The sequence below is a fragment of the Lissotriton helveticus genome, chromosome 2_2, assembly GCF_964261635.1.
Source record: "Lissotriton helveticus chromosome 2_2, aLisHel1.1, whole genome shotgun sequence".
NCBI lineage: Eukaryota > Metazoa > Chordata > Amphibia > Caudata > Salamandridae > Lissotriton > Lissotriton helveticus.
Genome location: NC_136060.1, coordinates 506,250,240 through 506,394,418, shown reverse-complemented (window position 1 = coordinate 506,394,418; position 144,179 = coordinate 506,250,240). Strand labels below are relative to the sequence as shown.

The 144,179-nt window shown below is 50.1% G+C and overlaps 1 protein-coding gene across 1 annotated transcript; it reads right to left on the bottom strand.

Annotated features, from left to right (window-relative positions):
• Positions 1-33,627: 33,627 nt before the first annotated feature.
• On the bottom strand, positions 33,628-115,824 carry LBX2 (ladybird homeobox 2). The gene is made up of 2 exons (XM_078679070.1): positions 115,518-115,824; positions 33,628-34,767 (listed from the first exon to the last, which is right to left on the bottom strand). The coding sequence occupies exons 1-2, from the start codon at positions 115,822-115,824 to the stop codon at positions 34,289-34,291; spliced, it is 786 nt and encodes a 261-aa protein (XP_078535196.1). The 3' UTR covers positions 33,628-34,288.
• Positions 115,825-144,179: the final 28,355 nt, after the last annotated feature.

The window sequence follows — 144,179 nt, the reverse complement described above, 5'->3', positions numbered from 1 at the left end:
CATAAGCTGCCCACCCCGGTGGACATTGGGAAACTGGTTTTTTGGCTGAATCAGTATCCAGACCGGTCAGCAGCCAAAATCTTGTACTCAGGGTTCTCAGAGGGGTTTCGCATTCCAGCTCTTGGGGTCCCCCCGGTTAGGTTTTGCAATAATCTTTTATCTGCGAGGGCGATGCCTGCGGTGGTTGAGTTGAAGGTGCGGAAGGAGCTTAGTGCGGGGCGTGTAGCTGGCCCGTTCGGGGCCCCCCCGCTCCCAGGCTTTGTCTGCTCACCCCTAGGGGTAGTACCGAAGAAGGAACCGGGGCAATTCAGGATGATCCATAACTTATCTGCCCCCAAGGGAGAGTCTGTGAACGATGCTATCGACCCAACTTTGTGTTCAGTATCTTACTCGTCCTTTGACGTAGCTTTGAATAAAGTGAGGTCACTAGGGCCTGGCGCCATCATGGCCAAGACGGACATAGAATCCGCTTTCCGCCTGTTGCCTGTTCACCCGGAGGATTATCACCTGTTGGGATTCCAACTGAACCAGCAGTTTTACTATGATAAGTGTATGCCCATGGGGTGTGCTGTCTCCTGTAGGTATTTTGAGACCTTTAGTTGCATGCTACAATGGTTGTTCTCTCATAAGACAGGCTGCAGGGAGGTTGTGCATTATTTAGATGACTTCATGGTTATGGGGCCGGCCGCCTCCACAGCTTGTAATCAGGCGTTGGACCAACTGGTGGCCTTATTCAGGGAATTTAATATTCCGCTGGCCCCGGGCAAGACAGTGGGTCCCGATACATGCATGACATTTCTGGGGATTGAAATTGACACGGTGGCGGGGGAATGCAGGTTACCACAAGACAAAGTGAAGTCTTTTTCCCACGCCATTGACGCGGTCTTGGCTTGTACGAAGGTGACTTTACACCAGCTTCAGGTTGTGGTTGGACAGCTAAACTTCGCCCTCAGGATCATCCCCATGGGACGCCCCTTTTCTAGATCTATTGCCAGGGCGATGGTGGGCCTAACACAGAAGCACCACAGAGTGCGCCTACGGGCCGAAGTAAAGGGTGATTTGAGAGTGTGGCGAGATTTCTTAGCGAATTTCAATGGCACGGTTGTCTGGCCGTCCGCCCCGGTGTCCAACTCTGAGTTGGGATTATTTACGGATGCGGCAGGCAGCGTTGGCTTTGGGGCTATCCTCGGGCCTAAGTGGTGCGGGGCGGAGTGGCCGGAAGAGTGGCACAAAACAGGTTTGACAAGAAATGTAGCCTTTTTGGAGTTGTTCCCCATACTGGTGGCGGTGTCTGTTTGGGCAGAGCACTTCAGGAACAGATCAGTGATATTCTGGTCAGATAACATGTCTGTGGTTGAAGCCATTAACCGGCAGGGGGCCACGTGTAAGAATGTGCTGAGATTGTTGAAACGGTTGGTGTTGGCATGTTTGAGGTTGAATTTAACGTTTAAGGCAGCACACATTCCAGGGGTCGACAATCATGCTGCTGATGCTTTGTCTCGTTCCAAGTTGCAGGAGTTTCGGAGGTTCCATCCGGAAGCGGAGGATCAGAGGACGGTGTTCCCACCATCACTGTGGAGGATTGGAGCCCCGCTTTAGCGGGGCTGGTAGGTGCCTCATTGAGTGACCGCACTCGGAAAACGTATCAGCAGTGTTTTTTTTGTATTACAGGACATTAGTGCAAGAGGCGGGTTTCTCATGTTGGCATTCTGATCAAGCTATGTTTCACTTTCTTCAGCGCATCTATGACCAGGGCAAGTCGCTCTCTTATGCCAGGACGCACGTCACTTCTGTGGGTTTCTTTGCTAGATTAGCGGGCTTGTATGATCCAGGGATGTCTTATGTAGTCAAGAGAGCTCTGACTGGGTGGGCCAGGAGGGAAGGCCCTAAGCGGGACAGTAGGAGGCCCCTGGACGTGGGGACTCTGAGGAGGATGCTAGACGCCCTCCCTAGACGGTGCACTTCGGCCTTTGAGAGCACGTTATTCTCTGCAGTCTTCTCGTTAGCCTTTTATGGGGCATTTCGTCTGGGGGAGATAGTGGGGTCCTCTCGCATTGATCATAATGGGGGGCTGCAGTTTGGGGACCTCAATCTTACAGCAGGGACCATGGAGGTATGCCTCAGAAAGTCTAAGACCGACCAGCTGGGTAAAGGTGCCTGGATCCAGTTGGGCTCTGCGCCTGATGCGCCTGTGTGCCCGGTAGCCTGTATGCGGGCATACCTGGCCATCCGCCCTGGGGAGAAAAGTCAGGCCTTGTTCATTCATGAGGGGGGTGAGTGTGTCTCGCAATACCAATTCAAGGCTGTACTACGGGAGGCTCTGGGTGACCTGGGCCTTGGGGATTCGGGCTATTCATCCCATTCATTCAGGATAGGCGCGGCCACATTGGCGGCAGGGGCAGGGTTTTCTTCCAAGGCGGTGAAGAAGGTGGGCCGTTGGTCGTCCGACTGCTTTAAAAGATATGTAAGGCCCGAATTGTTATGACGTCGTGTATTGCCATGCCCATGCCTGACTTTTCTATTTCCTCTCCGATTACTAGTATGCCAGGGAAGGTGGTGTGGGTATTGGGACACTCGTTCGTTCGACGGGCAGCGGTGCGACTGCGGCAACGGCGAGTGCGGAAGCCACCCGGGCTGGCAGGGACGGAGTTTTTGTGGCATGGTGTGGGAGGAATGCGGATTCGGCACCTGCGACGGTTGGTGGAAGACATCAAGGGGCGCGAGAGGCAGTCTCCCGCATTGGTCATCTTACACTTGGGCGGCAACGACATGGTCGACAGGGGCCGCCTCGCAGTCAAAGAGGCACTACTTACGGAAATTGCTTGGCTGGGGCGAACCTTCCCCCAGGCCAGGATAGCATGGTCATGCATGATCCCACGACGATGGTGGGGCAATGGGATCCGGCCGTACCCGGTGAACGTGTCTGTGAGGCGTCTCAACGGAGAATTGGCAAAGATGTGCTCAGGAAAGGGCCGCTTGCTACATCTCCCGCACAGGATGATCTCGGGATCTGACATGTTTCACCAGGACGGGGTGCATCTGTCGGACATTGGTATGGATGCTTGGATTCAAGGCATTTGGTCATTTGTGCTGAACTTGGCGGCAGGGGGGAAGGGCGACGGACCTGAGGGCCCTAGTCTCCCTTGTGGCGGAAAAGAGACATTTGAACACTGATAGACTGGAAAAATGGAGTGGAGTCCGCCTTGCGCACTCCCTACGCCAGCACTGAGGGGAGAGAGGGTAAGCTCTCCGCAGGGGGATGGAGACCACCGGCTGGGGAGGCAAGGGCGTCAGGTACGAGCCTCATAGCAGCGTGGTGGATGAGAGGTGGGGCCCTGGAAATGGCGGACAAGGACCCGAGGGCTGGGGCCCATCGCTCGTGGGGCGCAGGTGGGTGGCACCTGGCGCGGGCATCGTACTTGGGGGATGCGAACCTAAGGGCCCCTTGGTGCTGGGGGAAGCAAGAAGTTATGAGCAAATAAATACAAGTTGAAACGTATAATAAAGTTGATGAAGAAGAGTTGATAATAAAGGAAGGAGGTTGCTCATAATTTGAGAAATGTATAAACGATTTACTTGTCATGTTTATGAAGTGTAATTAAACATGGCCTTTTAAACCCACCTGTTCCCAAGTGCTTGTTTTGGTGGGTAGGCGGGTGTGGAGCATGCTGGGGGATCCGGGGCCTATAAGATCTGAGTTGAACCAAGATTTAGATTGGATCGATCTAGACTGCTTCATTTTGAGCGATGCCACTTGTTCCAGATCTAGCGCCTCGAGGACCCAGGGTTAATCAGAGGCGATGTGTATGGTGTGAGCCTTGCTGGGCTGACCGCTCCCTCCCATGAGAGGTGCTTAATAGCGCTGCGAGGCTCGGAAGAGGAACTCTCAGCTTCAATGAGGGCTCTCTTCATGTTCATGACTCCACACCACCACCTTATCGTGATATGCGTGAACCAACGTGTGCCGTTCTGATCACCCCCAATATCCCCTAGAGATGAGACGAGGTTGTGGACGAGCACACCCCAGGCTCACCCCACGGGTGAGATATAATGTTACCGACCTTTAGCATTTTAGAGACCCCCCCACCACAATGGTATCCATAGGCAAAGTTGTACCCCCATAATGAACGGGTTCTCTCTTATAAATCTCTGCTCCTTTTTTATGTCTCTTTTTCACTCACACACTCTCTCTTTCTTTCTCACTATTTTTCTCTTTCTCAGCCACTCCTGCAGAAGCCCACACCAGACCCCGATGCCTCACAACTCTCGGCTCATCGCTCATCTACTGTTCATCAGCAAGATCATTGAAAAGTGCTCTATGCATAAACTCAAAATCAATCCCGCTCCTGCAATCTCCTGCAGGGCCACCAGGCATGTTCATCTCACTCTGCAGCACTGAGGCGGCTCCTTTACAAGCCGTATATGACCCCTCATGCCCACAGATAAAGATGACCCCTACCCACTGATAGGACTCCCCTCTCAGCTACCTTCAACGACATCGACCCCTACACTGAACCGTACCCTGCAGTCTTGAATGGAATTCACAGGAAATATTCTTCTCTGTTTCTACTGCTGCCTCTCCAGCCCACAACCCTCCGTTCATACGCGCACCCCCAGAAGATCGCGATCACCTGCTGAGCTGCCCAGGTTTCCAGACTGTCCCCTTCATCTTTAGCCTCTCACTGACACCCCTGGGGCACTAATCACAGATAACAGCATCAAAATTCACCGACATGTCTCCTACAATCCAGATATTCAATGTCTCAGACACCACCCGCATCTCATACGGGCACCCCCAGAAGAGCGTGATTACCTGCCGAGCCCCCAGGGCGCCATACTGTCCCCTATCATCTTCAGCCTCTCCATGGCACCCCTGGGGCACTACTCACAGATGACAGTATCAAAGGTCACCGTCATGTCTCCTACAATCCAGATATTCAATGTCTCAGACACCGGCCACATCTCATACGGGCACCCCCAGAAGAGCGTGATTACCTGCCGAGCCCCCAGGGCGCCATACTGTCCCCTATCATCTTCAGCCTCTCCATGGCACCCCTGGGGCACTACTCACAGATGACAGTATCAAAGGTCATCGTCATGTCTCCTACAATTCAGATATTCAATATCTCAGACACCGGCCACATCTCATACGGGCACCCCCATAAGAGCGTGATTACCTGCCGAGCCCCCCAGGGGGCCCTACTGTCCCCTATCATCTTCAGCCTCTCCATGGCACCCCTGGGGCACTACTCACAGATGACAGTATCAAAGGTCACCGGCATGTCTCCTACACTTCAGATATTCAATGTCTCAGACACCGGCCACATCTCATACGGGCACCCCCAGAAGAGCGTGATCACCTGCCGAGCCCCCCAGGGGGCCCTACTGTCCCCTATCATCTTCAGCCTCTCCATGGCACCCCTGGGGCACTACTCACAGATGACAGTATCAAAGGTCACCGGCATGTCTCCACCACTTCAGATATTCAATGTCTCAGACACCGGCCACATCTCATACGGGCACCCCCAGAAGAGCGTGATCACCTGCCGAGCCCCCCAGGGGGCCCTACTGTCCCCTATCATCTTTAGCCTCTCCATGGCACCCCTGGGGCACTACTCACAGATGACAGTATCAAAGGTCACCGGCATGTCTCCACCACTCCAGATATTCAATGTCTCAGACACCGGCCACATCTCATACGGGCACCCCCAGAAGAGCGTGATCACCTGCCGAGCCCCCCAGGGGGCCCTACTGTCCCCTATCATCTTCAGCCTCTCCATGGCACCCCTGGGGCACTACTCACAGATGACAGTATCAAAGGTCACCGGCATGTCTCCACCACGCCAGATGTTCAATGTCTCAGACACCACCGTATCTCATACGGGCACCCCCCAGAAGAGCGTGATCACCTGCCGAGCCCCCGAGGGGGCCCTACTGTCCTCTATCATCTTCAGCCTCTCCATGGCACCCCTGGGGCACTACTCACAGATGACAGTATCAAAGGTCACCGGCATGTCTCCACCACTCCAGATATTCAATGTCTCAGACACCACCGCATCTCATACGGGCACCCCCAGAAGAGCGTGATCACCTGCCGAGCCCCCCAGGGGGCCCTACTGTCCCCTATCATCTTCAGCCTCTCCATGGCACCCCTGGGGCACTACTCACAGATGACAGTATCAAAGGTCACCGACATGTCTCCACCACTCCAGATATTCAATGTCTCAGACACCACCGCATCTCATACGGGCACCCCCAGAAGAGCGTGATCACCTGCCGAGCCCCCCAGGGGGCCCTACTGTCCCCTATCATCTTCAGCCTCTCCATGGCACCCCTGGGGCACTACTCACAGATGACAGTATCAAAGGTCACCGGCATGTCTCCACCACTCCAGATATTCAATGTCTCAGACACCACCCACATCTCATACGGGCACCCCCAGAAGAGCGTGATCACCTGCCGAGCCCCCGAGGGGGCCCTAATGTCCCCTATCATCTTCAGCCTCTCCATGGCACCCCTGGGGCACTACTCACAGATGACAGTATCAAGGGTCACCGGCATGTCTCCACCACTCCAGATATTCAATGTCTCAGACACCACCGCATCTCATACGGGCACCCCCAGAAGAGCGTGATCACCTGCCGAGCCCCCCAGGGGGCCCTACTGTCCCCTATCATCTTCAGCCTCTCCATGGCACCCCTGGGGCACTACTCACAGATGACAGTATCAAAGGTCATCGGCATGTCTCCACCACTCCAGATATTCAATGTCTCAGACACCACCCGCATCTCATACGGGCACCCCCAGAAGAGCGTGATCACCTGCCGAGCCCCCGAGGGGGCCCTACTGTCCCCTATCATCTTCAGCCTCTCCATGGCACCCCTGGGGCACTACTCACAGATGACAGTATCAAAGGTCACCGGCATGTCTCCACCACTCCAGATATTCAATGTCTCAGACACCACCGCATCTCATACGGGCACCCCCAGAAGAGCGTGATCACCTGCCGAGCCCCCCAGGGGGCCCTACTGTCCCCTATCATCTTCAGCCTCTCCATGGCACCCCTGGGGCACTACTCACAGATGACAGTATCAAAGGTCACCGGCATGTCTCCACCACTCCACAGATATTCAATGTCTCAGACACCACCCGCATCTCATACGGGCACCCCCAGAAGAGCGTGATCACCTGCCGAGCCCCCCAGGGGGCCCTACTGTCCCCTATCATCTTCAGCCTCTCCATGGCACCCCTGGGGCACTACTCACAGATGACAGTATCAAAGGTCACCGACATATCTCCTACAATCCAGATATTCAATGTCTCAGACAGCACCCGCATCTCATACGAGCACCCCCAGAAGAGCGTGATCACCTGCAGAGCCCCCGAGGGGGCCCTACTGTCCCCTATCATCTTCAGCCTCTCCATGGCACCCCTGGGGCACTACTCACAGATGACAGTATCAAAGATCACCGGCATGTCTCCACCACTCCAGATATTCAATGTCTCAGACACCACCGCATCTCATACGGGCACCCCCAGAAGAGCGTGATCACCTGCCGAGCCCCCGAAGGGGCCCTACTGTCCCCTATCATCTTCAGCCTCTCCATGGCACCCCTGGGGCACTACTCACAGATGACAGTATAGGCATGTCTCCACCACTCCAGATATTCAATGTCTCAGACACCGGCCACATCTCATACGGGCACCCCCAGAAGAGCGTGATCACCTGCCGAGCCCCCCAGGGGGCCCTACTGTCCCCTATCATCTTCAGCCTCTCCATGGCACCCCTGGGGCACTACTCACAGATGACAGTATCAAAGGTCACCGGCATGTCTCCACCACGCCAGATGTTCAATGTCTCAGACACCACCGTATCTCATACGGGCACCCCCCAGAAGAGCGTGATCACCTGCCGAGCCCCCGAGGGGGCCCTACTGTCCTCTATCATCTTCAGCCTCTCCATGGCACCCCTGGGGCACTACTCACAGATGACAGTATAGGCATGTCTCCACCACTCCAGATATTCAATGTCTCAGACACCGGCCACATCTCACCCAGGCCTGGATGTCCAGCACCTACCTGAAGCTCACACCGACCAAGCGAGAATTACTGCTATTCACCAAGAACAAGCAAAAGGTAGTCAAAAATGGACTTAATAATACGAACCTGGAAGGGTTCGAACCCCAACTTTTCATAAATGCCAATCCACTCAGATTCACACTTGTGCAACAGACTGTAAAAACAGGCATTGGAAATGCAATAGGTCTCGCACCATTAGAGTTAGTGTTTTTAGAATTGTTTATGGGTTTTTTTTGTAAATGTTTAGCATTTTTGTTTCCTGTAGCCAATGCTAAAGTATTACAAATAAAAAAAGCCATAAACATTTCTAAAAGCTCTAACTGAAATGGTCTGAGAACTATTGCACTGTGTGAGGGTGAGGGTGAGTGAGGGTGAGGGTGAGTGAGGGTGAGTGAGGGTGAGGGTGAGTGAGGGTGAGGGGTTGAGGGTGAGTGAGGGTGAGTGAGGGTGAGTGAGGGTGAGTGAGGGTGAGGGTGAGGGGTTGAGGGTGAGGTGTTGAGGGTGAGTGAAGGTGAGTGAGGGTGAGGGTGAGTGAGGTGTTGAGGGTGAGTGAGGGTGAGGGTGAGTGAGGGTGAGGGGTTTTGGGTGAGTGAGGGTGAGGGGGAGTAGTTGAGGCGGAGTGAGGGTGAGTGAGAGTGAGGGTGAGTGAGGGGTTGAGGGTGAGGGTGAGGGGTTGAGGGTGAGGGGTTGAGGGTGAGTGAGTGAGGGTGAGGGGTTGAGGGTGAGTGAGGGTGAGGGTGAGGGGTTGAGGGTGAGTGAGGGGTTGAGGGTGAGGGGTTGAGGGTGAGTGAGGGTTTGAGAGTGAGGGGTTGAGGGTGAGGGAGGGTGAGGGTGAGGGGTTGAGGGGGAGGGGTCGAGGGTGAGTGAGGGTGAGTGAGTGAGGCTGAGGGGTTGAGGGTGAGTGAGGGTGAGGGTTTGAGGGTGGGTGAGTGAGGGTGAGGGTTTGAGGGTGAGGGGTTGAGGGTGTGTTGGACAGGCCACGTGAAGGGCTCGCTCCCTCCCCGCAGGACAGGGCCCGGGCCACCGTCAGCACCATTGCCCGGCCCAGCCGCCATCTTGGACACGGCACCACGCAGCCGCGCGGCCTCAGCCCGACCCCAACCCTGGGCCTGGCCAGGCCCCGACATCCCGGCACCACCCTCCACCCAGGAGGTGAACGGCCCACTTGGCAGGTCAATGGGAGTACGAAGTGTCGACGGCTCTCCCCCGCCAGGTGCCGAGCACCCCCAGCCTCCTCGGGCGCTGGCTCCACCCCCCTGCTGGGTGTCTGGACTCCCTCATCCCAGACCTCCCGACCTCCAAGAGCGAGGGTCCGGACATCAAAGGGCGCCAGACCTATAACTGAGGCAGCCCCAGGACAGGAAGGCAGTTGTATCCTGGAGTCGAGAGACACCGCGACGAACTCATCCTTGACGGACTGTTGGCGCTGCCACAGCCCTGCCTTGTGAACTATTGTCCTGCCTGCTGGCGCTGCCGCGGCCCTCTGCAACCTTCATCCTCGTGGGACCTGCTGGCGCTGCCGCGGCCCTCTGCAACCTGCATTCTCGTGGGACCTGCTGGCGCTGCCGCGGCCCGTTGTAACCTTCATCCTCGTGGGACCTGCTGGCGCTGCCGCGGCCCGTTGCAACCTGCATTCCCGTGGGACCTGCTGGCGCTGCCGCGGCCCGTTGTAACCTTCATCCTCGTGGGACCTGCTGGCGCTGCCGCGGCCCGTTGCAACCTGCATTCCCGTGGGACCTGCTGGCGCTGCCGCGGCCCGTTGTAACCTTCATCCTCGTTGGGACCTGCTGGCACTGCCGCGGCCCGTGCCACCTACGACCTCTTCGGGACCTGCTGGCGCTGCCGCGGTCTGACCCATCCGAACACCGAGCTCGAGGATTGTGAGCTATCACCACTACACCCCCGTACCCGTGGGTACCAAGACTGTCCCGCTACCCCCTTCCCTTACTAGAGACTAGAATTGAGAGGATCATCGTGTCCTGATCGCCCTGTATCGTACCACTCTACTACCCGAAGTGCCTATAAAAGGTGTTACCATAAGCTTTGTGTGGTGTCCATCTGTGGGGGGGAAGTTACCTGTCTGTGCGATCACTCTGCTCGGCCGACCCTCCAGGTCCCCGTCTAACATTGGTGGCTAGCGGCGCGATCCGAACCAACGCGTACCGTACAGACAGTAACTCACCCTACGACTAAAACCACAATGACGACCAAAGAGAGCGGATCGGCGGAGAAGTTCCAGATGGAAAAGCTGGAAGAATACAACCACCGAGAGCTCAAACAATTTTGCATGGACTTAGGCATTGCTACCACCGGACTAAGCACAAAAGAAGACTTCAAAAACGCCCTAGAGGCCTGGACAGAGACAAATACCGCAACCCCCCGGGACCCCGCAGCCCCGGAAGTCAACACCACCCGGTCCATGGCCACCCGCACCATCCCTAGACCAGAAGAACCAGAATGGGCAGCGCCTCCGCCCTCGATCACTCCAGAAGAAGACTCCCCCCAGACCGACCACCCGGACCCCACCCCAGAGGGGTCCACACAGCCCCCCGAGCTTCCCGACCTGGCTCAGTGGCGTCAAGAAGGGGGGCCCACCCAGGAACAATTCCGGCAGGAGCAAAAGACCTGCCCCTCCCTCGAGGGATTGCGACAGCAAGCGCTCGCCCAGAGCCAAGGAGACACCACCGGGGCCCACTGGGTTTATTGGGACAATGATCTCTTGTACAGCGAACAGAAAATCGCAGAACTGGGGGCCGGGCGAGTGCTGGTGGTGCCCCTCCACTTCAGAGACTTCCTGTTGAACCTAGCCCACGATGTCCCCCTGGCCGGGCACCTGGGCCAAGACAAGACCTACCACCGCCTGGTGACTCACTTTTTTTGGCCCAAAATGAGGAACGATGTATCCAACCATTGCCGGTCCTGCCCGACCTGCCAGGCCAGTGGGAAGAGCGGCCGCAAACTCAAGGCACCCCTACAACCATTCCCCGTGGTGACCACCCCGTTCGAAAGGGTGGGAATAGACATTGTGGGGCCCCTGGACCCCCGAACAGCACAGGGACATCGCTTCATCCTGGTCCTGGTGGATCACGCTACCCGCTATCCTGAGGCGGTCCCCCTTCGTACGATAACAGCCCCAGTAGTGGGTCGAGCCTTGATGGGGATCTTCTCTCGAGTGGGCTTCCCCCGAGAAGTCGTCAGCGACAGGGGTACGAACTTTATCTCAAAATACATGAAGTCCCTCTGGCAACAGTGTGGGGTCACCTACCGATTCACGACCCCCTATCACCCTCAAGGGAACGGACTGGTTGAGCGGTTCAACCGCACGCTCAAAGGGATGATTGGGGGGTTGGAAGAGCCCCTCCGTCGCCAGTGGGATGTGCTACTACCGTGCCTTCTCTTTGCCTACCGAGAAGCCCCCCAGAAGTCCCTCGGCTTCAGCCCTTTCGAACTCTTGTATGGACACCCGGTGCGAGGCCCGCTCAGCCTAGTCAAAGAAGGCTGGGAAATGCCCCCTCTAAAGAACCCTCCAGATGTTTTCAAGTACCTCCTAACCCTCCGCAACCAGACCAGAAGGTTCAGAGAGATGGCAAAAGCAAACCTGGAGGCCAGTCAGGAGGACATGAAAAGGTGGTACGATTGAAATGCATCCTCCATCGAATTTGAACCCGGTCAACAAGTGTGGGTAATGTCTCCCACCGAACCATGCGCCCTGCAAGACAAATGGACGGGGCCCTTCAAAGTAATCGAGCGCAAGAGCCCTGTCACCTATCTCATCGATATGGAATCTTCCCGAAACCCTCTCCGGGTCCTCCACGCTAATAGACTGAAACCCCACTTTGTACGCTCCGAACTCAGCCTCCTGATGGCAACCGACAATGGAACCGAGGAGGACTCCGAACCCCTCCCTGACCTCCTACGGTCACGGGAGAAGGACGGCTCCATGGACGGGGTCCGACTCTCGGAGGCCCTCACCCTGGAACAGCGCCAAGGCTGCCGAGTCCTCCTGCTACAGTTCTCCACCCTGTTCTCCCTCACCCCAGGGGTCACCCCCTGGTGCTTACACGACGTGGACACGGGAGACAGTCCCCCTATCCGCCATCGGGCCTACCGCGTACCAGATCGGGTACGGGCCTGCATCCACGAGGAGGTGGCCAAGATGCTCACCCTCGGGATCATCGAGCCCTCAGACAGCCCCTGGGCCAGCCCAGTGGTACTGGTCCCCAAAGCGGCCGCCCCCGGCACCACGCCGGAGCTCCGGTTCTGCGTCGACTACCGGGGCTTGAATGCGGTCACCAGAACAGACGCACACCCCATCCCCCGAGCAGATGAACTAATCGACCGCATGGGAGCTGCCCGCTACCTCAGCATCTTCGACCTGACAGCGGGCTACTGGCAGATCGGTCTCACACCCCGGGCCCAAGAACGATCTGCATTCTCTACCCCGGATGGCCACTATCACTTCAAGGTCATGCCATTCGGCATGAAGAATGCCCCAGCAACCTTTCAGCGGCTAGTAAACCAGGTCCTGGCAGGACTCGAAGGATTCAGCGCCGCCTACCTGGACGATATCGCTGTGTACAGCCACCACTGGTCCGACCACCTCCACCACCTCCGAGAGGTGCTACAGGCCCTCCAACGAGCTGGCCTCACGATCAAGGCCAGCAAATGCCAAATTGGCCAGGGGTCCGTGACCTATCTCGGGCACCAGGTGGGAAGCGGTCTGGTGGCCCCTCTGCAACTCAAGATCGCGGCCATCCAGTCGTGGCAGTCCCCCATCACCCAGACCGAGGTCCGCGCCTTCTTGGGACTCACGGGCTACTACCGACGGTTCGTGAGGGACTATGGCAGCATCGTAGGGCCCCTCACGGAACTCACCTCCAAAAACCAACCAAAGAAGGTCAACTGGACCCCAGACTGTCAAGCGGCCTTCGAGAAGCTGAAGGCCGCCATGTGCTCCGCCCCGGTGCTCCAGGCCCCCGACTACAGTCGGGAATTTATCGTCCAAACAGATGCCTCCGACCATGGCGTTGGGGCAGTCCTTTCCCAGCTGAACCCCGAAGGACTTGACCAGCCAGTGGCTTTCATCAGCAGACGGCTCCTGGCCCGAGAACGACGCTGGAGCACCATCGAGAGGGAGGCCTTCGCCGTGGTGTGGGCCCTCAAAAAGCTCCGGCCCTATCTCTTCGGCACCCACTTCCGGGTCCAGACCGATCATCGACCCCTGCAATGGCTCATGCAGATGCGGGGGGAAAACCCGAAACTACTACGTTGGTCCATCTCCCTGCAGGGGATGGACTTCACTGTGGAACATCGACCCGGCCAGGACCACGCCAACGCGGATGGCCTGTCCCGCTTTTTCCGCCTCGACGAGGAGAGTCCCCAAGAAGATGGGTGACTCTCCCCGCCTTCAGCTGGGGGGGACGCATGTTGGACAGGCCACGTGAAGGGCTCGCTCCCTCCCCGCAGGACAGGGCCCGGGCCACCGTCAGCACCATTGCCCGGCCCAGCCGCCATCTTGGACACGGCACCACGCAGCCGCGCGGCCTCAGCCCGACCCCAACCCTGGGCCTGGCCAGGCCCCGACATCCCGGCACCACCCTCCACCCAGGAGGTGAACGGCCCACTTGGCAGGTCAATGGGAGTACGAAGTGTCGACGGCTCTCCCCCGCCAGGTGCCGAGCACCCCCAGCCTCCTCGGGCGCTGGCTCCACCCCCCTGCTGGGTGTCTGGACTCCCTCATCCCAGACCTCCCGACCTCCAAGAGCGAGGGTCCGGACATCAAAGGGCGCCAGACCTATAACTGAGGCAGCCCCAGGACAGGAAGGCAGTTGTATCCTGGAGTCGAGAGACACCGCGACGAACTCATCCTTGACGGACTGTTGGCGCTGCCACAGCCCTGCCTTGTGAACTATTGTCCTGCCTGCTGGCGCTGCCGCGGCCCTCTGCAACCTTCATCCTCGTGGGACCTGCTGGCGCTGCCGCGGCCCTCTGCAACCTGCATTCTCATGGGACCTGCTGGCGCTGCCGCGGCCCGTTGTAACCTTCATCCTCGTGGGACCTGCTGGCGCTGCCGCGGCCCGTTGCAACCTGCATTCCCGTGGGACCTGCTGGCGCTGCCGCGGCCCGTTGTAACCTTCATCCTCGTGGGACCTGCTGGCGCTGCCGCGGCCTGTTGCAACCTGCATTCCCGTGGGACCTGCTGGCGCTGCCGCGGCCCGTTGTAACCTTCATCCTCGTTGGGACCTGCAGGCGCTGCCGCGGCCCGTGCCACCTACGACCTCTTCGGGACCTGCTGGCGCTGCCGCGGTCTGACCCATCCGAACACCGAGCTCGAGGATTGTGAGCTATCACCACTACACCCCCGTACCCGTGGGTACCAAGACTGTCCCGCTACCCCCTTCCCTTACTAGAGACTAGAATTGAGAGGATCATCGTGTCCTGATCGCCCTGTATCGTACCACTCTACTACCCGAAGTGCCTATAAAAGGTGTTACCATAAGCTTTGTGTGGTGTCCATCTGTGGGGGGGAAGTTACCTGTCTGTGCGATCACTCTGCTCGGCCGACCCTCCAGGTCCCCGTCTAACAGGGTGAGTGAGTGAGGGTGAGGGGTTGAGGGTGAGTGAGTGTGAGGGGTTGAGGGTGAGTGAGGTTGAGGGTGGTTGAGTGAGGATGAGTGAGAGTGAGGGTGAGTGAGGGGGTGAGGGTGAGGGGTTGAGGGTGAGTGAGTGAGGGTGAGGGGTTGAGGGTGAGTGAGGGTGAGGGTGAGTGAGGGTGAGTGAGGGTGAGTGAGGGTGAGTGAGGGTGAGGGGTTGAGGGTGAGTGAGGATGAGTGAGAGTGAGGAAGATCACCTGCCAATGTGAGCCCAGCATTCACTCGAAAACTGAACTCCAGTTGTCTTACAGGAAGTATGCAGCGGGCGTAGATAAATGGGTGAATAGTTGCGACAGTCAGAGAAAGTGTATCAGGCCCTGCGAAGATTATATTTCTATAAAGCGTACTGGAGCTTTACAAGGCCCCTTACTATGTCAAACTCAACCCTACTTGTTGGGCCCTCCGAAGGAGGTGAGGCTGGGTTGGAACAGAGGGAATCGAATCAGTAATTCGAAATAGTGCTCCCAGACATGTCACATTGGCGCTAGGCAGGAGTAAGTACGCCATCTCTGCAAAGAATGCTCATCAAACCAGAAGGCAAAATGAATATAGTTTCTACCCTGGGAGTCATCCATTAATTCTATTTTAAAGTGCCCCAGAAGTAAGGCAATGCAAGAACTCAGTTAAAGACGGTGCGAGATAACTGTATTCTAAACTTTTTTTTTCCAAACAAAAGGGGGCAAGAATTGTTCAGTTACAAAACAGCTGAACGAACTAAGTAGTGCAAAACATACAAAATATCAGGCAATAACTTTGGAGCCACGGTGGCTTGCACTTGAAATCTAGTAAAGCAAGCTTTGCCAAACAATGTCCACAATAATGTCACTCAATGGTCAGTTTGTGGCATTGTTTTAGAACAGTCGACGTTTCGATCCCTAGCTCCTAGATAAGGGGGATCATCATCAGGACTAATTTAAATACAATTGCCTGGTGTCTATCGTTGGAGCCTGTTGGGATAAGGAACAGGAAAAAGGGGGGAGGAAAAACAGACAACAGCGACCTGTCAGAATTACTGTAATAGTTGCATTTCAATATGTCAACAACTGGTGTAGGGATCAAGTGCCACCATATTTGTAGACAACATAAGTTAAAACAATGTTGGAGTCGGGTACTCGTGCCACCTGTGAGATGTGTGCTCCTAGATAGCACTTGTGCATGTCAGGAAAACTGCTAGCTTTGTGTTATTCGTGGCGAGGTATACTGTGCAAGTGTTTTCACAAGTGTTCAAGAAGGTGATACTTATGTTCTAATGGATTTATGGGGGTGATCAAGTGTATGCGGAGGGTCAATTAATTTAGTGGCGAGACGTGGGAAGAGAAGTTTGCAAGGCGGCAGGGTAAAGTGAACGAATGGGCGGAACTTCGTAAATGGACTGCCTTACCCTAGTTCAAGCGAAATATTGCTTGAATCCGAATGATTAAGGTGTATAGAGCGCTGCGTCATTCCTTTTGAAAGAAAGTGATGAATGTCAGGGCTGGTTGCCGGGCATATGGCGTCAGAAAAGAATGTGAATAGCCAAGGGTTGAGCATTACCTTTTCTTCGCTCAGTGCGGTCCTTGGAAGTGGTTCCATGGTTCGTATTTGCTCGGAGTGGCTGGTAGGGCAGCTTAACCTCGCTGATTAGCGGTTTCTTGCTGTTGGAGCTGGGGAGTGGGAAAGGGTGTAGGTTGTGTCAGCGGTGCCATCCTTTACCATTGAAAGGTAGAAGGCATGGGGAGCACAAGGGTGCGCTCAGCATGATGATAAGGGCTTACCTCTTAGGAGTCTCGTGGAGGTTGCAACGGTGTGCGGCTCTGGTCCTCGGCACAATGGCAGGAACCTCGATAGTCTGAACTAGGCTTCGAATAAAAAAAAATGCGACACGGCGGGCAGGGGAGGGGGCGGAGCGGGTAAAATAAACAAACGAGACGGAGGGAAGAGAGGGGAGGGGGGAGGAGAAATGCGACACGGCGGGAAGGGGAGGGGGCGGAGCGGGTTAAATTAAACAAACGAGACGGAGGGAAGAGAGGGGAGGGGGGAGGAGAAATGCGACACGGCGGGAAGGGGAGGGGGCGGAGCGGGTTAAATTAAACAAACAAGACGGACGGAGGAGAGGGGAGGGGGGAGGAGAAATGGTACACAGCGGGAAGGGGAGGGGGCGGAGCGGGTAAAACAAGACGGACGTGCACGCGCTTTTAAGCTCAATGCGCATGCGCATTGAGCTTAAAAGTCACGGGCACTGCAAGGAATCGCCACGATTCCTTGCAGTGGATAAAGAGTGGATAAGCCCCCATAGTCTCGCTTGCTCGATGCGCATGCGCATCGACAGGCGAGACCTAAAAACCAAGCTGTCCTGGTACCGGCTCCTCGCCTTCAGAAAGCGAAGCTTGTCATAGAACGTGGCTTCAGAACTACTGTTCAAGCCCACGCGGCCACACATCTAGATGGTGGGAGCAACGACGCGGCGGAATTTTAATGACGCAGGAGTAATCTGAGAAATTTCAGTAACTACTCAATACTCTTGTGAGGCAAATGATTGAAATGACACAATTACGCACGCTGGTGTGATTAAGAGCAATTGGGGCAGGAGCAGAGGAACAACAGACTAAGAGAGAGAGAGAGCGGCCGCTGGCTACTGCTGATTGTGTCCTGTAGCATTTAGTGCTATTTTCTTAGTGGGAAATGAATCCTCAGTGTTGGACAGGCCGCATGTTCGAGCTGTCCCCCCTCCCCGCAATGGGACCAGGACCCTGGCTCTCCCTGCATCCCCAGCCAGAGTCCACAAACGACCACCCGAAGTACCCTGCAATCCCTCCACTACAAGACACCAGCTCCGGACCCAGCTGGCCCGGGTCACCATCTACCCCACGACATCGACCCGGCCGCCATCTTGGGGCACTGCAGCACGAGGCCGCGTGGCCTCAACTCGACCCTAACCCCGGGCCCGGCCGGTCCCGACATCGAGGCCCCACCATCCTCCCAGGAGGCAGAGTGATCACTTGGCGAGTCAATGGGAGAAGGAATCGTCAACGGCTCTCCTCCGCCAGGTGTCGATCACCCCAGGCCGCCTGGGCGCTGGCTCCACCCCCCTGCTGGGTGTCTGGACTCCCTCATCCCGGACCTCCCGGCCCCCAGGCGCGAGGGTCCGGACATCAAAGGGGACCAGACCTATAACTGGGGCAGGGCCAGACCAGGAAGGCAGTTGTATCCTGGAGTCGAGAGACCCGAGAAGAACTCATCCGTGACTTGGCCTGCTGGCGCTGCCGCGGCCCTCTGCCTCGTGAAACCATCGTCTTAGCCTGCTGGCGCTGCCGCGGCCCTCTGCCTCGTGAAACCATCGTCTTGGCCTGCTGGCGCTGCCGCGGCCCTCTGCCTCGTGAAACCATCGTCTTGGCCTGCTGGCGCTGCCGCGGCCCTCTGCCTCGTGAAACCATCGTCTTGGCCTGCTGGCGCTGCCGCGGCCCTCTGCCTCGTGAAACCATCGTCTTGGCCAGCTGGCGCTGCCGCGGCCCTCTGCTTTATGAGACTATCACCTTGGCCTGCTGGCGCTGCCGCGGCCCGATCCACAGACCCTCCAGCTCGAGGATTGTGAGCTCGCCTTTTACCACAACCTGTACCGATCCGGTACCAAGACTGTCCCGCTACCCCCTTTCCCTACAGAGACTAGAAGTGAGAGGACCCCCGGGTCCAAGTTATCCTGTATCGCTGATATCCTTGCCTTAAGAACCTTATATAAAGCCTTGAACTCGACTTGGTGTGGTGCCTGTTTGTGGGGAGGGAGGGTACTTGTCTGTACGATCACCGGAGACGGTCCCCCTCGGGGATCTCTCCCTCGGTATCCGGCCGACCCTCAGGGTCCCCGTCTAACATTGGTGGCCAGCGACGGGATCCGAACCTACGCATAATCGTACAGAAAGTCACTCGCCCCACCACACACAACAACCATGTCAATAGAGAGCGGAACAACGGAAAAATTTCAGATGGAAAAATTGGAAGACTACAACCACCGGGAACTGAAGCAATATTGCATAGAACTTGGACTTCCAACCACAGGTCTTAGCACAAAGGAAGACTTCAAACGAGCCCTAGAAGCTTGGGCAGAAACGGGTACGGCCGTACCCCGAACACAAACAACCGAAACGAGCCCCGCACCAACTAAAGAAAGAGCGGATCTCTCCCTGGAAGAGATCCGAGAAAGAGAAAAAACCAGACTCCACGAATTAGAACTTGCCCGACTTCGCTTGGATGGGGAACTCAAGCTGGCAGAACAAAAAATAACCCTGGAACACTTACGGCTCAGGGAAGAGCGGGAAGACAAGCAAAGACAGAGGGAGCTAGAGGAAAAGAGACTAGAGTACGAACATGAGCGCAATCTCAAAGCACTGGAGATTCAGAAACAGAATAAAGACCTCGGGCTCCCCGAACGACCGACCCCGTCTGCCTCGACCGAGCCCAAGGTTCACATCCCCAAAGATGTCATCCGGGAATACCACAAGAACGATGATATCCAGCAGTGGTTTAAAGCCTATGAGGTGGCAATGACCTCCCACCGGATTCCCCGAAGCGATTGGGGAGCCGGATTATGGGGGAGGTTTGTCAACGAAGGGCGGGACGCCCTGCTGCAACTCCCGGACCAGCTAATGACCTCCTACGACCACATGAAGGCCGCCCTCCTCACTCGATACGGGCTCACACCTGAGATGTACCGCCAACGGTTCCGCGACTGCAAACGGATTCCGGGTACAACTTGGGTGGAGTACGTGAACTTTTTTAGCCGAGCCTTCGAGGGGTGGATCAAGGGCAACAAAGTAACCACCTACGAACAACTCTTTGACCTTATTGTATGGGAACACCTGTCGAACAACTGCTTCGTGGAGCTCCGGCAACACCTCCTGGACAGCAAGCTAACCGACCCTCGACAACTCGCCGCCGAAGCCGACCGGTGGGAAAGCACCCGAGTTGGCCGGAGCGCACCCAGCGAAGTATCCAGATCGTATCGCCCCCGAGGGGGAGGAGGAAGTCAGGGTCGGGGGAGAGACCCCGGCCCCTCGTCACCCCCCAGAAACCCCTCGACCCTGGTTGGCCGGGGAAGCCCTGCCGTCCGGGCCGGTTTCCGGGCCAACATTACGTGCCACAGGTGCCAGCGACCCGGCCACTACGCCAGTGATCCCAACTGCCCAAAGAATCCGAACACGACTCCCCGCCAAGTTGCAGCGGCGGCCCTAGGGGAAGAAATAATCCCGGAAGACCAAGAGGAGTACGAGACCGATCCCTCGGAATGGGCACCCGCCGCCATGGCACTGGTCTGCTTAGGGGAGAGAGACATGATTCCGCGGGCCCCCCTTCCCGCCAACACACAGAAGTACGGTCAATGGGTTAACATCAATGGTCGCCGGGCGGAAGCCCTCCGCGATACCGGGGCCAGTGTAACGGCGGTCCGACGCCACCTCGTCACTCCAGACCAAATCTTGCCGAACATTCTTTGCCCTGTTCGATCAGCCGACAACTCCGAAAGCCTATGCCACATGGCCTGCGTCCCCTTCGAGTGGGGAGGAGTAACAGGGATGTTAAAAGTAACTGTCCGCGATGATGCCCCCGTGGACTGCCTCCTAGGAAACGACCTTGAAAGCTCTCCCTGGGCAGCTGTCGAACGGAGGGAGCACCTGGGGATGCTTGGCCTCCCCGAATGGGTCTGCGTCACGACCCGGTCCATGACCGCCCGCGCGGTCCCCAGCCCAGAAGAGCCCGAGTGGCCAGAACCTCCTCCCGCGCTCCTCCCAGAGGAGGCCGCCCCAGAAGCCATTCCCTTGACCCAAACCGAAGAAGGACCCGACCAGCTTCGGGACGTCCCTGACCTGGCACAATGGCGGCAGGAGGGAGGCCCCACGCAGGAACAATTCCGGGCCGAGCAAAAAACCTGTCCTTCTCTCGAAGGACTCCGGCAGCAAGCCCTGGCCCAGAGCACCGGGGATACCTCGGGGGCCCACTGGATCTACTGGGACCAAGACCTGCTCTACAGCGAGCAGAAAATTGCAGAACTAGGGGCCAGTCGGGTGCTGGTGGTGCCCCTTCGCTTCCGAGACTTCCTCCTGAACTTAGCCCACGATGTCCCCCTTGCCGGACACCTGGGGCAGGATAAAACCTACGACCGCCTGGTGACCCATTTTTTCTGGCCCCACATGCGGAAGGATGTCACCAACCACTGCAAGGCCTGCCCCACCTGCCAGGCCAGCGGAAAAAGTGGCCGAAAAATCAAAGCACCATTACAACCCTTTCCTGTCGTCACCACCCCGTTTGAACGAGTGGGAATAGACATTGTGGGGCCCCTCGACCCTCGAACAGCCCAAGGACACCGGTTCATCCTGGTCCTCGTAGACCACGCCACCCGCTATCCCGAGGCCATCCCTCTTCGGACTGTGACGGCCCCCGTGGTGGGCCGGGCCCTGATGGGGATCTTCTCCCGGGTGGGGTTCCCCCGGGAGGTCGTCAGTGACAGGGGCACGAACTTTATCTCCAGATATATGAAGTCCCTCTGGCAGCAATGCGGGGTCACCTACAAATTCACGACCCCCTATCACCCGCAAGGAAACGGACTGGTCGAGAGATTCAACCGCACCCTCAAGGGGATGATTATGGGTCTAGAAGAACCCCTTCGACGCCAGTGGGACGTACTGCTTCCATGCCTCCTGTTTGCCTATCGGGAGGTCCCGCAGAAGTCCCTCGGCTTCAGCCCCTTTGAACTACTGTACAGGCACCCCGTCCGGGGCCCCCTCAGCCTAGTCAAGGAAGGTTGGGAGCAGCCTCCCCAGAAAACTCCCCCGGACATCTACCGGTATCTCCTGGCTCTCCGCAACCAGACCCGGCGGTTCCGAGACACCGCCAAAGCCAACCTCGAGGCCAGTCAGGAGGACATGAAGAGGTGGTACGATCAGCACACGTCCTCCATTGAGTTCGAACCTGGACAACAGGTCTGGGTGATGTCCCCGGTTGAGCCCTGTGCCCTCCAAGACAGATGGTCCGGGCCCTTCAAGGTAATCGAACGCAAGGGGCCCGTCACCTATTTAATCGACATGGAGACTGCCCGGAACCCCCTACGGGTCCTCCATGCCAACAGGCTCAAACCCCATTTTGTGCGATCCGAACTCAGCCTCCTGATGGCTACCGATACTGGGACAGAAGAAGACTCCGAACCCCTTCCGGACTTACTGAGGGCCCTCGAGCAGGATGGCTCAGTGGAAGGGGTCCAGCTCTCCGAGGCCCTGTCCCCGGAGCAACGCCAAGACTGCCAAACGCTCCTGAGGCAGTTCGCCTCCCTGTTCTCCCTCACCCCCGGAGTCACCCCCTGGTGCCTCCACGATGTGGACACCGGGGACAGCCCTCCTATTCGACACCGAGCATACCGCGTACCAGACCGGGTACGAGCCTGCATCCAGACCGAGGTGTCCAAGATGCTGACCCTAGGAGTGATCGAACCCTCAGACAGTCCCTGGGCGAGCCCAGTCGTCCTGGTTCCCAAGGCAGCTGCCCCGGGCGTTGCCCCTGAGCTCCGGTTCTGCGTGGACTATCGAGGGCTGAATGCAGTTACCCGGACCGACGCTCATCCCATCCCCCGGGCAGACGAGCTAATTGACCGGATGGGGGCCGCCCGCTACCTGAGCATCTTCGACCTAACAGCGGGCTACTGGCAGATCGACCTCACCCCTAGGGCCCAAGAACGATCCGCCTTCTCTACCCCCGACGGGCACTACCACTTTAAAGTCATGCCCTTCGGCATGAAAAACGCCCCGGCAACGTTCCAACGGCTGGTAAACCAGGTACTGGCGGGCCTGGAAGACTTCAGCGCCGCCTACCTGGACGACATTGCTGTGTACAGCCACCAGTGGACCGACCACCTCCGCCACCTGCGCGAGGTTCTACACGCCCTCCAACAAGCCGGGCTCACCATCAAGGCCAGCAAGTGCCAAGTTGGCCAAGGGTCCGTGACCTACCTGGGACACCAAGTGGGAAGCGGGCTGGTGGCCCCTCTCCAACTCAAGATTGCTGCCATCCAGGCCTGGCAACCCCCTACGAGCCAAACGGAGGTCCGGGCCTTCCTGGAGCTCACCGGATACTACCGGCGGTTCGTGAAGGACTATGGCAGCATCGTGGGGCCCCTCACAGAGCTCACCTCCAAAAAGAGCCCCAAAACCGTCAACTGGACCCCGGACTGCCAATCAGCCTTCGAGAAGCTAAAGACCGCCATGTGCACAGCCCCCGTGCTCCAGGCTCCCGACTACAGCCGGGAATTCATTGTGCAGACGGACGCCTCCGATCATGGTGTGGGGGCCGTCCTCTCCCAACTCAACACCGAAGGGGTCGACCATCCGGTGGTCTTCATCAGCAGACGCCTCTTGCCCCGAGAACAGCGCTGGAGCACCATTGAGAGAGAGGCCTTCGCCGTAGTCTGGGCACTCAAGAAGCTCCGGCCATACCTCTTCGGCACCCACTTCCGGGTGCAAACAGACCAACGACCCCTGCAATGGCTGATGCAAATGCGGGGGGAGAACCCGAAGCTGTTGCGCTGGTCCATCTCCCTGCAGGGGATGGACTTCACGGTGGAACATCGTCCAGGCCAGGACCACGCCAACGCCGACGGGCTGTCACGCTTTTTCCGCCTCAGCGAGGAGAGTCCCCAGGAAGATGGCTGACTCTCCCCGCCTTCAGCTGGGGGGGACGCATGTTGGACAGGCCGCATGTTCGAGCTGTCCCCCCTCCCCGCAATGGGACCAGGACCCTGGCTCTCCCTGCATCCCCAGCCAGAGTCCACAAACGACCACCCGAAGTACCCTGCAATCCCTCCACTACAAGACACCAGCTCCGGACCCAGCTGGCCCGGGTCACCATCTACCCCACGACATCGACCCGGCCGCCATCTTGGGGCACTGCAGCACGAGGCCGCGTGGCCTCAACTCGACCCTAACCCCGGGCCCGGCCGGTCCCGACATCGAGGCCCCACCATCCTCCCAGGAGGCAGAGTGATCACTTGGCGAGTCAATGGGAGAAGGAATCGTCAACGGCTCTCCTCCGCCAGGTGTCGATCACCCCAGGCCGCCTGGGCGCTGGCTCCACCCCCCTGCTGGGTGTCTGGACTCCCTCATCCCGGACCTCCCGGCCCCCAGGCGCGAGGGTCCGGACATCAAAGGGGACCAGCCCTATAACTGGGGCAGGGCCAGACCAGGAAGGCAGTTGTATCCTGGAGTCGAGAGACCCGAGAAGAACTCATCCGTGACTTGGCCTGCTGGCGCTGCCGCGGCCCTCTGCCTCGTGAAACCATCGTCTTAGCCTGCTGGCGCTGCCGCGGCCCTCTGCCTCGTGAAACCATCGTCTTGGCCTGCTGGCGCTGCCGCGGCCCTCTGCCTCGTGAAACCATCGTCTTGGCCTGCTGGCGCTGCCGCGGCCCTCTGCCTCGTGAAACCATCGTCTTGGCCTGCTGGCGCTGCCGCGGCCCTCTGCCTCGTGAAACCATCGTCTTGGCCAGCTGGCGCTGCCGCGGCCCTCTGCTTTATGAGACTATCACCTTGGCCTGCTGGCGCTGCCGCGGCCCGATCCACAGACCCTCCAGCTCGAGGATTGTGAGCTCGCCTTTTACCACAACCTGTACCGATCCGGTACCAAGACTGTCCCGCTACCCCCTTTCCCTACAGAGACTAGAAGTGAGAGGACCCCCGGGTCCAAGTTATCCTGTATCGCTGATATCCTTGCCTTAAGAACCTTATATAAAGCCTTGAACTCGACTTGGTGTGGTGCCTGTTTGTGGGGAGGGAGGGTACTTGTCTGTACGATCACCGGAGACGGTCCCCCTCGGGGATCTCTCCCTCGGTATCCGGCCGACCCTCAGGGTCCCCGTCTAACACTCAGGCACGTTTTTCATGCAATGGTGCATTTTGCACTGTGAAAATAGTGGGGGTGGGCAGTAAACTTCGCTCCCTCGGCGGAGTTCACAGAGTTTTGCCCGCTCTGCGCTCCACTTGGGGTGCGGATTTCCAAAAAGACTCAGCCAACAGCACGTGGCAGAGCTTTTTCTCATGCATTACTCGCCAATGCTATGAGATAATCGGGCACTAGACTGGCTCCCGGTGAGTTTTCTCAATGCGGGCAGTCATGGTAGGTCGCGCCTACTCAAGTTGAGAAAGCTGCCGCTCACAATGAAAATTCTGCTGCTTGTAGAAAATCTACCTGAGTGGTAGAAAAAGCTGCACCCTCTGGCCCCGGAGCAGAGTGGCCCACACGGCCACATCGCACCTTGACAAAAGTGTGACTACAGGATGCTGTTCCCACTCTATCCCCGGGTTTGGACTACGATCAATGAAACTCTGATACGCCTTTTGGAGGGTGCCTAGTAAGGGCTAGTATGGCCATATAGTCTTACTACCATATGGTGATTGACTAGGAGGGAGTATGACAAATCATAAGGGATCTGTATCCTGAGGAAGGCCTTTGACCCTGTTGAGCGATTGAGATAGGCTGAAACATGTCTGTACAGCAGACAAGGTAATGGAGTCACTGATTCTCTCATATACCCGTTTAGTGTGTGTGGTTAATCCTGCCAAGTGGGGCCCATAATAAAATATAGGCAGGCACTCACTTAGACAGTTTTAACTCAATTTTTTTTCTGCATTTGGGATTCCCCCTTTAAAATAATTCTGTTTCATAACTTCTCTCAAAATAATATCGCTCCACCCTGAACGTTGGTTGGCGCCAGGGTGCGTCAGCGGCCCAATGATAAAACATGCCCCTATCTAGTGGGTGAGGGCAATTAAAAAAAACCCAAAGGGTGTTTCCAAATTGGTTGTGTGTATCTCTTTGTTATTTACCAAATTGGGTTGTTATGGCCAGAGGTTAAGTGGACCAGTCCTCTTTTCTTTTTCTTTCCCCTCCCCTCTTTAGTCTGATGTAGTTTTATGTAAGTGCCCCTCTAGTTTGTGAGTAATATACACCTAAACACACACATTCAGATGGTTACACACAAACTCAGGTTGTGTCTCATTCTTTGTTACACACATACACTTTTCACACATGCACGCAACACACAAACACCTCCTGCGAACACACACTACACACATTTCTAGTTTCGACCAAAGGGCTGTGACGTTTCATGGCTCTTACTGTATATGAATATAGTGAGGGCCACTGGAATTATTTAATTGTGCGGCATGGGGCATTTTTCACAGAGTCATCGATTTGTCACATTTGCCATATAGTCCACTATCTGCTGCCTAATCAGCAGATTTTAACAGAAACAAATTGTTTCTCGCTCAAATGGTTCAAAAGTTGCTCAAAACACAGCGACGTTTGTTGCTGAGCAGTGGAAGGCCCTTTGCAAAGGTTGACTGTTCATTTTTCTGTTGCTTGTTGCTATATTTTGGGTTATATACTGGTATTAATGAGGTGTTAACAAGTGGAAAAATGAGAAAATAATAATGTAATACTATCATAAAATGTGCTGCAATACGCTGCATAATTTGCCTTTTCTTGCTGCATAATGTCCAACACTCTGCGCAGAATTTGGCCCTCCCTGCCGCATAATTCAAGTGGAGTATAGTTCTGGTGATAACATAAACACTCTCAAAGGACGGGACACTTTATCCAGGAAATATTATGTTTCCAAATATGTTGACCTTCTTCGGCATATATTTCAAAACATCGAAAAAGATATTATAATGAATCGATCATCACGAAACAAAATCGAATAAGGCAATGAGTAATCAATTCTACATTTTCAAACACTAAACCCTTTAACCCCTTGGGTGTGGCTGCGATTCTGCGCCTGTGCGGCGCTTTTAATGAGTGGGCGGGTTCATGACGGCCCCCAGCCGTCATCAGCACACGATCACTGTGATGCATGACGGCTGGGGGCCGTTATCAGCACCGAAGGGGTTGAACAGCAAGCTGAGGAGTCGATGGAGAGGCCAAGTTTTCAAATTCATCTTTCGAAGTCAGAGGAATGTTAAAAAAGGCGTCATGTGTGACGACACAGTGGCAATCGATGACCTCGGTGCTCACGGTCACACAATCTGAGCTCCTTGGGCCGTATTATGCATGTTCATTGTTTGCGCAAGGCGCACATTTTAAAAGGTGCGCCAGGCTCAAACAATGAAAATATGCTGTATTACGATGAATGCGCTGCTCCAGGGCAGCCGCGAGCCCGCGCTGCCCTAGCAATCATGTGAAAACAGCCGCTCCGTGTTTTCAGCAACCCGCCTGCACTTTTGAAGGAGATTAGAGATCGCTTTGCAGGTGGGTGCACTCAGTGACTGCACCCGGCTGCAAGGAGATGTCTGGGGGTCCATAGGACCCTCTTTCCTCCCTCCAGAAGGCTGCTCCTAGGGGGCGCATTCACAGTGCACCACCTAAAAGGCTGCACAGTGCGCCACACTGTGAGTGCGCCCGCTGAGAGCTTCTTTGCCTCTGCACCCGCGTCTGTAATATGACACGGGCACAGAGGCAAAGGAATCCCCTCATTTGCATAGTGCACGCTCCTATGCAAATGAGGGAACACCCCCTGGAGGTAGCGCTGGTGCTTTAAGTGCGCCAGTTGAATCGGCATTACTGAAGGGGTTGCAAAAAGTCTGCACCCCCTTCGGTAATGCCCGTTGCGCCCCGAAGCACTTACTGTAATACGACCCCTGGCAGACATAACCAGTGCCACTCGTGCTGCACACACAGAGTCATGCGTGGGCAGCGCGCGTGCACAAGCATACCATCACGCGACCTGCGTGGCATGTGCTGAGCTAAATGCTGCGGGGCTTTATTACATTTAAACAGGAGGCAGATATTACTCGACCCTGCCAGGAACTCAACTTCTAGGTGTATTTTAAAGCTTGTAGAATACAGGACCTGGTATGATAGGGCCCATATCAATTACACAAACTATTCTCCATTTCTTTGTCTCTCTCTGTCTCACTTTCTCTGTCGCTCTGTCTTTGTGTTTATCTTTCTGTGTCATTCTCTGTTTGTGTGTCTATCTCTCTCTGTGTCCCTCTCCTCTTTGCCTCTCTGTCTCTGTCACTCTCTCTCTCACCCCCTCTTAAACATCAGAGCTGGAGGGCGCTTCAATGGGCCATGACTGTAACTCCAGTATTACGGGCTTTGTTTGCTTTTCTTTTTGAGGATGCTCATTAACTCCTTCCGTGCTGCTGTCGGCCCACGGCCGACGGGAGCACTCCCTCCCTGGTACTGCGAACGACCGTTGGCCGTCGGAGCCCCGCCCACCCTTTAGAACGCCTGCACCGTGGCAGGATTGCCACCGTGGTTAAGGTGTTAAGCAAAGGGCAGCTGAGCAGTTTGTTTTGAACCTTTCCAAAGCTAGGAGCATTATCAAGCTCAACACTCTTAGGAAAATCAAACCTTTCCTACCTCCTGAGGACAGCCAATCAGCAGTCAAATCCCTAGTTATCTCACGAGTGGGATATGGGTTCTTGACCCTAGCGGGGCTTCCTAAATCTAGGTTATCTCCGCTAAGAGCTACTCATAACGCCTCTTCCAGACTCATCACGGGCTCCAGAAAGCATGATCACGTCACACCTGACTTAATTCAACTTAACTGGCTTCCCATTGAAGCAAGGATCCGCTTCAAGATAGCCTGTCTGATGCATAAACCTATTCACCTCAATACCCCTGTTTACCTGGCAAAAAACACTTGAGCTCTCCGGCTCTAGTCGGAGCATAAGAAGCTCCAATACCCTACTAATAAAACCTCAAAAATTCAACAAAAAAAGAACTTACAATTGCACCTTCTCAGGGCCGGCTCCAAGAATGTGGATTGCCCTTGCGACGGAGATCAGAGCCAACCCCTCGATTGCTTCATTCAAACAAAAGGTCAAACAGCTACTATTGAACGAACACCATCAGCAATAAATAGCCCTGATGACATTTGCAAGTCACTCCCTTCTCTTGCTTGACAATCGTTTTACATTATGTTTCAAAATGTATTTTGTTGTCCTTTTGACATAGTGCTCTGCTAAAACTTCACGGCGCCTGCTAGTAGGGCAGTTACCTGTTGAGCACTTGCTACTTCATGTTCCCATTGCACCCACGTGTACTTTTTATGTTTCAGGTACCTCTTATGTCTTCTCATTGTATTGTACTCATGCTGTTTCCTTAACGTTAGTTCTTTTGTACAGCACTCTGATACACATCTGGGTCTTGTTCGCACTTTATAAAACTTTTCCAATAAATAATAAATAAATAATAAAGCTTTGAGACTATCCAGCTGGTGAGATTAGGGTGAGTTTGGGCCTAAGGCTCCTCCAATTTAATGAAAGGCATATGTTAGGGCATGGGTACTCACAAACATTTTTCAGGGAAAAAAGTTTGATGTGTCATGTGACCGCGAGCCACATTGATGCCAACAGGGTGGTGGGAGGAGGGGGAGACTAGTGGTGAGGTGGGTTAGGTTAAGCAAAACATATGAACACTGTACCAAAATATACACAAACAGCAGGGAGTAGTTTTAACTAAAACGAGTTCCCATCAGTCCACCATCGAGACCGCCCTTCATCATCTGGGATCTCTTGTACCAATGTACAACACAATCAGGGGTAAAAAAACCTGTGCTGGCGAATAAATACACCATGCGCAGGAAAAACCCAGTGTTGATGCTGATGTGAAAGGGATGGAGTATCTAGTGGTGAACTGAATAGCAGTGCTAAGAAAAAGTGTGTTGTGAAAAGAAAGAGAAAAAGGCTCTAAAATTAGGTCGTGATCGGGAAAACAATTTTAATACACACCCTCACACTCCTAAATCAATAAAAACAGTGCAAATTAGTGGTGTAACAAATGACCACTAAAAGAGATGTAAGGTCGACATGTTTCTGCAGACAAACGGGGTCAAAAGATCCCCTGCTGCAGGTTTTTTTCATCATCCCAGATGATGAAGGGCGGTCTCAATGGTGGACTGATGGGAACTCGTTTTAGTTAAAACTACTCCCTGCTGTTTGTGTATATTTTGGTACAGTGTTCATGTTGGACTCTCTGTTAATTCTAGGTTGGTGTCAATTCTGTTCAGGGGGCTTAACAGGTAGGGTCTATAAACTTACCCCTGGGACCTTTTTTGTGTTTGGTAAGCAAAACATATACCTCCAGGGGCTGAATTGAACAATGTGAAACAAGAAAATCTGGGATTCATCCTGGGTTACTCACTTTACCAATTGTGTGCTCCTCGGCAATTGCTTTATTTCACTTTCCTTCCTTTTTCTTCATGATCACACCTAAGAGGAGCTTGAAATACATTACTTCATGATGGGTGCTGTAAAAAACCTTCTCATGTGTTTTATTTAATAAACTATAACGTTATTTATGTATAATAGGAATCCTGACCACCCAAAGGGTGCACGTAACAACTGACCTGCCTCTTAGTTCACTATTGGCATTGTTGTGAGGGTGTGGCGGAAGAATAGATGTTTCTAAATTCAGGTTTGAAAACTATCACTTTAAAATTAATACTTGTCAGTTCACTGATATCTGATGTACTAAGGTGAAAATGTTCTGCATGTTAATTAAATATTCTTCTTGGATTTTGAGGAGAGTTTATCATATTTTTACACTATTGCTGCAAGATGTCTTTCAAAATGAAGGTGAGCCTAAATTTAAGAGGCACTCCCTAGCTACTTCCTTTCTTTAACCCCTTCTGCGCTGATGACGGAACTGCTCTCATCAGCCGCGGTGGCGCTGTGCTGATGACGGAGCGGTTCCGTCATGGCCCGCCCGATGTGCCTGCTCGGTGCTGATTTTGCGCCTGCGCGGCGCGTTCTATTGAGCGGGCGGGGCCATGACAGAACCGCTCCGTCATGAGCACAGCTCAACCGCGGCTGGTGACGGAGCGGTTCCGTCACCAGCATGGGCGCGCCGTGCGGCCCCCCTGACCCCTTAGCGCTGCGGCGGAATAGCCGCCGCAGCGAAGGTGTTAACACCAATTGACCTTAAAGTAAATGCTTGCCGGTTTATTTATCATCTTTTTACTGTTATTGCAGAGTCGAGTGAACAGCAGGCCAGCGCTGACATGAAGGCCAGGAGGGCAGCAGGCAGCCCCCGGGTTGTACTTTGAGTATCAATGTTTTAGGGCAAGAATGTCATTTCTGGAAATGATGTTAAATATTGTGTAAGAATTTCCTCAAGGTTTGTAATTAATGCTATCCATGTTTGTATGAGACAAGTGACAGCACCTTGAGATGCAACCGTCCTATAAACGCGGCCGCCCTCTGCTGCGTTACTGTATTTACTGGGTAGGGCTCTTAATTTGAACCCGTGGTTCCTGGCGCTTGACACCGGCACTTAATTGTCAACACCTGCTCTTATGAAAGTCTGCCACGAGGTGGCGCTGTCTGGCTAATTTACAGATGATCTAACAACTGTCAATTCGTAATTCAATATACATTATTGGATACCAACGATTATTATTTGATATACATTTAGTGGATTATTGTATACATTGGTATCCATATGGAACGCACATGCACTTTACAATACCCTTTGTTCATATATGTGACCTTTTTATTCTAAATGTATTGCAAATGTAAATTGGACATATAATATGTATTATGGTTGTTAATATAATTGTATGGTCTTTTCTTCTTTTAATCATATGTTTAATGTCCTCTTTTAATCTGTTTATCCTTTTATGATTCTATGCTTGAATCGAAATAAAGTTCTTTGACTTGACTATACATTAAAAATGACTGTTACCTGCCTCCCAAGCCATTCTCACAGCTTGGGGGGGCTGGAATATACCGAATTGTCACACTTCTAGGAGGGTGTTAGTAGTTGTGTTGCTGCTATCACTGGCAGCGCTGGCGGGGGCATTGTGTGGTGCCTCCAGGGACGGCCCCGGCACTTACTATGTTTACAAATTAAGCACTGGCTGGGTAATCTTAAAAGGACCACAAGACTTGTGAGATTACACTACTGTGCACCTCTCCACAGCTGCTGCCCTCACAGAACTGTGCAGCTGTGCACCCAGAATACTTTACAACTTTCTAGATACATTTCAAGTTCTGCTTTCTGAAAGTGCTGCCGGTTCCTGTGTCCCCTGTTTCCGGTGCCCTCCGCCCTGCCTAACTGGTCATGGAGTCTCGGATCCTAGACCCCCCCCCCGCACCCCGACCCCCCCCCTCACCCCCCCCCCCCCCCCCCGCGCCAAGAAACACCATCACCACAGAAGACGAGGAGGGGGGCGAGTTTATTTAAAATATGTACATGTCCCCACAGCCCCCCTGCTGCTGGGCTAGTCCGGATCACTTTGGTGGCGGCAACAATGTTTAATAATTACCTCATTTAGGAAAAAAACATCAAGCGAGGAAAACCTGAAAATCCACAATAAATTGCCCTTTTCTTAAATAATGCAGTTCCGGGTGTCCCCTCGCACAACTGCTTTCCCCAGTTCTGTATCTTTTTCTCATTGACTTTTTTTCTTACGTTTCTGGGGTTTATTATTCAACCAATTTACGTTTCCTTGTTTTCCCTAATTTCTATTGGTTCTCCGATTTTGTGCAGGAGTTTGGGCCAGATTGACAGGTGGCAGCTGTTCCGGTCCAAGTGAACGCGGGGGAGGGGGGGTTCAATGGAGGGAGAGAAAAAGATACAAAGCCAGGGTTTCCTTCCAATAGTCACACGTCATTGCACCAGAGACGCCCCGCCCCTTCCCAGAGAAAGGACGAGAAGGCGGCGGGGGTCCCTTCTTCACAGTTTGCAGTCCCGTTATTTTCTTAAGATCTGAGGTGTATTTGGTAAAAACACAAATGTAATGAGTTTGTCCGTTTGCTTCCAGAGGCGAGAAAACAGCTGGCAGACATGAAAGGCGGGGGGGGGGGGGGGGGGGGCAGAGGGCAGAAGTTGTCTTTGGAAAGTGTCAGAAGTTGATCAAGGGGCAGAGGGGGCCCCGCCCCCACTCATTAACCTTATCTTTGAGTGTTCCGGGGACGTCTTGTTACCCCAAGGAGATACCACGCAATGTTTCTCAGGAGCCTCTGTTACACCAGGGAGATACCAACTGATATCTGACAGGGGCCTTCTTTTATATCTGGGACCAACCACTTCTTAGCTCACAGGGGTCTCTCTTTGCATCAGGGAGATACCACTTGCTGTCTCACAGGGACCTCTTGTTGCATCAGGGAGATACCACTTGATGTCTCACAGGGGCCTCCATTACATCAGGACCATACCACTTTCTGTCTCACAGGTGCCTCTTGTTCCATCAGGGAGATACCACTTGATGTCTCACAGGGGCCTCTCGTTGCATCAGGGAGATACCACTTGATGTCTCACAGGGGCCTCTCGCTGCATCAGGGAGATACCACTTGATGTCTCACAGGGGCCTCCATTACATCAGGACCATACCACTTTCTGTCTCACAGGTGCCTCTTGTTGCATCAGGGAGATACCACTTGATGTCTCACAGGGGCCTCTTGTTGCATCAGGGAGATACCACTTGATGTCTCACAGGGGCCTCTCGCTGCAGCAGGGAGATACCACTTGATGTCTCACAGGGGCCTCTCGCTGCAGCAGGGAGATACCACTTGATGTCTCACAGGGGCCTCTCGCTGCATCAGGGAGATACCACTTGATGTCTCACAGGGGCCTCTCGTTGCATCAGGGAGATACCACTTGATGTCTCACAGGGGCCTCTCGCTGCATCAGGGAGATACCACTTGATGTCTCACAGGGGCCTCCATTACATCAGGACCATACCACTTTCTGTCTCACAGGTGCCTCTGTTCCATCAGGGAGATACCACTTGATGTCTCACAGGGGCCTCTCGCTGCATTAGGGAGATACCACTTGATGTCTCACAGGGGCCTCTCGCTGCATCAGGGAGATACCACTAGTTGTCTCACAGGGGCCTCTTGCTGCATCAGGGAGATACCACTTGATGTCTCACAGGGACCTCTTGTTGCATCAGGGAGATACCACTAGTTGTCTCACAGGGGTCTCCATAACATTAGGACTATACCACTTGCTGTCTCATAGGGGCCTCTTGTTGAATCAGGGAGATACCACTAGATGTCTCACAGGGGCCTTTTGCTGCATCAGGGAGATACCACTTGATTCTTCACAGGGGCCTCTCGCTGCATCAGGGAGATACCACTTGATGTCTCACAGGGGCCTCTCGCTGCATCAGGGAGATACCACTTGATGTCTCACAGGGGCCTCCCCTTACACCATGGAGACACCACTCAATGACTTCTCTCCACCAATGTGCGGACACCAAGATGCCTTCCTTATTCCTGTTCCCCCCTGCACAGGTACAATGGGCCGTCCCAGGATGTGCCACCACAGCACGCTGACCACTTGTTGCTCCAGTTCCCACATCGGCACACATTTCATCCATCCGCCGTGGCGGTTCTTTGCGTTGGACTGGTGAAGAGGAAGGCCTCAGGGCCTTGGGGAGGAGATGAGAAATGTCTTGATAATTAAATAAATACATTCCTGGCCCTTCCATGTTTCCTTGTCATCCCTTCCATAGTCATATAATCCAAGGACGCGGCGGTGGAAAAGAAGGGTCCCCTGGCCCTCAACAAATGCAAATCTAGTCTACGCCCCCCTCAATCGTCCACCTCAATCTCCTCATCTTCTGAGAACTCATCTGTGGTGTGGTCTCTGGAGGAGGACTGCGGGGAGTGTGGGTAGCAGCCCCCCAAGCCCTGGGGCGAGGAAGACCCGCAGGGGGACAGGGCCCGCGAGTGCGGACCCGTGTGCACCCCCGTCTCTTCCTCAAGCTCGGGCATGGTGGCAAGTTTCTCTAGAGCATGGGGAGGCAGCTTCTTGAGGGACTCCACGTCCGCCTTCATCTCCTCAAGGTCCCGCTTCAGCTTGGCCCTGCGGTTCTGAAACCAGGTGATGACCTGCGCGTTGCTCAGGCCCAGCTGCTGCGCGATCTGGTCCCGGTCCGCGGGGGACAGGTACTTCTGGTAGAGGAAGCGCTTCTCCAGCTCGTAGATCTGGTGGTTGGTGAAGGCGGTGCGGGACTTCCTGCGCTTCTTGGAGGTCTGCCGGTGTCCGAAGGAGTTCAGGTGGTCCCGGCCTGGAAGAGAAGACAAGAGGTTAGTCAAGCCTTGGAGATACTTCATGGTGGAGAAGGAACGGGCAGGGCGGAGGTGAGGGTGCGGGGGAAGAGCGTGGATGGAGGAGAGGACAAGGGGTTAGTCAAGCCTTGGAGATACTTCATGGTGGAGAAGGAACAGACATGGAGGAGGCGAGGGTGCGGGGGAAGAGCGTGGATGGAGGAGAGGACAAGGGGTTAGTCAAGCCTTGGAGATACTTCATGGTGGAGAAGGAACAGACATGGAGGAGAGGGTGCGGGAGGAAGAGGTGGATGGAAGAGAGGACAAGAGGTCAGTCAAGCCTTGGAGATACTTCATGGTGGAGAAGAAACAGACATGGAGGAGGCGAGGCAGCGGGAGGAAGAGGTGGATGGAGGAGAGGACAAGGGGTCAGTCAAGCCTTGGAGATACTTCATGGTGGAGAAGGAACAGACATGGAGGAGGAGAGGCAGCGGGAGGAAGAGGGTGGATGGAGGAGAGGACGAGGGGTCAGTCAAGCCTTGGAGATACTTCATGGTGGAGAAGGAACAGACATGGAGGAGGCGAGGGGGCGGGAGGAAGAGGTGGATGGAGGAGAGGACAAGGGGTCAGTCAAGGCTTGGAGATACTTCATGGTGGAGAAGGAACAGACATGGAGGAGAGGGTGCGGGAGGAAGAGGTGGATGGAGGAGAGGACACGAGGTTAGTCAAGCCTTGGAGATACTTCATGGTGGAGAAGAAACAGACATGGAGGAGGCGAGGCAGCGGGAGGAAGAGGTGGATGGAGGAGAGGACAAGAGGTAAGTCAAGCCTTGGAGATACTTCATGGTGGAGAAGAAACAGACATGGAGGAGGCGAGGGTGCGGGAGGAAGAGGTGGATGGAGGAGAGGACACAAGGTTAGTCAAGGCTTGGAGATACTTCATGGTGGAGAAGGAACAGACATGGAGGAGGCGAGGGTGCGGGAGAAACAGGGTGGATGGAGGAGAGGACAAGGGGTCAGTCAAGCCTTGGAGATACTTCATGGTGGAGAAGAAACGGACATGGAGGAGGCGAGGGTGCGGGAGAAACAGGGTGGATGGAGGAGAGGACAAGGGGTCGGTCAAGCCTTCGAGATACTTCATGGTGGAGAAGGAACGGACATGGAGGCGGTGAGGGTGCGGGAGGAAGAGGTGGATGGAGGAGAGGACACAAGGTTAGTCAAGGCTTGGAGATACTTCATGGTGGAGAAGGAACAGACATGGAGGAGAGGGTGCGGGAGGAAGAGGTGGATGGAGGAGAGGACACGAGGTTAGTCAAGCCTTGGAGATACTTCATGGTGGAGAAGAAACAGACATGGAGGAGGCGAGGCAGCGGGAGGAAGAGGTGGATGGAGGAGAGGACAAGAGGTAAGTCAAGCCTTGGAGATACTTCATGGTGGAGAAGAAACAGACATGGAGGAGGCGAGGGTGCGGGAGGAAGAGGTGGATGGAGGAGAGGACACAAGGTTAGTCAAGGCTTGGAGATACTTCATGGTGGAGAAGGAACAGACATGGAGGAGGCGAGGGTGCGGGAGAAACAGGGTGGATGGAGGAGAGGACAAGGGGTCAGTCAAGCCTTGGAGATACTTCATGGTGGAGAAGAAACGGACATGGAGGAGGCGAGGGTGCGGGAGAAACAGGGTGGATGGAGGAGAGGACAAGGGGTCGGTCAAGCCTTCGAGATACTTCATGGTGGAGAAGGAACGGACATGGAGGCGGTGAGGGTGCGGGAGGAAGAGGTGGATGGAGGAGAGGACACAAGGTTAGTCAAGGCTTGGAGATACTTCATGGTGGAGAAGGAACAGACATGGAGGAGGCGAGGGTGCGGGAGAAACAGGGTGGATGGAGGAGAGGACAAGGGGTCAGTCAAGCCTTGGAGATACTTCATGGTGGAGAAGAAACGGACATGGAGGAGGCGAGGGTGCGGGAGAAACAGGGTGGATGGAGGAGAGGACAAGGGGTCGGTCAAGCCTTCGAGATACTTCATGGTGGAGAAGGAACGGACATGGAGGCGGTGAGGGTGCGGGAGGAAGAGGTGGATGGAGGAGAGGACACGAGGTTAGTCAAGCCATAGAGATACTTCATGGTGGAGAAGGAACAGACATGGAGGAGGCGAGGGGGCGGGAGGAAGCGGGTGGATGGAGGAGAGGACAAGGGGTCAGTCAAGCCTTGGAGATACTTCATGGTGGAGAAGAAACAGACATGGAGGCGAGGGTGCAGGAGGAAGAGGTGGATGGAGGAGAGGACACGAGGTTAGTCAAGCCTTGGAGATACTTCATGGTGGAGAAGGAACAGACATGGAGGAGGCGAGGGGGCGGGAGGAAGCGGGTGGATGGAGGAGAGGACAAGGGGTCAGTCAAGCCTTGGAGATACTTCATGGTGGAGAAGGAACAGACATGGAGGAGCCGAGGGTGCGGGGGAAGAGCGTGGATGGAGGAGAGGACACGAGGTCAGTCAAGCCTTGGAGATACTTCATGGTGGAGAAGAAACAGACATGGAGGCGGCGAGGGTGCGGGAGGAAGAGGGTGGATGGAGGAGAGGACAAGGGGTCACTCAAGCCTTGGAGATACTTCAAGGTGGAGAAGAAACGGACATGGAGGAGGAGAGGGTGCGGGAGGAAGAGGTGGATGGAGGAGAGGACACGAGGTTAGTCAAGCCTTGGAGATACTTCATGGTGGAGAAGGAACGGACATGGAGGAGGCGAGGGTGCGGGAGAAACAGGGTGGATGGAGGTGAGGAGGAAGAGGATGGGGAGATGGAGCGGGGGTGAGATGGTGAGCCACAGGGGAGGTACTGAGGGAGAAGAGACCCGGCGATATGAATGACTAGAAGCGCTCAACTGTTCCTCAACAGTAGTGAAAGTGCGCCTCAGTCAGCACTCACAGGGATTTTCACTCTTGCATCACTTTGTCGCCTTCATTTAAATCTTAGTGCATCTGAGGATGAGTGAATCTGTCCAAACTGAGCATGAGTTCAGCTGAACCGACTACTAACCTATCTGAGAGAACTCAGTCAGCGTTCACCTACACTTACCAAAAAACCTACAATATTCTCCAACCGCAACTTGGGCCCAGCTGAGCCTTAATTTTAAAAAGTTCCTAAACTAGTTCTGGCATTCCACTGGGGTTTACAAGGACAGTCACCTCTATGTGAATAAAGGGTTAGTAAGCGCTCATTAGAAAATTTTGAATGGGGAATTATTAAATGGGTGATTATTTTTTATTTCATTTACAAATTTGAAATTGAGCTCTTAGGGGGAGATTTACTAAGATTTTGCGCCGTGTTTGCATCACAAAAGTGACGCAAATCGCCTCAAATGCTACTTCGCGTTACTTTGCTCCATGGGGCGTGCCAAGGGTGGCGCATGGGCGCTCCCGTCCACCCACCCATGGTTACACACTAAACCCAATTTACTAAAAACAGTTGATTGGGTTTAGCATGAGAAAACTGCGCCCTTTTAAACTAAGCTTTCATTTCTCCTTCCTTTTCCGATTAAAAAAAAAAATATATATATATATATATATGTGCAGCACGTATGCAAAGTGGGAAAAGCTTTGCATCGTGCCTAGCATAGTATACCATGCTCATACACACACCCTAGCACTGCGGCTGTGGAGCACTTGATTTTAATGAAATAAAATCTTAAATTTGTCTACACTACGAGGCTCCATTGGATTGAAAAGGAGTGTCTGTGCGGAGAAAGGAGGGAAAAAAAGCTTTGGATTGAAATATTGGTGAGTCTGAATTGGATGTGCGCTGGTGTCTTGTGATTTTTGGAGATAGATATTCTGCAACACCAGTGGGTGGGCAGGTTATCTAAGGTTAATGCTTGCAGCGGATAAGCATTGTACACCAGAGCTACACTCAATATTTAAGATTTATGATATTTCCTGTGTGTAAGCAAAGAGACATTTAATGACGTGCTGATCAAATATAGCAAATCTGCCTTTTTTGATGTTTATACAATACACTTTGTGCAGATACCAAGATTGTAATAAACTATGTATTACCCTCCTTGAGTTTGGGGAGGGGTCGCGAGTCGCAAGAGGAAGCCCAGAGTGAGTCATGGTGCCCCCCCCCCCCCCCGTGTAATATATAGCATATTACCTCTGCACGTCGGCATGCCTGGTGAATGCCCCACAGTGCTTGAGTGTGTAGTAGTTGTAAACAGTGGTATAAAAATCATATCCAGAGCACAAGGGGTTAAGTCTCTGCAGTGAGACTGCACCTCATTGACTAAGATTTGCATGCGTGGGCCCCATTGGTTGTTTTCTGTCATTGATTCTAAAATGGAATCCCTGCGACGATACCATTGGTTTGTCAGGTTAGGGACACTGTATGTGGTAATAACTGGAGGGGGGTGGGGGAGGGGTTGGTCTTGAACTGTGCTAAGTGAGTACTTGTGAGTACTTGTGAGTAGACTTGTTACAATTAACTTGTTATTTGGTCACATTTATTTTTCCTGGCATGGAATATATTTATAGCTCGGTTCTTGCATTCTGAGCACAAATGTATACAATGCATTTGAGAGTTTAAACGTAGTATTGGTTCCGAGCTATTAATATTGTTTTTCACAATGCTATATTAAAAGAAACTGTGGAAGCTGCTTATGAGTACCAGACATTTCTCCTTAAAGAGTAGGTTGCTCTGATTAGCAGATAAAATGCTTTATCACACATAGATGTATTATCTGAGACATACATTGAAAGCGCTGCTTTTTTAAACATACTTTAGCTGTCTTGGCGGTAGGTGGAAGAGGCAATGTAAATGATTATTTAATTAAAAATATATCAGTTAACACCACCTACACACATTCAACAGGGGAATATGTCACAAGTTAGTATATCAATGACATTAATAATTATATGACTTGTACTACTTTACGAATAAGATGCTAATAGAATTGACGACTAAAATATTAATCAGAATAATTGAGATTAAAATAATGACATCGAAATGGTAACATAGCTCTAACATAATTAGAATTTCAGAAGCATTAAAAATGAAAACAATGATAATTAAAGGTCATTTATAAGGTCTGACAACCGAGAGGTGTCTTGCATTTGTGTTTACAAGCAGCAAGAGGCAGCATGTTCCTTTTAACACCGTTTTTAAGGTGAGTAGTCTCGTTTATGTAAGTTTGGTTTGACAGATGTGTGGTGAGGTCATACTAGATTACAGGTGAGTGGTGATGCCGCAGCTAAAGTCAGGATTTGTATAGTGTTTTTATATGGTTTCATGTGTTGTTTAAATAGTCACAATGGGAACACAGAAAGCTGTAATTGAATAGTGGTGACATTATAACTATGTATGATGAAGTCCTTGCTTGTCAAATTCTATGTACAAGGTGTCCCAAGTGTACCCATTCTGCACGGCAACACTCAACGCTCTCTCTCTACACAGCGCTCTGATACCGTGACGGCCATGTTTGCGCTTTATAAAACACGGTAAATAAAAATAAATAAATATCAATAGCAAAGATTGATAACACTTTAAACATATCAGCTTTAGGAGTGTGTGCCCGAGACCAGCCCTAACTTATTGGATTGGATTGACATTTATAGAGCGCACGAATGCCGAAGCGTCTTGGTGCTGAGGTGAGAGAAAGAAAGAGAGGAAGGACCAATGCCCACTAAAACTTATCTGTTATATCTTTCTGATTCCTGTATGACGACCATCTACAGAGATCGGCTCTTGAGGAGACGCGGTCCTGCCCAAAGCACGCGCACTTCTGCAACGCTCGATTGTTTTGCAGTAAGTTTGCAATTTTTATGTACCATTGCATCCATACATACATTGATTCATACCTACTTACATACCTACATACATACTTACATACATACTTACATGCCTGCATGCATACATACATATGTAAAAACATGCTTACAAACCTACATGCATACATACATACTTACATGCCTGCATACATACTTACATACATACATTGATAGATACCTACATACAAAGGTAATACATACTTACATACCTACATACATACTTGCATACATACATACGTATATATATATATATATAATTACATACCTACTTACATACCTACTTACGTACATACATACTTACATACCTACATACATACTTGAAATACATACATACTTACATACCTGCATACAAACTTACATACATACTAAAATACCTATATACATACTTAAATACATACATACATACTTACATATCTACTTACATACATACATACATACATACTTACATGCCTGCATACATACTTTCATACATACTTGCATGCATAATACATACATACATACTTACATATGTTCATACATACATTTATACATACATACATACTTTCATACATACATACATACATACTTACATACATGCATAATATATACATACAAACTTACATACGTTCATACTTACATACATACATACATACATACGTTCATACATACATTACATATCCTAAATGTAAAGCGTTCTGATACCCTCTTGGGTCAAGTTGCACTATATAAAACTTTATAAATAAATAAATACATACTTATATGTCTGCATACAGACTTTCATACAGACATACATGCATAATACATACATACATACATACGTTCATACATACATTTATACATACATACATACTTACATATCTACTTACATACATACATACATACATACTTACATGCCTGCATACATACTTTCATACATACTTGCATGCATAATACATACATACATACTTACATATGTTCATACATACATTTATACATACATACATACTTTCATACATACATACATACATACTTACATACATGCATAATATATACATACAAACTTACATACGTTCATACTTACATACATACATACATACATACGTTCATACATACATTACATATCCTAAATGTAAAGCGTTCTGATACCCTCTTGGGTCAAGTTGCACTATATAAAACTTTATAAATAAATAAATACATACTTATATGTCTGCATACAGACTTTCATACAGACATACATGCATAATACATACATACATACATACGTTCATACATACATTTATACATACATACATACTTACATATCTACTTACATACATACATACATACATACTTACATGCCTGCATACATACTTTCATACATACTTGCATGCATAATACATACATACATACTTACATATGTTCATACATACATTTATACATACATACATACTTTCATACATACATACATACATACTTACATACATGCATAATATATACATACAAACTTACATACGTTCATACTTACATACATACATACATACATACGTTCATACATACATTACATATCCTAAATGTAAAGCGTTCTGATACCCTCTTGGGTCAAGTTGCACTATATAAAACTTTATAAATAAATAAATACATACTTATATGTCTGCATACAGACTTTCATACAGACATACATGCATAATACATACATACATACATACATACGTTCATTCATACATACATTTACACATACATACATACTTGCATACATGCATAATATATACATACATACTTACATATGTTCATACATACATTTATACATACATACATACTTTCATACATACATACATACATACTTACATACATGCATAATATATACATACAAACTTACATACGTTCATACTTACATACATACATACATACATACGTTCATACATACATTACATATCCTAAATGTAAAGCGTTCTGATACCCTCTTGGGTCAAGTTGCACTATATAAAACTTTATAAATAAATAAATACATACTTATATGTCTGCATACAGACTTTCATACAGACATACATGCATAATACATACATACATACATACGTTCATACATACATTTATACATACATACATACTTACATATCTACTTACATACATACATACATACATACTTACATGCCTGCATACATACTTTCATACATACTTGCATGCATAATACATACATACATACTTACATATGTTCATACATACATTTATACATACATACATACTTTCATACATACATACATACATACTTACATACATGCATAATATATACATACAAACGTACATACGTTCATACTTACATACATACATACATACATACGTTCATACATACATTACATATCCTAAATGTAAAGCGTTCTGATACCCTCTTGGGTCAAGTTGCACTATATAAAACTTTATAAATAAATAAATACATACTTATATGTCTGCATACAGACTTTCATACAGACATACATGCATAATACATACATACATACATACGTTCATACATACATTTATACATACATACATACTTACATATCTACTTACATACATACATACATACATACTTACATGCCTGCATACATACTTTCATACATACTTGCATGCATAATACATACATACATACTTACATATGTTCATACATACATTTATACATACATACATACTTTCATACATACATACATACATACTTACATACATGCATAATATATACATACAAACTTACATACGTTCATACTTACATACATACATACATACATACGTTCATACATACATTACATATCCTAAATGTAAAGCGTTCTGATACCCTCTTGGGTCAAGTTGCACTATATAAAACTTTATAAATAAATAAATACATACTTATATGTCTGCATACAGACTTTCATACAGACATACATGCATAATACATACATACATACATACATACGTTCATTCATACATACATTTACACATACATACATACTTGCATACATGCATAATATATACATACATACTTACATATGTTCATACATACATTTATACATACATACATACTTTCATACATACATACATACATACTTACATACATGCATAATATATACATACAAACTTACATACGTTCATACTTACATACATACATACATACATACGTTCATACATACATTACATATCCTAAATGTAAAGCGTTCTGATACCTTCTTGGGTCAAGTTGCACTATATAAAACTTTATAAATAAATAAATACATACTTATATGTCTGCATACAGACTTTCATACAGACATACATGCATAATACATACATACATACATACATACGTTCATTCATACATACATTTACACATACATACATACTTGCATACATGCATAATATATACATACATACTTACATACAATATACGGGAGAGGGATGGAATCCGTAGTTAAGAGTTGGGTCACTTGGTCTGACATAAAGGAGGACATTAGGTCCGACTTTGCAGCAAGAATTGTCAGACGCGTCACAGCAAACTTTACTCTGGCCAGAGCAGCCGGCCTGGGTAGACTCCCAGCAGGAATTATAAAGACCCCGCCTGATTGGTGGGCAGAAATTTTCCTCCCAAATGTTCATGAGTATATTTGACACAGGACAGATACCAGAAGACTGGCGAGGGGCGATCATGAGACCCATTCAAAAGTGTGAAGATATAAATGTCCCTAAGAATTATTGCTGTTTCGTCGGCGTCCGGGCGGCTTTTGATCTGGTGGACCGGCCTCGCTTACGGAGGCACTGTCCAGGGGTCTCCGGGCCATCATTCAGGGGCTACAGAGTTATAACTGGGCACCGGCGATAATGGACACGGTGGGGACCCTGGCAAAGAAAACATCAATTGGACAAGGATTAAGATAAGGTGCGTCCTGGCCCCCCTCCTTTTCTCCTTCTTTACAGCTGACTTGCCACCAGTTTCGGGGAGGGGGGGCTAAAGGCGCTCTCCCCAAAATTGACGGCAAACATTTTGCATGTCTCCTGTATGCAGACGATCTTGTAATTTTAGATCAGACAGAGATATGTCTGCAAAGAAAGCTGGACAAGGTTATGGAATAATATAGTCATAAACAAAAATGTAGTAAATATGAAAAAAACAAGGTGCTGAGCTTTGGTAGTAAATGTTTCTGGGCCCAACAATCTGGAAATATTAAAGCAATATAAGTATCTGGGGGTCTGGTTTGAGACGTCCCTAAAAAGGGAGGGCCCACCTGGATCCATTGAGAGCCGGGGCATTCTAGGTTTGGGGGTTGGTTTGTAATTTTCACAAGTGATCAGCAACAGGTTAAATTTATGAATTGTGATTTGTCGGAGAATGATATTGAATGCAATTATGTATAGTGGAGAAGTGTGGCTCAATGGTTAGAGCGGCAGACCCTGATACAGAGGTCTAGCCCGGGACCAGGGTTCAATTCCCCGCCTCGGCGGGTCTTGGGCTCAATAATTCCACGGACCTGATAATTCTCGCCTCGGTGCCTATTCCAATCATGGAGTCCCACTCTGCAACTCTGGGCAATAGCTTGCTTAATCTCCACAACGGCCCCCACAACGCTAAGGATGCCTGGCTTCACCTTGGGGGTGCCCAGGAGTGGACACCGCACAGGGAAAGCAAGGATGGGTTCCACAGCGGTATTCGTACAAGCGCCTTGAGACCCTTGCGGGTGAGTAGTGTGCTATACAAGTATCAATTTACATTTACAATTTTATACATCATTTCTTGTAAGATGTGATTTTGCTAAAACTGTAAATATCTCTATAAAGGCTGAAGAGGTTTACGGTGAGAAGTCAGATCGGCCCCTCTTGAAAGCCTGCGCTGCCATGACACCTTCACCATTCCAACATGGAGCCGAATTATTATATCTAAGGGGTAACAGTGGATGGGATGTTGAGGAGGGGGAATGTTTAAACAACATCCTACCTCTTCCAGGATCCGCCATGATCCAGGCTGTAAGAATTCAAACTGGTTCAGTATCGTGGAATATAGCGGCCCGTATGGCGTTGATAAGAATTTGGAAGCACCCGAGCTCTGGGGATGAGCATAAGCTATCTCAGTGGTGCAAACATGAGATAAAGCAAAGTGAATTTAAGTGGGCATACAGGGTCAGAAAAATTGTAGATAAAGTTGGCAGGGATAAGAGAATTAAGCTGTGCCCACAAAATCTACATATTGAGTTTGTAAAGAGTGAGTTAAAGGTCTTAGGCAAGGAACAATCGAACAAATCTGTCTGTTTTATGTTTAACTCATGGCAAAAGGAAGAGGTACTCGTATATGGATGCACGACCTAACCATTGGAGTAGAAGAGGATTATTCAGGCTAAGGGTTGGAATTGACCCCTGCTATATTCATGAAAGGATAAAAGTGACCACAATTGATCCTGAGGGACATTGTGCATTTGGCTTGAGTATGAAATGCCATTTTTGCATATTTTATTAGATTGTCTAAAAGTTTTAACTGCACGGAAAATGTTTTTATGTCCAATTTTTATAAAATATGGCATTAGAATCCGCGCACAGGCTATGGAATTTTTAACTGGAATGTGTTTTTGGGATGTAGTATGTGCTATTGGTAGGTTTATGGCTGATATTAAAAAGGTAGTACTCGTCATGTGTTTATAGATTAGTATTTATAAGTAATTTATGATGATAGTATGACAGCTCAAACAAGCACTGACAAAGCTAATAGGTATCGGCAATGTAAGAGCTATAGGTGTTGGCAGCAATGTTCATTTATTTATGTATTTTAATAAAAACCACCTAGAGCCATATACAAATACAATTACATTGCCAGCACCTACAGCTCTCAGATTTCCAAAACGTATTGTCTTTGCCAATACTTGTTAACAGCGTATTGTTGGATATGCTGTACAGCATGCAGAACTACAAAATAACCACATTCTGAAAATCATGTTTTATGTTTATTAATCGTATCTCCAGATGTATTTAGAAGGCTGTAATTTATGTGTGCCTTGACTTAGGTCACTTAAATACAGAGCACATGATCTACGAACAGAGCCCAAACCCACGAGTTAGCTTCATTAAAAACAGCGTTAGGAAGCACTACATAGAAAAGATATCTTTTATGTTCTGCATAAAAAGCCCGTACCAGCAGCGATCAGCTCCTAGCGTGTGGAGGAGTAGTCACTGATTTCCAAAAATAAAAAGTAGTCCCAAAACAATGCATGAAATGGCCGCTGCATATTTTTAACAGTAGTCGGCCGTGCTCTGCCGGAGGGCTGAACACAGGAAGAGGCATGACGCATGTATGCCTTTGGCAAATGTGGAGATCATAAAATGGAGCAATGATGGTGCATAAAATGGGAATCTTAAAAAATAAGAGAGTCTCCCAGAAACCAGAAAGGACCGGGTATCAATAGTATAAACAAGAAAATTTCCTTTCTGTGTTATTAGACTTTTAGTTGGTGACCAAAAGGCCTACACACATTTTCTTGTTTATGCATAAAATGGGAAGCCTATGGGCGGGCTGTAAGCCCACAAAGTAGATACAGCATGTCTCTCTTCGAGACAACCACATCTGCACCGCCTAGAGTCGAGAACTAAAAAGGGATCAACATTTGTAAATCAGGGTAGTTATGGTGTTGCACAAACACGCTGTGTAGGTGTTTTGCAGGGCATGGGAGACTTCGTACATGTGAGGCAGCTGCAGATGGCATTTCTGGTAATGCCAGTAAACTACAAAACACAGCCCACCAGCTAATAAAACGGGCCCACAAACAAACAAACTGGGCCACAAACTGACCTGTCATATCAGCCCTTCGGGTACTGCCTGATTGCTCAATAGGCCAGTTCAACCCTGACCACGTGTGAAGGTCAAAGGGTAAGCTCGTGTGTGCCCTCAGTGATTTCATTCATCTGCGTGTTTCAGAGAAAGTGTGAATGAGAGAAAGCAAAGGAAGAGGTGGAGAAAAAGAAAGTGTGAGAGAGAATAAGAGAGAAACTGTGAGAGTGAACAAGTATGAGGCTGACAGAAAAAGAGTGTATGGGTGGGAAAGAAAGCAAGAAGAGGAAGTGTTTGCGAGAGGCTGTGAAGGTGAACGAGTCTTGTATGAGAGAGAAAACGTAGAAGGCGGGACAAATGAAAGAGAGAGCAAAAGTAACAAAGCAAGAGTAGAAGCAAGTGGTAGAGAAAAAGAGCAAGTGTGTGTGAGAGAGAGTGAACGTACATGTGTGTGAAGAGAGGGAGGTACAGAGAGACCGGAGTCGGGCCCTGTGCGCATGTCAGGCCGGTTGTGCAAACAATACATTGCGGATTGTGACTGAAAATAGGAAGTGGGGGCCTTGGATGAGACTTCACCAGGCTCTGACCTGTGAGGCTGCATTCCAACTCTGGGCACCTCACTGGGGTTTAGAACCTTGCGGGAAGGGGTTTTGCATTTAACCCCTTTGCTGCGGCGGCAATTCCACCGTAGTGTTAGGGGGGAGGCTGGCCGCGCGGTGCTCCCATGCTCGTGACGGAACCGCTCCATCACGAGCCAGCCTCGGGCGCGCTGTGCTTGTGACGGAGCGGTTCTGTCACGGCCCCGCCCGCTCAATGGAACGTCCAGCGCAGGCGCGAAATCAGTGCTGCGTGCCATTACGGAACCGCTACATCACCAGCACAGCGCGACCGAGGCTGGTAACGGAGCGGTTCCGTCACCAGCATGGGAGGGGTTATTTACGCACGTAATAACATGAAATAGAGCAACAGCGGAATTCCACGTAACAAGTAACACAAAATTCCCGTAATTGCCTAATTACACTGGGGGATGTTACTTTCGCCCATGCTTACTTGAAACCTGGGTGGTGCTTGCTGGGTTGATTCTATTCACCTACGTCCTACATGGCTGAAGGTCCCGCTGGATGAAGCTGGAAGTATCCAAAACTTTCAGCAGTGTCGCCACCTGCTGAGAGAAGCTGGAATTGACTCAAACTTCCAGCAGTGTCTCCACCTGGTGGGAGAAGCCAGAAGTTTCTGATACTTTCAACGGTGTCGCCTCCTGCTGGCAGAAGCAGGAAAAGGAAGTTGGCTGAAACTTTCAACTATGTTGCCAGCTGCTGGAGGAAGCTGGAAGTGACTAAAACGATCAACAGTGTCTCAGCCTCCTGGCAGAAGCCAGAAGGGACAGAATTTTATCTCAGTGTCTCCTCCTGCTGGCAGAAGCTGGAACTAACGGAAACTCCCAGCAGTGTCTCCCTCTGCCGGCAGAGGCCAGAAGTGAGGGATACTTTCAACAGTGTCGCCTCCTGCTGGCATAAGCTGGAAGTGACTGAAACTTCCAGCAGTGTCTTCACCTTCCTGCAGAAGCCAGGAGTGACTGATACTTTCAACGGTGCCACCTGCTACTGGCACAAGCCAGAAGTGGCTGAAACTTTCAACCGTCTCAGAGGCAGGGAGCCAGATCTCTAGTAGGGAAAGGCTAGAGAGAGCTAGGGGCGTGCCGTCACTGGGCCATACAGACTAGGTGAGGTTTGAAGTGATTGAATATGGATTTCAACAGTGTCAAAGACTTTTCTCAAGTTTGGAAGGGGCTAGAAGGGCCTGCTTCGAATTAAACGGAGCTGCATTTTATGTTTAGTGATCTGCTGTGTGTATGTATATTAAATATATATTTTATAATGTTTTCCAAGTAAAGTCACTGGTTGATATTGAGTTCTTGTGTTTTGTTGTGTGATTCCCTGAGATCTGAGTTTGAAGCCCACACACCCTCCCTGGGGGGCCTCGACGGCTCTGCCTCGCGAGCAGGGTTTAAAGGGGTGCACTTCGGGCCAGTTTGAGATTCAGCTGGAAGGTGCCCCCAAGACACCAGCGGTGACAGGCTCCAAACGTCACAGTTAGTGAAGACCCCCTTATTACCCTGTGACCACCAGAACCAGGGCGCCCCTCTGAGTACAGCTTCTTGTGTGAAGGAATCTATCTACTGCCTGCCTCTATGTCTGCCTGACTGCCTGTCTATCTACTGCCTGTTGATCTGCCTGCTGCCTTCCTGCCTGCCTGTCTCTATTGCCTGCCTGCCTCTCTGTCTGTCTGACTGCCAGCCTGTCTATTTCTATCTGCCTGCCTGCCTCTCTGTCTGTCTGACTGCCAGTCTATGTGCCTGCCTGCCTGTCTGTGTCTATTTTCCTGCCTGCCTATTGATCTGCCTGCCTGTCCATCTACCTGCCTTTCTGTCTGACTGACTGCCTGCCTGTCTGACTGCCTGCCTGTCTGTCTGCCTGCCTGCCTGACTGCCTGCCTGCCTGTCTGACTGCCTGCCTGTCTGACTGCCTATTTGACTACCTGCCTGCCTGTCTGTCTGCCTGCCTGCCTGTCTGACTGACTGACTGCCTGACTGATTGGCTGCCTGACTGTCTGTTTGCCTGACTGTCTGCCTGCCTATCAGCCTGCCTGTCGATCTGTCTGCCTGCTTGACTAACTGCCTGTTTTCCTACCTGTCTGTCTGCCTATCAACCTGCCTGTCGATCTGCCTGCGTTCCTGTCTCCCTGACTGACTACCTGCCTGTCTGCCCACCTGTCGATCTGCCTGCCTGCCTGTCTGCGTGACTGCCTGTCTGCCTGCCTGCTTGCCTATTGCCCCACTCAGCCTCGCCCTCCTCGAGGTGAAACAGCCTTATCTTCTGTGAAGTGACTTTCCACCTGTGGCCTTGTTCTCTTTCATGGAGAAATGCGTTCTCCACCAACTCAATAAACACAAGTTCAACCTCCTTGACACCTTTCAATCAGGATTCAGGAAAGGCTGTAGCACATAACAGCTATGCTCAACGTCTCCGACGCCATTCACAAGGCTTTAGACGAAGGTGATGCCGGCCTTCTCATCCTTATTGACCTATCTGCGGCATTCGACACAGTGAACCATCCAGCTCTTCTGGAGATCTTGAGGAAGCGCCCCGGCATCAATGGCACAGTACTAAAATGGTTCACCTCCTTACTTCAACACCGCTTGCAACAAATTAAAATCAACTCCTGTCTCTCGAAGCCAACAAAAGTCACACTTGGGGTCCCGCAAGGCTCGATCCTCTCCCCGTCCCTCTTAAATCTCTTCATGGAGCCCCTCACTGTCATCTTGAAAAAAGCTGGAGTGAATTACCACATTTACGCTGACGACACCCAAATCTATTTCAAAATCAAGTCTCCCAGCGACATCCGGCACCTCAATGCCACTCGAACCCGAGATCCAAACTTGGTTCAACGCCAACCACTTAAAGCTCAACCCAGATAAAACGGAACTAATCCTATTCTCTCCAATAAGCAACCGTTGTCCAATCCAAGAGTGGCTCAAGAATCTGGTTGCCCTAAACTGCCCAATTACCCTATCCGACTCAGTTAAGTCTCTAGGCATCACCCTTGACAAGAACTTATCAATGGAGGCCCACATCAAAAACTCTGCAAAAAGTGCTCTTTTCTCCCTAAAACACCTCAAGAAATGTAAACCTTTTCTTCTCCATGATGACCTCAAGACAGTAGTCCAATCCCTGGTTCTCTCTAAAATCGACTACGGGAACGCCATCCTAACAGGGACTCCTAAAGCTCACCTAGCCCCTCTAAGGGCAGTGCTGAACATGGCCGCTCGACTCGTATCTGAAGTAAAAAGCTTTGAACACATCACTCCAGCTCTCAACTCCCTCAACTGGCTTCCCATGGAAGGTAGGTATATTTACAAGGTGGCCTGCATCACACACAAAACACTTCCCTCTCCGGCCCCCAACTACCTAAATATCAAACTGGTAAGAGCAGGTCACTCCAGAACACTGAGAAGCTTCAACTCACTCCTTCTCATTCCTCCGAAACTGAAAAAGAAAACCACACAATACCGATCGTTCTCTGGCAACGCTCCCAGGATGTGGAACGCTCTCCATAGAGTCCTCAGATGCAACCCCTCCTTCTCCTGTTTCAAAAGGGACCAGAAACTCCATCTCCTTAACAAATACTTTCCTGACCAACGTGAACTAACCTAGTCTTCAATATCCGAGTTTACTCCTCTCTCTTGACATTCAAGGATAGTTGGTGACCGGACTGTGTTAACCACCCAATTTTTCATGCTGTATTTTTGGATCCTTGATTTGCTTCCTTACTGCCTGCCTACTATGTAATGCAATTTCTGTCTGTTCTTTTTACATGATGTATGTAAAGCGCTCTGATACCTATGGGTTAAGCCAGCACTATATAAAACTTTCAAAATAAAATAAATGCCACTCAGACTGCAGCTGCATGCTCTGTGACGTCACATGCAACCTGCAGCCGCATGCTCTGTGGCGTCACACTCGGCCTGCAGCCGCATGATCTGTGACGTCACACTCGGCCTGCAGCCGCATACTCTGTGACGTCACACTCAGGCTGCTGCGTTGTCCCCTGTAATCTTATAATTGGCCCGCTGCCTCAGGCTCTTTGACGTCGCACACAGGCTGCTGTCTCATGCTCTGTGATGTCACATCCGACCCCGGGCGAATGCCATGATCATATCCCTACTCCTACTCTGTGTGTTTTGTGCAGGCGGCATAGAACGGGCAGGTCTGACAGTTCAGCGTCATATGGGGTTGACACGGTCTTTCATGCTTCTTGGGAAGATAACATGAGTACCAATGAGCCCCATGTAGTATCTTGTGTTATAGCTAACACTGATATGTGTTGTAAATCACTGTTAGCTAATCTAGAATGTTGGGACTGTGTTCTGGCTCTCCCTGGTTATAGAATTTTGGACTTGAAGAAGTCAGTTGTAGGAGCCAGATCTGTGCTGATGGTGGTTGCGCGGCTGAGGCTGAAGTATAAACCATCCAACGTAATAAAGCATCCTCTATTACTGATTTCCTGTTGCCTCAGACCTCATTTCATTGGCAACGACTTGGAGAAGAGCGGACTCACTCATTGGATGCCAACACTTCCAACTCTATTTCTGACACTTTGTTTTCAAAAGCTGCACTCTACACTTCAGTAGCTGCACCCATGCTCTACAGGATCAACCTCCTCACCTGAGCAAGACAAAGAAACCAACCATCTCACCGTGAGTTTTTCTACCCTTCATGAAGCAATCTTCAAGCCTCCAAGTCTTCAAGTGTTTCCTTGTAAGTAAGGAGAATTGGTGGTTGGTTTTCTCCTCTATACGTTCTCTTTGAGTCTGCCATTGGGTACAGAGGAGTCCGGTTTTAGAGCGCGTTCGGGTCAAGGTCACGCGCAAACTCGTACAATTTCCTTGGCGCAAGGGCCTGCGCGAGGACTTCACCGTGCGCGCTCTCATTCTTCAAGGAACTGCCTGCGCGAGGACTTCACCGTGCGCGCTCTCATTCTTCAAGGAACTGCCTGCGCGAGGACTTCACCGTGCGCGCTCTCATTCTTCAAGGAACTGCCTGTGCGAGGACTTCACCGTGCGCGCTCTCATTCTTCAAGGAACTGCCTGCGCGAGGACTTCACCGTGCGCGCTCTCATTCTTCAAGGAACTGCCTGCGCGAGGACTTCACCGTGCGCGCTCTCATTCTTCAAGGAACTGCCTGCGCGAGGACTTCACCGTGCGCGCTCTCATTCTTCAACGGAACTGCCTGCATGAGGACTTCACCGTGCGCACTCTCATTCTTCAGCGGAACTGCCTGCGCGAGGACTTCACCGTGCGCGCTCTCATTCTTCAAGGAACTGCCTGCGCGAGGACTTCACCGTGCGCGCTCTCATTCTTCAACGGAACTGCCTGCATGAGGACTTCACCGTGCGCACTCTCATTCTTCAGCGGAACTGCCTGCGCGAGGACTTCACCGTGCGCGCTGTCATTCTTCAACGGAACTGCCTGCGTGAGGAGGTCACCGTGCGTGCTCTCATTCTTCAAGGAACTGCCTGCGCGAGGACTTCACCGTGCGTGCTCTCATTCTTCAAGGAACTGCCTGTGCGAGGACTTCACCGTGCGCGCTCTCATTCTTCAAGGAACTGCCTGCGCGAGGACTTCACCGTGCGCGCTCTCATTCTTCAAGGAACTGCCTGCGCGAGGACTTCACCGTGCGCGCTCTCATTCTTCAAGGAACTGCCTGCGCGAGGACTTCACCGTGCGCGCTCTCATTCTTCAACGGAACTGCCTGCATGAGGACTTCACCGTGCGCACTCTCATTCTTCAGCGGAACTGCCTGCGCGAGGACTTCACCGTGCGCGCTCTCATTCTTCAAGGAACTGCCTGCGCGAGGACTTCACCGTGCGCGCTCTCATTCTTCAACGGAACTGCCTGCATGAGGACTTCACCGTGCGCACTCTCATTCTTCAGCGGAACTGCCTGCGCGAGGACTTCACCGTGCGCGCTCTCATTCTTCAACGGAACTGCCTGCGTGAGGAGGTCACCGTGCGTGCTCTCATTCTTCAACGGAACTGCCTGCGCCAGGACTTCAGCGTGCACGCTCTCATTCTTCAGCGGAACTGCCTGCGTGAGGACTTCACCGTGCGCACTCTCATTCTTCAGCGGAACTGCCTGCGCGAGGACTTCACCGTGCGCGCTCTCATTCTTGAACGAAACGGCCTGCGTGAGGACTTCACAGTGCGCGCTCTCATTCTTCAACAGAACTGTCTGCGCGAGGACTTCACCGTGCGCGCTCTCATTCTTCAAGGAACTGCCTGCGCGAGGACTTCCCGTGCGCGCTCTCATTCTTCAAGGAACTGCCTGCGCGAGGACTTCACCGTGCGCGCTCTCATTCTTCAAGGAACTGCCTGCGCGAGGACTTCACCGTGCGCGCTCTCATACTTCAACGGAACTGCCTGCATGAGGACTTCACTGTGCGCGCTCTCATTCTTCAACGGAACTGCCTGCGCGAAGACTTCACAGTGCGTGCTCTCATTCTTCAACGGAACTGCCTGCGTGAGGACTTCACTGTGCGCGCTCTCATTCTTCAACGGAACTGCCTGCGTGAGGACTTCACCGTGCGCGCTCTCATTCTTCAACGGAACTGCCTGCGTGAGAACTTCACCGTGCGCGCTCTCATTCTTCAAGGAACTGCCTGCGCGAGGACTTCACCATGTGCGCTCTCATTCTTCAACGGAACTGCCTGCATGAGGACTTCACTGTGCGCGCTCTCATTCTTCAACGGAACTGCCTGCGCGAAGACTTCACAGTGCGCGCTCTCATTCTTCAACGGAACTGCCTACGCGAGGACTTCACCGTGCGCGCTCTCATTCTTCAACGGAACTGCCTGCGCGAGGACTTCCCCGTGCACGCTCTCATTCTTCAACGGAACTGCCTGTGTGAGGACCTCACTGTGCGCGCTCTTACTCTTCAACGGAACGGCCTGCGCGAGGACTTCACCGTGCGCGCTCTCATTCTTGAACGGAACGGCCTGCGTGAGGACTTCACAGTGCGCGCTCTCATTCTTCAACAGAACTGTCTGCGCGAGGACTTCACCGTGCGCGCTCTCATTCTTCAAGGAACTGCCTGCGCTAGGGCTTCACCGTGCGTGCTCTCATTCTTCAAGGAACTGCCTACGCGAGAACTTCACCGTGCGCGGTCTCATTCTTCAAGGAACTGCCTGCGCGAGGACTTCACCGTGTGCGCTCTCATTCTTCAACGGAACTGCCTGCATGAGGACTTCACTGTGCGCGCTCTCATTCTTCAACGGAACTGCCTGCGCGAAGACTTCACAGTGCGCGCTCTCATTCTTCAACGGAAGTGCCTGCGTGAGGACTTCACTGTGCGCGCTCTCATACTTCAACGGAACTGCCTGCTTGAGGACTTCACCGTGCGCGCTCTCATTCTTCAACGGAACTGTTGTTGTCCGACTCATCTCAACGTTAGTTCTTTTGTACAGCACTCTGATACCCATCTGGGTTTTGTTCGCACTTTATAAAACTTTTCAAATAAATAAATAAATAATAAAGCTTTGAGACTAACCAGATGGTGAGATTAGGGTGCGTTTGGGCCTAAGGCTTCTCCAATTGAATGAAAGGGATATGTTAGGGCATGGAGATGTGAAACATTTTTCAGGGGCAAAAAGTTTGATCTGTGATGTGACCGCGAGCCACATTGATGCCAACAGGGAGGGGGTGGGGGAGGGGAGATTAGTGGTAAGGTGGGTTAGGTTAAGCAAAGCATATACCTCAGGTGGCTGAATTGAACAATGTGAAACAAGAAAATCTGAGATTCATCCTATGTTCCCGACTTTGCTAAATTGTGTGCTCCTTGGCAATTGCTTTATTTCACTTTCCCTCCTTTTTCTTCAAGATCACGCAGAAGGGGACCTTGACATACATGACTTCAGGATGGGTGAGGTAGAAAACTTTCTCCTGTGTTTGATTTAATAAACTGTAATGTTGTTCGTGTATGACAGGAACCCCGGCCACCCACAGGGTGCACCTACCAACTGACCTGCCTCTTAGTTCCCTATTGGCCGTGTCGTGAGGGTGTGGCAGAAGAATAGATGTTTCTAAATTCAGGTTTGAAAACAATCATATTTAAATGAATACTTCTCCATGCACTAATATAATCAGATGAACAAGGGTGAAAAGGTTCTGCATGTTAATTAAATCATCTTTTTGAATTTTGAGGAGAGTTTATCATATTTTCACACTTTTGCTACAAGATGTCTTTCAAAATGTAGGTGTGCCTAAATTTAAGAGGCGCTCCCTAGCTACTTCCTTTCTTTAACACCAATTGACCTTAAAGTAAATGCTTGCCGGTTTATTTATCATCTTTTTAGTGTTATTGCAGAGTCGAGTGAACAGCAGGCCAGCGCTGACATGAAGGCCAGGAGGGCAGCAGGCAGCCCCCGGGTTGTACTTTGAGTATCAATGTTTTAGGGCAAGAATGTCATTTCTGGAAATGATGTTAAATATTGTGTAAGAATTTCCTCAAGGTTTGTAATTAATGCTATCTATCCGCGTTTGTATGAGACAAGTCACAGCACCTTGAGATGCAACCGTCCTATAAACGCGGCCGCCCTCTGCTGCGTTACTGTATTTACTGGGTAGGGCTCTTAATTTGAGCCTGTGCTTCCTGGTGCTCGGCACCGGCACTTAATTGTCAATACCGGCTCTTATGAAAGTCTGCCACAAGGTGGCGCTGTCTGGCTAATTTACAGATGATCCAACAGCAGTCAATTCATAATTCAATAGACATTAAAAATGACTGTTACCTGCCTCCCAAGCCATTCTCACAGCTTTGGGACTGGAATATACCGAATTGTCCCACTTCTAGGAGTGTGTTAGTAGTTGTGTTGCTGCTATCACTGGCAGCGCTGGCGGGGGCATTGTGCGGTGCCTCCAGGGACGGCCCCGGCACTTACTATGTTTACAAATTAAGCACTTGCTGGGTAATCTTAAAAGGACCACAAGACTTGTGAGTTTACATTATTGTGCACCTCTCCACAGCTGCTGCCCTCACAGAACTGTGCAGCTGTGCACCCAGAATACTTTACAACTTTCTAGATACATTTCAAGTTCTGCTTTCTGAAAGTGCTGCCGGTTCCTGTGTCCCCTGTTTCCGGTGCCCTCCGCACTGCCTAACTGGGCATGGAGTCTCTGATCCTACTCACCACCCCCCCTCACCCCCCCCCCCCCCCCCCGCGCCAAGAACATCTTTGAGTGTTCCGGGGACGTCTTGTTACCCCAAGGAGATACCAGGCAATGTTTCTCAGGAGCCTCTGTTACACCAGGGAGATACCAACTGATATCTGACAGGGGCCTTCTTTTATATCTGGGACCAACCACTTCTTAGCTCAGAGGGGTCTCTCTTTGCACCAGGGAGATACCACTTGACGTCTCAGAGGGGCCTCTCGCTGCATCAGGGAGATACCACTTGATGTCTCACAGGGGCCTCTCGCTGCATCAGGGAGATACCACTTGATGTCTCACAGGGGCCTCTCGCTGCATCAGGGAGATACCACTTGATGCCTCAGAGGGACCTCTCGCTGCATCAGGGAGATACCACTTGACGTCTCACAGGGGCCTCTTGTTGCATCAGGGAGATACCACTTGATTCCTCACAGGGGCCTCTCGCTGCAGCAGGGAGATACCACTTGATGTCTCACAGGGGCCTCTCGCTGCAGCAGGGAGATACCACTTGATGTCTCACAGGGGCCTCTCGCTGCATCAGGGAGTTCCCACTTGATGTCTCACAGGGGCCTCTCGCTGCATCAGGGAGATACCACTTGATGTCTCACAGGGACCTCTTGTTGCATCAGGGAGATACCACTAGTTGTCTCACAGGGGCCTCCATTACATCAGGACCATACCACTTTCTGTCTCACCGGTGCCTCTTGTTGCATCAGGGAGATACCACTTGATTCCTCACAGGGGCCTCTCGCTGCATCAGGGAGATACCACTTGCTGTCTCACAGGGGCCTCTCGCTGCATCAGGGAGTTACCACTTGCTGTCTCACAGGGGCCTCTCGCTGCATCAGGGAGATACCACTTGATGTCTCACAGGGGCCTCTCGCTGCATCAGGGAGATACCACTTGCTGTCTCACAGGGGCCACTCGCTGCATCAGGGAGATACCACTTGATGTCTCACAGGGGCCACTCGCTGCATCAGGGAGATACCACTTGATGTCTCACAGGGACCTCTCGCTGCATCAGGGAGATACCACTAGATGTCTCACAGGGGCCTCTCGCTGCATCAGGGAGATACCACTTGCTGTCTCACAGGGGCCTCTCGCTGCATCAGGGAGATACCACTTGATGTCTCACAGGGGCCTCTCGCTGCATCAGGGAGATACCACTTGCTGTCTCACAGGGGCCACTCGCTGCATCAGGGAGATACCACTTGATGTCTCACAGGGGCCACTCGCTGCATCAGGGAGATACCACTTGATGTCTCACAGGGACCTCTCGCTGCATCAGGGAGATACCACTAGATGTCTCACAGGGGCCTCTCGCTGCATCAGGGAGATACCACTTGCTGTCTCACAGGGGCCTCTCGCTGCATCAGGGAGATACCACTAGATGTCTCACAGGGGCCTCTCGCTGCATCAGGGAGATACCACTTGATGTCTCACAGGGGCCTCTCGCTGCATCAGGGAGATACCACTTGATGTCTCACAGGGGCCTCTTGCTGCATCAGGGAGATACCACTTGATGTCTCACAGGGGCCTCTCGCTGCATCAGGGAGATACCACTTGATGTCTCACAGGGGCCTCTCGCTGCATCAGGGAGATACCACTTGATGTCTCACAGGGGCCTCTCGCTGCATCAGGGAGATACCACTTGATGTCTCACAGGGACCTCTTGTTGCATCAGGGAGATACCACTAGTTGTCTCACAGGGGTCTCCATAACATTAGGACTATACCACTTGCTGTCTCATAGGGGCCTCTTGTTGAATCAGGGAGATACCACTAGATGTCTCACAGGGGCCTTTTGCTGCATCAGGGAGATACCACTTGATTCTTCACAGGGGCCTCTCGCTGCATCAGGGAGATACCACTTGATGTCTCACAGGGGCCTCTTGCTGCATCAGGGAGATACCACTTGATGTCTCACAGGGGCCTCCCCTTACACCATGGAGACACCACTCAATGACTTCTCTCCACCAATGTGCGGACACCAAGATGCCTTCCTTATTCCTGTTCCCCCCTGCACAGGTACAATGGGCCGTCCCAGGATGTGCCACCACAGCACGCTGACCACTTGTTGCTCCAGTTCCCACATCGGCACACATTTCATCCATCCGCCGTGTCGGTTCTTTGCGTTGGACTGGTGAAGAGGAAGGCCTCAGGGCCTTGGGGAGGAGATGAGAAATGTCTTGATAATTAAATAAATACATTCCTGGCCCTTCCATGTTTCCTTGTCATCCCTTCCATAGTCATATAATCCAAGGACGCGGCGGTGGAAAAGAAGGGTCCCCTGGCCCTCAACAAATGCAAATCTAGTCTACGCCCCCCTCAATCGTCCACCTCAATCTCCTCATCTTCTGAGAACTCATCTGTGGTGTGGTCTCTGGAGGAGGACTGCGGGGAGTGTGGGTAGCAGCCCCCCAAGCCCTGGGGCGAGGAAGGGTGGATGGAGGAGAGGACAAGGGGTCAGTCAAGCCTTGGAGATAATTCATGGTGGAGAAGAAACGGACATGGAGGAGGAGAGGGTGTGGGAGGAAGAGGGTGGGTGGAGGAGAGGACACGAGGTCAGTCAAGCCTTGGAGATACTTCATGGTGGAGAAGGAATGTACAGGGCGGAGGCGAGGGTGCGGGAGGAAGAGGGTGGATGGAGGAGAGGACAAGGGGTTAGTCAAGCCTTGGAGATACTTCATGGTGGAGAAGAAACGGACATAGAGGAGAGGGTGCGGGAGAAAGAGGGTGGATGGAAGAGAGGAAAAGGGGTTAGTCAAGCCTTGGAGATACTTCATGGTGGAGAAGAAACGGACATAGAGGAGAGGGTGCGGGAGGAAGAGGGTGGATGGAAGAGAGGACAAGGGTTAGTCAAGCCTTGGAGATACTTCATGGTGGAGAAGGAACAGACATGGAGGAGAGGGTGCGGGAGGAAGAGGGTGTATGGAGGAGAGGACACGAGGTTAGTCAAGCCTTGGAGATACTTCATGGTGGAGAAGGAACGGACATGGAGGAGAGGGTGTGGGAGGAAGAGGGTGGATGGAGGAGAGCACACGAGGTCAGTCAAGCCTTGGAGATACTTCATGGTGGAGAAGGAACAGACATGGAGGAGGCGAGGGTGCGGGAGGAAGAGGGTGGATGGAGGAGAGGACAAGGGGTTAGTCAAGCCTTGGAGATAATTCATGGTGGAGAAGGAACGGACATGGAGGAGGCGAGGGTGCGGGAGGAAGAGGGTGGATGGAGGAGAGGACAAGGGGTTAGTCAAGCCTTGGAGATACTTTTTGGTGGAGAAGGAACAGACATGGAGGAGGCGAGGGTGCGGGAGGAAGAGGGTGGATGGAAGAGAGGACAAGGGGTTAGTCAAGCCTTGGAGATATTTCATGGTGGAGAAGAAACGGACATAGAGGAGAGGGTGCGGGAGGAAGAGGGTGGATGGAGGAGAGAACAAGAGGTCAGTCAAGCCTTGGAGATACTTCATGGTGGAGAAGGAACGGGCATGGAGGAGGCAAGGGTGCGGGAGGAAGAGGGTGGGTGGAGGAGAGGACACGAGGTCAGTCAAGCCTTGGAGATACTTCATGGTGTAGAAGGAACGGATTTGGAGGAGGCGAGGATGCGGGAGGAAGAGGGTGGATGGAGGAGAGGACAAGGGGTCAGTCAAGCCTTGGAGATACTTCATGGTGTAGAAGGAACGGATTTGGAGGAGGCGAGGGTGCGGGAGGAAGAGGGTGGATGGAGGAGAGGACAAGGGGTCAGTCAAGCCTTGGAGATACTTCATGGTGGAGAAGGAACGGACATGGAGGAGGCGAGGGTGCGGGAGGAAGAGGGTGGATGGAGGAGAGGACAAGGGGTCAGTCAAGCCTTGGAGATACTTCATGGTGGAGAAGGAACGGACATGGAGGAGGCGAGGGTGCGGGAGGAAGAGGGTGGATGGAGGAGAGGACAAGGGGTCAGTCAAGCCTTGGAGATACTTCACGGTGGAGAAGAAACAGACATGGAGGAGGCGAGGGTGCGGGAGGAAGAGGGTGGATGGAGGAGAGGACAAGGGGTCAATCAAGCCTTGGAGATACTTCATGGTGGAGAAGGAACGGACATGGAGGAGGCGAGGGTGCGGGAGGAAGAGGGTGGATGGAGGAGAGGACAAGAGGTCAGTCAAGCCTTGGAGATAATTCATGGTGGAGAAGGAACGGACATGGAGGAGAGGGAGCGGGAGGAAGAGGGTGGATGGAGGAGAGGACAAGGGTTTGGTCAAGCCTTGGAGATACTTCATGGTGGAGAAGGAACAGACATGGAGGAGGAGAGGGTGCGGGAGGAAGAGGGTGGATGGAGGAGAGGACAAGGGGTCAGTCAAGCCTTGGAGATACTTCATGGAGGAGAAAGAACGGACATGGAGGAGGCGAGGGTGCGGGAGGAAGAGGGTGGATGGAGGTGAGGAGGAAGAGGATGGGGAGATGGAGCGGAGATGAGATGGTGAGCTGCAGAGGAGGTACTGAGGGAGTAGGGACCTGGCAACATGAATGACTAGCTGGAATCAGCCCCGGCGCAAGGGAAAGGGGAGGAGAGAGAGTGTCGTATCTTTAAAAATATGGCGCTCTCCTGCTCCCTCCCTGTCGCGCAATGCAGCGCAGTCTCGTGGGGGCCTGCGATGCGTGGAGATTTTGTAAATCTCCCCCTTAAGTATTAGTTACTTGCTTACTTGCCAATCTACAAATTTGGTTAGATGTTCTGCCCATTCAGATCTGAGAACTGCAAAATACTATTTTACTCAAATCGATACATTTTTGTGACAACATTTTTTACGCACAACTTATTATTCAAACAACTTTAATAAACAGTTCGTTTCCATTAAGTGTTTTTTATAACAATTAATTCTATTCTTGACTATTTTTTAATACCTATTTCTGGATTAAATATGGTATGGTTCATAATTCACCGCTAAGTGAATTTTGTGTCAAAATAAATATAGCGGATTAATCTGTGAGCTGAGTCGGACACAATACACTCTGTGCAGATACCAAGACTGTAATAAACTATGTATTACTCGTGCTGAGTTTGGAGAGGGGTCGCGAGTCAGAAGAGGAAGCTCAGAGTGAGTCCTGGTGCCCCCTTCCCCCCTCCCCCAGTGTAATATATAGCATATTACCTCTGCACGCCTGCATGTATGGTGTATGCCACACAGTGCTTGAGTGTGTTGTAGTTATTAACAGTGGTATATAAATCATATCCAGAGCACAAGGGGTTAAATCTCTGCATCTCATTGACTAAGATTTGCATGCTTGGGCCCCATTGGTTGTTTCCTGTCATTGATTCTAAAATGGAATCCCTGCGACTATACCATTGGTTTGTCAGGTCAGGGACACTGTATGTGGTAATAACTGGAGGGGGGGTGGGGGAAGGGGTTGGTTTTGAACTGTGCTAATAAGTGAGTGCTTATGAGTACACTTATTACAATTAACTTGTTATTTGGTCACATTTATTTTTCCTGGCATGGAATATATTTATATTTACAACAAGGGGTGGTGATGGACAGAGTCTCTGAATTAAGCAGAATACTCTCACCCAGTCAAGAGATCAGGGCTAGATCCAACACCGTTTTTTAGCTCATTGCACCATCCCAGTTTCAGAACCTGGCTGTATGCAAATTAGTCTGTCCCTGGCCCAGTGCATCATGGGAACAGGGCAGACCAGACTACAAAAGCCAATTCTTACACTGGGAAGGAAACAACGACTATACCATTGGTTTGTCAGGTCAGGGACACTGTATGTGGTAATAACTGGAGGGGGGGTGGGGGAAGGGGTTGGTTTTGAACTGTGCTAATAAGTGAGTGCTTATGAGTACACTTATTACAATTAACTTGTTATTTGGTCACATTTGTTTTTCCTGGCATGGAATATATTTATAGCTCACTTCTTTCTTGCATTCTGAACACAAATACATCAAATGCATTTGGGAGTTTAAACGTAGAATTCGTTCCGAGCTATTTAAAATATTGTTCACAATGCTATATTAAAATAAACTGTGGAAGCTGCTTCTGGGTACCAGACATTTCTCCTTTTAGAGCAGGGTGCTCTGATTAACAGATACAATCCTTTATCACACATAGATGTATTATCCGAGACATACATTGAAAGCGCTGATTTTTAAACATATTTTCGCTGTCTTGGCGGCAGGCGGAAGAGGCAATGTAAATGATTATTTAATTAAAAATATATCAGTTAACACATATTTAACAGGGGAATATGTCACGGTTAGTATAATAATGACAATAATTACATGGCATGTATTACTTTACGAATAAGATACTAATATAATTGACGACTAAAATATTATTGAGAATAATTGAGATTAAAATAATGACAACGAAATGTTAACATAACTCTAATGTAATAAGAAGTTCAGAAGCAATCAAATTCAATCTCCTGAAGCCATTAAAAAGAAAAATATAAAAAAAAGTTCAGGAAGTTAGTTGAGGAAGGTTCTGGTAAGATACAGGGGGGCATGAGCTGTGTGGTGGGGTGGCCGGGGAGCTTGGGAGGAATATTTGGTAGAAATATACGGGAAAGAGATGAAACCCGCAGTAAAGAGTTGGGTCACTTGGTCTGACATAAAGGAAGACATTAGGTCTGACTTTGCAGCAACGATTGTCAGACGCGTCACAGCAAACTTTACTCTGGCCAGAGCAGCCGGCCCGGCTAGACTCCCAGCAGGGATTATAAAGACCCGGCCTGATTGGTGGGCAGCGTTTCAAATGTTCATGAGCATATTTGACACAGAGCAGATACCAGAAAATTGGGGCTAAAAGTGTTTGCCCCAAAATTGACGACAAACATTTTGCATGTCTCCTGTATGCAGACGATCTTGTAATTTTAAATCAGACAGAGATAGGTCTGCAAAGAAAGCTGGACATGGTTATGTCCTCAGGACACCCCCGCGCCGCACGGCCCTTCAGCTGTGTCTGTGCCTCCTCGCTGCTGCTCGTTGTGCCGATTTGCCGTTTTTCTCACTCCTGTGCCCTGTTATTGCTTAGCTGTTGCTGCAGTTTACCCTGTAGTATTTTGTTGTATTTTGTTGTATCTGTACCTCTGTGTCTTGGCCCTTGCCTCCCCTGGTGTAACCCCCGCTCCACCTTCCCGCCGCCGTGACATCGCGGCCCCGCCCCCTTTTCTTCTGTGTCCTCCCCGCTCCCGCCTCCCAGCTGCTCCTCTCTCCCACTTGGCCTTAAATGGAGACCCTCAGAGGCACCCTCATCTACAGACCCCCGGAACCAGGCACACAATTCAGCGAAGACTACATCCTCCTAGGGGACTTCAACTTCCACCTGGAGAACAACAACGACACCAACACCACCACCCTACTGGACAACCTCGCCAACCTCGGACTCAAGCAACTGGTGAACACCCCCACCCACTATGCCGGCCACACGCTTGACCCCGTCTTCTCCTCCAGCAAGCACATCTCCTTCAGCCACTCCACCGGACTTCATTGGACGGACCACAGCTGTGTCCACTTCAGCTTCAGAAGAACCACAACCCACCATCACCCGCAACAGGTTCCTCGCAGGAGCTGGAACAAGATCACCGCCAACCAGCTCACCACCACCCTCAGCCAGAACCCTCCCGCCAGCACAACGGACCCCAACGAAGCAGCGAGCAACCTCACACAGTGGATCACCAACTGTGCAGACGACCTCGCACCACTGAAGACCCCTCCCAGCAGACCCGGCAGCAAGAAAGCCTCCTGGTTCACCGACGAACTCAAGATCTCCAAGAAGAACTGCCGTACCCTCAAGAAAGCCTGGAGCAACAACCAGACCACAGACAACATGACCGCCCTCAAGCACGTCACCCGCTATCACCACCAGCTGATCCGCACCACCAAGAAGACAGCATTCAAGGAACGACTGGACAACAATGCCCACAACAGTAAGGAACTCTTCAGCATCGTCAAAGAGCTCTCCAACCCCAGCACCGGAAACAACGACATCACCCTCTCGCAAGACCTCTGTGACTCACTCGCCTCGTTCTTTCACAGCAAGATCGCCGACATACACAACAGCTTCGGCTCACAGACCACACACCCAACCACCGAGCCAATGCCCCCCACCAGCACCCTCCGCACCTGGACTCCGATCAGCACCAAAGACACCACCCGCGTGATGAACACCATCCACTCCGGGTCACCAACCGACCCCTGCCCCCACCACGTCTTCAACAAAGCCGACTCCATCATCGCACCCCAACTCCGGGACATCATCAACACCTCCTTCAACACCGCCACCTTCCCGGAGAGCTGGAAACACGCCGAGCTCAGCGCCCTCCTGAAGATACCAACAGCGGACCCCACCGACCTCAAGAACTACCGTCCCATCTCACTCCTCCTTTTTCCTGCCAAGGTCACCTAGACCACCGTCAACCGACAGCTTGCCGCCTTCCTGGAGACGAATGGATCCCTCGACCACTCGCAGTCCGGCTTCTGAGCCAACCACAGCACCGAGACCGCCCTCATCGCAGCCACAGACGACATCAGATCCCTTCTCGACAACGGTGAAACAGCGGCCCTCATCCTCCTGGACCTCTCCGCAGCGTTCAACACGGTCTGCCACCGCACCCTAGTGCAGCGCCTCAGCAACATCGGAGTCCAAGAGAAGGCTCTGGAATGGATTATCTCGTTCCTCACCGGAAGAACACAGAGGGTTCGCCTCCCCCCGTTCAGATCCGAGGCCAACGAAGTCATCTGCGGCGTACCACAAGGATCATCACTCAGCCCCACCCTCTTCAATGTCTACATGAGCCCCCTCATAGCCATCGCACGCCAACACAACCTCAACATCATCTCCTACGCCGATGTCACCCAGCTGATCCTCTCCCTCACAAATGACCCCGCCACCGCCAGAACCAGCCTACACGAAGGGATGAAAGACATCACCGAGTGGATGAAGAACAGCCACCTGAAACTGAACTCAGACAAGACGGAAGTCCTCATTCTGGGATCATCGCCCTCCGCCTGGGACGACTCCTGGTGGCCCCCTGCCCTGGGCACCGCTCCCAAGCCAACGGACCATGCATGCAACCTGGACTTCATCCTGGACTCCTCCCTCTCGATAACCAGACAAGTCAATGCCGTCTCATCGTTGTGCTTCAACACCCTACGGATGCTCCGAAAGATCTTCCGATGGATCCCCACCGAAACCAGGAAGACGGTCACCCAGGCACTAGTCACCAGCCGACTGGACTACGGAAACACCCTCTACGCCGGAACCACAGCCAAACTTCAGAAAAGACTCCAACGCATCCAGAACGCCTCCGCACGACTCATCCTGGACATCCCCCGCCACAGCCACATCTCCGACCACCTGAGAGACCTGCACTGGCTCCCCGTCAGCAAGAGGATCACGTTCAGACTCCTCACCCACGCTCACAAGGCTCTCCACGACCTGGGCCCCAGGCACCTCAACAACCACCTGACCTTCTACACTCGGACCCGCCAGCTACGATCCACCAGCCTCGCCCTCGCCGCCGTTCCACGCATCCGCAGAGCCACCACCGGAGGAAGATCCTTCTCCTACCTGGCAGCCAAGACATGGAACTCCCTCCCCATCCACCTCCGGCTGACCCAGGATCACCTTTCCTTCAGGAAGCAACTCAAGACCTGGCTCTTCGAGCAGTAGCGGACCCCCCCCCCTCCGGGTGAGTAGCGCGCTATACAAATGCTATGATTGATTGATTGGATTATGGAATATTCTAGTCATAAACAAAATTGTAGTAAATATGGAGGGAAAAAAATAAGGTGTTGAGCTTTGGAAATACATTTCAAAGTTTAGATGTGTCTGGGCCCAACAAGCTGAAAATAGTAAAGCAATATAAGTATCTGGGGGTCAGGTTTGAGGCTTCCCTCAAAGGGGGTGTCCACCTGGATGCATTGAGAGCCAGGGCATTGCTTCTAGGTTTGGTGGTTGGTTTGTAATTTTCACAAGTTAAATTTATGAATTGTGATTTGTCGGAGAATGATATTGAATGCAATTATGTATACATAATTTCTTGTAAGATATTATTTTGCTAAAAGTGTAAATATCTCTATAAAGGCTGAAGAAGTTTACGGTGAGAATTCAGATAGTCCCCTCTTGAAAGCCTGCGCTGCCGCGGCACCTTCACCATTCCAACATGGTGCCAGATTATTATATCTAAGGGGTAACAGTGGATGGGATGTTGAGGAGGGGGAATGTATAACCCCTTCCACGCTCATGACGAGCTGGGCTCGTCATGAGGTAGCCTCCTCGCACGCTCATGACGAGCGCAGCTCGTCACGTAACATGCGCTTTTCTAAATCTCAGCGTACGGGCGGAATTCCGCCCGCACGCATGCGGTTAAACAACATATTGTCTCTTCCAGGATCCGCCATGATCCAGGCTGTAAGAATGGAAACTGGTACAGTATCGTGGAATAGAGCAGCCCGTATGGCGTTGATAAGAATTTGGAAGCACCTGAGCTCTGGGGATGAGCAAAAGGTATCCCAGTGGTGCAAAAATGAGATAAAGCAAAGTGTATTTAAGTGGGCATATGGCGTCAAAAAAATGGTATATACAGTTTGCAGGGATATTAGAATTAAGCTGTGCCCGCAAAATCTACATATTGAGTTTGTAAAGAGTGAGTTCAAGGTCTTAGGCAAGGAACAATCGAATAAATCGGTCTGTTTTATGTTTACCTCATGGCAAAAGGAAGAGGTACTCGTATATGGATGCACGACCTAACCATTGGAGTAGAAGAGGATTATTCAGGCTAAGGGTTGGATTTAACCCCTGCTATATTCATGAAAGGATAAAAGTGACCACAAGTGATCCTGAGGGACATTGTGCATTTGGCTTAAGAATGAAATGTCATTTTTGCATATTTTATTAGATTGTCTAAAAGTTTTAACTGCACGGAAATTGTTTTTATGTCCAATTTTTATAAAATATGGCATTAGAATCCGCGCACAGGCTATGGAATTTTTAACTGATATGTGTTTTGGGATGTAGCAGGTGCTATTGGTAAGTTCATTGACTGCTGTTAAAAAGGGAGTACTCATCATGTGTTTATAGATTAGTATTTATAGGTAATCTATGATGATAGTATGACAGCTCAAACAAGCACTGACAAAGCTAATAGGTCTCGGCAATGTAAGAGCTATAGGTGTTGGCAGCAATGTTCATTTATTTATGTATTTTAATAAAAACCACCTAGAGCCATATAAAAATACAATTACATTGCCAGCACCTACAACTCTCAGATTTCCAAAACGTATTGTTTTTGCCAATACTTGTTAACAGTGTATTGTTGGATATGCTGTACAGCACGCAGAACTAAACAAGCATTGAAAATGCAATAGGTCTCGCAATAGAAGAGTTTGACGTTTTTCGTTTTGCAAATGGATGAGTGGCGTTGCGTGGATGAGTGGCGTTGCGTGGATGAGTGGCGTTGCGTGGATGAGTGGCGTTGCGTGGATGAGTGGCGTTGCGTGGATGAGTGGCGTTGCGTGGATGAGTGGCGTTGCGTGGATGAGTGGCGTTGCGTGGATGAGTGGCGTTGCGTGGATGAGTGGCGTTGCGTGGATGAGTGGGGTTGCGTGGATGAGTGGGGTTGCGTGGATGCGTTGCGTGTGTGAGTGGCGTTGCGTGTGTGAGTGGCGTTGCGTGTGTGAGTGGCGTTGCGTGTGTGAGTGGCGTTGCGTGTGTGAGTGGCGTTGCGTGTGTGAGTGGCGTTGCGTGTGTGAGTGGCGTTGCGTGTGTGAGTGGCGTTGCGTGTGTGAGTGGCGTTGCGTGTGTGAGTGGTGTTGCGTGGGGGGATGGATAGATGGATGGAGTGGGGGATGGATGGATGGAGTGGGGAGATGGATGGATGGAGTGGGGGATGGATGGATGGAGTGGGGGGATGGATGGATGGAGTGGGGGATGGATGGATGGATGGATGGATGGAGTGGGGGATGGATGGATGGAGTGGGGGATGGATGGATGGAGTGGGATGGATGGATGGATGGATGGATGGATGGAGTGGGATGGGTGGATGGAGTGGGATGGATGGATGGATGGATGGATGGAGTGGGATGGATGGATGGAGTGGGATGGATGGATGGATGGAGTGGGGGGATGGATGGATGGAGTGGGATGGATGGATGGAGTGGGATGGATGGATGGATGGATGGAGTGGGATGGATGGATGGAGTGGGATGGATGGATGGATGGATGGAGTGGGATGGATGGATGGATGGAGTGGGATGGATGGATGGATGGAGTGGGATGGATGGATGGATGAAGTGGGATGGATGGATGGATGGAGTGGGGGGATGGATGGATGGAGTGGGATGGATGGATGGATGGATGGATGGATGGATGGATGGATGGAGTGGGATGGATGGATGGATGGAGTGGGGGGATGGATGGATGGAGTGGGATGGATGGATGGAGTGGGATGGATGGATGGATGGATGGATGGATGGATGGATGGATGGAGTGGGATGGATGGATGGAGTGGGATGGATGGATGGATGGATGGAGTGGGATGGATGGATGGATGGAGTGGGATGGATGGATGGATGGAGTGGGATGGATGGATGGATGAAGTGGGATGGATGGAGTGGGGGATGGATGGATGGATGGAGTGGGGGATGGATGGAGTGGGGGATTGATGGATGGAGTGGGATGGATGGATGGATGGATGGATGGATGGAGTGGGATGGAGTGGGATGGATGGATGGATGGAGTGGGATGGATGGATGGATGGATGGATGGATGGAGTGGGATGGATGGATGGATGGATGGATGGAGTGGGATGGATGGATGGATGGAGTGGGGGGATGGATGGAGTGGGGGGATGGATGGATGGAGTGGGGGATTGTTGGATGGAGTGGGATGGATGGATGGATGGATGGATGGAGTGGGATGGATGGATGGATGGAGTGGGATGGATGGATGGATGAAGTGGGATGGATGGATGGATGGAGTGGGGAATGGATGGATGGATGGAGTGGGGGGATGTATGGATGGAGTGGGGGATGGATGGAGTGGGGGATTGTTGGATGGAGTGGGATGGATGGATGGATGGATGGAGTGGGATGGAGTGGGATGGATGGATGGATGGAGTGGGATAGATGGATGGATGGATGGAGTGGGATGGATGGATGGATGGAGTGCGGGGATGGATGGAGTGGGGGGATGGATGGATGGAGTGGGGGGGATGATGGAGTGGGGGGAGGGATGGATGGAGTGGAAACCGGGCGGCAAGGGCTGTGATTTATAATGTGTTATGTTTAGTAGTAAACGGGCGTACGACATAGCAGGTATGTCAATCTTTAATGAATATGTAGGGCACAAATGACGTGATAAACAGAAGAGGCGCAGATTGGTGGTTGAAGAGCCCAGAGAGTAGTAAAAACAATAACAAAAGATGCAGCAAAGGCTTCAAAGTTAAGAAAAGATGCAGGCACTGCTTTGGTATTGTGAGGAGGAGGACATGTAACCGGAAATACAATGTTTATAATGTAAAAGTTTAAATCAACAGGAAACATGAGAAATTACCTGGCTGCAGTGGAAATTAAAGAGAAACATGCAGACAAAGGTTTTATGCCGGAGGACACAAATGAACCAGGACGGGAAAGCAAATATTTATGATGTAAAACTATATTAACAGCAAACCTGCGAAACCATGTGGGGAAGGAGGATATTTAATAAACAGAGAGGTAGGTGAAAACATAAAAGAAACAGGCAGGCAAATCTTTCTGATTCTATAGAGGTTAAAACGCACGGGGAAGCTTTAATTTGTAATTTAAAACGTTAATGTAGCAGGAGTTTAGAAGTGTAGATAGTTTAAAAGATTAAATAAACAGGAGTAAGCAGGCAATGAAACATAACAAGTGAGACGGAAAGCCAGAGGCCAGCATCAAACGGACAATACAGAGGGTCTGTTGCTTGTGTGCTCAGCCGTGACCTGCGCCAAGGAGCTGAGAGCGTTGGGAGAAGGGGGTGTAGTGCACGCGCTGGGAAGAGCAGCAGCAGGGAGGGGGTGGCAAATGGTTCTTTGCTTTGGGCGCTCTGTAGTGGGGAAGGGGGATGGGGCACGTATAGGAGGTGGCAGGAAAAACAGGGACAGGGTAGAAGAAACAGTAAGGGGATGGGATAAGTTAAACAAGAGGCTGGGAAACAAAGAACGTGTAGCTGGAGGGGGCGGGATGGATTACAGAGAAGGAAGACGGGTGGGAGAAATGTTCGAAAAACAAGTCAACGAGTAAAACAAGAGCACTTACAGGGGGCGGAGCAGGGAGAGCGGTCTTTGAAGTGCACTTTACACGGCCGGCCGGCAGTGAAACTGAAAGCATGGCCGGCCGCCGTGAAAGCCTTTGATGACGCAGCAGGGGGAACAGACGGCGAGAGGGTGTGAAAGCAGCAGGGGCAGGCAGGCGGCTGGGGGCATGTGCACGCGCTTTTAAGCGCATGCGCATTAAGCTTCAATTTCACGGGCACTGCAAGGAATCGCCACGATTCCTTGCAAGTTGTTTAAAGACTGTTCAAGCCCCAATAGTCTCGCAAGCTCGATGCGCATGCGCATCGACAGGCGAGACCTAAAAATGACCACATTCTGAAAATCATGTTTTATGTTTAATAATCGTATCTCCAGATGTATTTAGAAGGCTGTTATTTATGTGTGCCTTGACTTAGGTCACTTAAATACAGAGCACATGATCTACGAACAGAGCCCAAACCCACGAGTTAGCTTCAATAAAAACAGCGTTAGGAAGCACTACATAGAAAAGATATCTTTTATGTTCTGCATAAAAAGCCCGTACCAGCAGCGATCAGCTCCTAGCGTGTGGAGGAGTAGTCACTGATTTCCAAAAATAAAAAGTAGTCCCAAAACAATGCATGAAATGGCCGCTGCATATTTTTAACAGTAGTCGGCCGGTGCTCTGCCGGAGGGCTGAACACAGGAAGAGGCATGACGTATGTATGCCTTTGGCAAATGTGTAGATCACAAAATGGAGCAATGATGGTGCATAAAATGGGAATCTTAAAAAATAAGAGAGTCTCCCAGAAACCAGAAAGGACCGGGTATCAATAGTATAAACAAGAAAATTTCCTTTCTGTGTTATTAGACTTTTAGTTGGTGACCAAAAGGTCTACACACATTTTCTTGTTTATGCATAAAATGGGAAGCCTATGGGCGGGCTGTAAGCCCACAAAGTAGATACAGCATGTCTCTCTTCGAGACAGCCACATGTGCACCGCCTAGAGTCGAGAACTAAAAAGGATCAACATTTACAAATCAGGGTAGTTTTGGTCTTGTACAAACACGCTGTGTAGGTGTTTTGCAGGGCATGGGAGACCTCGTACATGTGCGGTAGCTGCAGATGGCATTTCTGGTAATGCCAGTAAACTACAAAACACAGCCCACTAGCTAATAAAACGGGCCCACAAACAAACAAACTGGGCCACAAACTGACCTGTCATATCAGCCCTTCAGGTACTGCCTGATTGCTCAAAAGTATTATGTATAAACAAAATTGCCCCCTTACTCAATGATTTAATAATTGGAGACTAAATAAACAAAACCGTTAAATCTAGTCCAGTATATTTATTTATACCTTTTTTCTTTGAGAAACTCTTTAAAAAGTTTTTAAATGACAAAGAAAGAATGCACAATCAAAAGATTACAAAAAATTACTAAACCATTAACAAGACACACATCAAAATTATACACAAGAAAAACATCAAATGTTACATCCAACAAACAAAACACATTGCAATATCACAGTTTTGCAATATATTCAACCATTTCATGATCAAAAAGATATATTTCCATGAAGAGAGCCAATTCACTTATAAGAGCATAGAAGCATGTGGCAATTTTATTTTAAAGCACACTAAATGTCATAGTTAGCTCTTGCTGGATTTGCCGACGCGTTTCAAGTTCGGACCAAGAGTGTCCAAACTAGCATCAGGGCTCTGTTACTTCTGTATGTTTCTAAGAAGTTGACCTTTAGATGGTTTCTATTCATGGACTCAGTCCTTATTACAGGTCTCAACAGGGGACACCTTCATACAAAATTAATCTTAATTACGATGAATAAGCACTGTGAGGGGCGGAGGAGCGGAGGAATATCTTTTATTGCCTGCGATCCTGTATCGTGTACCACTGTTGGAAAACGTCGTCTTTTTCCAAAGGTTTCCCGTGTACCTGCAATTTCTTCGGACAGGATACCGCCTCACGCCCCCAAACCACGGCCCCAGCCGGGGCTGCGGAGAATCGGAAACCCCTTTCCTTTAATCCTCGCGTATTCCTTTGTCAAACGAACAGCAACTGAATGAGAAGTACTGTCCGTGCACAGCAGAAGCAGACCGCTCGGAAAGAGAGCTACGGATTACTAATAGGAATACGCGAGGATTAAAGGAAAGGCATTTCCGATTCTCCGCAGCCCCGGCTGGGGCCGTGGTTTGGGGGCGTGAGGCGGTATCCTGTCCGAAGAAATTGCAGGTACACGGGAAACCTTTGGAAAAAGACGACATTTTCCAACAGTGGTGCACGATACAGGATCGCAGGCAAGAAAAGATATTCCTCCGCTCCTCCGCCCCTCACAGTGCTTAATCATCGTAATTAAGATTAATTTTGTATGAAGGTGTCCCCTGTTGAGACCTGAAATAAGGACTGAGTCCATGAATAGAAACCATCTAAAGGTCAACTTCTTAGAAACATACAGAAGTAACAGAACCCTGATGATAGTTTAGACACTCTTGGCCCGAACTTGAAACGCGTCGGCAAATCCAGCAAGAGCTAACTATGACATTTAGTGTGCTTTAAAATAAAATTGCCACATGCTTCTATGCTCTTATAACTGAATTGGCTCTCTTCATGGAAATATATCTTTTTGATCATGAAATGGTTGAATATATTGCAAAACTGTGATATTGCAATGTGTTTTGTTTGTTGGATGTAACATTTGATGTTTTTCTTGTGTATAATTTTGATGTGTGTCTTGTTAATGGTTTAGTAATTTTTTGTAATCTTTTGATTGTGCATTCTTTCTTTGTCATTTAAAAACTTTTTAAAGAGTTTCTCAAAGAAAAAAGGTATAAATAAATATACTGGACTAGATTAAACGGTTTTGTTTATTTAGTCTCCAATTATTAAATCATTGAGTAAGGGGGCAATTTTGTTTATACATAATAATTATAGGGTCCAGTCCCACCTCAGTCCCGTTAAGGACCTATCTCCTTTCATGTCTTGATTGCTCAAAAGGCCAGTCCAACCCTGACCATGTGTGAAGGTCAAAGGGTAAGCTCGTGTGTGCCCTCAGTGATTTCATTTATCTGCGTGTTTCAGAGAAAGTGTGAATGAGAGAAAGCAAGGGAAGAAGAGGTGGAGGAAAAGAAAGTGTGAGAGAATAAGAGAGAAACTGTGAGAGTGAACAAGTATGAGGGTGACAGAAAAAGAGTGTGCGGGTGGGAGAGAAAGCAAGAAGAGAAAGTGTTTTCGAGAGGCTGTGAAGGTGAAAGAGTCTTGTATGAGAGAGAAAACGTAGAAGGCGGGACAAATGAAAGAGAGAGCAATAGTAACAAAGCAAGAGTAGAAGCAAGTGGTAGAGAAAAAGAGCAAGTGTGTGTGAGAGAGAGTGAACGAACATGTGTGTGAAGAGAGGGAGGTACAGAGAGACCGGAGTCGGGCCCTGTGTGCATGTCAGGCTGGTTGCAGCAAACAATACATTGCGGATTCCCTGTTTGTGACTAAAAATAGGAAGTGGGTGCCTTGGATGAGACTTCACCAGGCTTTGACCTGTGAGGCTGCATTACAACTCTGGGCACCTCACTGGGGTTAAGAACCTTGCGGGAAGGGGTTTTGCATTTAATTACGCACGTAATAACATGAAATAGAGTAACAGCGGAATTCCACGTAACGAGTAACACAAAATTCCCGTAATTGCCAAATTACACTGGGGGAATGTTACTTTCTCCCATGCTTACTTGAAACCTGGGTGGTGCTTGCTGGGTTGATTCCATTCACCTACGTCCTACGTGGCTGTAGGTCCCGCTGGATGAAGCTGGAAGTATCCAAAACTTTCAGCAGTGTCGTCACCTGCTGAGAGAAGCTGGAATTTTCTCAAACTTCCAGCAGAGTCTCCACCTGGTGGGAGAAGCCAGAAGTTTCTGATACTTTCAACGGTGTCGCCTCCTGCTGGCAGAAGCAGGAAAAGGAAGTTGGCTGAAACTTTTAACTATGTTGCCACCTGCTGGAGGAAGCTGGAAGTGACTAAAACGTTCAACAGTGTCTCAGCCTCCTGGCAGAAGCCAGAAGTGACAGAATTTTATCTCAGTGTCTCCTCCTGCAGACAGAAGCTGGAACTAACTGAAACTCCCAGCAGTGTCTCCCCCTGCCGGCAGAGGCCAGAAGTGAGGGATACTTTCAACAGTGTCGCCTCCTGCTGGCATAAGCTGGAAGTGACTGAAACTTCCAGCAGTGTCTTCACCTTCCTGCAGAAGCCAGGAGTGACTGATACTTTCAACGGTGCCACCTCCAACTACCTCCTAAGTGGCTGAAACTTTCAACCGTCTCAGAGGCAGGGAGCCAGATCTCTAGTAGGGAAAGGCTAGAGAGAGCTAGGGGCGTGCCGTCACTGGGCCATACAGACTAGGTGAGGTTTGAAGTGATTGAATATGGATTTCAACAGTGTCAAAGACTTTTCTCAAGTTTGGAAGGGGCTAGAAGGACCTGCTTCGAATTAAACAGAGCTGCATTTTATGTTATGTGTATTAAATATATATTTTATGATTTTTTCCAAGTAAAGTCACTGGCTGATATTGAGTTCTTATGTTTTGTTGTGTGATTCCCTGAGATCTGAGTTTGAAGCCCACACACCCTCCCTGGGGGGCCTCGACGGCTCTGCCTCGTGACAACTGTCTGAATTTCCCGACCCCACGGTGCCATTAAAGGAAGGGTACAACCTAAGATCGACAAAAAGGGGGAGCTCCAACAACCAGGCCACTAACTGAGTCAGAGTCTCAGATAGGTAGCACAGACAAACAACGCTACCAGGAAAAGCACCAGACAAAAGTCTGTGGTCCTGACAGTTGGTGAGCTCCTCGAAGATGATGGAAGAAACGGAACACCTGCAAAGCCACCGCAAAGACACCAAAACTGTTGAACTGCACAGTACAAAGACAATTGCACTTGTAGCCGCATTTCTCTCCTGCCTCCTGCTAATGGTTACACTCTGGATTATTGAAGAGAACGCACCTGCATACAGAACTTTGTCACCAACCATGCAACCAATCACCAAGAAAGAACACTACCTGGTATCACTGTCGCCACATCTCCGAGAACGACGCAAATAATTCTGGACTAATTCTTTCGTGCAGATGCTGTACCAGCACAATCTTGCCACCAATGCCACTAACTGTTAGGTCTGTGGCCTGTTACCACATGCCACTGAACACTCCATCCCTTTCATCCCTTCGCCCTTTTCTGTTCACGGATCTTGCCTTGCCTGGATGATGCTCCTACAAGAAAGCTACAAAGACAATGCCACTTCCGATGGGACAATTGGTCAATTCTACAGCAAGTTCTGGCTAAACAAAACAGGAAGAACAGCCGCTCCCTTCTGCCCTAACACCTCCAATGTGACATTCCCAATGAATGTCCCCTCCAAAGAACAAGTGGAAATGCAAGTGTTTAATAATCCTAACAGAGCCACATTTTCCTACTTAAAGAAAAGAACTGCTGCAACATTGACTGTGGCCCTATCTGTGGTGAACGTCTCTGGCCTTGTCTGCTTTGGAGGCCGTGGGACTAAGAATGTGGGTCACAGCACTTGTAACATTGTAAAGACTTTGAACACTGCCAACCCTCCAGCATTTGTTGCATCACCCAATATGTACTTTGTCTGTGGAACCAAAGCCTACATCTGGCTCCCAAGAAACTGGGGGGGCACGTGCTACATCGCCTTTATTTTGCCACCAACCTACATAGCCCCTGCAGAGCACCATCGAGAAAAACATTCCAAAGACATTGATCAAGCAGACTCTGCTGCATCTCAGTTCCTCGACGCAGCAAAAGGACTCGTCCCGCTATGGGGTCCGATGGCAAACAGCCGAGCCATCAGACATCGGTCTCAAGCAGTAGAAACCGCCCTGAACGTCACAGCTGGCATCCTCACCAACAACACTGCTGAGCTCCAAGCGGTCCGTCTGGTTGCTCTTCAGAATCGTATGGTCCTAGATGTGGTACTAGCGGATCGTGGAGGAGCATGCCGCATCATCGGTGCAAGCTGCTGTGTATACATACCGGATAATTCGCCTTTTGTCTATGAAGCAATCAAGCATCTCCATAGACTGTCTTCAGAAATCCATCAAGGAATAGAGACTTGGACAATTGGAAGTTGGCTTTGGGGCATCTTGAAGGAGTGGGGTTGGAAAATATCAATGATTCTCTTGGTCCCAGTATTGGCAATATGTGGTTGTTGTTTGGGTGTACACTGTATACCACCTTTGTGTTCTCTGTGCATAAGTTCCTTGCGCCCTAAGACTATGGACATTCAGCTAACAAAAATGAGAGTAATGTACGAGCAAGAGGTACAGGACATTATGGAGATCGAAATAGACTGACAAGCTGGCTAGTTATGTTCAAAGGGGCAACTGTTAAAAGCAAAACGACATTTATGAACATTAACTGCGCCATCTTGTCTGGCGAAAGTTCTTTCGTTAACATAAGCCGCAGTCATTTTAATCAACCGCAGCCATTTTGTATTCTGATGGTCACCTTTTTCTCACCCTGCCCTCACTAGCACCCATCTGGCCCTCTGACCAAACCTGGTATGTGTGCTTAGGCCATAACTAACAGGCATGCCTTTGATGGTATCTTCAAAGAGACATTCTATTGCCACAACAACCCTTAGCGCCCTTTGGCTAAACCACCACCTCTTCCTGTCCTCGATAACTAATGAACTTATGAACTTTTGCATTCTTCTCCCCTCCCCACACTTGTGTACTAACCAAAGATTTCAGATACTAAGATGACCCTTGAAGACATGATTTATTGCACCGCAAACAGCAAGACTTGTTTTCACCAACAATGGAACCTGTTTTATCAACGGAGCAGACTCTTAGATCTGGCCGGTCTCACATGTTTTAGACCCGAAGCAAGGCCCTGTTATACCATAATATTGTCTGTTTGACCCGGTGGGTGGAGAATAACAGTGGGGCTTGTATGACAACACGCTCGGAGTGGGGACTCAAATCTTGTATAAACATGTTGATATAACAAAGGTGGGCTGACATGACAACAATGCATTTGGTATAATCTGTATAAAAGGAAGAGCCAAAATCAGATGCAGTTAGAGCACCTCCTGACGATAGCCCCAGTGTCTGAAGTGATGTGTTCTCCTCTAGAGCAATAAACTTGTTCTTCACCTTCAAACTACCAGCGCCTGCCTCGTTATTTTGATCGCTAATCTTAAGGTGAATTAAGAGGTGGTTTGCACCAAGCGGCATCGAAAGTCTTGGGGGTCTCGCTGCTTTTCATCAGCTTGCCTATTGCCCCACCTGTCCCACTCAGCCTCGCCCTCCTTGAGTTGAAACAGCCTTACCTTCTGTAAAGTGACTTTCCACCTGTGGCCTTGTTCTCTTTCATGCCAAGTGGCCTACAGCTGCATGCTCTGTGACGTCACGCGTGGCCTGCAGCCGCATGCTCTGTGACGTCACACGTGGCCTATTAGGAATTACTGTTTTCTAGAAATTTATAAAAAAGATAAATTCTAAAAAAACAAAAATTATCTAATAAAATTGACATATATAAATATTTTTTATCCATCTGTTTTTGTCACATGTTATATGAGCTTTGTGAAACAATCATTGAATAATCAGTTATTGTCACCTAGTATATATGCCTGCTATTTAATTTTCCTAATGTGATACTTCTTGACTTAACTATAGACCTTTTTCCAATACACTTGGCTGAAGCCTCGTGCTCTGTGACCTCACACTCGGCCTGCAGCCGCATGCTCTGTGTTGTCACATGCAGGCTGCAGCCGCATGCTCTGTGACGTCACACTCGGCCTGCAGCCACGTGCTCTGTGATGTCACACTCGGCCTGCAGCCGCATGCTCTGTGACGTCACACTCGGCATGCAGCCGCATGCTCTGAGACGTCGCACTCGGCCTGCAGCCGTGTGCTATGAAACGTCACACTCGGCCTGCAGCGGCGTGCTCTGTGACGTCACACTCGGCCTGCTGCAGGGTGCTATGTGACATCACACTCGGCCTGCAGCCACGTGCTATGTGACGTCACACTCGGCCTGCATTCACGTGCTCTGAGACGTCACACCTGGCCTGCAGCCGCATGCTCGGAGACGTCACACTCGGCCTGATGCCGCATGCTCAAAGATGTCACACTCGGCCTGCAGCCAAATGCTCTGTGATGTCACACTCGGCCTGCAGCCGCATGCTCTGAGACGTCACACTCGGCCTGCAGCCGCATGCTCTGTGATGTCACACTCGGCCTACAGCCGTGTGCTCTGAGATATCACACGCAGCCTGCAGCCGCTTGCTGTGTGATGTCACACTCGGCCTGCAGCCGCGTGCTCTGAGATGTGACACTCAGCCTGCAGCCGCATGCTCTGTGACATCACATGCAGCCTGTAGCCGCATGCTCTGGGATGTCACACTCAGCCTGCAGTAGCATGCTCTGTGATGTCACTCAGCCTGAAGCCGCATGCTCTGGTACATCACACTCAGCCTGCAGCCGCATGCTGTGTGATGTCAAACTCGGCTGCAGCCTCGTGCTCTGTGATGTCACACTCAGCCTGCAGCTGCATGCTCTGTGATGTCACCGTCGGCCTGCAGCCGCATGCTCTGTGACGTCACACTCGGCCTGCAGCCGCATGTTCTGAGACGTCACACTCGGCCTGCAGCCACGTGCTATGTGACGTCACACTCAGCCTGCAGCCGCATTATCTGTAATGTCACACTCGGCCTGCAGCTGCATGCTCTGTGATGTCACACTTGACTGAAGCCTCGTGCTCTGTGACGTCACACTCGGCCTGCAGCCGCATGCTCTGTGACGTCACACTCGGCCAGCAGCCGCATGCTCTGTGGCGTCACACGTGGCCTGCAGCCGCATGCTCTGAGATGTCACACTCAGCCTGCAGCCGCATGCTCTGAGATGTCACACTCAGCCTGCAGCCACGTGCTATGTGATGTCACACTCGGCCCACGGAAGCAAGATCTGTGACTTCACACTCGGCCCGCAGCTACATGCTCTGTGACATCACACTCGGCTGCAGCCTCGTTCTCTGGGATGTCACACTCGGCCTGCAGCCGCATGCTCTGTGATGTCACACTCGGCCTGCAGCCGCATGCTCTATGACGTCACACTTAGCCTGCAGTCGCATGATCTGTGATGTCATACTCGTCCTGCTGCAGGGTGCTATGTGACGTCACACTCGGCCTGCAGCTGCATGCTATGTGTCGTCACACTCGGCCTGCAGCCGCATGCTCTGTGACGTCACACGCGGCCTGCAGCCGTATGCTCTGAGACGTCACACTCAGCCTGCAGCCGCAGGCTCTGTGATGTCACACTCGGCCTGCAGCCGCATGTTCTGTGACATCACACTTGGCCTGCAGCCACATGCTCTGAGACGTCACACTCGACCTGCAGCTGCGTGCTCTGTGACGTCACACTTGGCCTGCTGCTGCGTGCTCTGTGACATCACACTTGGCCTGCAGCCGCGTGCTGTGTGATGTCACACTCGGCCTGCAGCCGTGTGCTCTGAGACGTCACACTCAGCCTGCATCCGCATGCTCTGAGATGTCACACTCGGCCTGCAGTCGCATGCTCTGAGACGTCACACTCGGCCTGCAGTCGCATGCTCTGAGATGTCACACTCAGCCTGCAGCCGCAAGCTCTGTGACGTCACACTCAGCCTGCAGCCGCATGCTCTGTGACATCACATGCAGCCTGCAAACCGCATGCTCTGAGATGTCACACTCAGCCTGCAGCCGCATGCTCTGTGATGTCACAGGCAGCCTGCAGCCGCATGCTCTGTGACGTCACACTCGGCCTGCAGCTGCGTGCTCTGAGACGTCACACTCGGCCTGCAGCCACGTGCTATGTGACGTCACACCCAGCCTGCAGCCGCGAGCTCTGAGACGTCACACTCGGCCTGCTGCAGGGTGCTCTGAGATGTCACACTCGGCCTGCAGCCGCATGCTCTGTGACGTCACACTCGGCTGCAGCTGCATGCTCTGAGATGTCACACTCGGCCTGCAGCCGCATGCTCTGTGATGTCACACTCGGCCTGCAGCCGCATGCTCTATGACGTCACACTTAGCCTGCAGTCGCATGATCTGTGATGTCATACTCGTCCTGCTGCAGGGTGCTATGTGACGTCACACGCGGCCTGCAGCCGTATGCTCTGAGACGTCACACTCAGCCTGCAGCTGCATGCTCTGTGACGTCACACTCGGCCTGCAGCCGCATGTTGTGTGACATCACACTTGGCCTGCAGCCACATGCTCTGAGACGTCACACTCGACCTGCAGCTGCGTGCTCTGTGACGTCACACTTGGCCTGCTGCTGCGTGCTCTGTGACATCACACTTGGCCTGCAGCCGCGTGCTGTGTGATGTCACACTCGGCCTGCAGCCGCGTGCTCTGAGACGTCACACTCAGCCTGCATCCGCATGCTCTGAGATGTCACACTCGGCCTGCAGTCGCATGCTCTGAGACGTCACACTCGGCCTGCAGTCGCATGCTCTGAGATGTCACACTCAGCCTGCAGCCGCAAGCTCTGTGACGTCACACTCAGCCTGCAGCCGCATGCTCTGTGACATCATATGCAGCCTGCAAACCGCATGCTCTGAGATGTCACACTCAGCCTGCAGCCGCATGCTCTGTGATGTCACAGGCAGCCTGCAGCCGCATGCTCTGTGACGTCACACTCGGCCTGCAGCTGCGTGCTCTGAGACGTCACACTCGGCCTGCAGCCACGTGCTATGTGACGTCACACCCAGCCTGCAGCCACGAGCTCTGAGACGTCACACTCGGCCTGCTGCAGGGTGCTCTGAGATGTCACACTCGGCCTGCAGCCGCATGCTCTGTGACGTCACACTCGGCCTGCAGCTGCGTGCTCTGAGACGTCACACTCGGCCTGCAGCCACGTGCTATGTGACGTCACACCCAGCCTGCAGCCGCGAGCTCTGAGACGTCACACTCGGCCTGCTGCAGGGTGCTCTGAGATGTCACACTCGGCCTGCAGCCGCATGCTCTGAGATGTCACACTCGGCCTGCAGCCGCATGCTCTGACTTGTCACACTCGGCCTGCAGCCGCATGCTCTGTGATGTCACAGGCAGCCGCATGCTCTGTGACGTCACACTCGGCCTGCAGCTGCGTGCTCTGAGACGTCACACTCGGCCTGCAGCCACGTGCTATGTGACGTCACACCCAGCCTGCAGCCGCGAGCTCTGAGACGTCACACTCGGCCTGCTGCAGGGTGCTCTGAGATGTCACACTCGGCCTGCAGCCGCATGCTCTGAGATGTCACACTCGGCCTGCAGCCGCATGCTCTGTGACGTCACACTCGGCTTGCAGCCGCATGCTCTGAGATGTCACACTCGGCCTGCAGCCGCATGCTCTGACTTGTCACACTCGGCCTGCAGCCGCATGCTCTGTGATGTCACGCTCGGCCTGCAGCCGCATGCTCTGTGACGTCACACTCGGCCTGCAGCTGCGTGCTCTGAGACGTCACACTCGGCCTGCAGCCACGTGCTATGTGACGTCACGCCCAGCCTGCAGCCGCGAGCTCTGAGACGTCACACTCGGCCTGCTGCAGGGTGCTCTGAGATGTCGCACTCGGCCTGCAGCCGCATGCTCTGACTTGTCACACTCGGCCTGCAGCCGCATGCTCTGTGATGTCACACTCGGCCTGCAGCCGCATGCTCTATGACGTCACACCCAGCCTGCAGCCGCGAGCTCTGAGATGTCACACTCGGCCTGCAGCCGCATGCTCTGTGACGTCACACTCGGCCTGCAGCCGCGAGCTCTGAGACGTCACACTCGGCCTGCAGCCGCATGCTCTGTGACGTCACACTCGGCCTGCAGCCGCATGATCTGTGACGTCACACTCGGCCTGCAGCCGCGAGCTATGTGACATCACGCTCAGCCTGCAGGAGCAAGCTCTGTGACGTCACACTCGGCCACAGCCTTGTGCTCTGTGACATCACACTCGGCGTGCAGCAGCATGATCTGTGGCATCACACTCAGCCTGCAGCCGCATGATCTGTGATGTCATACTCGGCGTGCTGCTGGGTGCTATGTGACGTCACACTCGGCCTGCAGCCGCATGACCTGTGGCGTCACACTCAGCCTGCAGCCGCATGATCTGTGACGTCACACTCAGCCTGCAGCCGCATGCTCTGTGACGTCACACTCGGCCTGCAGCCCATGCTCTGTGATGTCACACTCGGCCTGCAGCCGCATGATCTGTGACGTCACGCTCGGCCTGCAGCCGCATGCTCTGTGACGTCACACTCGGCCTGCAGCAGCATGCTCTCTGACGTCAGACTCAGCTTGCTGCCTTGTCCCCTGTAATCTTATAATTGGCCCGCTGTCTCATGCTCTGTGTCGTAACATCCGACCCCGGGCGGATACCATGATCACATCCCTACCTCTGCTCCTACTCGGTGTGTTCTGTGCCGGCGGCATAGAACGGGCAGGTCTGACCGTTCAGCGTCATATGGGGTTGACACGGCCTTTCATGCTTCTTGGGAAGATAACATGAGTACCAATGAGCCCCATGTAGTATCTTGTATTATAGCTAACACTGATATGTGTTGTAAATCAGTGTTAGCTCATCTGGAATGTTGGGACTGTGTTCTGGCTGTCCCTGGATATAGAATGTTTGGACTTGAAGAAGTCAGTTGTAGGGGCCAGATCTGTGCTGACGGTGGTTGCGCTGCTGAGGCTAAAGTATAAACCATCCAACTTAATAAAGCATCCTCTATTACTGACTTCCTGTTGCCTCAGACCTCATTTCATTGGCGACGACTTGGAGAAGAGCGGACTCACTCATTGGATGCCAACACTTCCAACTCTATTTCTGACACTTTTCTTTTTCAAAAGCTGCACTCTACACTTCAGTAGCTGCACCCATGCTCTACAGGATCAACCTCCTCACCTGAGCAAGACAAAGAAACCAACCATCTCACCGTGAGTTTTTCTTCCCTTCATGAAGCAATCTTCAAGCCTCCAGACGTGTTTCCTTGCAAGTAAGGAGAATTGGTGGTTGTTTTGGGACTTTTGTTTTTTTTCTTCCGGTTTTCTCCTCTATGCGTTCTCTTTGAGTCTGCCATTGGGTACAGAGGAGTCCGGTTTTAGAGCGCGTTCGGGTCAAGGTCACACGCAAACTCGTACAATTTCCTTGGCGCAAGGGCCTGCGCGAGGACTTCACCGTGCGAGCTCTCATTCTTCAAGGAACTGCCTGCGCGAGGACTTCACCGTGCGCGCTCTCATTCTTCAAGGAACTGCCTGCGCGAGGACTTCACCGTGCGCGCTCTCATTCTTCAACGGAACTGCCTGCATGAGGACTTCACCGTGCGCACTCTCATTCTTCAGCGGAACTGCCTGCACGAGGACTTCACCGTGCGCGCTCTCATTCTTCAAGGAACTGCCTGCGCGAGGACTTCACCGTGCGCGCTCTCATTCTTCAACGGAACTGCCTGCATGAGGACTTCACCGTGCGCACTCTCATTCTTCAGCGGAACTGCCTGCGCGAGGACTTCACCGTGCGCGCTCTCATTCTTTAACGGAACTGCCTGCGTGAGGACTTCACCGTGCGCACTCTCATTCTTCAGCGGAACTGCCTGCGCGAGGACTTCACCGTGCGTGCTCTCATTCTTGAACGAAACGGCCTGCGTGAGGACTTCACAGTGTGCGCTCTCATTCTTCAACAGAACTGTCTGCGCGAGGACTTCACCGTGCGCACTCTCATTCTTGAACGAAACGGCCTGCGTGAGGACTTCACAGTGCGCGCTCTCATTCTTCAACGGAACTGCCTGCGCCAGGACTTCAGCGTGCACGCTCTCATTCTTCAGCGGAACTGCCTGCGTGAGGACTTCACCGTGCGCACTCTCATTCTTCAGCGGAACTGCCTGCGCGAGGACTTCACCGTGCGCGCTCTCATTCTTGAACGAAACGGCCTGCGTGAGGACTTCACAGTGCGCGCTCTCATTCTTCAACAGAACTGTCTGCGCGAGGACTTCACCGTGCGCGCTCTCATTCTTCAAGGAACTGCCTGCGCGAGGACTTCCCGTGCGCGCTCTCATTCTTCAAGGAACTGCCTGCGCGAGGACTTCACCGTGCGCGCTCTCATTCTTCAAGGAACTGCCTGCGCGAGGACTTCACCGTGCGCTCTCTCATTCTTCAACGGAACTGCCTGCATGAGGACTTCACTTTGCGCGCTCTCATTCTTCAACGGAACTGCCTGCGCGAAGACTTCACAGTGCGCGCTCTCATTCTTCAACGGAACTGCCTGCGTGAGGACTTCACCGTGCGCGCTCTCATTCTTCAACGGAACTGCCTGCATGAGGACTTCACTGTGCGCGCTCTCATTCTTCAACGGAACTGCCTGCGCGAAGACTTCACTGTGCGCGCTCTCATTCTTCAACGGAACTGCCTGCGCGAGGACTTCACCGTGTGCGCTCTCATTCTTCAACGGAACTGCCTGCATGAGGACTTCACTGTGCGCGCTCTCATTCTTCAACGGAACTGCCTGCGCGAAGACTTCACAGTGCGCGCTCTCATTCTTCAACGGAACTGCCTGCGCGAGGACTTCACCGTGCGCGCTCTCATTCTTCAACGGAACTGACTGCGCGAGGACTTCACTGTGCACGCTCTCATTCTTCAACGGAACTGCCTGTGTGAGGACCTCACTGTGCGCGCTCTTACTCTTCAACGGAACGGCCTGCGCGAGGACTTCACCGTGCGCGCTCTCATTCTTGAACGGAACGGCCTGCGTGAGGACTTCACAGTGCGCGCTCTCATTCTTCAACAGAACTGTCTGCGCGAGGACTTCACCGTGCGCGCTCTCATTCTTCAAGGAACTGCCTGCGCTAGGGCTTCACCGTGCGCGCTCTCATTCTTCAAGGAACTGCCTACGCGAGAACTTCACCGTGCGCGCTCTCATTCTTCAAGGAACTGCCTGCGCGAGGACTTCACCGTGTGCGCTCTCATTCTTCAACGGAACTGCCTGCATGAGGACTTCACTGTGCGCGCTCTCATTCTTCAACGGAACTGCCTGCGCGAAGACTTCACAGTGCGCGCTCTCATTCTTCAACGGAACTGCCTGCGTGAGGACTTCACTGTGCGCGCTCTCATACTTCAACGGAACTGCCTGCTTGAGGACTTCACCGTGCGCGCTCTCATTCTTCAACGGAACTGCCTGCGTGAGGACCTCACTGTGCGCGCTCTTATTCTTCAACGGAACGGCCTGCACGAGGACTTCACAGTGCGTGCTCTTATTCTTCAACGGAACGGCCTGCGCGAGGACTTCACCGTGCGCGCTCTCATTCTTGAACGGAACGACCTGCGCGAGGACTTCACAGTGCGCGCTCTCATTCTTCAACGGAACTGCCTGCGTGAGGGCCTCACTGTGCGCGCTCTTACTCTTCAACGGAACGGCCTGCGTGAGGACTTCACAGTGCGCGCTCTTATTCTTCAACGGAACGGCCTGCGCGAGGACTTCACCATGCACGCTCTCATTCTTCAACGGAACGGCCTGCGCAAGGACTTCACCGTGCACGCTCTCATTCTTCAACGGAACGGCCTGCGCAAGGACTTCACCGTGCACGCTCTCATTCTCGAGATGAGTGCAAGGCGTCTTGACGTACCCTCCACTCACATCCTGCCATAACATAACGTGCAGGTTTTTTTCTTCTCAAGTTGTTGATCCTGCGTTACTTAGCAACTAATCCTTTTGGTGCAGCTGACTTCAGCTTCAAAAGATCTTGCGTTGCCTAGCAACTATTCTATTTGCATGCAGCTGATCCTGGTATCGCTGATACGTACAGCTTTCAGCTGTTTGTTACTTCGCAATCTTCTTTCTACTGTTTGCAGCTTACTTAACGACCGCTGATGCGCACAGCTGGCTTATTTTATTTGGTACGTGCCTGCTTCTTGGTTTTCACAGGTGCATACAGCCTCCTCTACTTATCGCTCATGTGCACAGCTTACTTATTTTATTTATTACGTGACAGCTTATTGAACCACAAATCACCTTGGGAAAAATGGAAGAATGTTTTTATAAATTACGCATGTGTGTGAGGAACTTCTTTAAGTGCAGAACGCAGAATGGCTTTATTACTCCATTGTCTTGGCTCTGAAGGTCTAGAAGTTTTTCAACACCTTCCTGAGTTGTCTGCAAAATTAAGCAACGGCTTTAAATGAATATCAAATATGTATAAAGAAACTAGATCTTCATTACTTACCTAAATTTAAAGGGTTTCGGAAAGGTGCCAATTTGGGAAGAGAATGCAGAGGTCAGGCGAATCTGTTGAGGAATATGTTTCCGTGTTAAGGAAATTAGCTTCTACGTGTTCCTCTGGTGTCAACACTGAAGAAAGACTTTGTGACTAGTTTATGTTAGAATGTTTTGTGGAGAAAGCTAGGGAGAGCTTTTGGCAAAAGGATGACCGCTCTCTATCAGAGGTTGTTACTATTGCCAAAAAATGTTAACATAGTAAAGCTTGTGTCGAAGAAATAAAGAAAAGTTATGTTACTTCCCAAGAAGAAATGGCACAAGCTGTTTCTGTGTGCAAAAAGAATAATACTAGTTTTACTCCACACCCACCTCAGAAAGAAATTAGCAATTCTTCACAGTCTAATCAAGGGAAATGCTATACATGTGGTGATCTTGGTCATTATGCCAATTTTAAAGGATGTATGGGTTGGAAAACCACATGCAAAAAAATGTGAAAGGAAAGGTCATGTTTCAAGTTGTTGCCCGAGCTCTAATGCAAGAGGCAATTTTACAAAAAAATATATAGGAACAGTTGTGAATTTGTTGAACGGCCATCTGAAGATGAAATTATCATGCAAGTTCAAGATGGTACGGGAGGTCCTTGGGAAACAGTTCAAGTCGATGGGGCTTCTGTTTCCATGTTGTTTGATTCTGATGCAAAGATAACTTTATTTCCAAAGTTTTCTTTGAAAACAACTTAGCACATCACTTCAAATTGTTAAAACCAGATATATCTCCTAAAGGTTATGGTGGTCAACACATCAAACTGGTGGGGTATTTTATGGGGTCGATTAATTTCATGAATAGATTTACTGCAGGTAAAATTTATGTTTCAGTGAGGGGCAACTCTCTTAGTAGCTGGATTCACCAGAAAGAACTTGGTGTATATTTGGACCCCAATGAGGTTCTCTCAGTCAAATTAAAGCAAACATTTCACATGAACAATGTAGATTCAAATAAACCTAATTTTTAGGAAGAGTTTCCCGAAGTTTTTGACAAGAAATTAGGCTGTATAAAAAAATATGTTCATAAGATAAGAATTAGAGAAGGGGCCAAGCCTGTCATAAGTAAGGTTAGAGGTGTACCTTTACTAATTGGATAAATTGAAGAACAATGGTATCATAGAAGAAGTAGAAGCTACAGAATGGTTGGCTTCGGTGGTCATGGTGAAGAAGGCTAATGGTGAAGTTCACCTTTGTGTGGATTTGTGCGAATTAAAAAAAAATGTCATTGTGGATCACTATCTCCTCCCAAATATTAATGAAATGCTTTCCATGTTGAAGGGGGCAAAGTGTTTTACAACTTTGGATATCACCTCTGTTTACCACCAAGTTAGACTTCACCATGAGTCTCAAGACTTAACAGCATTTGTTACTCCATTTGGCACCTTTAAATTTGTACACATGCCTTTCGGATTAATTTCTGCTACTGCTGTTTTAGCGTGTTATGGAAAGAATGCTGGAAGGAATTTCGGGTATAAAAATATATCAAGATGATGTTCTTGTGTACGGTGAGGATATCACTGTGCATAACCAGAGGGTGCGTGAGGTAGTGCAAAGGTTCAAGGAGAATTGTGTTACATTGAAAGCAATCAAATACAAATTTAATTTAGATCAAATTGATTATCTTGGTCACAAGATATCACCAGATGGTATTGCACCAAAAAGGGGACTTGTTGAAACTATAAACAATTTAGTCAGTCCGTCATCCAAAGAGGAGGTTATAACATTTTTGGGAATTACTGAATATTATAACAAGTTTACTGCCAAGTTTGCAAAGAAGACTAGGAACTTGAGATTTCTGCTCAAAAGTGGATCCTATTTATTTGGAATGATGAGTGTGAGTATGAATGTTGTGCTTTAAGTTAATATTAAGAGGGGCCTCTTGCTTATAGAGTTTTTGAGCTGGGGCATGAGTCCATTGTGATGTTTGATGCCAGTTCAAAAGGACTTGGGGTAGTTTTATTACATAGACATAATGGTTTTGAGAGAACCATTTTGTTTATCTCCAGAAGCTTCAGAGGGGCAGAACTGAATTATTCAGTTATAGAGAAAGAGGCTCTAACTGTGTCCTGGGCTGTGCAAAAACTCAGAAAGTTTGTGTGGGGGAGCAAGTTTGTAGTTAAGACCGACTATAAGCCACTCAAGGAGAATTTTTAAAGGAAAGGTTTAGGTGCAGTCTCTGCTAGGATCAGGCCCTGGGTAATCGGTTTACAAGAGTTTCATTTTGATGTGGAATTCGTTCCTGGTACCAAAAACTGGGTTGCTGATTGTTGTTCCCGATTAGTCAGTGTATCTGATGAGCCTGGGAATGTTGTTGATGAGGATAAGAATGTGGATGTTTGTTTGATAAAAGAGAGAGTTATTAAAGAAGATGAGTGGTTGGCTGAAGCGAGTAAAAATCACGTATTATAAAAGGTGGCAGAAAAAATTGGAAGTGTATGGTACAATAAGGATAAAAATAATGACATTTTTAAAACCTTTTGGAGGGTTAAAGATGAATTGTCTGTTCAAGGTGGTTTTGTGCTTAGGGGCACTAAATTAATTCCCCCTGTTTCACTTAGAGAGGGGTTGATTTCTTTAGCTGATGAGAGCCATCCAGGTATCTTAAAGACCATTTTGAGATTGAGACTAATGTATTGGTGGCCTGGAATGGATATTCAGGTTGAACATGTGGTGAAAGATTGTGGGGAATGTTGTAATGCTGACAAAACATTTAAATGTGGAGTACAACCCATGAAGATAAGGGAAACACCGAAGGAACCCTGGAGAGAGGTTTCCTTTGATATCTTAGGTCCCATTCATTGTGCGAGTGTTGACAAGAATGTGTTAGCACTTTTGGATATGTTTTCCCCATGGCCAGACGTTTGCATTACTAATTCAATTGAGTCATGTGACACAATTGTATTTCTAGACGAAGTCTTTGAGAGGGAAGGTTTTCCAAATTCTTTGTTAACAAACAATGGGACACAATTTGTTTCTCGTGAGATGGAGGGATTTCTTGGAAGAAAGAGGCATCAGACACAAGAAATCTGCTTTGTACCATCCCAACACTAATGGCATGGTTGAAAGATTCAACAAGGTATCCAACGTGCCAATACGAACAATTTGTGTTGTAAGCAAGAATTGTTTGGTCAGGTGAATAACTACAGATTAACTCACATTGTAGCACAGGGTTCTGACCTTTTGAGTTGTTCAAAAGAAAAAAAGCAAATACTTTAGTCTGTCCTTCCTGGATTAATGACTTGGCGAATTATGATTTGTCAGTAGGTCAAAAGGATGAGTTAAAAAAGGTAAAAGAGCACAAATTAGCTTCTAAAAGGAAAGAGTTGTTCGATTTATGCAAAACTACCAAAAAGACTGTTGTTCAGGTTGGTGATCTTTTTAGGATAAAAAATCCTCGTGGTGGCGTTTAGTTCAGGTTCTTAAATCCCCCCATGAAGGTTATTAAACTTTTCGCAGTTCGAACGGAAGATCATTGCATCTGGAATTTGGGTTATGTTGTGAAAGTTGTTAAGAGAAATGAAAATGATTTTTGTAATGAAGATTCTGATAGTGGCAACATTGCCAACGAATTTGAAGTAAGGAAGTCCTCATGGATTTCTAGGAGACCATTATATCTAAAAGAGGATGTATGATTTGAAGAAGTCAGTGTTTTTTTAATTTTTTTATTCGTTGTTTGTTTTGGTTAATGGGAAAGGAGGGAGGTGTGTAGTATATCTTGTATTACAGCTGTCACTGACATGCATTGTAAATCAGTGTTAGCTCATCTGGAATGTTGAGACTGTGTTCTGGTTCTCCCTGGTTATAGAATGTTTGGACTTGAAGAAGTCAGTTGCAGTTGCCACATCTGTGCTGACGGTGGCTGCGCTGCTGAGGCTGAAGTATAAACCGTCCAACTTAATAAAGCATCCTCTATTACTCATCTCCTGCTGCTGCTCACCTCATTTCACCCCGCCATGAAAACACTTATTGTTAATGCCGAAAACCAAACACTTTCTAGTCTGCGAAATGTAAATCTTTATAAAAGCAGCCGCAAGGCTGCGACCTAAAAACAAGAATAATAACATCTTAATATTATTGTTGGTATTATTTTTAGCACTGTTATTAGATTACTATTATTACAGTAATCATTCTCTCTTTTGTCCCTAATGTTGTTGGTTTTGCTGTTCTACTTATGATGTATTACTATTCCTATACGTGTTGATGCTTTGGCTGTCCCTGTAAGTCCCGGAGCACCATTCACAAACACACTACAGTTGTGCTCCAGCACCTTGAGTCGCACACTGGAGCTAGCGCCGTCTGCAAGCGCACGTGATCACAGACAGACAATATCCGGGATTTTGAGGTGATAGTTTAGTATTTAAAGAAACTCACATCACGCGCACACACCAGTCAGCACATGTATGTATAAATACTCACATATATGTACACATATCTCTAACATTGGGCCATATTATCAAGAAAGGGCGATACATTATCTCAGCTTTTATTGGCAGGAAACTGCCGATAAAGCGGCGATAATGGGCTTGATAATATGCCCTTGTGAATTCCCATAGAAGCCCAGGTTCACACCAGAACCTGGATAATGTATCGCCCTTTCTTGATAATATGACCAACAGTTATTTTTTTCTGTTCTACTAAAAGCACAGGGTTCAAAACCCACAATTCATAGGAAGGAAATAATGCAAGCACATGAAGGGTGGCAGGTAATTTGCAATCGCCCCCAGAGGCGCTAGACGACTACATGGCGCTATAGTACGGTTTATATCACATGTGTAGCGCACTCCAAACCCACGGCCTGACGATTTATTTCAAACAGGCCAATATTCATTAACAACAGAAAGTAAAATACTGAACTTCCTATTAGGGTTATCCAACAGATTTAAAAAGGAAGAAATATGTATGTTGTACAGACGGGCGGGGTTTAATTAGTGCGTGTGCGAAATTCATCAAATTTTATTTCGAATTATTTTCCTGACACTTGTGTAAAAGTACGCGTGATGCGTTAGGTGCGGTTGGCTGGAGTCGGACCTCGCGTGACCCGGTTCCTGCAGGCGTCTCCTGTCGCTGTTGTTTCACTCTCACATGAGACACCGGCAGGAGCCCGGTCTGAGAAGGACATGTCTCATTCGATGATTGTAAGGTCTCTGGCCGAGGCGCTCCGCCGCAGTCAGGCTTCGGGGAGCTATATTAGGGACGTTTCACCTGGGGATGAAGGGGGTGAAATAGGGCACATTTCGGTTTACTGAAAATTCACAATCTGTGTCAAGTTCCTCCTGTGGCGGACGCGGCCCGGCACTCGGGGCGAAAAAGAAGCGATGGGTGGGGCTGCGGAAGCTGCTAACAACGCCCCTGATTGCGCTGTTATTCGTGGGAAGGCTCCGCTTGTGTCGGGGTTTGAGGACGTGTATTTGTTCCTGTGATTTGCTTCCTTACTGCCTACTATGTGATGTAATGTCCTTCTGCTGTTTACTGGGTGTTTGTATAGCGCTCTGATACCTACGGGTCGAGCTAGCGCTATATAAAACAGATAATTCACAGGACCTATGAAATAAGGAAACATCTCCCAGTTCCCACTGAAATATGGGTTTCATCCTCATAATGACACCCCTGAGCCACACTGCACAGTGTCAGCAGCTCACACCCCTGAGCCACACTGCACAGTGTCAGCAGCCTCACCGTTGCCCGTTGTTCAATCAACGACACATCCGTGAGCGCGGGGCAGCTTCGACAATACGCGCCTTCTCAGACAACGTTTGTTTTTTACACAGAAGAAAGGGTGTTTATTCTGAAAATACACATTCATCGCTAAACAATTAATTAGTGCGTGATTTTTTATACGGTAGGCAACCACACACTGCAGTCTAATGCTTTTACTTTATAATTCTACTGAACATTTCCTTTGGTCCTTGTGATATTTTTACAACATAAAGGGTCAATATATTAAAATTCTACATTCATAACTACACAATTAATTAGTGCGTGTTTCTTCCACGGCAGACAACCGCAGTTTATTCCATTTTTTTACTTTATACTTTCACTAAAGATTTCTTTGTACCATGTTGTATTTTTACAGCATAAAGGTTCTTTATTGTAAAATTCAACATTCAAACTACAAAATTAATTAGTGTGCGCTTATTTTACGGTAGGGAACCACACACTGCAGTCCAATTCTTTTACTTTTTAATTCTACTGAACATTTCCTTTGTTGCTTGTTGTATTTCTACAACATAACGAGTATTTATTCTAAAATTCTTCATTCATAACTACACAATTAATTAGTGTGTGCTTCTTTTACGGAAGACAACCACACGGTTTAGTCAGATTTTTTTTACTTTATATTTTCACGAAACATTTCCTCTGTTCCTTGTTGTATTTTTTACAAAATAAAGGGTCTTTATTCTAAAAGTCCACATTAACTACGCAATTAATTTCTGGATGCCTCTTTTACGGAAGTCAACAACATAGCACAGTCCATTTCGTTTACTTTATTTTTCCACGAAACATTTCCTTTGTTCATTGTTGTATTTTCACAATAAAGGGTCTTTGTTCTAAAATTCCACATTCCTAACTACACAATTAATTAGTGTGTGTGTTTCTTTTACGGAAGACGAACCACACAGTGTAGTCAGATTGTTTTTACTTTATATTTTCACTAACCATTTCCTTTGTTCCTTGTTGTATGTTTACATAATATAGGGTCTTTATTTTAAATTTTGCATTTATAACTACACAATTAATTGGTGCGTGTTCTTTTTTACGGAAGACAACCACACAGCACAGTCAATTTTTTCTACTTTATATTTTCACTAAGCATTTCCTTTGTTCCTTGTTGTATTTTTACAACATAAAAGGTCTTTATTCTAAAAGTCCACATTCATAACTACGCAATTATTTAGTGTGTGCCTCTTTTAAAGAAGACAACCACACAACATAGTCCATTTATTTTACTTTATATTTTACTAAACATTTCCTTTGTTCCTTATAGTATTTTGTGACCATAAAGGGTGTTTATTCGTAAATTCTACTTTCATACCTGCAGAATGAATTTGTGTGTGTTTCTTTTACGGGAGACAACCACACTGTTTAGTCAAATGTTTTTAACTTTATATTTTTACTAAACATTTGCTCTGTTCTTTCTTGTATTTTTACAACAGAAAGAGTCTTTATTGTAAAATTCTGCATTCCTAACTACACAATTCATTAGTGTGCGCTTTTATATACGGAAGACAACGACACTGTGTAGTCGATTTTTTTTCTTTTAAAAAAACTTCACATTTTCACTAAGCATTTCCTTCGTTCCTTGTTTTTTTTTGCAACGTATGCGGTCTTTATTCTAAAGTCGTACATTCATACCTACACAATTAGTGTCTGCTTCTTTTGCGAAAGACAACCGTACAGTGCAGTCCAAGATTTTTATTGCATATTCTCAATAAGCATCTCCTTTTCACAAATACATTTTCTTAAGAAATGCACCTCATACTACGCTTGAAACATAAAAAAATGCACAATGTATAACACGTGGCGATGCCCTGTGTTGGCATCTCGGGGCGCAGGCGGCGTTTTCAAACCACGGGGACTTCCCCCTCAAGGTGTGACGCGCCCAGAAGCCCGCCGAGGGATACACGCCCCTATAGATAACGGTTTGTGCATTTATTTTATTTAATTCTAAACGCACAGACATGCCACGCACGCACGCACACACGCGTAAAGAGGCGTGAATAAAGCAAAATCCAATTTGTCTTCTTGTGCACTGCCAGACATCATAGTCGTGATGACGTCACATGGATGTCAGTCCGAGCGCACCCCCTCACCCCCACACCCCAGCTTTACTGAACTATCTCAAGGCCAGGAGTCACTCCCACGAGGGCGAGCAGCAAGCGTGACACTGCCGGGGGCGGGCACGCGCGCACGTGCAGAGCACACGTGCCCCGGCAGCCAGAACGAAGAGCGAGGCCAGGCGGATAGCTCAGTGGGTGAGGGTAATAGCTACAGAGGTGTCGAACTACTTATATTATTATTCTGCTGTTTAAATTTTGAACGTTTTCGTTTGCTTAAAAATATTAAAAATACGTTCATGTTATGTATACGATATGACGTGTGGGGAAATGTACAAATCCTGTGATATTTTCACTTTTGAAGCAGATAAACTCCTTTAGTTTTAAAGTGTCCTGGCTACACTTATTCACACATATAATACACAAATACACCTGTGCCTTAAACTTCCATGATGTCATAAGGAAGTTACAGTAAAATGTTAGTCACCATGAAATGCTTTGAAATGTTACCAGTAAAGCTGGAAGATTTGTGTTGCCTCACAATATACGGGTAATACTGTTTATGTATTTAACATTATATTGGTACAAAAAGGAGTGGTGATGGACGGAGCATCTGAATCAATCAAACACTCACACCCAGTCAAAAGATCTGGGTTTAACATTATATTGTTATTTTGGTTCAGCTGCAAAGAAATAAAAAAAAAAAGAATTTGTATTTTTTTTAAAACTCCCCATCTTGCCACTCTGCTAAACACTTCACCCTCATTCAAGCGCTCTGAAGTCTACAAATGGCATGTGTGTGTAAGCGTGAGTGGTGACCCTCAGCTCATACCAGGGGTGTCCCTCAGTTCATACCAGGGGTGCCCCACTGCTCACACCAGGGGTGTCCCTCAGCTCACACCAGGGGTGTCCCTCGGCTCACGCCGGGGGTGCCCCTCGGCTCACTCCAGGGGTGTCCCTCAGCTCCCACCAGGGGTGTCCCTCGGCTCACACCAGGGGTGTCCCTCAGCCCACACCAGGGGTGTCCCTCGGCTCACACCGGGGATGTCCCTCTGCTCACACCAGTGGTGTCCCTCTGATCACTCCAGGGGTGTCCCTCGGCTCACACCAGAGGTGTCCCTCGGCTCACACCAAGGGTGTCCCTCGGCTCACACCAGGGGTGTCCCTTAGCTCACACCAGGTGTGTCCCTCAGCTCACACCAGGGGTGTCCCTCTTCTCACACCAGGGGTGCCCCATATCTCACACCAGGGGTGACCCTCAGCTCACACCAGGGGTGTCCCTCGGCTCACACCAGGGGTGTCCCTCATCTCACACCAGGGGTGTCCCTCGGCTCACACCAGGGGTGTCCCTCGGCTTCCACCAGGGGTGTCCCTCGGCTCACACCAGGGGTGTCCCTCTGCTCGCACCAGGGGTGTCCCTCTGCTCGCACCAGGGGTGTCCCTCTGCTCACACCAGGGGTGTCCCTCGGCTCACACCAGGGGTGTCCCTCACCTCACACCAGGGGTGACCCTCGGCTCTCACCAGGGGTGTCCGTCGGCTCACACCGGGGGTGTCCCTCAGCTCACACCAGGGGTGTCCCTCGGCTCACACCGGGGGTGTCCCTCGGCTCACACCAGGGTTGTCCCTCAGCTCACACCAGGGGTGTCCCTCGGCTCTCACCAGGGGTGTCCCTCGGCTCACACCAGGGGTGTCCCTCACCTCACACCAGGGTTGACCCTCGGCTCTCACCAGGGGTGTCCGTCGGCTCACACCAGGGGTGTCCCTCTGCTCACACCAGGGGTGTCCCTCTGCTCACACCAGGGGTGCCCCTCGGCTCACAGCAGGGGTGCCCCTCGGCTCACACCAGAGGTGCCCCTCGGCTCACAGCAGGGGTGTCCCTCTGCTCACACCAGGGGTGTCCCTCGGCTCACACCAGGGGTGTCCCTCTGCTCACACCAGGGGTGTCCCTCGGCTCACACCAGTGGTGTCCCTCGGCTCACACCAGAGGTGCCCCTCGGCTCACAGCAGGGGTGTCCCTCTGCTCACACCAGGGGTGTCCCTCGGCTCACACCGGGGGTGTCCCTCGGCTCACACCGGAGGTGTCCCTCGGCTCACACCAGGGGGGTCCCTCGGCTCACACCAGGGGTGCCCCTCAGCTCACACCAGGGGTGCCCCTCAGCTCACACCAAGGGTGCCCCTCAGCTCACACCAGGGGTGTCCCTCAGCTGACACCAGGGATGTCCCTCTGCTCACACCAGGGGTGTCCCTTGGCTCACACCAGGGGTGACCCTCGGCTCACACCAGGGGTGCCCCTCGGTTCACACCACGGGTGTCCCTCCGCTCACACCAGGGGTGTCCCTCGGCTCACACCGGGGGTGTCTCTCGGCTCACACCAGGGGTGTCCCTCACCTCACACCAGGGGTGACCCTCGGCTCTCACCAGGGGTGTCCGTCGGCTCACACCAGGGGTGTCCCTCTGCTCACACCAGGGGTGTCACTCTGCTCACACCAGGGGTGCCCCTCGGCTCACAGCAGGGGTGCCCCTAGGCTCACACCAGTGGTGTCCCTCGGCTCACACCAGAGGTGCCCCTCGGCTCACAGCAGGGGTGTCCCTCTGCTCACACCAGGGGTGTCCCTCGGCTCACACCAGGGGTGTCCCTCTGCTCACACCACCGGTATCCCTCGGCTCACACCAGGGGTGTCCCTCGGCTCACACCAGTGGTGTCCCTCGGCTCACACCAGAGGTGCCCCTCGGCTCACAGCAGGGGTGTTCCTCTGCTCACACCAGGGGTGTCCCTCAGCTCACACCAGGGGTGTCCCTCGGCTCACACCAGGGGTGTCCCTCGGCTCACACCAGGGGTGTCCCTCGTCCCTCAGCTCACACCAGGGGTGTCCCTCGGCTCACACCAGGGGTGTCCCTCGGCTCACACCAGGGGTGTCCCTCGGCTCACACCAGGGGTGTCCCTCTGCTCACACCACCGGTGTCCCTCGGCTCACACCAGGGGTGTCCCTCGGCTCACACCAGGGGTGTCCCTCGGCTCACACCAGGGGTGTCCCTCGTCCCTCAGCTCACACCAGGGGTGTCCCTCGGCTCACACCAGGGGTGTCCCTCGGCTCACACCAGGGGTGTCCCTCGGCTCACACCAGGGGTGTCCCTCTGCTCACACCACCGGTGTCCCTCGGCTCACACCAGGGGTGTCCCTCGGCTCACACCAGGGGTGTCCCTCGGCTCACACCAGGGGTGTCCCTCGGCTCACACCAGTGGTGTCCCTCGGCTCACACCAGTGGTGTCCCTCGGCTCACACCAGGGGTGCCCCTCTGCTCACACCAGGGGTGTCCCTCACCTCACACCAGGGGTGTCCCTCACCTCACACCAGGGGTGTCCCTCGGCTCACACCAGTGGTGTCCCTCGGCTCACACCAGAGGTGCCCCTCGGCTCACAGCAGGGGTGTCCCTCTGCTCACACCAGGGGTGTCCCTCTGCTCACACCAGGGGTGTCCCTCGGCTCACACCAGGGGTGTCCCTCGGCTCACACCAGTGGTGTCCCTCGACTCACACCAGGGGTGCCCCTCGGCTCACACCAGGGGGTCCCTCGGCTCACACCAGGGGTGTCCCTCGGCTCACACCAGTGGTGTCCCTCGGCTCACACCAGAGGTGCCCCTCGGCTCACACCAGGGGTGTCCCCCGGCTCACACCAGGGGTGTCCCTCAGCTCACACCAGGGGTGTCCCTCTGCTCACACCACCGGTGTCCCTCGGCTCACACCAGGGGTGTCCCTCGGCTCACACCAGTGGTGTCCCTCGGCTCACACCAGAGGTGCCCCTCGGCTCACAGCAGGGGTGTCCCTCTGCTCACACCAGGGGTGTCCCTCAGCTCACACCAGGGGTGTCCCTCTGCTCACACCAGGGGTGTCCCTCGGCTCACACCAGTGGTGTCCCTCGGCTCACACCAGGGGTGACCCTCGGCTCTCACCAGGGGTGCCCCTCAGCTCACACCAGGGGTGCCCCTCAGCTCACACCAGGGGTGTCCCTCAGCTCACACCAGGGATGTCCCTCTGCTCACACCAGGGGGTCCCTCAGCTCACACCAGGGGTGTCCCTCGGCTCACACCAGGGGTGACCCTCAGCTCACACCAGGGGTGCCCCTCAGCTCACACCAGGGGTGCCCCTCAGCTCACACCAGGGGTGTCCCTCAGCTCACACCAGGGATGTCCCTCTGCTCACACCAGGGGGTCCCTCAGCTCACACCAGGGGTGTCCCTCGGCTCACACCAGGGGTGTCCTTCGGCTCACACCAGGGGTGTCCCTCGGCTCACACCAGTGGTGTCCCTCGGCTCACACCAGGGGTGACCCTCGGCTCTCACCAGGGGTGCCCCTCAGCTCACACCAGGGGTGCCCCTCAGCTCACACCAGGGGTGCCCCTCGGCTCACACCTGGGGTGTCCCTCGGCTCACACCGGGGGTGTCCCTCGGCTCACACCAGGGGTGTCCCTCAGCTCACACCGGGGGTGTCCCTCGGCTCACACCGGTGGTGTCCCTCAGCTCACACCAGGGGTGTCCCTCGGCTCACACCAGGGGTGTCACTCGGCTCACACCAGGGGTGTCCCTCGGCTCACACCAGGGGTGTCCCTCGGCTCACACCAGGGGTGTCCCTCGGCTCACACCAGGGGTGTCCCTCGGCTCACACCAGTGGTGTCCCTCACCTCATACCAGGGGTGTCCCTCGGCTCACACCAGTGGTGTCCCTCGGCTCACACCAGGGGTGACCCTCAGCTCTCACCAGGGGTGTCCGTCGGCTCACACCGGGGGTGTCCCTCGGCTCACACCAGGGGTGTCCCTCGGCTCACACCAGGGGTGTCCCTCTGCTCACACCGGGGGTGTCCCTCGGCTCACACCAGTGGTGTCCCTCGGCTCACACCAGGGGTGTCCCTCGGCTCACACCAGGGGTGTCCCTCTGCTCACACCACCGGTATCCCTCGGCTCACACCAGGGGTGTCCCTCGGCTCACACCAGTGGTGTCCCTCGGCTCACACCAGAGGTGCCCCTCGGCTCACAGCAGGGGTGTCCCTCTGCTCACACCAGGGGTGTCCCTCAGCTCACACCAGGGGTGTCCCTCGGCTCACACCAGGGGTGTCCCTCGGCTCACACCAGGGGTGTCCCTCGTCCCTCAGCTCACACCAGGGGTGTTCCTCGGCTCACACCAGGGGTGTCCCTCGGCTCACACCAGGGGTGTCCCTCGGCTCACACCAGGGGTGTCCCTCTGCTCACACCACCGGTGTCCCTCGGCTCACACCAGGGGTGTCCCTCGGCTCACACCAGGGGTGTCCCTCGGCTCACACCAGGGGTGTCCCTCGGCTCACACCAGGGGTGTCCCTCGGCTCACACCAGTGGTGTCCCTCGGCTCACACCAGGGGTGCCCCTCTGCTCACACCAGGGGTGTCCCTCACCTCACACCAGGGGTGTCCCTCACCTCACACCAGGGGTGTCCCTCGGCTCACACCAGTGGTGTCCCTCGGCTCACACCAGAGGTGCCCCTCGGCTCACAGCAGGGGTGTCCCTCTGCTCACACCAGGGGTGTCCCTCTGCTCACACCAGGGGTGTCCCTCGGCTCACACCAGGGGTGTCCCTCGGCTCACACCAGTGGTGTCCCTCGGCTCACACCAGGGGTGCCCCTCGGCTCACACCAGGGGGTCCCTCGGCTCACACCAGGGGTGTCCCTCGGCTCACACCAGTGGTGTCCCTCGGCTCACACCAGAGGTGCCCCTCGGCTCACACCAGGGGTGTCCCCCGGCTCACACCAGGGGTGTCCCTCAGCTCACACCAGGGGTGTCCCTCTGCTCACACCACCGGTGTCCCTCGGCTCACACCAGGGGTGTCCCTCGGCTCACACCAGGGATGTCCCTCTGCTCACACCAGGGGGTCCCTCAGCTCACACCAGGGGTGTCCCTCGGCTCACACCAGGGGTGACCCTCAGCTCACACCAGGGGTGCCCCTCAGCTCACACCAGGGGTGTCCCTCAGCTCACACCAGGGATGTCCCTCTGCTCACACCAGGGGGTCCCTCAGCTCACACCAGGGGTGTCCCTCGGCTCACACCAGGGGTGTCCTTCGGCTCACACATGGGGTGTCCCTCGGCTCACACCAGTGGTGTCCCTCGGCTCACACCAGGGGTGACCCTCGGCTCTCACCAGGGGTGCCCCTCAGCTCACACCAGGGGTGCCCCTCAGCTCACACCAGGGGTGCCCCTCGGCTCACACCTGGGGTGTCCCTCGGCTCACACCGGGGGTGTCCCTCGGCTCACACCAGGGGTGTCCCTCAGCTCACACCGGGGGTGTCCCTCGGCTCACACCAGTGGTGTCCCTCAGCTCACACCAGGGGTGTCCCTCGGCTCACACCAGGGGTGTCCCTCAGCTCACACCGGGGGTGTCCCTCGGCTCACACCAGTGGTGTCCCTCAGCTCACAGCAGGGGTGTCCCTCGGCTCACACCAGGGGTGTCACTCGGCTCACACCAGGGGTGTCCCTCGGCTCACACCAGGGGTGTCCCTCGGCTCACACCAGGGGTGTCCCTCGGCTCACACCAGTGGTGTCCCTCACCTCATACCAGGGGTGTCCCTCGGCTCACACCAGTGGTGTCCCTCGGCTCACACCAGGGGTGACCCTCAGCTCTCACCAGGGGTGTCCGTCGGCTCACACCGGGGGTGTCCCTCGGCTCACACCAGGGGTGTCCCTCGGCTCACACCAGGGGTGTCCCTCTGCTCACACCGGGGGTGTCCCTCGGCTCACACCAGTGGTGTCCCTCGGCTCACACCAGGGGTGTCCCTCTGCTCACACCGGGGGTGTCCCTCGGCTAACACCAGTGGTGTCCCTCGGCTCACACCAGGGGTGTCCCTCGGCTCACACCAGGGGTGTCACTCGGCTCACACCAGGGTTGTCCCTCGGCTCACACCGGGGGTGTCCCTCGGCTCACACCAGGGGTGTCCCTCAGATCACACCAGGGGTGTCCCTCGGCTCACACCAGGGGTATCCCTCGGCTCTCACCAGGGGTGTCTCTCGGCTCACACCAGGGGTGTCCCTCACCTCACACCAGGGGTGACCCTCGGCTCTCACCAGGGGTGTCCGTCGGCTCACACCAGGGGTGTCCCTCTGCTCACACCAGGGGTGTCACTCTGCTCACACCAGGGGTGCCCCTCGGCTCACAGCAGGGGTGCCCCTAGGCTCACACCAGTGGTGTCCCTCGGCTCACACCAGAGGTGCCCCTCGGCTCACAGCAGGGGTGTCCCTCTGCTCACACCAGGGGTGTCCCTCGGCTCACACCAGGGGTGTCCCTCTGCTCACACCACCGGTATCCCTCGGCTCACACCAGGGGTGTCCCTCGGCTCACACCAGTGGTGTCCCTCGGCTCACACCAGAGGTGCCCCTCGGCTCACAGCAGGGGTGTCCCTCTGCTCACACCAGGGGTGTCCCTCAGCTCACACCAGGGGTGTCCCTCGGCTCACACCAGGGGTGTCCCTCGGCTCACACCAGGGGTGTCCCTCGTCCCTCAGCTCACACCAGGGGTGTTCCTCGGCTCACACCAGGGGTGTCCCTCGGCTCACACCAGGGGTGTCCCTCGGCTCACACCAGGGGTGTCCCTCTGCTCACACCACCGGTGTCCCTCGGCTCACACCAGGGGTGTCCCTCGGCTCACACCAGGGGTGTCCCTCGGCTCACACCAGGGGTGTCCCTCGGCTCACACCAGTGGTGTCCCTCGGCTCACACCAGGGGTGCCCCTCTGCTCACACCAGGGGTGTCCCTCACCTCACACCAGGGGTGTCCCTCACCTCACACCAGGGGTGTCCCTCGGCTCACACCAGTGGTGTCCCTCGGCTCACACCAGAGGTGCCCCTCGGCTCACAGCAGGGGTGTCCCTCTGCTCACACCAGGGGTGTCCCTCTGCTCACACCAGGGGTGTCCCTCGGCTCACACCAGGGGTGTCCCTCGGCTCACACCAGTGGTGTCCCTCGGCTCACACCAGGGGTGCCCCTCGGCTCACACCAGGGGGTCCCTCGGCTCACACCAGGGGTGTCCCTCGGCTCACACCAGTGGTGTCCCTCGGCTCACACCAGAGGTGCCCCTCGGCTCACACCAGGGGTGTCCCCCGGCTCACACCAGGGGTGTCCCTCAGCTCACACCAGGGGTGTCCCTCTGCTCACACCACCGGTGTCCCTCGGCTCACACCAGGGGTGTCCCTCGGCTCACACCAGTGGTGTCCCTCGGCTCACACCAGAGGTGCCCCTTAGCTCACAGCAGGGGTGTCCCTCTGCTCACACCAGGGGTGTCCCTCAGCTCACACCAGGGGTGTCCCTCTGCTCACACCAGGGGTGTCCCTCGGCTCACAACAGTGGTGTCCCTCGGCTCACACCAGGGGTGACCCTCGGCTCTCACCAGGGGTGCCCCTCAGCTCACACCAGGGGTGCCCCTCAGCTCACACCAGGGGTGTCCCTCAGCTCACACCAGGGATGTCCCTCTGCTCACACCAGGGGGTCCCTCAGCTCACACTAGGGGTGTCCCTCGGCTCACACCAGGGGTGTCCTTCGGCTCACACCAGGGGTGTCCCTCAGCTCACACCAGGGGTGTCCCTCGGCTCACACCAGTGGTGTCCCTCGGCTCACACCAGGGGTGACCCTCGGCTCTCACCAGGGGTGTCCCTCGGCTCACACCAGGGGTGTCCCTCGGCTCACACCAGGGGTGACCCTCGGCTCTCACCAGGGGTGCCCCTCAGCTCACACCAGGGGTGCCCCTCAGCTCACACCAGGGGTGTCCCTCGGCTCACACCAGGGGTGTCCCTCGGCTCACACCAGGGGTGTCCCTCTGCTCACACCGGGGGTGTCCCTCGGCTCACACCAGGGGTGTCCCTCGGCTCACACCAGTGGTGACCCTCAGCTCACACCAGGGGTGCCCCTCAGCTCACACCAGGGGTGCCCCTCAGCTCACACCAGGGGTGTCCCTCAGCTCACACCAGGGATGTCCCTCTGCTCACACCAGGGGGTCCCTCAGCTCACACCAGGGGTGTCCCTCGGCTCACACCAGGGGTGTCCTTCGGCTCACACCAGGGGTGTCCCTCGGCTCACACCAGTGGTGTCCCTCGGCTCACACCAGGGGTGACCCTCGGCTCTCACCAGGGGTGCCCCTCAGCTCACACCAGGGGTGCCCCTCAGCTCACACCAGGGGTGCCCCTCAGCTCACACCAGGGGTGTCCCTCAGGTCACACCCGGGGTGTCCCTCAGCTCACACCAGGGGTGTCCCTCGGCTCACACCAGTGGTGTCCCTCGGCTCACACCAGGGGTGACCCTCGGCTCTCACCAGGGGTGTCCCTCGGCTCACAGCAGGGGTGTCCCTCGGCTCACACCACCGGTGTCCCTCGGCTCACACCAGGGGTGTCCCTCGGCTCACACCAGTGGTGTCCCTCGGCTCACACCAGGGGTGACCCTCGGCTCTCACCAGGGGTGTCCCTCAGCTCACACCAGGGGTGTCCCTCGGCTCACACCAGTGGTGTCCCTCGGCTCACACCAGGGGTGACCCTCGGCTCTCACCAGGGGTGCCCCTCAGCTCACACCAGGGGTGCCCCTCAGCTCACACCAGGGGTGTCCCTCGGCTCACACCAGGGGTGTCCCTCGGCTCACACCAGGGGTGTCCCTCTGCTCACACCGGGGGTGTCCCTCGGCTCACACCAGGGGTGTCCCTCGGCTCACACCAGGGGTGACCCTCAGCTCACACCAGGGGTGCCCCTCAGCTCACACCAGGGATGTCCCTCTGCTCACACCAGGGGGTCCCTCAGCTCACACCAGGGGTGTCCCTCGGCTCACACCAGGGGTGTCCTTCGGCTCACACCAGGGGTGTCCCTCGGCTCACACCAGTGGTGTCCCTCGGCTCACACCAGGGGTGACCCTCGGCTCTCACCAGGGGTGCCCCTCAGCTCACACCAGGGGTGCCCCTCAGCTCACACCAGGGGTGCCCCTCAGCTCACACCAGGGGTGTCCCTCAGCTCACACCAGGGATGTCCCTCTGCTCACACCAGGGGGTCCCTCAGCTCACACCAGGGGTGTCCCTCGGCTCACACCAGGGGTGTCCTTCGGCTCTCACCAGGGGTGCCCCTCAGCTCACACCAGGGGTGCCCCTCAGCTCACACCAGGGGTGCCCCTCAGCTCACACCAGGGGTGTCCCTCAGCTCACACCAGGGATGTCCCTCTGCTCACACCAGGGGGTCCCTCAGCTCACACCAGGGGTGTCCCTCGGCTCACACCAGGGGTGTCCTTCGGCTCACACCAGGGGTGTCCCTCGGCTCACACCAGTGGTGTCCCTCGGCTCACACCAGGGGTGACCCTTGGCTCTCACCAGGGGTGCCCCTCAGCTCACACCAGGGGTGTCCCTCAGCTCACACCAGGGATGTCCCTCAGCTCACACCAGGAGTGTCCCTCAGCTCACAGCAGGGGTGTCCCTCAGCTCACACCAGGGGTGTCCCTCTGCTCACACCGTGTGTGTCCCTCTGCTCACACCAGGGGTGTCCCTCGGCTCACACCAGGGGTGTCCCTCGGCTCACACCAGTGGTGTCCCTCGGCTCACACCAGGGGTGACCCTTGGCTCTCACCAGGGGTGCCCCTCAGCTCACACCAGGGGTGTCCCTCGGCTCACACCAGGGGTGTCCCTCGGCTCACACAAGTGGTGTCCCTCGGCTCACACCAGGGGTGACCCTCGGCTCACACCAGGGGTGTCCCTCGGCTCACACCAGGGGGTCCCTCACAGGGCACCTCTAGATCAGTGACCCTCAGTCACAAGACGGCTCTAGTGAGCGCTTCTCTCACACCTCGAGGCGCTAGAGGCTGGTGAAGTGCTTGCAAAGCCTGAAACCGCGGCATAAACTCAGCACAGACTGGGGTCAGTGACGCGTGACACAGGAGTGGGGGTCCAAGGGGGGGGGGGGGGGGCGCTGGAGCATAAACGGGCTTTAAACGGCACTCAGCGGCTCGAAGGGGCCGTTCCGGGCAATTAGGCTGAATTAATGCCCGGCGGAGGCAAGGGCACGGCGCTCGCCTCACGCTCGCTCTCGATGTGTGCGTGTGGGGGGTGTGCGTGGGTGTGCGTGCTTGACTCCATTGATTCCCACGGTAGAGAGAAGCGGCAGAAGTAAAGCACAGTTTACTCCCGCACAGATCCCAGGATTAGACGGTCAGCCCAGCTTTTGTATATTTAGTAGTGAGGGAACTTAAAATGTGAGGTTGTGGCCACGAGCGGTCCGATGGCTGAAGTAAATGTACGACACGTTTCTAGTCGTTGTTGTTTGCATTTTAAACCTTTCCAGGTGTATGTTGGAATCATGTTTATGGGTTTAATTAATTAATAAACAATTATTACTACTTTTTTTAATTTTAAAAGTTGTATATATAGCATAACCCGTGGGTATCAGAGCGCTTTACAAACACACAGTAAACAGCAGAAGGACATACATTACACAGTAGGCGGTAAGGAAGCAAACCACGGAGGAAAAATACAGCATGGGAAATAAATATTGAGTGCAGCGGAGGGGGAGAGAGCAAGAAAAAGAGATGAAAAGGAGAGAATGAGAATAGAGCGGTCACCCACGTGTGACGTAAGTGCAAGAATGTGCACTGTGAGGGGCGCGCGGCGTCTGCTCGTGTAAACTGTGGGAAGACGTCACTGGGACCTTTGCACCGCGGTGGTACACGTGGGCAGGGCTCGTGCACTGATCCCACGAGGGACTGGCGTGGGCACGCGCGCGTGCAGTGTGTCTGGAGAAGCTAACCATGGGGCATATTATCAAGAACGGGCGTTACATTATCGCCGCATTATCGGCAGGAAACTGCCGATAAAGTGGCGATAATGGGCTTGATAATATGCTCTATGGAATTCCAATCGAAGCTCACGTTAGATGTCTTCGCATCTAACCTGGGCTTCGATTGCAATTCATAGAGGATATTATCAAGACCAGTATCGCCACTTTATCGGCAGTTTCCTGCCGATAATGCGGCGATAATGTAACGCCCGTTCTTGATAATATGCCCCGTGTGAACACAGATTGCATCTGTGGCCCCGTCCTGCGCCGACACCAGGTATAGAGGGACAGGCGTGTGCACACGCGTGTGCAGTCACAGTGTGTCTGGAGAAGTGAGGGTGCGACCAGTGTGAACACACGTTGCATCTGTGGAGTCCTCGTGCGCCGACCCCACGCGCAGCAGGAGGCAGGCGTGTGCACATTACATATCGGGGTGAAATACTCGACTTACAAACTGGCATGTGCTTATAAAACATGCGTGTCCCTTTCGAACATGCGCGCCTTATCCACGCACACATTAAACTCGGGCGCGTGCTATGACCCCACGCACTGTGCGTTTCATGTACAGGCGGAGGCGCGGTGCTTCGAAGCGCTCCAGGGCTGTTCCTGGGAGAATAAACCACGTGTATCACAGAGGGAGCCCCGAGAGTCCTGGTAACATGTATGTGTGAGAGAAATACACAGTAATTACACACCGTGGCTCTGTGTACTGGGGGCCAGAACACACGCGTGTCACAAAGAGTGTTGTGCGTGAAATACTTACGACTAACGGGGTTTGACCGCCGGACAGCGCCCTGACACCGCGATGGCATGTGAGCGCTTTATAACACATAATAAATAAAATAAACACATGCATAGAAGTATGTCCGAGGTCAGGGGCACCAAGGAGCATTCAGCGAACCTAAGTACAGTACAGGGGCACCCCCCCCCCCCCTTTTAAAACACATCTAAACGTGTCCGGTCTCATTTACAAGAAGAAGCTACCGCCGGCGCCGGAGAGGATGAAATGCGGAGTTTCTAAAGAGTTGTGAAGGTAAATGTCCGGCCGAGCACTTACGGCCCCTGCTTAGAGAGTGTGTGTGTGTGTGGGGGGGGGGGGGGAGCCGCGCATATGTATCAAACATGCACACATGCATGCAGAAGTATTAAAGCCCGGAGCCGCTGCACCGTGCGCACACAATGCATCGCGGCGGGTTCAACATGCAATGACATGCGGTGTGTATTTGTACACTTTACAATTTTATCGGTGTGTGTTGTGTAGCAAAGGGTAACAAGGCGGCTTGTACAGCAGGCAGTGTCATCGCGGTGTGCACAACATGCGAAGGCACTCGAATGTGCACAACATTTAAAAACATCGAAGGAACTACAACGTGCAATTAAATGCGACGTGCGAACTCTTACAAAAACATAATATACATATATATAAAATGCAACAAATGCTGAACACAAAAAATACCCCCGCGGTGTGTAGAGCATAACATTGCCACACCCACGGCCTGCAAAGCATCGCGGTGCGCGCAGCTAACAAGGCCGTGGCGTGTAAACTGACCACTCAAGCGCACACAACAATTTTAACGATATGCCGTGGGTGTGTAACATGCGACAGTAACGCGCTTTGAAAAGGCTCAATTATAATAAAAAAATAATGCAATAAAAGGAGGTGTGTGCTACACGTGAAAACATCGCGGCTTGCGTGTGGCTGCAATAACAACGCAGTGTGTGTAGTATGAAATAAGTCGCAGTATTTCCATGTAATAACATCGCGGCATTGTTTACAATAGACAGTGACACTGCAATGTGTGTAACATGCGACAGCAACGGCGCTTTGAAAAGCCTCAATTGTAATTAAAATAATGCAATAAAAGGAAGTGTGTGTGAAAACATCGCGGCTTGCGTGTGGCATGCAATAACAACGCAGTGTGTGTAGTGTGAAATAAGTCGCAATATTTCCATGTAATAACTTCGCGGCATTGTTTACAACATGTAGTGACGCTGTGATGTGTGTAACATGCAATAACCCCCCCGCGTCTACATGTAACAACATCGCAGTTCGTGAAACATGCAATACATCGCTGTATTTCCATGTAATAATTTCGCGGCCTTGTTTACAATATACAGTGACACTGCGACGTGTGTAACATGCAATAAACCCATGCAATAACCCCCGCGTCTATGTGTAACAACATCGCAGTCTGTGTAACATGCAAGAAATCTCTGTATTTCCATGTAATAACTTCGCGGCATTGTTTACAACATACAGTGACACTGCAGTGTGTGTAACATGCAATAGATCGTGGTATTTCTATGTAATAACACCGCGGCATCGGGTGCAAGCAGAGATGCGATGTCATGTCGTATTACAAAAGGCATGTGAAAGTTGGCGGGAGGAGCTGGAGTGAGGTGGGGGGGGGGTTATCTGGAGGGGGCTTAGCAGGAGGGCCGTTAATATCTGTGTAATGGGCCTCGGACTGGGGAAGCCGGTAATGCGCGGATAAGATCTCCCCTGTCAGAGCGGGGCCTTATCGGGCGCTTAAAGCCCTGTAATATCCGGACACGGGCAATTACCGATAGAGAGGTGTAATCCGGGCTGCGAGTGAAGCCGGAGTGGATTACACGGGCCGAGGCCGGGGGAGAGGCCCAAACCCTGCTGCATCCAGGGGTGTGTGGGGCGACCCCGGGCCTGTAAATACCCCCCTCCGATACCGTGGGGGGGGCACACTTGTACGCACCACCCTCCGATACCGTGGGGGTCACACTTGTACGCCACCTTCCTTTGTTTTCTCTCCCTCCCCTGCACTGTGTACCAGTTCGTAGCGCCTGCATGCAGTGCGCGCTACGAGATTCGTTTTATTAATTAAATTGTTTACTTACCTCTAATTTTCCATATTCTGGTTTTTAACACCCCCCACCCTGCCCCTCCCCCACCTTTCTGCCCCACCGGAACTCCCTCCACGGGCCGCCACTGCTGTGTACCTATTTTTCATGTTGTATTTTTATCTCTGTTTTGCTTCCTTCCCACCTTCCCACTATGTAATGCAATGCTCTTTTGTCTTTACTGTGTGTATATAAAGCGCTCTGATACCCAGGGGTCAAGTTAGTGCTATATAAAACTTTTTAAATAAATAAATAAAATAAAATGGGGGGGGCAAACTTGTACACACCACCCTCCGATACCGTGGGGGGCACACTTGTACACACCACCCTCCGATACCGTGGGGGCCACACTTGTACACACCACCCTCCGATACCGTGGGGGGCACACTTGTACACACCACCCTCCGATACCGTGGGGGGCACACTTGTAAACACCACCATCCGTCAGGAGGGATGGGGGGGCACTGGTACACACCACCCTCCATCACTGTGGGACACGTTTGTAAATACTACCCCTTCACTACCGTTGGGGCACACTTCTAAATACCATGCTCTGTGACAGGTGGCGGGGGAGGGAGGACTTCAACCTGGGGTCACCGGGGCATTTACAAGTGTGCTCAGGAAACACATATTAAAAGGACCTGGGGTCCTCTAAATAGACTCGAAGTCTGAGGCCTGATCCCCCGGGGCATTATCCGGTCTTAAAGCCCGCTTGGCACAAATAATTCGGTTAAAAGTGTCTCAGAACCAAGCACAATCCAGGTTAGCGGCGTCAGACCTAAAACCTTGCCTGGTTCCAGTGGACGATTAAGTGCCCCCGCATTCGGGGTGCTACACGTAAGTCCCTGCCAGTTTCTGAGTGTCAGAGTTCAGTTTCTGCCACTTTTTGAGTGTCAGAGTTTATTCCCTGCCAGTTTCTGGGTGTCAGAGTTAAGTTCCTGCCAGTTTCTGGGAGAAAGAGTTAAATTTCTGCCACTTTCTGAGTGTCAGAGTTAAGTTCCTGCCAGTTTCTGGGTGCCAGAGGTAAGTTCCTGCCAGTTTTGGGTGTCAGAATTAATTACTGCCACTTTCTGAGTGTCAGAGGTAAGTTCCTGCCAGTTTTGGGTGTCAGAGTTAATTACTGCCACTTTCTGAGTTTCAGAGTTAAGTTTCTGCCACTTTCTGAGTGTCAGAGTTAAGTTCCTGCCAGTTTCTGAGTGTCAGAGTTAAGTTCCTGCCAGTTTCTGAGTGTCAGAGTTAAGTTCCTGCCAGTTTCTGAGTGTCAGAGTTAAGTTCCTGCCAGTTTCTGGGTGTCAGAGTTAAGTTCCTGCCAGTTTTGGGTGTCAGAGTTAAATTACTGCCAGTTTCTGGGTGACAGGGTTTATTTTCTGCCACTTTCTGGGTGCCAGAGTTAAGTTCCTGCCAGTTTTGGGGTTTGTGCCTGGTTGTCGATGGTTGGGGTTAAGCGTGTCCCGGGTTACATTCTGGGTATGTAGGCCTCATTTGAGTTCGGTTCTGGGTGTCAATCTTACATTTGTGCCAGATTCGGATGACAAACTTAAGACATGTCTGTTTCTGGGTTCTCAGTTCTGTGACGGGTTTGGGGTGTCACAGTTAAGTCCCTGTCAAATTTGAGCGCAAGCGTTACCTGTGCCAGGTTCTACGTGTCTGAGTTGTATCTGTGCCAGGTTTTGGGTGTCTGAGTTACGCCCGCGATACAAAAGGGGATGATGGACGGAGCGTTTGAGCAAATCAAACACTCACCCCCAGTCAACTGATCTGGGTTTAATCCATCCCGTTCTTTAGCCCACTCTGCCACCCCAGTTCAGACATGGCCATATGCAAATCAGTCTGACCCTGTGCTTCATGGGAACAGTCCAGACCGAACTGCCAAGCCATGTCTTCCCTGGACCGGAAACAAGCATCCTGGGACCGGTTTCGGATTCATAATCCTCATCAGCCAGGCTATCTTGAATCCAGTGGCCAAGTGAGCAAGGGACTCACGTCTGAGCATACCCTGCCACACTTAGGGCGAACAAAGCGATACAAAAGGGGATGATGGACGGAGTGTCTGAACCAATCAAACACTCACACCCAGTCCCGTGCTCTCCATGCCACTGGAGTCAAGCTATCCAGGCTGATGACGGCTGAAAGCCCCAAACCGGTCCTTGGATGCTTGTTTCCAGTCCTGGAAGGACCTGGCTTGGCAGTTCGGGCTGGACTGTTCCCATGGGGCACAGGGTCAAGACTGATTTGCATATGGCTGGGTTCAAACTGGAATGGCATGGTGAGCAAAAAAACAATGGATTTAGGCCCAGATCTCTGTACTGGGGTGATTGAATGACATTGTTCTGCATTCTGTCCATCACCTGTTGTTTTTGCATGAGTTACGCCTGCGCCAAGTTCTGGGTGTCTGAGTTGTGTCTGAGCCAGGTTGTAGGAGTCTGAGTTGTATCTGTGCCAGGTTTTGGGTGCCCGAGTTGCGTTTGTGCCAGGTTCTAGGTGTCTGAGTTGCGTTTGTGCCAGGTTCTTGGTGTCTTGAGTTACGTCTGTGCTATGTTCTGGGGGTCTAAGTTACATCTCTGGCAGGTTCTGGGTGCCCAAGTTGTGTCTGTGCCAGGTTCTGGGAGTATGAGTTGCATCTGTGCCAGGTTCTTGGTGCCCGAGTTGCGTTTGTGCCAGGTTCTGGGTGTCTGAGTTGCGTCTGTACTAGGTTCTTGGTGTCTCGAGATACGTCTGTGCTATGTTCTGGGGGTCTAAGTTACATCTCTGGCAGGTTCTGGGTGCCCAAGTTGTGTCTGTGCCAATTTCTGGGTGTCAGAGTCGCATCTGTGCCGGGTTCTAGGTGTCTAAGTTGGGTCAGTACCATGTTCTGGGTGCCCAAGTTGCGTCTGTGCCAAATTCTGGGTCTCTGAGTTGCATCTGTGCCAGATTCTGGGTGCCCGAGTTGCGTTTGTGCCAGGTTCTGGGTGCCCGAGTTGAGTCTGTACCAGGTTCTAGGTGTCTGAGTTGGGTCTGTGCCAGGTTCTGGATGTCAGAGTTGCATCTGTACCAGGTTCTAGGCGTCTAAGTTGGGTCAGTGCCAGGTTCTAGGTGTCTGAGTTGGGTCTCTGCTAGGTTTTGGGTGTCGAAGTTGCATCTGTGCCAGGGTCTATATGTCTAAGTTGGGTCAGTGCCAGGTTCTGGGTGTCTCTGTTGGGTCTCTGCCAGGTTCTGGGTGCCCGAGTTGCATCTGTGCCAGGTTGTTTGAGTGTGAGTTGCGTGTGCGCCAGGTTCTGGGTGTCCAAGTTACGTCTCTGCCAGGTTCTAGGTGTCAGAGTGAGTCCATGCCATGTGCTGGGTGCCTGAGTTAAGTCTGCTCTAGTTTGTGGGTATCTGAGTTAGGTCTGCACCATGTTATGGGTGTGGTACCCAAGTCCCTGCCAGTTGGTTCTAAGTATCAGAGTAAGTCTGTGCCAGGTTCTAGGTGTCAGGGGTAAGTATCTGCCAGTTTGTGGGTATCTTGGGCAGGTATATGGTGTAACAATGCGCTCTACAAATGAATACATAAATAAATAAATAAATATGGGTGTTGTACCCAACTCCCTGCCAGGTTCTAGGTGTCAGAGCAAGTCCTGACCAGGTTCTAGGTGTCAGAGTTAAGTCTGCTCTAGTCTGTGGGTATCTGAGTTAGGTCTGTACCATGTTAGGGTGCGGTACTCAAGTCCCTGCCAGGTTCTAGGTATCAGAGTACATTTGTGGCAAGTTCTAGGTGTCAGACCAAGTCCCTGCCAGGTTCTAGGTGTCAGAGTAAGTCTGTGGCAGGTGCTGTGTGTCAGAGTTAAGTCTGCTCTAGTCTGTGGGTATCTGAATTAGGTATGTACCATTTTAGGGGTGTGGTACCCAAGTCCCTGCCAGGCTCTAGGTATCAGAGTACATTTGTGGCAAGTTCTAGGTGTCAGAGCAAGTCCCTGACAGGTTCTAGGCATCAGAGTTAAGTCTGCTCTAGTTTGTGGGTATCTGAGTTGGGTCTGTACCATGCTAAGGGTGTGGTGCCCAGGTCCCTGCCGGGTTCTAGGTGCCAGAGTAAGTGCCTGCCAGGTTCAAGGTGCCAGAATAAGTCCCTGCCGGGTTCTAGGTGCCAGAGTAAGTCCCTGCCGGGTTCTAGGCATCAGAGTTAAGTCTGCTCTAGTTTGTGGGTATCTGAGTTGGGTCTGTACCATGCTAATGGTGTGGTACCCAAGTCCCTGCCAGGTTCAAGGTGCCAGAGTAAGTCCCTGCCGGGTTCTAGGTGTCAGAGTAAGTCTGTGGCAGGTGCTGTGTGTCAGAGTTAAGTCTGCTCTAGTCTGTGGGTATCTGACTTAGGTATGTACCATGTTAGGGGTGTGGTACCCAAGTCCCTGCCAGGTTCTAGGTATCAGAGTACATTTGTGGCAAGTTCTAGGTGTCAGAGCAAGTCCCTGACAGGTTATAGGCATCAGAGTTAAGTCTGTTCTAGTTTGTGGGTATCTGGGTTAGGTCTGCACCATGCTATGGGTGTGGTACCCAAGTCCCTTCCAGGTTCTAGGTGTCAGAGTAAGTCCCTGCCAGGTTCTAGGTGTCAGAGTAAGTCTGCTCTAGTTTGTGGGTATCTGAGTTGGGTCTGTACCATGCTAAGGGTGTGGTGCCCAGGTCCCTGCCGTGTTCTAGGTGCCAGAGTAAGTACCTGCCAGGTTCAAGGTGCCAGAGTAAGTCTCTGCCAGGTTCTAGGTGCCAGAGTAAGTCCCTGTCGGGTTCTAGGTGTCAGAGTTAAGTCTGCTCTAGTTTGTGGGTATCTGCTAAGGGTGTGGTGCCCAGGTCCCTGCCGGGTTCTAGGTGCCAGAGTAAGTCCCTGCCAGGTTCAAGGTGCCAGAGTAAGTCCCTGTCGGGTTCTAGGTGTCAGAGTAAGTTTGTGGCAAGTTCTAGGTGTCAGAGTAAGTCCCAGCCAGGTTCTAGGCATCAGAGTTAAGTCTGCTCTAGTTTGTGGGTTTCTGAGTTGGGTCTGTACCATGCTAAGGGTGAGGTGCCCAAGTCCCTGCCAGGTTCTAGGTATCAGAGTACATTTGTGGCAAGTTCTAGGTGTCAGAGCAAGTCCCTGACAGGTTCTAGGTGTCAGAGTAAGTCTGCTCTAGTTTGTGGGTATCTGAGTTGGGTCTGTACCATGCTAAGGGTGAGGTGCCCAAGTCCCTGCCAGGTTCTAGGTATCAGAGTACATTTGTGGCAAGTTCTAGGTGTCAGAGCAAGTCCCTGATAGGTTCTAGGTGTCAGAGTAAGTCTGCTCTAGTTTGTGGGTATCTGAGTTGGGTCTGTACCATGCTAAGGGTGAGGTGCCCAGGTCCCTGCCGGGTTCTAGGTGCCAGAGTAAGTCCCTGCCAGGTTCAAGGTGCCAGAGTAAGTCCCTGCCGGGTTCTAGGTATCAGAGTACATTTGTGGCAAGTTCTAGGTGTCAGAGCAAGTCCCTGATAGGTTCTAGGTGTCAGAGTAAGTCTGCTCTAGTTTGTGGGTATCTGAGTTGGGTCTGTACCATGCTAAGGGTGAGGTGCCCAGGTCCCTGCCAGGTTCTAGGTGCCAGGGTCTAGACTCACCTTCGGCTGCCTGCAGCACGCTCACTTCCAGGCCTTTGAAGGTCTTGCTGGCCAGCTCCTCCAGGGCGCAGAGGGGGGAGGAGGGGGCGGTGACTCCGTTCCTGGGCCCCGCGGGGCTGGGGCCCTTCTCCTGGCCCCTGGGGGCCCCGTGGCTGCCCGGCAGCTTCTTCACCGAGGGTTTGCTGAGGATGTCCTCGATGCTGAAGGGGGTGAGCGGCTTGTTGGAGTTGGCGGGGGGCGGCAGCTGGTCGAGGGGGCCCCGTCTCCTCTCCTCGCTCCGGGGGTGCATGTCTTTGGTGGAGGTCATAGCCAGGGGCCCCCACCCTTCAGAAGCCCGCAGCCCCTCTCCCAGGGACAGGGAGGGGGTCTCGTGCGTCGAGGAGCAGCGGGAGGGGCCCTCAGCAAGCCCCCCGAGACCTCATTCTGCCCCGGGCGTCCTCCGATGCCCCCCAGAAACAACAAACAGGCAGATTCCGGAAGCCGAGGGGTCCTTGGGTCTCATCTCAGGGCCCGAGGCGCGGCTCCTGTCCCCGGGGCCCCTCCATGGAGCTGCGCTGCTGCGGCCAGGGGTGGGCTTCTAGGCGCTAGATCGGCGCGGGGGCCACGGTCTGCCCAGGGCGCGCCTCGGAGTGGACAGGAAAGACCCTTCGGAAGGACAGACGGTGTCCAAGAGAGTGCAGTCTGTCCACCCACCGAGGGGACAGGCAAAGTGTCCGGAGAAAGGTCAGGCAGTCCACCCAGAGAGGGGACAGGCGGTGTCCAGCAGAGGTCAGGCGGTCCACCCGCAGAGGGGACAGGCGGTCCACCCAGAGAAGGGGCAGGCGGTGTCCAAGAGAGTGCAGTCTGTCCACCCACAGAGGAGGCTGGCAAAGTGTCCGGAGAGAAGGCAAGCGGTCCACCCAGAGAGGAGCAAAGCCAAGTATCCTTCGGAAAGGCAGGCTGTCCACTAACAAAAGAGGCAGGCGTCCAGAGAGGGGGCAGGCACCACTCTCGGAGAGCAGGCAGGCAGAGTGTCCAAGGGAGGGCAGGCTGTCCACCCACAGTGGAGAAAGGTGAGGCTGTCCACTCACAGGAGGAGGCAGGCAATGTGTCCGGGGACAGGCAGTCCGATCACAAAGTGGGCAGGCAGGGTGTCCAGGGAGAGGACAGGCAGAGTGTTCGGAGCGCAGTCAGGGTGTCCGGAGAGGGCAGTCAGTCCACCCACAGAGGAGAGAGGGCAGAGTGTCCACTCACAGAGGACAGAGAACAGGCTGTCCACTCACAGAGGAGGCAGGCAGAGTGTCCGGGGACAGGCAGTGTCCGGGGAGTGGACAGGCAGAGTGTCCAGGTAGTGGACAGGCAGGGGGTCCGGAGAGGGCAGGCAGTCCACCCACAGAGAGACAGGTCCAGCTCAGCACCCCCGGCAGGAGTGAGTGCGCAGCAGCCCGCAGTGCCCCTCTCTGAGCATGAATGCAGAATAAACAGGCAGGAAGGGGCAGCCCCTCTGCTGCTGGGGGGAGGGAGGGGTCTGGGGGCGCAGGCACACCCCTCCCCACTGCAGCCTGCTAACGAGTGCCTGCGCTGATTGGGCGCTGATGAATTCATGGCAGGGGCCACTACCACCCCACTGTCCGGGCTTCAAGGGGCCGTGCCCGCGGTGGGCACCGGGGAGGGGGGCACAAGGGTGACAAAGTTTGGAGTGAGTGTCAGAGGGCCCTGCCCGCCCCCACAGCCCTCCCCACCCGTCGGACACGTGGTGTCACCAGAGGTACCGCCCATCGCTGCACTGGTCACTTTTATCAACAGAGCGATCACTTTTATCAACAAACTGTTCACTTTTATCGACAGACTGATCACTTTTATCAAGATTGTTTACTTTTATTAAGACTGGTCACTTTTATCGACAGACTGATCACTTTTATTAAGACTGTTCACTTTTATCAACAGACTATCACTTTTATCAAGATTGTTCACGTTTATTAAGACTGGTCACTTTTATCGACAGACTGATCACTTTCATCGACAGACTGATCACTTTTATCAACAGATTGATCACTTTTATCAAGATTGTTCACTTTTATTAAGACTGGTCACTTTTACCGACAGACTAATCACTTTTATCGACAAACTGATCACTTTTATCAACAGACTGATCACTTTTATCAAGATTGTTCACTTTTATTAAGACTGGTCACTTTTATCGACAGACTGATCACTTTTATCGACAGACTGATCACTTTTATCAACAGAATGTTCACTTTTACTAAGACTGTTCACTTTTAATAAGACTGTTCACTTTTATCAACAGACTGATCACTTTTATCAACAGGATGAAAACTTTTATCGACAGACTGATCACTTTTATCGACAGACTGATCACTTTTATCAACAGACTGAACACTTTTATCGACAGACTGATCACTTTTATCGACAGACTGATCACTTTTATCAACAGAATGTTCACTTTTATCACGACTGTTCACTTTTATTAACAGACTGAACACTTTTATCGACAGACTGATCACTTTTATCAACAAACTGAACACTTTTATCGACAGACTGATCACTTTTATCGACAGGCTGATCACTTTTATCAACAGAATGTTCACTTTTATCAACAGACGGAACACTTTTATCGACAGATTGATCACTTTTATCGACAGACTGATCACTTTTATCAACAGAATGTTCACTTTTATTAAGACTGTTCACTTTTATTAAGACTGTTCACTTTTATTAACAGACTGTTCACTTTTATCAAGACTGTTTATTTTGATTAAGACTGTTCACTTTTATTAAGACTGTTCACTTTTATTAAGACTGTTCACTTTTATTAACAGACTGTTCACTTTTATCAAGACTGTTCACTTTTATTAAGACTGTTCACTTTTATTAAGACTGTTCACTTTTATTAAGACTGTTCACTCTTATCAAGACTGTTCACTTTTATTAAGACTGTTCACTTTTATCAAGACTGTTCACTTTTATTAAGACTGTTCACTCTTATCAAGACTGTTCACTTTTATTAAGACTGTTCACTTTTATCAAGACTGTTCACTTTTATTAAGACTGTTCACTTTTGTTAACAGACTGCGCACTTGTGTTAACAGTTTTCCTTCTTTTGTCCGTGGGACCTGATAATAGGGCATTGGTCAGGATGGCTCAGTGAGATGGTGCCCTCCTCCCCGCTCTCGAGCTCGCATCAAGCCTTACATCCTTCCGAGGTCGATATACTGATATACTGAACTCCATCACGTTGAGTGAGAGGTGTGTGTAACAAAACGGTCGTTATCTGAGCAGCTGCGTAGGACTTAAGTGCGGGGGTGGGGGGGCAGAGGGGGCAGTAAAGGGGAGTCTAGAGCAGAACAAAGTTGGCCAGGACCCGAAGTGCAACGCAAAAGTGTAGAGGACACAAAGGTGCACAGCGATAAGTATTCAAAGGCAGGGTCATTTGAGGAAGTTTGGGGCCGGGCGACACATATTTTAGGGGCCCCTGTTCGGAATTGAACGTTGATTTTTTTTAATCCATTTTTTGTTTTGTTCACGCTGGCATGAGATAAACAAACTTCCGGAAGTGCGGCGAGGCAAGCAGGGCTGAACCTGCCAATTTTAGAGCCCCGAGAACAAGCCGAGGTAGAGATAGTGTTGGGGGGGAGGAAAGGGGGGGGGTTGGGCTAAAGAGAAAGTCAATTTTACAGGGGTGGTGGTGGTGGGGGGGGGCGGAGGGTATGGCGGGGGCTTGGAAGGCCGGGCCCGTCGGGGCCTCTGTTCAAAGCGCGTGCACATCCGGGGTACACGACATCAGGGCACGTGCTGATATCAAGGCGCACATCTGTACTCGTGCAGATGTGAACACCTGTCTAAGAAGGAATGTTTATAATCATGCCATGCACATACATGTACATGTAAGTACACACCCCTGCTTATTTTCTCATAAAAGCTGCGGTTTCAAAGCCTATATTCCACAGTGGTTTCATGTTATTGAGCATGTGACGTCATTATGATGAAACACAGACAACCGTCATACATGATGCGGGCTCCACGTCACACCCTTTGTTCAAAAAGTGTCTTGTGCATGACGTGTAAACCCCAGAGACAGCCGCAGAAAGCAGCTTTAAACCCTCCGACCTCTGCAGTCTAAATATGCTGTTTGTAGGGCCTGGCGTGATTACCGAAATATTGTATGTGCTGCGTATACACACAGCAGAGCAGGCTGTGCAGGGTTTCATTTTCTGGTTAAAAAAAACAAAAAAAAACCTTTTCTTGTTCGGAAAAACAAGCACCTTTCATACTATCGGCGCCCAGATAAACATATCACATATCTCTCTATAATGTAAAAACCCTGAAATACTAAGTCGGGGTTGAGGAGAAATGTACAAACGAGTCTTGTCAGCCTGGTGGGTTCGTGTCCCTGTCGTTGGAGCAGAGCAGACCTTACGTCACCTGGGTGTGTATTCCGTGTGCGTGGGGTGGGGGTTGTAGTGTTTTGCATTTTTAAATACTGTAAAATAGGTTTTTTAAACGATCCATAATTATAATAATACTGCCGCATTTCTCGTTTTTTAAAGGATGTATCGATAAGAGCGCAGATGCATACATCACACACACACACTCACCGTGGCTTCCTGTCGTATGTGTCTGTTCTCACCCACATACTACAGACTGACAGACATCGGAGGGTTGTGAGGAGCGCAGACACCGACGCTAACAATAATCAAACCTTTGTTCCTGGAAACACAAACCTGGGTGACGTGGGACGCAAACATTGTTAGTTGTGTAGAAACCACAATCTACAGCCAGACACACATAACCCGCGTCAGTTGGCATTGTACAGCCACAGACTACAGTCAGACACTCTGACATCACATCAATAGAGCCTGACAGACACCCGGAAACACGACTGCAGGAATACAGAGCCCACGATATATGTCAGACACCCTCAGATTGCAAACATCACACCTGGAAAACACATGCGTTCCCGTTATGGCAAACCCACGCACGGTGTCTGTCAGACACCCACAATCATAACATTATATCAGACAAACACACCCAACCTATCAAGCGCAAACCCACTAACGTAGCGTGGTACCAGACACCCCAACTGTAGCATTGAGGCAGACACCCGACCCACAACACTGCGTCAGAAACCAACAGACACAACTTTTGTCAGACACGCGCAAACACGCAGTTGTGACAAACACCCACAATTGTAGAATTCTGCTGACGCCCGTAATCACAGTATTCGACACCCACAATCTGTCAGACACCTAAACCCAGAGCACGCAGGCGGACGCCACCACAGCGCCCTGTTACTGCTCCACGACTCGGGCCCCAGAGTCGGCGCTATGAAATACAGAGCCCTTTATATCTAGAAAGGCGCTACAACCTCGTGCAAAGCGCTGCTGTCAGCTGGGGGCACGTGGGAGATTATGTCACGTTGCAAACTTGTTTTACAATGTCGAGCCCCCTGATCGGGAATTTGGGGGCACAAGACACATGTCTTATAAGTGTTATTGCTGACTCAGCAACAGTGAGTAGTGAACAGAACGAGAAAGGGTAAGTGTGATAACCACGCGCAAGAGGAAAGGCCTGAGCGAGTTTCTAATGTGCTAATATAAATATCCCCTCCCTGCCTCCTCTCCCAGCACTCACGTGTTCAGTTATTAATTATTTTAATGAACTGGATGACAAAAAAAACATACAAAAAGGACACGTTCATATATATATATATATATATATATATATATATATATATATATATATATATATATATATATATATATATATATATATACATACAGAGAGAGAGCGAGAGAGAGATGTGTACAGATGTTTTCATCTATCTAGACAACGGGCAGCCTTTGTTTTCCCCTCTCTCCTCCATTTCACTATAAGGTAATCACATTATATGGCGCCAAAAATCATTCGCATTGTGTGTAAACGAACAGATGCCTGGGGCAGTGAGAGGGGCTATTGTTTGGGGGAGGGGGCAGTCCTTCACGCCCGGAGGCAGGCTCCCCCTCACGCACCCTGCGTGTCTGAGACCCCCACGGTCCGCGGCTGGCGTGACACTGTCATGATTATTTTTGGCTATTTTTTTTTTCTATTTTGTAGTTATTTATTGAAGCGCTATAGAGCCACGGGAACCGCATTACCGACGTCTAGGCGCTTTCTAAAGAAAGTGCATCATTTTAAACAACCACCTGCGTGCAGGTAAAATACACATATAAAACAGAGGCTTTCGAGGGAGCGGCTTCAGGGCGCTTCATGGTTGTTGGAAGAAACGGGAATTCTGCTTCAATTCTAGAAGGTTTTAATTTCATTTGGAAAAGAAATTCAATAGACACATCACACCCAGTGAGCCAGAAAAAAAGCAGTTAGTATTTCATTCTGAATTTAGACGAGGTGAGTGATCAGTATATGGTAAATACTTCCATTTTTTTGGGGTGTCTCCGAGTCGTGTCGTTTGGGGGGTGGCGGGGGGACAGACGTGCGCACGCCCCCCCCCCCCCCCCCCCCCCCCGCCGGTTCCACCTGCCTTGACGCTGTTCAAAGTCCCTCCGAGCACAAGTATCTGCTCACAACCCGAACCTTCCTTGTAGCGCCGCCGCCGCCACTTCAGGGCGCTACTCGGGGTCTGTCTGGAGCCGCTCAAACCAGAAGCCTGGATTTCGGGGACCCCAAACCCCGATCCTGCCTGCATTGAGGGGTGCGGCTGCGACGAGCTGTGTGTGCGCAAGAAGCTTCTTATTGAAAATGATTATTTTAATACATATGTTATTCTCTTTGTACATTACTCACGCAAATACACCCACGCACACACACACACACATATATATGCATATGTGTGTGTGTGTGTGTATATTTATATATATTCTGAATACCAGCCGACTTACAAACAATATTATAGTGACAGCGGTCTCTTTTAAAATTAGCTACAGGCTGTTAACGACTTTGAGAAACGTCTGTACAAATGAGCAACGCTCTCGCACACACGGACATAAGTTCACACTGTCCGAATCATTTACACGTATATTCTTTAGTTTGCATATAGTAAAAAAAAAACTCACATATTCACATACGTGTTTGTGCATAGATATGTATCTGAATATATCAAATATATATTTTGCATATTGTACATAAATACATTATAATCACATATATATTCACATAAATATCTATGCTTAATGCAGAAATGATCACCATATTTATATATATATATATTACCACATGTATTTAAAATGAATATAGACACATAGTATATTCACGAACACACAAACATACATCTTTATTTATTTTTTACGGACAGTTGTATAGCACAGCTCACCCCGGGCGGGGCCTCTGGGCGCTGCTCCTGAGAAGCACAGACATTCTATAAGAACCGAGGCTTGAACCTGTTCTTGAGGGCAGTGAGGCCCGGGCAGGAACGGCGTTTATGTCCGTGTTACGGGGCTGCCTAATCTATGCTCATATATATACATATTTATATAATAACGTTTATATGTGGTTGTAGAGAGGCAGTTTAATATAGTTATACACTGGATATTATTTACACATACACACGTGTGTAATCCTAGGCGTGCAGACGCGTCTGTGCACATTTCTGCTGGTGCCTGCAGTCTGCACCCCCCCCCCCTCACCTTTCCGTGAATGTGTGAATAACCCTGAATTAAGGCCTCTCTGGTGACGCGCAGCGGGGGCCGAGCGGCCCCCCCACCCGTGACGGCTCCTGAGAGTGTGGCTGTCTCTCCACGGACGCCTGTCTCCTGCAGGCATCTCAGGGGTGCGTCTGAGTGTCACCCCCGTACTGTGTGTGTGAGAGAGAGGGGATCAGATTGTGAGGGGTTGTGTGTGTAAAAAATAGACAGACAGATTATGTGTGCGTGAGAGAGATCATGTGTGTGTGTGCCTCTATGTCAAATTGTGTGTTTGCACGAGAGAGAGGCAGGTCGTGTGTCTGTGTGCGAGAGAGACTGTGTGTGGCAAAGATTGCAAGTGTTTGCGTCAGAAAGATTGTGTGTGAGGGTGTGTATGGGAGGAAGTGATCATTATTCTGTGTGTGTGGTAGAGAAAGTATGTGTGAGCGTGTCTGTCAGATTGTAAGTGTGTGCGAGAGAACTTGAGTGTGCTACTAAGATTGTATGTCTGCGTGTGACCCTGTGTGTGTGTCATGTAATTACACGTTGTATGGACGGTGTTGGATTGTGCATCGCAGGGCACCCTGGGACCCAGCCACCTCCACCTGGCAGTCTCTGTGCGCCCAGGAGCACACATCGCGCTGCCAGTCTCGCTCTCTGTGGGCAGCGCAGGGCACCCAGCCACCTCCACTGCCCAGGAGCACACACCGCGCTGCCAGTCTCGCTGTCAGGCCCTGAGATGTCCCACCTACATGTGTGCGTCTTACATGTACATGTACATGTACCTGTGTGTACACGCGCCTCTGCACGTGCGTGTCTGAATGTGTACCTGTGGGTGTACCAGTCTCTCCACGCGTGCCAGTGCCTGTGCCCACACGTGTAACTGTGCATCTGCGCGTGCACGTGTGTGTGTGTGTGCAGCTGCACCAGTCCATCCACACCTGTGCACGTGCGTGCGTGCCAGTATCTGTGTCCACGCCTCCGTGCCTGTCTGCTGTGCGGACACTCCTGGAGCTGTGTGCCCGCGCGTGCACGTCTGTGTGAATATTTGAGTCTTCATGTGTGTATCGTTGCGTGTATGTGCTTGTGTGTATCTCTATATGCCTGGAGTTGTGTCTGTGTGTCTGCATGTGATGCGCGTGCGTGTCGTCTTGTCCGCGTGCATGTTTCACGCCGAGCAGCCGCTTTGTAGCAAACAATATTGTAATTATATTTCTATAGCGCTTACTGTCGCGGATGAGTTGTTGAAGCGCTATGTGCTGAGCACCAGGCCACTCCAGGCCCAGGATTAGAGGCGGTTGACACGCACACGTAAAGCCAACATACTACTATGCATGTATACCTATCGATCTATTCTTATATATTCACTTACAAAAACAAAGGTTAAAGCGAGGTTTCAGTTAGGTGAAAATTGTAATGCAAAAATGACGTTTTTAACCAAAAATCGCTGAAATTCACCATAACCTGGGGGCCAAATATATTAACATTATGGAGGGAAGGGGGGGCTACAGGCTCAGGGAGGAGAGCTGTGCGCCCAACTCTTTTTTTTTTTTAAAGTTGGTGCCAGGGGATATGGGTACCCAGGGACCAAATTGGGTCAGTGAGAGGTGCCCCATCACGCCCATCTCCACAAATATAGGTAAACAACATGGCTGGCCCCAATATTCTTTTTTGTTTGTTTGCTGGGATCCCAGGGCGGATCTCAGCAAAAATGCCCGATGTATTTTCTATTTTGGTCCCAAGGAGGTAGGCGCAGTGTATCCCCTATTTATACTTATTTTTTCAAATTGCAGGACAGGGGGCTAAGTCCCCGAGTCCTGCCGTGGCTGCCAGAAGCATTTTTCTTCGTGTTGCTGGCAGCCAATCAGTGCCTTGCTCCTGCGGGAGTAAGAGAGCCGTGGTGCAACAAAGCACCCTGGGCCAATCAGAAAGCTCTATATTTTGAATTTGGGTTTGAGTGACTCTTGTGAGTGTCCCTCGCCAGTTGTCCTGATAAGCAAGTATTTTGTATCCTAATATTTCAAAAACTACTGAAAAGATTTACGGAAAATTGCAAAAAGCATGCCTTCTGGAGCAGGAGCTAGCTTTCTGCCAAAATTAGTGTCATTATAACCACCTACTGGTGGTCGCCAGTAGGTAGTTATAGTTAGAACCTAGTTTCCATAGGAAAAGCATTTTTTGATTTGCTAATAACTTTGGCATCATTTGACAAATCTTCCTGAAATTCTTCCCAAAAAAAGTCTATCCAGGTCAGCTCCTATTCTGAAAGTTTGGGGGTGATTCATCAAGGGGGGGCTGAGAAAAAAGGAGTGTCCCAAAACGCGTTTTCTCCATGTTAATTTCTATAGGAAATTTTGTGACGAGCTACAGCCCAAACTGCTGAACGGAATTACCCCAAATTTGGCAAAAAGGTAGAGCTTGGTTCAGAAAGCGACCTTATTTTTAAATGGTATAAATCCGTTTAGTAGTTTTTAAGAAATTCAAAAAATAAGATTCAAAAATTCAATTTCCCATAGGAAACTTTGGGCAAGGTTACAGCCGAAACTACTGAACAGAATTACCCCAAATTTAGCAGAAAGGTAGGGCTTAGATCAGAAAGCGACCTTTTTTTAAATGGTGTAAATCCATTCAGTAGTTGCTGAGAAATTAGAAAAATAAAAGTTTCAATGTCTGGGCGGAGCCTAAGTTCAGAGCACGAGCTTCACTGTGATTGGCTGCGAACACTCCAAACCAGGAAGTATTGGCAGCCATCTTGTGACTCGGTAGAAGCGAGTCACCAGAAAACAGAAAAACAAAGATATAAAACAAGAGAGGGGGAGAGAGTAGAAACACCCTGACCCTCTAGGCCTGCTCCGGAGGGCCCTAGAAGGACACCCAGGGCCAAAAAAACATTAAAAAAAATAATAATCGGCGCAATTTGTGCTAGGGTTGCAGGTTCACGCGTTTTATTTTAAGAGGCATCTGGGTGGGCAAAGTTGCGGGGGCGTTTAAAAAAAAATAATAGGGGGGGTCTCCCTGGGGCTTCACTAAAGTTGGGAAAGGGGTTGTGCGGTACCCCTCCTGGAGCCTTCAATGTGCTTAAAACTTTGGCGCTGTTTTGACGAATCTTTAGAAATTTTCCAAAAAGTTTCTCTTTTTTGATCAGATGCTATCTTGAATGTTTGGGGGTGATTGGTCTAGGGGGGCTCGGAAAAAAGGGGGTCTCAAAACGTTTTTTCTCAATGCAATTTCCATTGGAAACTTTAGACAAGGCTACAGGTCAAACTGCTGAACGGAATTACGCCAAATTTGGCAGGGAGAAAGGTCTTGGTCGGCAAAGCACGCTTTTGTTTAAATGGTGCAAATCTGTTTAGTAGTTTTTGAGAAATATGAAATTTTACAGATATCGATATTTGAGAATTCTGACATCTGATTGGCTGAGGCGTTACGAGCACGAGCGTGCAGCTCATTGGCTGCAAACTGTTGAAACTAGGAAGTGTTTGCAGCCATTTTGTGTCTGAGTTGAAAGGCAAAGGGCACAAAAAAAAGAATAATTGTATAAAGTGGGTATAGGAGGAACAGTGTGGTCTCAGTTTAAGCAGTCTGTACGGTGTAGAGGCAGGGAGTTTGAATGAAGGAGAGGCAGGGAGTCTGAATGTTGCGTAGGCCGTGGAAATTAAGTCAGCTGAACAACGGTGCACGGTATTGTGACAAGGTTGCGTAGGCTCTGGAAATCCTGTCGGGTAAACAATGCGCCGTATTGTGGCAAGCAATGTGTAGGGTGCACATGCAGGTAGTGTGAATCTGCGGTATTGCGGCAATGTTCAGTCAGCGGTGTAATGGTGCACACACAGGTAGTGTGAATCTGCGGTATTGTGGCAATGTTCAGTGTAATCATATAGGGAAAATAACAATGCATCGTTTGCAGCTTTCCTTTAATATAATGCGCATTCATGTTTACTTATAATGCAGTGTTCACTTTTATCACGGGGTGCGTCACTTTCTTTTAGACGAAATTTCATATTATATGGGAGGGCGTGTTCTGTCCCTGTGCGCGGAAGAAAATTAAAGGTTAATTGGCTGAGGTGTTCGAACAACGAGGTCATTGTTCATTGGCTGTGAACCATTGAAAGTAGAAGTGTTGGTAGCCATTCCCTCCCCCTTCGCGGAGTAACAAGGACATCTAATTGGCTCACATGTTCCAAGCAGGACATTTTAGAGCTTAATGTTCATTGGCTGCAAACTATTGGAAGTAGAAGTGTTGCCAGGCATTTCCTCCCCGTCCGCGGAGTATCAGGGACATGTGATTGGGTGATGTGTTCGAAGCAGGACCTTCGCAAGCTTAATGTTCAGTGCCTGTAAATCATTGAAAGTAGAAGTGTTGGCAGCCATTCACTCCACTTCCGCGGAGATTCAGGGACATCTGATTGGGTAACGTGTTCCAAGCAGTAGCTTCCTAAGTTTAATGCTCATTGGCTGTGAAGCATTAAAAGTAGAAGTGTTGGGAGCTATTCCTTCACCATCTGCGGAACACCATGGACATTTTATTGGCTCAAGTGTTCCGAGTACAAGATTGCTCCTTATTGGTGGGGAACGGTTCAGTGTTGTCAGCCATTTTGTGACGCAGTTCAAAGGAGTACAGGAAAAAAAAGTAGGGGAAGGTAGGAACACTATTAACTCTGTACAGTGCTCACAAGGTGGTGGATAGGGACTGTGAAGGTAAAATGTGATTTTTGTGTATTGTAAGGGCCATTTATATAATTTGCGTGGGCCTTACAAAGCAAGGTGGAAAAATAATGTTGCGGCTTCTTTTTATTAAGTTTGCGGGTGGGATACTTCCCAGAAGCACTATTTACTTTAAAAAAAATATATTTATTAATTTTATAAGTGCCATGATACACATATATCATACAGTGCAGGAATATTTCCGTAGTTACAAATCAGCTTGAACCGTCATGATAGTTAATGCACATTCTGTCAACATGCTACGATTCGAAACACAGTCTGTGACACTTTTAACATAACTATGATGAATAACACCCCTCCCTCCCCATGAACCTTCATGAAATCACATGTGTCCAGTATAAAGATACACACTCAGACAAAGTTCAGACGAGCAGCAACTCCCTTGCATATAAACCATTTCTTACATGATTTAAGTATATGTATCACGTCTTAGACACCTCCTGCATAGTTGGTCATGTAGAAGTGCAGGACCCCATTACCTCCAGATCCCGATTACATCTCCTTCACAATTCTTTCACCTTAAAGTCTTCCAGTATTGCATTCCACTCTAAAGCGATAGGCTTTTTGCGCAATCCCCCGTCTTCCTTCCTCTTAAGTACAGCACTTTCTGCTTTGCCCCATCTCACCACCTCTCCATACCACTCCGTCACCAACGGCCCCGTAGTGGCTTTCCAATGTTTAGTGATTGCCCGCCTGGCCAGTATTAGTACTTAGTTAACAAATCTGATCATGGGGTTGCTACTTTTGGTTTTCATACCCAACCCCAGTAGGATATGTTCCTCCAGTACACCTCGCCTTCCCGGCACCACTTCCCTGAGGACTTCATGCACCACCACCCAATAATATTGTAAGCATGGACACGTCCACAGCATATGGAGCAGGTCAGCACTAGGGTTCCTGCATCTTGGTCATGCGTCCGACGCAGTCGGATACATGCGTGTAACCTGCGGGGGGGTCAAGTAAGCATGATGTAAAATCATAAGTTGGATAAATTTAAACTTCACATTACGGGACACCTTTCTGGGATATTGTAATATAGCATCCCATTCCTTATCAGTAAATACCCTATTCAGGTCTGCCGACCACCTATCTCCGAGTGCCTGCAGTGACACTCCTGCATGTGACCGAATACCCTGGTATAGCCATTTAGTCAGATGGCAGCCATTCCCCATTAAGTATTGTAAGTGTACCAGTGCATGTGTCGGAGGTTCTTCACCATTGGGAGCCCAAGTGGTTCTAAAGAAGCACTATTTACTTATAATGTAATTTACTTTTCCGACAGGAAGGCGTGGTGGCGCTGTAAATATTTCAGTCTAGGTTTGAAACAGTTTTTATTAAGCAATCACAAATATACCTTCCTAGGAAAGTGTAGCTGTATATATCAGACGGGTGACAAATAAAAATGCAATTTATAAAATATCCCTTAATCGTGGCCACACCCTCCCTTTTTTTGGTCGGCTATAGTTTGTAAAAGTGTTGCCCCATATTCTTGTTAGTATAAAAGTGCATCAGTTACTTTTAGATAGAGTAGAAAAGAAGTGCTACAAGAAACACTCCATCATCTCAGGTCTCAAAAACAATCAACAATAAAAAACTGTTAAACACAAATGACGTGATATTACATAGAAAAGTACGCTTCATCAAAACATTACATGAAGCACTATGTATACAATTTTTTTTAGCAACTACTATTTTAAGAAACATTAGCCGTGTAACAAAATGTGAGGTAGTAAGTTATCTACAGAAATAACTGTAGTATGTATTGTACATTTGTCGCACAGATAGATGTCCAACCCCTTTGAAGTACTATAAACACACAGTATTAGAATATATAGGGAGAGTTTATAGCATTGAACAGGAGAAGAAGAATAACGGTCACTACAAAAAAAAAAAAAAAAAAATCAATTTCTATTCTGTAGAATGCGGGAAAAATCTGTCGTAGTGCTTAGAACTCCCTTACTGCTTCGCTGATAGATCAGGGACCCCTTTAAGAATATATAGGATAATACTACAATATACACTACTATACCCATATATTCAATGAGGAGTAGGAGAATATTTCCCAGTGGTCAATATGTTGAAAGCTTCTCTTTCTTCGGGACTTGGAACATTTTTGACATTTGCCGACGGGTCATAGACTCCTGTGAGTTCAGTATGAATGTGAATATTACATTATACATACTCACACTATATAATCCCAGGGGGGAAACAGAGTAAGAACCAGAAGCTGCTGCGGTTATATATACATTTTTAGTCTTTGCGCCCAGGGGTCGTCAACACCTCTGAGATGTGCTATACTTTTATTATTACAAATGTGCATAGTCACTGTATATGATTTCAAAGGAGGCAGAAAAGGAACAGTGTTTTCTCTATTTACGGTGTTTCTGGCTACAACCTGTTGACGATACATATAAATGGAGAAAACAAGAAGTAATGCCTTTTTCTAAAATACAAATCTTTAAATATTGACAAATAGCTATGTATTATAAGGATCTACTATGCCATAATCAAACAACTTACAACTCCGTAATATCTTTTGTTGTCACAAAAGAAGAATCCAACGCTAGATAACGAAACCTGCATCACAGAAGGGACACGGGTAAATAACTCGCACAAACAAAACTAATCAATCAACGGGTGTGGTTTATACACTTTTTGGTAATTCAGTAGTCTATGGAAGGAACATGGGGCTCCGCCCATTTAGATGTCACGTTTTACAGTTGAGACATACTCATCTTTTCACTGTGTAACTTGTGGACGTGTTGGGAAAAGTTAGAAAATGTGAAGCTGTATAGGTTTGATTTCGATCTTCACACGTATACGTATAACGTTGGAGAGCTTAAAAACTGTTACCCGGCAAACCGTGTCATTTCGTTTCTTGTGACTGAAGACATGTATTAATTGCCATAATTCTAAATAGAAGACATTAAAAAAAAAAATTCAGAATAGATGAAAAATAAAATACGTGCTAATATTTGTCATCATTATGGTTTTAAATTTAAAAAATGGAAGGATTTGTAAGGCATTCAGCTACCTCCAGAGAGGTTTCCCGGCGCTCGGGGTGTCGGGAACATTAAGCACTGGTATTGCCTATATAGTCACAAAATGGTCGGCTAACAGGCCGCCGGAGCCGGGGATTGAACTGTGAACGGTGTTGTTCGAAGTCAGGTATCATAGCTGGTGCATCATAGTTTTTCTACACTTAGATTTTAATTAGTGCTAATTAAGTTTTAAACATTGTTAAATTATAACATATCAGACTACTGTTACAGTTAGTTTTTCACTACAAAAAGTATGCATGTCTTTTTAAAATTTACTTAAGAACAATATAGGTTTCAGGGACATTGTAGTTAGAAATTAGCATTTATAAAACCTTTGAAATTTACTGAAAAAAACGAATTTTTTACAGACGTTATAGTTAGAAATTAGCTTTTAAAAAAGCATTGAAATTCACTGAAAAAACCATAGGTTTCAGGCACGTTATAGTTAGAAATTAGCATTTAAAAAAACCTTAGAAATTCACTGAAAAAAAACATAGGTTTCAGGGGCGTTATTATAGTTAGCTGTACATTTCATTCTTACAAAACTATAGAAATTCCACCGTTATGGTTAGTTCAGCTAACTATAACTTGCGCCTCCGCAATGCACTGCTCATGACGTTTCATATTACATCATTCATGGCATGGTCAGTGACATCACTGATGACATCTCAAATGACATCACTGATGACATCACTGATGACATCGTCCACATGAAAATCTGATGCACCTCTTCATACTCTAATATACCATTTAATACATCCACAGAAAAAAAAGAACCATTTTCTAAATTGTTTACAGAGCAATACCAGTTACCACATACGCACTCACTGATTGCTAGGTCTAGACACACATCTACCGATTGATCCATACAATCACTCATACATACAGTCACTCATAAATACAATACTATCATATGCAGTCATACACCTATACAGACAATCACATACCGCTACTCATCCATGCAGTTACTCACACACCCACTTAGTCATGCAATCTATCACATTTAGTCACCTACATAATTATATACCTACCACTTCACTTATTCGTACTGCTAGTAACATATACTTACTCTCTTATATAATCAGTGATACAAGTACACACTCATCCATACAGCCAATGTCAGAATCAGTCACTCTCACATATGTTTTTTTCAGTGAATTCCTAAGGTTTTTTAAATGCTAATTTCTCAATATAACGTGCCTGAAACCTATGTTTTTTCAGTGAATATATATATATATATATATATATATATATATATATATCCTCCAAACTTGGTTCTGCTGCATCGGATGATGGCAGCGCTCCTTGTGGGTGCGGAGTCCCGCGGCTGAACCATACCGCTACATACTTCCCGACAATTCCTCTGTGAACAGATGAATACTTGCATCGCACTCCAGCAGGTTTTTGCCCTTTTCTTTTTCTTTTTTAACCGTTCATTAACAGGGATACAGGCAATATAAATCAACGCATTTCGTTATTACCCAATACCTTGATCACGATCTTGCCAACCGCTTGCAAAGACGCTAATGAAATACATAAAAAAACATTACATCATTTCCTGTGTGACGTTACAAACACCCTATTGGTTTTGTGGGAGATGTAGTCTTTTTTAAATGTCCGTTTTTTGAGTGCAATACAATTGATAAAATCTGCGTGACTTTATCTATGGTGTCCATTTAACAAAATAAACATTATATTTGAATGCCCTAAACTGATGAATATTACTTTTATCATATTTAAATCAGGATCTCATTAACTTGTTTAATTTCTTCCCTTGCCCGGGTCTCGTGTCCTTTCCATATTTATTTTAGTCCGTCCAGTGAGGAAACGTTATGGTTGTTAGTCCAGAAATCCACAGTATTTTAATTGCCTGATTCATGTTCATTCATAATACTTTTCATTTAGGTGGCACAACATTTTTTTGTCCCAATCTTGTTTACTTATATTTTTCATTCTTATTATCTTTTGTTTTTTTCTTCATTTTTTCTGCCTCTTTTCTTTTCTTATTTGTGATTTTTCTTTCTTCTGTACTTCAGAGAAGCCACTTGGTGAGTTCATAGATGGATGTATAATTCTTCTGATAGATTCAGGCCATGAGGTGTCAGGGTCCGTAAATTTAGGATATGTGTTGATTCTTTTTGGCGGAGAATTTTTTCTCCATTTCCGCCCCATTCATTATTTGGTACTGTTTCAATGCCATAAAACTTCAGTAGCTTCCAATTACTCTGATGATACAGTTCCATATGTCTTGTTACCGCATTGGTTTTATCTTTATTTGTTGTAGCTCTCACATGTTCCATTATAAGTTTCTTCAGTGCACATATTGTGCTGTCCACGTACTTTAATGGGCACGGGCATTCCACTACATACCCTGTAAATTGAGTTTTGCACGTGATGAGTTCTCTGATTTCCCACGATTTGTTGTTGGCTAGTAGAGTTTCTTTTGTTTCTTTGGCAATTTGGCAGACTTTACACGAGTGACATTTGATGAATCCTTTTGTTTTTAGCCATGTCTCATTCTATTTCTTTCCCTTGAAATGGCTATGTATCAGGCTGTCCTTTAGGTTTCTTGCCCATCGGTAAGTGATAGTTGGATGTTTACCCACTATTTTACTCACAGTACTATCAAGCTGTAAGATGAAGTTGATGAGAGACAGACACGGAGGCTTCCAGCCGAGTTGCGACCTTATCAAGGGGCATAAATGGTTAAAAATCATTGCAGTAGAAAATACTTATAAATCGGAAATGTAAACATTGCATGATGACGATACTCAATTAAAAGGACACTGAATAATCAAGGTGGTGTACAAATTTGTTGGATAAAAAGATATAATATAACGTGATCTAATGAATACTATAAGCCCTGAAGAAGCGCAGTGGAGAGCGAAACACGTGTTGGCATTGTTTTTTTCTAACTACATAAGAAAAATAAAAAAACTACAAACTAAATGGAACCAGAAGACTTATTGTTGTATTAGTGTTTATTGTACGGAAATCCAGGGAAATCCAGCTGCGCCATCTCGAGTCAAGATACATTATCGATCTCAATACTAGAACTCCCTTTGGGTTAAACACAGAAGAAGAATTAGCCATACACTTAGGCTAGTGAGTCCCAGTCTCCAAGATATCTTTGATTAATTGTAACACAGTACTTGCAAAGCCGAACCCACGAACTAAGAATACACATATTAACTATATCTAACATAATTGTTTTGTAAAAACACCCTTATTAATGAACTATTTAGTTAATCATGCATGGTGAATAATGTTTTAAAAAATGAATGAGTATTTCCCTATAATCTGAGTAATGCATATGTAAATATTTCTGTTTAGAGCTTAATGGCTTTTTCATAATTTACAAAACGAGATTAATAATTTTTTGATAATCATGAATTGATTGAATAATTAGGCAAAACAATGTAGATTTTTCTAGTGTTCATGACGGAAAATCTTAATTTTATTAAAGACACGGAGGCGAGTATTATGCTTTCTTATCTTGCATTTATTTTAACAGCAGCCAAGATAAGTAAAAAACTACAGTTCCCAGAGGGCCAGAGAACAAACTGGGCCATGGGAACGAGAAAGAACGAGAATACAGTAACCAATCACAGTAGACCTAATAGATAAAGACCCTAACTGACTGCGCAGCTTCCTCTTTTCGCTGGCGAGCAGGTCAAGCATAGTCATTAAACAAAGGGAAAATAGATAAAATTAAGGATATAGCCAAAGTCCAGGAACATAAGTCTTGTAGCAGGGGAATCCAAGGAAGAAGACCAAATAGGAGTCCAGGAGGATGATGCAGGAGCGCTGGAGAAGAAGAAGATGGAGGTGAAGATCGAAGGAGACGAAGTGAAGATCTTCTAAGATGAAGCCGGTGGCAGGGCTGGATTCGCTGTAGGGAGGGAGAACAATGTTAGAAATGTTGCGGCGGGATAATACTCGCCTCCGTGTCTTTAATAAAATTAAGATTTTCCGTCATGAACACTAGAAAAATCTACATTTTATGGCAAGACCGGAGGCTCCTATTATGCTTGTTTAAAGCATATTAACAACATCAGAAGCCACAGTATGTACAGGTTTACAATAGAACATGCGAAAAATACTGTCATTTGACCAGTCTGCTGATCTCAAAATGTCCTCCAAACGAGAGCCAGACCAAAAGGCTGTAGAAGCCATGGCTCCCCTGGCCGAATGAGCCCCGAAAATGGAGATATCAATTCCGGCAAGAGACATGACCCACCGAACCCAACGGGCAAGGGTAGGAGAGGAGACAGGAAGATGGGGTTTACGAAAGGAAATGAGGAGTTGAGAATGAGAGGGCGTTCTGAGATCAGCAGTTCGTTGTTCGTACACTTTTAAACATTGTCCCACACACAATCTGGGATGATCTGGAAAGTAAGGATAAAACACTGAATCCAAATGAGTCTTAGTACGTCTGCGTATCTGAAATAGAACACCTGTAGGAGAGAATTGGCGAGCAGAAACATCTAGAGCTTTAACATCAGAAACTCTCTTAATAGAGATTAGACACAGTAACATGGTAAGTTTGGCAGATAGCATCTTGAGAGAAAGAACAGAATTGTCTGGCCAATTAGAAAACAATTTAAGAACTACTGTAACATCCCATAAAGAGGTATACTTAGCCAACGGTGGTTTTGCGCAACGAACACCTTTGAGTAGGCGACAAATCAGAGGGTGAGCACCAACCGGTTTGCCATCGATTTGGGAATGGTAGAGGGAGATGGCTGAACGATAGAGATTGATAGTGCGGTAAGCCTTACCGGCACTGGCTTGAGAACCAAGGAAATTAATGATGAAATTCAGAGAGGCTGAAATGGGATCGAGGTCCCTTTCCAAACACCAGCTTGTCCAAAGAGACCAGGCGGATTTGTAAGCTTTGGATGTTCCAGGAGCCCAGGCTTGGCTGATAAAGATTGAAGCCTCTTGTGAAATGAGGACGTCAGAAGAGGAAGGCCGGAAACTTTCCAGGCCGAGAGCTGCAGGGAGGAGTCTAGAATGAGACTGTGCTGAACGCCTTGGGGATTGAGCAGAAGATCCTCGAAGGAGGGAAGAAGGACAGGGAAATCCACTGCCATCTCGAGAAGAGTCGGAAACCACACTTGAGCTTGCCAGAAGGGGGCCACAAGAACTAGAGACGCAGACTGACGGCGAACCTGAGAAAGGACCCTGTTGATCATCAGGAAAGGAGGGAAGGCATAATGAAGGTGACGAGACCAGTCCTGTAGGAAAGCGTCTGTCGCCAAAGCCAAGGGGTCCGGGCGCCAACTGAAGAACCGGGGTAATTGTGAATTGAGCCGGGATGCAAAAAGATCGATAGAGAAAGGGCCCCAAAGATGGGAAAGAGACAGGAAGACGGATGGACAGAGCTTCCAATCGCTGGAATCTCGAAGAAATCTCGAGTGCCAATCCGCTACACTGTTGAGATCTCCGGGGAGATACTCTGCGGTCAAAGAAAGATGATGTGCGAGACAGAACTCCCACAGACTCTTGGCTAAGTCCGCCAGGGGTTTGGACCTTGTGCCGCCTAGATGGTTGATGTAGCGGACCGCAGAAACATTGTCCATACGAAGAAGGATAGAACAGTGAATCCTGTTTTTTGTAAGGCTTTTGATCGCAAAGGAACCTGCAAGCATCTCTAAACAGTTGATGTGCAACTTGGACTCCTCGGCGGACCATGAACCTCCAGTCGAGATTAGTCCACATCGGGCGCCCCAGCCCGACAGGCTTGCATCGGATTCTAAGACAAGATCTGGGGCAGTGGCGAAGATAGTGCGTCCGTTCCACGCATCTAAATGGTCTATCCACCACTGAAGCTCGGTACGAGACTCGGGATCGAGAGTCACGAGATCTGAATAAGCGAGGCCTTGTCGAAGGTGTTGAATCTTGAGGCGCTGAAGAGCGCGATAATGGAGAGGGCCAGGGAAGATGGCCTGAATGGAGGAGGATAGGAGGCCGACGATCCTCGCTAAGGATCGGAGAGACAAAAGAGAGGACTGAAGGACGGAAACAATCTCCGCTTTGATCTTGGAAACTTTGGAGAGGGGCAGGCGTAGGGACGCTGCAGCAGAGTCCACCAGAAAACCCAAGAATTCCATGTTCTGAGATGGAATCAGAGATGACTTGTCGGTATTGATGAGAAAACCCAGGTCCAAAAGAAGCGACCGAGTCACCAGCAGGTCGGTGAGGAGAGACCGTTGGTCGGCATTCATGAGGAGGATATCGTCCAAATAAATAATTAGTCTGATGCCAAGAGAGCGAAGATAGGCGACCACTGGTTTCAAGAGTTTTGTGAAGCACCAGGGCGCGGATGACAAGCCAAAGGGAAGAGAGGTGAAACAATAGTTGACACCTGTCGTGTATTTCTATAGGTTCTGAATCAGTCCCCCTATTCCTGACCCTATTCTGGTTAAACTAACTATCAAGTTAACTAACAGTCAGCCCATGAGGCAAGAAAACCCCCATGATGCAGATACCGTTATCTGACGCAGTCACACTCCGGCACAGGAACGTGTTATCTGATTAGGTCATAACGCTTGAGATCTAATTAGACAAGCGACATTCCTCCAGCCCCTGATAAGGCATACGACGTTCTCATAACAAATCAAACCTATGACAACCTGGAAAATCCGTGCGGCCATTGTTTTGATTTCACAGAGAACTTTAGTAAAGAATGTGCTAACGAGCAAGTCGTATGACATCTTTATTGACGTATCTATGTCCATCCTTACGTCAATCTCGGCACCTTTAAGGTATAAATATTGCCGACCTTGCCCTATGCAAAGACACGCGTGGTGACAAGACGGAGCAGCCATACTTGCCGAAGCCGAGAGCAGAAGCAGACCCCGCTGGCAGCAGCCCCGCCTTCCTGACGCGCTGAGAGACGCGCTGCTATCTCAAGCCGAGAGACCCAGCACCGGCGCTTCTGGGCAGCCCTCGCAGGCAGCCTGGAATATCGAGAGCAGAGAAAGAGATACCATTCCTCATTCATCCTAACTTCCAGGTACAGAACTGAATAACCCCTCAAAGAGAATTCTTTAGTTATTCACTTGGCAAAAACAAACTTAACTTAAACTGTAACTTTCTATTCCCGCCCACGCATTAGACTTAGGTCAGGTACACGGGGTAGGCGTATTTAGAAACACCAGTTGAGTACGTTTAGTCAAATGTATATGTGTATGTAAATATATTTTAATCATTTTAAACATCATATGGCTCAGAAACCATATCAATGTTTTTACAGTATTATTTTATACTATTGCTTTTAATGTATGCACTTTACTTAACTATAAGTATTGCAATAATATGGATCCATTTCTCTTGTACGAGAAAAGAGACTGATCAATAAATAACACCTTTTTATTGAACACGCCCGTCTCTTCCTTTTCTCTACATTCTGATGAGACTAAGAATGCACGTACTGACTGAGTAAAATAATTGCCTTGTGCTCACACGACTCTCGAGATTGACTCTTGATTAGGGGAGAGCAAAGTTGTCATGTTCTATGGTTGTCAGAAACTAAATCCCTTCTTGTCTAATCAGGGAAGTTAATCCTTCCTTGAACATTCGAGAAAGTTTCTAGCGAACTCTGAGCTTAGCTGGCAAACCCAAAAATTAAGTCTAGTATCGACAGTAGTAGACCTAGTTAACGTCTGGCCTAGGCCTTTACTGCTGTAGGTACTATTCCAATGCGCAGAGCCTATTGGGAAAATAGGAGCTACACTACATGGCGCCCAACGCGTTTGGAAAGGGCGATAAAACTAACGTAAGACATTTAGAGTAACTCAGTCGTGCTTTCTCACTCAGACCCCTTTTCCCAAATACTCCAAAGACGTCTGGAGTGGGTGAAAGGTTATATCCTCCAAAACCTCGCAGGAGGGAACTCCTATGTATGGTTCTTGGTATAGTCAACGTTGAAGGATAAACAGTTCCAAAATATTGTGCATCTAATCTTTGTTCCATAAGAAACCTGATCTGCAAACAAAAGACATAAGCTTCCTGTCGGTAAAATGGCAGAGAGTGATGATGGAAGAGAGGCAGTTAGATTAGCAACTGAACTTGCAGATGCTGATGCTACCATGCAAGCAGCAGACCCGAATATAACACTCATTCCGGTCATTAAAGGGAGATCTATAACCTTAAAACTTATAGAAAATGGTCTGACACCTAGAGGTGGCACAGTCATATTCGTAATCGAGGCACACGAATATCGGCAGACAGAGGTATACTATTCATGGATACATTTTCCGGCAGCAAATGCTGTAACAAAGAACTTCCACTATTACAAAGTAGAGGAACCTCCTGAAACGTACACTCCTTTCGAGGAGGTGGAAGTACCACTCAAATTCCAAGAGCATTTGCTCTTATTTGATGGCGCCCGAAAACACAATAATCACATTACAAGGCTCGGTCCTTTAGGAAGACCAGGAGCAACGTGGCCGGTCTTAGCCGGATACACACCACATCCAGACATCGAAAGAATGCCTGCAGCAGAGCTGTTAATACAGCTAAAACAACTACTAAAAATTCATAGACAATTAGTTCAGTATGTAATGCGGACTTCAACAATTCAGCCAGCGATTAAACTTCCACAGCTGACCCCTCACCAGGGCAACACAAATAAAATTACACCACAGAACATCCAATCCTGCCTAGGTAAAGTTCCAGCTAAACGGGAACAGATACCATTCTGGTTGGCACAGAAAATCACCCAAATAGAGGCGGTGTTTCCTGACACCACCCCATTGGAAAAACACAGGATTCTGACTATATGTCTCCCAATGGGAATCGCACCACACATTGAGGACTGTGACACTTGGGGTACAGTCTTTGCTTCCATCTACACAAAAACGCACGGTGTTCCATCCATTTCGGTAATACCAGATGTGCTAAAACAAATTCAAGATGAATACGGTCCAGAACCTGCTTTAACTCTTGGTATGAAATTACTAAAAGACTTCAAGCAGGTCTCGGCTATATTATTAGCCAACATAAAAGGTGAAGCAGCAAACGTGGCGATCCGCCAGAGGTTAAAAGAGACAGATATAGCAGACCAACCAGCTGAAATTACCAGAATCATAGAAAAATCCTATGAAGAACTAGGCAGAGATAGTCTAGGTGGAATACCAGTAAAACCGCAACTGACTACAAGTCCAGAAAAAATAATTTTTAATAATAATTCACCAAAAAAGAACTGGGATGGAAACAAACAATCCAATCCTAAAGAAAATAAATTCCAGTCCAGAGGAAGGTCTCCGAGGCGAAGAGAGAAATCTCCAAACCAAAGACAGAGGTCACCGCAGAGTGACCCCTCTGGGAATAGATATAACCTTAGAAATAGGGATAATATTAAAAAACCTGATAGATATCAAGACATTGATACACGTCCCTCTCAATCTTTTCAGAATTCCTCGCAGAAATCGGAAAGAAGAGGACGATCAGAAGAGCACGCCAAGTCCAAAGACAAGGAACCTGCTCAGCTAAAAAAGAAATTACAATTTCCAAAAAAAGAAGGTAGCCAGTATCAAGGTAGTTAACAATGCCGAGAATACTGAGGACACAACTGAAAAACGGAGAGTGGGCTCAGACAATGCTAGACAGCGCAGCAGAGGTGAGCATAGCTCGCAAAGTCCTTATGAATCATCTGGAGACAGTGGACACGAATGAATGCCTTCAAGTGGAAACTGCAGACACCAGAGTTAGCAAGCCCCACAAGATATACGAGATAACATTACGTATAGAGGGAGATAAGACTAGGAAAATAAGGGGACTATTTTGGGATAACCTCTCCAAAGGCTATGACATCCTTCTAGCTGAAAAAGACTGGCCACCAGAGTTTGTCAGGGAGTGCCCTCATGGCGAAGAAGTAATTATGCCTGCCTTCTCGAATCAAATACCGATTCATAAAAAATACACACTTGCTAGAAAGTGGGCAGTGGCCTTAGCACCTGCTTTATATAAAAATCATGTAGGATGGGATGAGGATTCTCCTCCTCACAAAATCCAGTTAAAATCACAACCAACTGCACAAAGGCAGTACCCAATTAAGCAAGAAGCTAAAAAACAAGTAAATGAAATACTAGATCAGCTAGAATACCAGGGGGTGATTGAAACTTGCACCTCACAAATGAACAATCCTTTGTTTCCGGTCTCCAAACCAGACAATTCATATCGTCTAGTTTTGGATTACCGACACCTTAACACATGTTGCAAAACCTTTGCAGTACAAAACTCACACAGTGCTGCACTAATGAATAACATAGTGCGCAAAAAATACAAAACAACCTTGGACATCTCCAATGGATTCTTTTGTCAAAACATAGCACCGGAGAGCAGATATTTAACTGCATTCTCAGTAAATGGCACTCAAAAACAATTCTGTCGGTTAGCCCAGGGGTACAAGAACAGCCCGGGGGTATTCTCAGCGAGAGTAACAGAATTACTACAACTATATGATGATGAAGCATTATCTTATGTTGATGACATTTACCTAACAGATGATGACTTGGAGACTCACTTGAAAAGAGTGAACACCATAATACTTGGGTTCGCTGCAGAGGGTTACAAATTCAACTTCAAAAAGTCCAGAATTGCCCATCTGACGGTCCTATTCTTAGGATATGAGTTATCAAGTGAAGGTAAAAGCCTGGCAGACAATTTCCTAGAGAAATGTGCCGTAATCCAAGCTCCTAAAACACTAAAAAACCTACAGTCAATTCTAGGCTTCCTAAATTTCGGAAGAACATACATTGCAAATTACGCAGAAAGGGTCAAACCCCTTTATGATCTAATTAAACCAGACTTTAAAAGATCCAGTTGGACTCAAACACACACAGAAATTTTGAGATCCTTACAAACAGACATGCTAATTAAAACAAAATTAGAAACACGTGATAATACACGCAATCTTGTGATTCGAGTCATCCCAGGGAGATGCGGATTCACATACCTGACCTCTAATGAGGGAGAAAAGGTACCAATTGCATTCAAATCACACTTGTACACTAAGGCTGAAATGAAATTTAGCCCAACGGAAAAAATTCTTACAGCGACACAGACAGCTATAGCAAAAGAACGAGCCCTGGCACAAGGTAAACGAATAATAATCGTGACACCGATACCAGCCCTAGAGGCGGTAACAAAGGCAAGCATTCCAAATGCTAAAGCACTCCATCCGAGATGGATACAATGGGCTAACTCTCTTGCTGCAACAGACGTGGTGTACGAATTTGATCCTTACTTAAAAACACAAGAATTTCTCCAATATGAATTTGAATGTCCTCCGCCGACCGAAATTCTGCCTCTAGACCAATACGGCTGTATAATATATACAGACGGATCAGCACAACCCGCAGTAGGGGGTAAACAAGCTTACAGTGCTGCGTGCGCGATTGTTAAAGGTCGTTGGCACGAAGGGAAATTTAAACCAACCCTCACTAAAACCCAATCTCTAGGAGATTGCACAGCTCAGCGAGCTGAACTACTAGCATTCAAGATGGCGCTTGAAAATACCGATCGAGAATTCCCCACACTCATAGTGTGCGATTCGTATTATTGCGTTCAATCTTATAATGAATACTTGCAGATCTGGCTTCAAAACGGTTTCAAGGATGCGAAAGGTGGCACAATCAAGCATAAAATGCTATGGGAACAAGTAGCTCTTTTACAAAAAGAACTACCAAAGACTCACGTGACTCACTCACTGAGTCATCAACGTGATGGCGTTCACGTTGTAGGGAATTCATTGGCTGAAACAGCCGCAGCGGCAGCCACTAAATCGGCTCCAGTAGATCGAAAAAAGCGTACATTAAAATACATTGACGGTGAAACAATGCTGGCGGTGAAAACGTCATCAAAAGGCGACTGCTCAGCGTTACCGATCAACTATCCACTCAATTATACATACATAATCGATGCAAACTCCGTCCCTTTTGCTCGAATCCCTGGAGTGGGGGATAGAGTGATTCCAAACATGGACAGGAGAAACTTGTTAATCGCAGACGCACACATGGGCGAGGGTCACAGACACCTTAAATTAAAAGATTCTCTGGAAGAATTACAATCACGGTACTGGTGGCCAGGCATGAGCCTGCACTACACCATGTTTGTAAAAAACTGCCCAAACTGCAACAGAGATCGCAGTGGGGAGAGAAGCAGTTTAATACCTCGTCGTATCAAGGCAGATAATATTACCAGCAAAAAGAATGGCTTGCGATTAACATATACAGGCTAGTTTCCACTTATAATGTAGATCACCAGCACTCGGCTGACGTCCGGACTATTATACAAGATTTGCGAGTCTAAATGGCATATACGCTAAGAGCATGCTACGTTCGACCATTGTTTTCACTCAGGCAATCCAGCCTGGGGGGGAAACATGGCCAAATGAGCACAGCCCAGCGGGAATCTTCTCACTTCCTTCATGAGGGTACGGGATGGTGCAAAGAAAAAACCAAGGCAGAAAGCAATCTATAATGGAAAGGATATTAGGTTCGGGAGCTGGGTGGGTCAAACATCTAATAAGTGTCCAACGTAGTCTAAATAACTTGCCAAGAAATTCTCTGAAGGGATTCAGTCCGTACGAATTATTATTCGGAACTAGGATGTTGATCTCTGACCTTGATAGTCAGACTTCAGTGGTAATAGAAAAAAGCTTTGATGTCAAAGACCGTTTGGCTATTTTGCAGGACTTAAACAAAACAAGAAAAGACCTGAGCAACATACAGTTGAAACAACAGCCAACAACCACTGAAGAATCACCACCTGTCCCAGCAAGACCTGTCTGGATTCCAAAAGTCGGGGATCTAGTCAGGGAAAAGATCGCGGTAAAGAAGGAATTTGGGCCTTCTTACAGAAAAGCAGTTCCTGTCTTGTCTGTCAACGGGACAAGATCAGTTGTACTACCGCCACTTGCTGGTAAAAAGGAGAACCGAGTTGTATCCATCGACCTGGTAAAACCACAACATGTGGCCGATAACAAACAGTAGGCCAAGTGGACTCCCAATAAGTAGCAGAACACCAAGGTTTGCTACCAACACAGAGGTCCTAACAAAAAGGCTCATCACATTCGAAACGCCTAAAGAAGAACAAGAAGGACTATGCAACAATGCAATAGAACTCAGACCTCTGAAAACCCAAATAAAGACATTTAGCAGAGACACACCAATCTATACTGAAGTACCAAGTGAAAATGCAAAAAACAGAAATCCTGAACCAATTGGAACAATTGACAGAACTGCATCCGGTTACTTCATCAACTTCGA

Excerpts from the sequence above, each read along its gene's own strand:
- LBX2 (XM_078679070.1), bottom strand. The coding sequence starts at position 115,824 with ATGACCTCCACCAAAGACATGCACCCCCGGAGCGAGGAGAGGAGACGG. Across the intron at positions 34,768-115,517 it reads CGTGCTGCAGGCAGCCGAAG|GCCGGGACCACCTGAACTCC; the intron begins GTGAGTCTAGAC and ends CTTCTCTTCCAG.